Source organism: Balaenoptera borealis (assembly GCF_965194805.1).
Source record: "Balaenoptera borealis genome assembly, chromosome: 4".
Classification (NCBI taxonomy): domain Eukaryota; kingdom Metazoa; phylum Chordata; class Mammalia; order Artiodactyla; family Balaenopteridae; genus Balaenoptera; species Balaenoptera borealis.
In genome coordinates, this window is record NC_138861.1 from 93,190,381 (window position 1) to 93,334,559 (window position 144,179).

Consider the following 144,179-nt stretch of genomic DNA (forward strand, 5'->3'; position numbering starts at 1 on the left):
TTTTTCACTATTGAGAATGATGTTGGCTGTGGGTTTGTCATATATGGCCTTTATTATGTTGAGGTAAGTTCTCTCTATGCCTACATTCTGGAGGGTTTTTATCATAAATGGGTATTGAATTTTATTGAAAGCTTTTTCTGCATCTATTGAGATGATCATATGGTTTTTCTCCTTCAATTTATTAATACAGTGTATCACATTGATTGATTTGTGTATATTGAAGAATCCTTGCATTCCTCGGATAAACCCCACTTGATCATGGTGTATGATCCTTTTAATGTGCTGCTGGATTCTGTTTGCTAGTATTTTGTTGAAGATTTTTGCATCTATGTTCATCAGTGATATTGACCTGTAATTTTCTTTCTTTGTGACATTTGTCTGGTTTTGGTATCAGGGTGATGGTGGCCTCATAGAATGAGTTTGGGGGTGTTCCTCCCTCTGCTATATTTTGGAAGAGTTTGAGAAGGATAGGTGTTAACTCTTCTCTAAATGATTGATAGAATTCACCTTTGAAGCCTCTGGCCCTGGGCTTTTATTTGTTGGAAGATTTTAACTACAGTTTTAATTTCAGTGCTTGTGATTGATCTTTTTATATTTTCTATTTCTTCCTGGTTCAGTATCGGAAGGTTGTGCTTTTCTAAGAATTTGTCCATTTCTTCCAGGTTGTCCAATTTAGTGGCAAATAGTTGCTTGTAGTAATCTCTCACGATTCTTTGTATTTCTGCAGTGTCAGTTGTTACTTCTCCTTCTTCATTTCTAATATTATTGATTTGCACCCTCTCCCTTTTTTTCTTGCTGAGTCTGGCTAATGGTTTATAAATTTTGTTTATCTTCTCAATGAACCAGCTTTTACTTTTATTGACCTTTGCTATTGTTTCCTTCATTTCTTTTTCATTTATTTCTGATCTGATCTTTATGATTTCTTTCCTTCTGCTAACTTTGGGGTATTTTTGTTCTTCTTTCTCTAATTGCTGTAGGTGTAAGGTTAGGTTGTTTATTTGAGATGTTTCTTGTTTCTTAATGTAGTATTGTATTGCTATAAACTTCTTTTTTAGAACTGTTTTTGCTGCATCCCATAGGTTTTGGGTCGTCATGTTTTCATTGTCATTTGTTTCCAGGCATTTTTTATTTCCTTTTTGATTTCTTCACTGATCACTTGGTTATTAAGTAGTGTATTGTTTAGCCTCCATGTTTTTGTAGTTTTTAAAGATTTTTTCCTCTAACTGATATCTAGTCTCATAGCATTGTGGTCGGAAAAGATACTTGATATGATTTCAATTTTCTTAAGTTTACCAAGCCTTGATTTGTGCCCCAAGATATGATCTATCCTGGAGAATGTTCCATGAGCACTTGAGAAGAAAGTGTATTCTGTTGTTTTTGGATGGAATGTCCTATAAATATCAATTAAGTCCATCGTGTTTAATGTATCATTTAAAGCTTGTGTTTCCTTATTTATTTTCATTTTGGATGATCTGTCCATTGGTGAAAGTGGGGTGTTAAAGTTCCCTGCTATGATTGTGTTACTGTCGATTTCCCCTTTTATGGCTGTTAGCATTTGCCTTATGTATTGAGGTGCTCCTATGTTGGGTGCATAAATATTTACAATTGTTATATCTTCTTCTTGGATTGATCCCTTGATGATTATGTAGTGTCCTTCTTTGTCTCTTGTAATAGTCTTTGTTTTAAAGTCTATTTTTTCTGATATGAGAATTGCTACTCCAGCTTTCTTTTGATTTCCCTTTGCATAAAATATCTTTTTCTATCCCCTCACTTTCAGTCTCTATGTGTCCCTAGGTCTGAAGTGGGTCTCTTGTAGATAGCAAATATACAGGTCTTGTTTTTGTATCCATTCAGACAGTCTATGTCTTTTGGTTGCAGCATTAATCCATTTACATTTAAGGTAATTATTGATATGTATATTCCTATTACCATTTTCTTAATTGTTTTGTGTTTGTTATTGTATGTGTTTTCCTTCTCTTGTGTTTCCTGCCTAGAGAAGTTCCTTTAGCATTTGTTGTAAAGCTGGTTTGGTGGTGCTGAATTCTCTTAGCTTTTGCTTGTCTGTAAAGGTTTTAATTTCTCCATCGAATCTGAATGAGATCCCTGCTGGGTAGAGTAATCTTGGTTGTAGATTTTCCCCTTTCATCACTTTAAATATGTCCTCACATTCCTTTCTGGCTTGCAGAGTTTCTTCTGAAAGATCAGCTGTTAACCTTATGGGTATTCCCTTGTATGTTATTTGTTGGTTTTCCCTTGCTGCTTTTAATATTTTTTCTTTGTTTTTAATTTTTGATAGTTTGATTAATATGTGTCTTGGCGTGTTTCTCCTTGGATTTGTCCTGGATTGAACTCTCTGCCCTTCCTGGACTTGATTAACTATTTCCTTTCCCATATTAGGGAAGTTTTCAACTATAATCTCTTCAAATATTTTCTCAGTCCCTTTCTTTCTCTCTTCTTCTTCTGGGACCCCTATTACTCAAATGTTGGTGCATTTAATGTTGTCCCAGAGGGCTCTGAGACTTTCCTCAATTCTCTTCATTCTTTTTCTTTATTCTGCTCTGCAGTAGTTATTTCCACTATTTTATCTTCCAGGTCACTTATCCGTTCTTCTGCCTCAGTTATTCTGCTATTGATTCCTTCTAGAGAATTTTTAATTTCATTTATTGTGTTGTTCATCAATGTTTGCTTGCTCTTTAGTTTTTCTAGATCCTTGTTAAACGTTTCTTGTATTTTCTCAATCCTATTTCCAACACTTTGGATCATCTTTACTATCCTTATTCTGAATTATTTTTCAGGTAGACTGCCTATTTCCTCTTCATTCCTTTGGTCTGGTGGGTTTTTACCTTGCTCCTTCATCTGCTGTTTGTTTCTCTGTCTTCTCATTTTGCTTAACTTACTGTGTTTGGGGTCTCCTTTTCTTGGGCTGCAGGTTCATAGTTCCCATTGTTTTTGGTGTCTGCCCCCAGTGGCTAAGGTTGGTTCAGTGGGTTGTGTAGGCTTCCTGGTGGAGGGCACTAGTGCCTGTGTTCTGGTGGATGAGGCTGGATCTCGTGTTTCTGGTGGGCAGGTCCACATCCAGTGGTGTGTTTTGGGGTGTCTGTGACCTTATTATGATTTTAGGCAGCCTCTCTGCTAATGAGTGGGGTCATGTTCCTGTCTTGCTAGTTGTTGGGTGTAAGGTGTCCAGCATTGTAGCTTGCTGGTTGTTGAGTGGAGCTGTGTCTTGGAGTTGAGATGGAGATCTCTGTGAGATTTTTGCCGTTTAATATTACTTGGAGCTGGGAGGTGTCTGGTGGACCAATGTCCTGAACTCGGCTCTGCCACCTGAGAGGCAAAGGACAGATGCCCGCCCGGAGCACCAAGACCCTGTCATCCACATGGGTCAGCATAAAAGGGAGAAAAAAGGAAAGAAAAAAAGAAACAATAAAATAAAATAAAGTTCTTAAAAGAAAAAAAGAAAAATAATTATTAAAAATAAAAAAGTAATAAAAAAAGAAAGAAAGAGAGAAGAGAGCAACCAAACGATAAAACAAATCCACAAATTATAACAAGTGCTAAAAACTATACTAAAAATAAATCAAAAAAAAAAAAAAAACAGAAAAATGGACCGACGGAAACCTAGGACAAATGGTAAAAGCAAAGCTATACAGAAAACATCACACACAGAAGCCTACACATACACACTCACAACAAGAGAAAAAAGAAAAAATATATATATATCATTGCTCCCAAAGCCAACTGCCTTAATTTTGGATGATTCGTTGTCTATTCAGGTATTCCACAGATGCAGGGTACATCAAGGTAATTGTGGAGATTTAATCCGCTGCTCCTGAGGCTGCTGGGAGAAATTACCTTTTCTCTTCTTTGTTCGCACAACTCCCGGGGTTCAGCTTTGGATTTGGCCCCGCATCTGAGTGTAGGTCGCCTGAGGGCATCTGTTCTTTGCTCAGACAGGACGGGGTTAAAGGAGCAGCTGATTCGGGGGCTCTGGCTCCCTCAGGCCAGGAGGAGGGAGGGGTACGGATGCGGGGTGAGTCTGCGGCGGCAAAGGCCGGCATGACGTTGCACCAGCCCGAGGCGTGCCGTGCGTTCTCCTGGGGAAGTTATCCCTGGATCACAGGACCCTGGCAGTGGCGGGCTGCACCGGCTCCCGGGAGGGGAGGTGTGGAGAGTGACCTGTGCTCGCCCACAGGCTTCTTGGTGGCGGCAGCAGCACCCTTAGCATCTCATGCCTGTCTCTGGGGTCCGCGCTGATAGCCACGGCTCGCGCCCATTTCTGGAGCTCGTTTAGGCGGCGCTCTGAATCCCCTCTCCTTGCGCACCAGGAAACAAAGAGGCAAGAGAAAGTCTCTTGCCTCTTCGGCAGCTGCAGACTTTTTCCCGGACTCCCTCCCGGCTAGCTGTAGTGCACTAACCCCTTCAGGCTGTGTTCACGCCGCCAACCCCAGTCCTCTCCCTGCGATCCGACCGAAGCCCGAGCCTCAGCTCCCAGCCCCGCCCGCCCCGTCGGGTGAACAGACAAACCTCTCGGGCTGGTGAGTGCTGCTCGGCGCCGAGCCTCTGTGCGGGAATCTCTCCGCTTTGCCCTCTGCATCCCTGTGGCTGCGCTCTCCTCCGTGGCTCCGAAGCTTCCCCCCTCCGCCACCCGCAGTCTCCGCCCATGAAGGGGCTTCCTAGTGTGTGGAAACCTTTCCTCCTTCACAGCTCCCTCCCAGAGGTGCAAGTCCCATCCCTATTCTTTTGTCTCTGTTTTTTCTTTTTTCTTTTGCCCTACCCAGGTACGTGGGGGAGTTTCTTGCCTTTTGGGAGGTCTGAGGTCTTCTGTCAGCGTTCAGTAGGTCTTCTGTAGGAGTTGTTCCACATGTAGATGTATTTCTGTTGTATTTGTGGGGAGGAAGGTGATCTCCACGTCTTACTCTCCCGCCATCTTGAAGCTCCTCCCCAAAACATAATGTATTTTTATGACATTGTCGCACTAAATAAAGTGAGCTAAATGTAAGGAAGTTGCTGCCTGAATGAACTTTTAAAAAATCTTCTATATAAGTTAAATGTATTTTTTGACTCAGGATACTGTATTTAATAACACACATTACTGAGAGAACATTAACTTAGTTGATCCCCAAACAAAAACTGTTGTTAGTATAAATCTGTGGATCTATAAATGTTAAGAATTGTTACATTTTCACACATTGAAAAACTAAAGCCAAAAATGTTACACATATATTTTATTGATAATGTGGCATTAATTTCAATGTGAAGTAAGCACCTCTGTATTGTTTTAAATCACCAGTGGTGCTTGTTTTGTATTTTCCTACTTCTATGTTCCTATTACACACATATACATACTTACACACACACAAACACACACACACACACACATACACACAGTCACACATACATTTAGGTGCTCTTTTTTATTTGCCCCTGCCTTCTTATTCTTTGCTTTTCCCTCATTTTGTGCATTTGTTGATGTCTAAAGAAACAGAAAGACATCAGATCTTCATAGTTTGAACAGTCATTCTTGTTCTTACAAATGCGTTAAGAATCACTTTATCCTAGGTTGTAAATTATTGTTCTTTCTGCTACCATGTGGTTACATAAAAGCTTATTATACTTTTTATATGAGAGTTAGAAAAATTTGAAAATATAGAGGAACATAAAGAAGAAGGAAAAGAGGTAGAATGAAAAGGGAAAAGAGGAGAAGAGGTACATTTTAGACGAAGATAATGTAGTGTGCCTCTAAGTAAAATCCAACTGAAACCCTTTGTTTCACTCCACCGTTGATTACAAAGTAGAAAACAATTATTGAAAACGGAGTTATCATTACATCATCCTAGGCATGTTATACTGTGTCTTCTATACTCAGATCTTATTCAGTACCCTGTACTGGGGTACGGGGGGTGATAAAGAATAAGCTCTCCACTGCTCTCAAGAAGCTCACTACATATTAGGAGACACCCTGCATGAGTGGGAACCTATCATAGCAAGGCGAGGTGCGTGAGAAGTTCAGGAAGAATACAACAGACTAAGCAATTTATTCTGTCCAGAATGTTGCAAGAAGATTTCCAGTTGTGGGAAGAGGTATTTGAGTTGGAATTTAAAGGATAAAAGGATTTCTTCCAACAGAAATGAGGAGGAAGGGCAAAGTGAACAACTTAAGCAAAAGCAATCAAACTTAAGCAAATATAAGGCATATAACATTTAAGGCAAAATGAAAACAAACAAACAAAACCTAAATTTCTTGGAGGAGAGTGACAGGTGATAAATCCAGTGTAGATTATATAAGGATTTCACTAATATTGGATCAGTTTCCAGGTTTCTTATTTAATGGTGCCTGTTATATTGAAGGAGTTCGATAATACTGTTGAGTTCAGTTATTTGAAGTAAGTTGATCTATCTAATTTACAGATTATACTTCACATTTTCTTATACTTCTAAAGATCTGTTATGCAAAAATGTTGTTTTATATTTAGGAGTTTATTTATTGTGTTCTCAGGATTTTTTCTATATGTAATTTTAGCAAAGCTTTCTGCTTCTCTGATTTGCACAGGTCACTGCCACATTTCCAGAGCTCCCCAGCATGTCTTTGAAGGTGTGCACACAATTTTGAACCTGTTGTGGACATTACTTCCTTGCTTGCCACCATGGTTGAACATTTTATTTGCTGCTCTGATCTGTGTTTCAATGTACTGTGCCCAGCATGTCCACAGTATTTAATTTTTAGCTCTTTAATTAGCAGCTGAAATGATCTCGTAAATAAATGAACACTTATTGAGCACTTACTATGGCCTAGGTATTATGCTACCTGTTTTATATTTGTTAATTCAATAATCATCATAAATCTTTCAATGGCAAAACATAAATGGTCAGAGAAGTCCTTGGCACAAAATCACACGGCAGTAAGTGATTATATTGAGATCTAATCAAATTTTGTTAGAATCAAGGCATTCTCTCTACACTTTACTGATTCTCCACTAAGAGGGACCTAAAGTCGGAATTCAAAATACACAGGGAGTGTCAAGATAAAGGCTGTAGAAGATACATATGCTCCACTAAATCTTCCAGGATTGCTCATTACAGAGGTAGAAGAGTTTAATTGGGCTAATCACTAAAATCTAGTAATAATTCAGAGACAAACTGGAACAAATGACTCAAGAATTTATCAGTGACTGGACAATAAAAATGAAGCTACTTAGGAGCCCAGTGATTCTTAAACACATTTGAGTTGGCAAGATTATTCTCGTATTATGGAAGATGTTTCACTGTGGTTAGAACAGTGGGAGTCTGATATAGAAAAGGAAGAGAACCGATGAACTTGACATACCGTAATATATTAAAGTATAACAGCTGTCATTAATAGATCATTTTGTAACATCTTCAACCTAAATTTGATTCTATATTGAGGATATGGTTAAAGGAGACATAAAAGAATGAGGTTACCTAGTTCAAAAGAAAGGAAGAAGCCTGGAAATATAATAACGGTTTAGGAAATAGATATTCAAAAGTAAATGGCAGATGCACAAGGAAAATCTGAGTTGTACATAGCACTGCTCTGCATAAAATATAGAAAACAATAGTATTCTTGTAATTCCTTTGGGGTATTGATATTTACATCCATCAGTAATTCGCTTGATAAAAATAGTTGTGATGTATTACTGAAATATAGAACACTGAATCCTTTGAAATTCTATTTTACAAATAAAAATAATAAATTGTAATTATTACTTTGCTTTCACTGGTTATTTCAATTCTCAAGTTACTAAGAATTAAGGAAAAACTTCTTATTTTGAAACAGTTAATGGAAGAATTTGTGCATCTATATGTGAGTGTGTGTAAAAAAGAGAAAGAATAAATGAAATTATTTACTCTAAAATCATATCACATATTTTAATAAATGTACTTTCTACCCTAATTCTCAGAAATGTGTTACTGAACTTTGACTCTCAATTTGAAACACTATGCCTCACAAATTCATCTTTCATTTCATATTAACTATTTCCCCCCTCTGCCCCAGCAATGTTTTCTGATTCTCTTTAAGAAGTTAGTCCCCAGAATGATCTAGACAAACAGAATTCCTGACCCAGATTTGAGAAGCCATTCTTTGTTTTAGCTGAGAGGATTCTGTATTGCTGTAGTGAGATTTCAGCTCATTACTTACTGTACTTAGTCAACTCAAATTCGGAATATAAAAGCTTGTCATTCACCAAGGGCTTTATTTTTGCCATCTTTAAAAATAACAAATGACTTACATGGGCTTTTATCAAGCTCTATTTTTCCCCCTGAAGATTTGTATCTTGACTAACAGCATCGCTTCATCACTTATGCTGCCCTTTTGGTCAATAAAATAAAATTCAAACCCTATGAAGGTTACCAGTTAAGTTCTCTATTAAGAATAATGGGAAAAAATATCAGTGCCAATATCAAGGAAATAAATGGAGTCCACAGAGAAAGATCTTCTTATTCCCTCAGTCACATGCAACTTTTGACACTATTTTTGAAGTAAAGGATTTGTACCTTCCAGGAGCCAGAAGCCTCTCACTATTATTCTTCCATTCACTACACAGGGCTGGTATTTGCTCTTAAGCTGTCACAGTTCCATACAAAGGAGTGGCTTTCAGTTCTGGACCCAGATGAAATAAATCTGCATATCCACGCAATGTGCTCAGGACTCTGGATTCAAAAATTCCTTAAGTGATTCTCATGAGTGGCATAATGTGGGTACCATTAACATATATTTGTTCCTTCTATGCCTCCATGCCGAAACAGAACCACTCTGTCTTCATACTCTGAAAATATGACATAAAGTGTGCAGAGGATGGGTAGGGATTGTTCTGTGGTGAAGAGGATTTGGGTAGCTTTATATGTTGCTTCTTGAGTCATCCCCACTATGAAAGTGAGGCGAGACAGAACAAGGGGGCAGTACTTTCCAGTACTGTTTTTTGAGAATACCACCACACCCCATATTCTTTAAGACATAATTCTCATAAATTCTCAATTACCAGATGCCACTCTAACCAAGTGATAAAGGTTTACATCACAAGTAATAAAAATTAATGACATTATGAGCCCCTTGATATGAGCCACTGAGAAGAATGCTATATAATTTCTATGGTATCCTTGCCAAAAAATAAATAGCTTCATTCCAATCACATGAAAATATCAGAAAAACACAAATCAGGGACATTCAACAACATATCTGACTACTTTTCATGAATATCAAGACCATTGAAGACAAGCAAATACTGATTCATTGTTACACATCCAAGGACACCAAGATGGTCTATCAACAAAGTACAAGGTGGAATTCTGCATAAGATCATTAAATAGAAAAAAAAATCATTAGTGGAAACACTGATGACCTTTCATAAGGTCTGTAGTTAATTATATTGAACCAATGTTATTTTTATGATCTTGATCATTTTACTAAGTTTATGTAAGGTGCTGATCTCAGGGGAGCTTGGGAAGAAATGTACACAAGAAACTGCTGTACTATGTTTGCAACCTGTCTGTGTCTAAAATTAATTCAAACTAAAAATTTTTTAAAAACAAATAAATAGATAAATTCTCTATTTTTCACAAGTAAAGCAATTTTCAAGGGGAGAAAGCAGTCCAAATCAGTACACACAAACCTCAACAGTAAGTATAGTCTACTACTTATTTTCTGATAATGAAATCTACAAGTAGCACATTTTATCAGAAACAAAGTGGACACTGAAATGGGACAAGAGCATTTCCTGTACCAGGCATACTGATAAACACAAGGTCTTCATCTACTCTGCTTTGCTAGATGATAAAATTGGTTAATAGAAACAAAACACTTAGAACACTGCCTGGCATGTCATAAGCATTATATAAGTGGCAGCAATTATTTTAATTGCTAAAGAAAGAATAAAAGTGAAAACAAGCCACTTTACTGCAGTAGTAAAGGCTGTTTTCTTAGATATTCAAAATGAAAAGCAAACTGCTGGAAACCATTTTATACAGTAAGAAGAAGCACATTTCATTTTTGCTGTTAAAATTAATTTTAAATATATTTAATGAGCAATTAGTATGCATCAGACAATGTTCTGGGCACCAGGGATGTTAAAAACAAAACAAATCCATTCTGTACTTTCACTGGGAATAACTAAAAATAAGCAATAATTCTCAATATGTCCTATAAAGCGATTCAATACAAAACATACAAACAAGCCATACTTAAATGCATCATGGTAAAAAAAAAAAAAAAAAAAAATGCTACAGTTAGTATCCAGAGAACAGAAAGCAGGGAGAAAGTTATCTTCAAAAAAACCAAAATGAGGATAGATTTAGATTTCTCTTATTTAAATTATCTGAAGCATATGGAGAAACTTTTGAGAATTTTGAGGGATAACTGAAGAATTCTCTAGAAAGACATTAATAACAATGATGATAACAACAGTCATGCTACTTTTATGGATAAAGATGATAATAATACATCATAAAAATAATTATTGTAATCTACAGTTGATTACATGTCTTCTTTATGAAGGATATATAATTAAAGCTTCAAAACAATCCTATGAGTTGGATGGATATTAGTTCTATTGTTTGTAGATGAACACTGATTTCAGACAGGTCAATTGCCTGTTATTACACTAATAGTAGGATTCAATGCCAGTATTATTGTAATAATAAACAAGTATCAATTCAGATGGAAAATCCATAGAACAATATTATCAAATATAAAGGGGTTCATAAGATGCATTGCCCAGCCCATTTACCCTTCCTGGAATGATTATCTGAAAACATACTATTCTGCAAAGTGATGGTAATGTTGGAGAAATTCATATAGGGGGAAAGTTTTAGAAAAGAATGGAGGAGTTAGGGCTAAAGAACTAGCAATCTTACAGAGGAGTTAAGAGTTCATGGGTCATATTGACTTGACGTAAAAATCTGTTTCTGTTAAATAATGGCTATAGAAACTTGGATAAGTTCTTTAAACTCTGATTCAAGTAACATGGGGACAATAAGAGCCCCCACCCCATATCCTGAAAAACTAAAGGAAAAAAAACATTTAACACTCTTAGAACAGGGTCATGTATGTTGTAAGCCTAAATTAATATAAGCTTGTAGTATTATTACCAAATCTTAGAAATGGTTAGACAAAGAGGGAAGCCCAGATGAGTTATGTAAACATTACTACAAAATTTAGATTGTTAATGTAAACTGAAATTATTAAAAGAAATATAACAAAATCATCATTCTAGGGACAGGCTTGAAAAATTCCTTTTAAAGAATTTGTTTACAAAATATATTGTAATTTTTCTCAGATTATTTTCTTCATGTAGTTTTTTAGTGACTTGTTGAATCATAATTGAATCATTTTATACTGAGGGCTTAAATTTCATAACAAAAAGAATAAAAAATTTAAATAAATGAACTCAATTGCTTATGAGAGGGATTTTTTTAGAGATGATGCAATAACTACTGCTTGAAATGCTAGCAGAAAAAATTTAAATATTTAATTGTATGATTCTGAGAAAGATAACTAATATTATCTAAAAGTTATTGGCTACTCCTGCAATGCTAGGTGCAACATTCATCCCTAAATGAAAAGGAAGTAATTAAAGTCCATGAAGATAAACAAAAACAAAACAAGACTTTGCCAACTTGAGGGAGCCCTGAGAGACAGTCACAAGTTCTGTTTCCAGCAGCTGGGGAGCTGCTCAGGGCCTTTTGAGAGAAATCCTTAGAAAATGGTTAACAGTTTTAAAATTGTATGTTCAAGTAAAAGCTATGTGTAGCCGAGGGTCAGGTAAGTGTACTAAATCTTATAGAAAGATACAGACATACATATACACATGTTTGCATGCACACACATGTACACATATTCTATAACATTTTAGAAAACTATGTATATAACCCCAAATTAAGTGAAAGTGATGTACACATTTGGTATCTTGAATTTAAGAGAGAGGAGATAAATATGTATATTTCTTAAAACAGAAATATTGTATTTGAAAGTGTCAGACTGAAAATCAGAAATGTTGGATTGAACTAACATATATAAGATTTAAAGAACACATAAAAATATGAGTAGAATAGGAATACAAATGATAATTAACTATTTCAAAGAACATTCTAATTAGTTAATAATCAAAATATGAAAGCTAAAACAAGATACTAGCTTTATATATTTTTAAATATATATGTTTAAAGTAATACTTAGCTCTGGAGAAAGAATAATGAGAGATCATAAAATATAACCCAAACTCTTGTAAATTCAACTTAAAGTTCAACAACAAAGTATATATATATACATATATGTATATATGTGTATATATATATACACACATACATATATATACATATATCTATGTATGTGTGTATATATATATATATATATATATATACACACACATATATATATATGTAATAGCCAGAAAGGTGTTTATCTATCTACCTATACATAATTCTGTCTTTCAGAATTTTTTTAAATAGAATCTAAGGGTTAGGGAAACCTAAATTCTACCAACAGAAAGATGATAAATAACATATGACATATCCATATGATGGGCTACTGTGTAGCCATTCAAAACTATGTTTTTCAGTTTTGTGACTTAAGGAATACTTATGATCCCATGCTAAAAGAAAAAATTAATTCACACAATTTGAAATATAGTAATTCTCTCGAGACAGTGACATTTAGTGTAATGTTTACTCTTTCTCTGTATTATTTTCTATATCCTTCAAGTTTTCAAATATGATTATACATCACTTTTGTAATCAGAAAATAATAAACATTTTAATAATATAAAACTTTAGTTTTTTCCAGAAAAAATATATGGAAAGCTCATGTTAGGAACCTATTTTGTTCTGTTTGAGACCACCAGTTCCCTACAGGTATCAAAATATTTATTTTACAACTTTCATACTTGTTCACAATTCTTTTTTAATGGATAAAAAAATGAAAATTTGCTCCTTCTATGAAGATAGATAATTATTTTTGGGTGAACGAATAGATTGTGTCAACCAAGTACCAAAACATAACAAAACAAAGTAAAACATCTTTGAGAAATGCAAAGGAAAATGAAGTAAATTATTTCCTTTGCATGAATTAATCTAACTACCAATTTTTGTACTGTATTTTTCAGTATTATAACTGTTTACTTTTCCTCAACTTTTTATGACAATTTATAAAATATATTGCAAAGGTTATAACATTTTACAGTGAACATCTTCATATCAACCAAGTAGATTCTACCATTAATATTTTATTATACTGGATTTATTAAATCTACCCAAATGTCCACTCTTCATCCATTAAACAGTCTTGTTTTGGATACATAGCAAGATAAATTGCAGACATCAGTACAGTTTTCCTGTATATTTTAGCATGTAAATCGTTGACTAGAACTCAATATTTGTTTACAGTTTTTTGTTGTTGTTTGGCCTTTAAATTTAAATAAAATGTTTCAATTGTCGCTTTAATTTTTCCCTTTTATTTAACTTTTTATTTTGAAGTAATTTTATGCTTACAAAAATTTACAAAAATAGTACAGATAATTCACATAAACCTTTACCCAACTCTCCCAAGGATTAACATCTTACTTAACCACAGTAAAGTTATCAATACTAGCAAAAGAGCATTGATAAAATACCATAAATAATCTATATACTGTATTAAAATTGCACCAATTTCCAACTAATGTCCCTTTTTAATTTATGCTCCAATTCAGGATCACACATTGCATTTAGTCATGTGTCTGTTTTCTTACATAACCTTGACACTCCTGGAGTGCCCTGGTCAGTTATTTTGTAAAATATTCTTCAATTTGGTTTTGCCTGACGTTCCCTCATGATTAAATTCATATTTTCCTGCAAGAACAGCACAAACTTGCCTTTATAGGTGCAGCATATCTGGAGTGATATGATAGATTTCCATGGAGAAACTTGACACGCACCAACTTTACTAAGTGGTCTTATCTTTTTGAAGGAGAATTCAGAAGAGGATATGTGGAGCTTACGTCTTAACTATACTTCCTGAAATTATAATTGTTAAGGTGGTTTTATCTCCAGGGTTCCATTTGACTTTTTTTTTTTTAACATGTGACTGACAGTTTAATTTGCCATCACATACACCCAACATTACTCTAACTTTGTAGTTCTGCTTCTAGAAGCTTATTTCAGGAGTCGCATAGAAACCATATTTTGTACTTAATGACTCAACTTTCCAGTACATGTACCTATATTTTGTAAGCTCCTGAAGACATATAGTATATATGTTTTATACCTTTTTGAACTCTCCTTGAAAATAATTTGTACACAGTGTGTACTGAATGAATGAGTCTGAACGCTGAATGGCTACCTGACTAACAAGTTAAAAGTGGAAATACCAGCTTTAGAATCTGGTGAAAATATTTCGGTTTTCTAAAGAGCCCTCAAAAATATCTCTATAGGCTTCCAAAGCAAGGAACAAGGACTGTATAAGCTGTCATTCTGAATTCTTTTTATTATGTAATTTAGAAAACAAATGGACTTGTGTTCTAATTACACTTTTATATGGTTACTTACATTTTTTATACCACTGTTTTTTCCTAAAATGCATTATGCAAAAAAGTTCTTAAACAGTTATCATAGAAAGAGGGAATAGAAATAAAATCAACCTAGTCAAATCAGCAAGATACAGTATTTTTGTGTCTTTATATTATCACACTTATTTTAGTTCAACATCTGTTGAATGACATCTCAGGCTATATTTTGGGATGTGTGACAATTTTTTTCACGAATTCTTTACTCACAACTCAGGATGTTTCCATTAATTGTGATTTGTAAAGGAAGCATTTAACTCAGGGCAGATGCTGAGCAGCATGAGTATGGAACTATGGCAGGTACAAAATGGCACATGAAATTCGCAAGTGGGCATGGATGGCCAGATGGTATTGGCATCTGAGAGATTTATTACACCAACTTGGCAATAAAACATGTGTGATCACTAATTTAACATACAAAACTGGTCCAGAAAAATGTTTATGTTAAACAAATTTCCTCTCCAAATATCAGGTGCAACATATTTTATACATAGTTTCATTTCCCTGTTGAGAGAACCAAATACAGAAAATTGAATCCCTCCTTTCCAACAAGAGTTCCATTCATTTAGGGCAAGTCATGCCTATATAAGAAACCTGAAGTTAAATAGATGCATAATTCTCAAGATATTGCAGGCCAGTGAAACCAGAGAGTAGGTAAATCTAGATATGATTTTGCTTGATTTGTCTAAATTATTACCTTGGTCTCACACTTGATCTTGTTTACATACAACCTCTGTTTTCATATATCACACTAGCTAAAATGTTTGAAATTCCATATGAGGAAATGTAAACTTGGTTTTAGGTTACCAGAAGATTCTTTATGCTGCTCACTAAATCTTTTCTTAGGAAACCAATGTATATATATAACAATTCTCCAAACTGAATGAATAAGCAAGAATCTTCCTGGAATACCTTTTCTTGTTTTTGATTCCTAGCTAGCTACAACTCTTCCATTAAGTATCACCTCAAATGTTATAATGTACATGAAAACTTCCTAATTTCCTCCACCATGGTTAGATGCTCCTTTCTCAGAGTTCCCTGGCAAGCGAATGATATCTCTGTTATAGGTCTCCTCTCAATCTTCCAAAAGGGCACAGTAGAGCTAATATAGCATTTAGTGTCAGGTGTAACCGGTTTCTAAGGTGTGCAACTATGGAAAGCTATTTTGTTATTTTGTTTCCTTATTTCATTCCTTAATTGGTAAAATAAGGATAATAATACCAACTCAATAAGAAGTTTAATTTTTTAAATTATGTTAGATAATATACATAAAGATCTAGTAAAACGTATAGAACACCATACATAGTATTTGTTGTTGTTATTGCTGTGTTGATACACATCAACACTCTTTTCTAAGCATTTTTGATGGCAAAGACTGTAAATTCATCTTCATATCACTGAACATGCTACATCCTATTTGAAACACACACTATGCACACACACATACTTGTGAGTAGGTGTGTGTGTGTGTGAGAGAGAGAGAGACAGTGTGTGTGTTTAGATTGAGTAAAAAAAATAAAAAACAGAAAACAAGTAATTTCAGGTGACATATGAAAGACACTCTTATAGTTCATGTTCTGAAGCTTCTTTTCAAACCAGCATTTGTCAAACAGCAGAATTTAAGAGCAAGATCATGGCCACAGAACATGTTACCAAATATCATATATTCTACATTGATCTGGGGAGTTAGATATAAAGACTAAAGTTAGGTTTATCTTTATAATTTCCTAAGGCAAACATACAAAGATCTTGATCAGGAATCAGGCAGCCATTGACAGGAAAATGATTACATGTAATTATCTATATGAATTATAATTGGACCATTTTAAAAATAGACTTTGTATGAATTATAATTTGACCTTTTTAAAAATAGGCTTTTATTTCATTGAGTTTTTTGTGATGTCAAATAAGATTGTAGTTAATTATATTATACAACTGCAGTCCAACTATGAAACCATAAAAGCATGGTTTGTGTGGTCCAGATAGCCTGTCACAGACCAATGCATTTCAGTTTTCAGTAATAACGGAATGCTAAGGTGATTCTGCAGTGGTGAAAAAGATGGAATAAATCATTCATTGTCACCAATTCTAGTTACTATATGCCGTATTTTTTCGCCAAGTATCTAACTAAAAAATGTAAATTTTTAAGCTACAATGAAGGTCTTTTGTACGACATTTGGATGTTCTGAAATACCTGCACTGTTTTCAGTTTTTATCCCAAAGAGTCTCAACTTTCAAAAATAGATTTTATATTTCCTTATACAGATAAAATACTTGTGTGTGAAATTTGAATTTTGATGGCTGTAAATGGAGAGTATTTCAGGAAGAAGGGATATTTTATTTTATTTCTGATAAGAGATATATCTTTAAAAGTATTACCAACTCTGGAAAATTCTCATGGCACGTAAAAAACCCAAGATATATAAAACAAATAAATCGCAATATAAAATAATGAATTATACTATAACCACAAAATGAAAAAAATACGCCAAAATGCCAAAATCTATTAATTGCATACACAGTTCTAGACTCTGTTCTGAGCACCCTACATGCAAAATTTTGTTCAATCTTCAAAAAGAAACCTATGATATAAATATTATTATCACCATTTTTCAGAGGAGAAATACAAGTCATGGAGTGGCTAAATAACTTACCCAATGTCATGCAGCTGGATCCAAGATTAAAATCCAATTTTGACTGCAAAGTCCATTTGCTTTGCCATTGCAATACAGGGTCCTGAAAAAGAAAATCGGGAGAGTCTACCAAAATGTTAAAGAGTTACCTTTCAGCCGATGTTCATGTGTAAAATAATTTAGCAAAATTTCTACACTGGGCATGAATTACTATCATCATAAAAATAAACTTTATTGTAATAACACCCTTCATGCAATTTAAAAATTAAGTATACTGTCAGAATGACCAATAGAACCTGTCTTTATAAATTGCTTCTCACAGATGAGATGGGAAGCTATGGAGATTTAAAGACACATTAAATTAAAGTAGAATGCCTTATTGTCATAGCTATACTGATTTGTGCTCTGATTCTAAATGGTTAAAGGTAACTCATGACTGCAAAATTTATTCTGTTCTTTTGATTTTATGTCTAAAACAGGCTGATAATATCTGATCAACAAAATGAATAAAAGAGGTTAAACAATATCCAGTGAATTCTTTTGTGCTCATATGAATGTGCATCACACTATCAATACATATTATAATTGTATACTTGCTCTCTGTCAGCTTAAATTCACTGCATGCCTCCAGGAGACACCAATCAGTTCATACTAGTCAGTAACTACTATTATTATGTCTGATGAAATCACTGAGAAACTGCTTTAATACAGACAGGGCACAGGAAAACCGTGCCTGAAGTGGTGTTGAAATGTGCCCAAGCTAATCAGGACAGTTTCTCAGAGGAGGTAGCATCTGAACCTAAATTTGAGGGAGAGTTTACCAGATGAACACTCAAGTAAAGAACTTCCAGGCATAAATAAATATAAATGTGAAGCCTTGAGAAACAAGAAAGCATACGTTGTTCAAAAAAATACAATTACTATTCAAGGGTAAAGAGTGATGGAGCAAGTAGAGATGAGTCTGGATTAGTATTCACAAAGCAGATGAGGAATCCTGTTGTATGTCATGCAGAGAAATTTAAAACCTGTTCTGAAGACTATAGGGTGTAAATGAAGGATATTGATGAGGGAAGTGAAAAATAAGATACATAAGGAAGAGAGACCACTCTTGTGCACGCTGAGGACTCTAAGGGAGAAGGTTGGTCTAGATACGAGGAAATTATTACCCTTGTCCAAAGAAAGTAGTGGATTATTTGGACTTAGCCAATGTCAATAGTGATGAGCAAGAGAGAGCAGTTTTGTTTTGTTTTGTTTTTGTATCATTCTAAAGCTATAATTGCAGGATTTAGAGATTAATTCAAAGTGAATGGAAAGTGAGTTGGGAAAATCTGGTAGGATTTCATTGTTTAATGAATATTGATGAATAAATACAACATAACTAGATGAATCCAAAGATTTTTAGTAGGGAATAGGGAAGATATTTATATAAATAAGACATAAATGAAAATGAGTAGGTGTGGGGATAAAATAATAAGCTCAATGTTGGATCTTTTAAGCTAGAGGGATTCTTGGAATATCCAGGTAGAGACTGCTGGCAGATATTTGGATTTAGAGATCTGAAGGCAGGTTTGAGTTAGAGATGTAGATTGAGAGTCATTTCTACAAAAATGAGAGTACAAATGTTGGAGCCAAATGAAAACATGCCACGAAAAATATGTAAAGTGGGAGGAAATATGGGATGAAGACAAAAAGCCTTTTATGAAATGGACAAAGAGAATCTGGCAGAAAAAGACAGAAACAACTGAGAGACAAAAAGTTTACTAGCCTGTTTTATTTATTTATTTATTTTATTTATTTCATAACATTGCTGTATTTTTTGAAGTTCCAGGTCATTTGTTTTACAGAATGTCCCTCAATTAGGCTTGCTTGATTATTTCCTCATAATTAGATTCAGGTTCTTAATTTTGTTTTTACAGGAATATCTTATTGGTGATATTGTGTTATTTTCAGGGTATCACACCTTGAGGCACGTGATGTCAATTTGTTTCATTGTTGGTGATGTTAAATTTCATCACTTAATTAAAGTGGTGTCTGCTTGATTGTTATATCATAAAAATAAACAATTTCCCTTTGTAATGAATGATTAATCTGTGAGGTGAGAACTTGAAGGTATGTAAATAGTCTGTTCAGTAATCTCCAGTTCAATATTTAGCTTCAATCCATGATTCTTTCATCAACCAAGTTTTACTATAGATTTTGTTAAATGGTGATTTTACAAAATATATTATTCCTTCCATATTTATTAGTTCATATTTCCTGTGAGAGAAATTTGAGCAGGATTTAAGCTAACTGGCAAGCAAACTTAGTATTGTCAACACTGTGGAAAATATATAACCATTAAAAAAATTTGCCATAACACTCAGTCGTACTGTATATAAATTTCAAAATACAATCCATCCTTATTTTGGGAAGAGCATTGTTTCTAAGTTTAAACTTAAGACATACAATTTCTTCTCTAGCACTACTTTAGTCAACACTTGATTAAACTATACACATATAAAGGAAGATAAAACAAACATGATTTTTGAAACATAGGAAATACCTACTTTCCAGAGATGGTGTAAGAACTAATTCATTTACTTTAGTGAAGAGTGTTAAAAATGAGATATGACACAAGTGCTAAGAACTATTTCTATCATTTTTAGGCTGAAGACCAAAATTGGAAAGAATCTATCTTCTCCTACATACTTTCCTAGCCAATCAAAATATTTTTCCTATCTCCATGGTAACAATCTCAAGGACCAAGTGGAATCAAATAATCAAAATATGATAACTTCATTGGACTAAAAATATGTTGAAAAACACTCCTGTTGCCTATAACAACACATGATTTTGTTATAGCTCATCAGTTACAAAGACTGCATTAGACTGCCTAGAGGACTCCCAGAAAGAACTTTAAAGTAAATTCATAAGATTAGACTAAATTAAACAACTTGAAGAGTAACTGGAGTCCTATGAAGAAAAAATAAGCATAGTAACAGCAGATAGATTCTTTTGTTGCTTCTGTGCAGAGTTATATCTGGAGAACATTTTTCTTCTCCCCCATATGTTGGGATACAACTTTTTTTGAACAAGTTGACCTATGCAAATATTTTCAAGAATAATTATAGTCTGTAAAAGTTTAAATGGAAAGATAATTTCAAAGTTAGCTTATTCTCAGAGCCATGGTGCTAATTCTGTCTCTTACTTCTCTTCACCTAAATTATATTACAATCTTACTTCACATTCCAGTTTTTCTTTTTTTTCTCTATTTACACCACTTGCAGGCTAATATTTTTGGAGCTATAACTCTCTCTGATCATTCTTTGCAACTCAAAAAAAGCCTAATTGCTAAATGTTCTATAATCTGACCACATTTTATTTTTTACTTCAGTTAGTTTCAATTCATTTCAATGTACTATATTAAAATCATTATTGCAAATATATATTTTCCCAGTGTGTTAGATCTTGATCTAAGAGAACTCTCCAGTAAAAGTTGCGTATGTTTAAATAAGGATTACAATACATGATGAACATATACATGTAATTATGTCACATGGGTTACAAGGAGATGAAATACTTATTTCCTTTGTGGAGACAAGTAATAAGTCAGATAGGAGGCTACTTATGAGTTGTGTGTTAAAAAATTAAAATATTTTTACCAAGCAAATGCGAAAGGAGGCAGGGACTGAAAATGGCCCTTGGCTGAAAAGCTGAAGGTAAATGTGGTGGACTGGGGGGGGGGGGGGGCAAATTGTGATAGTGGGTTAAATAGAATAGAATTCTGTTGCAGGTTTGGTTGACTACTGTCTTAGCAAGTTCAAACTGCTATTACAAAGTATCATAGACTGGGTGGCTTATAAACATTTCTTTCTCCCACTTCTGGGACTATGTGCCAGCTTGACCGAGTTCTGGTGTGGACCCTCTTTGGGGTTGCAAAGTGCTTGTTACCCTCACTTCGTGAAAAGAGAGCAAGAGAACCATCTGGGGTCCCTTTTATAATGACACTAACCCCATTCACGAGGGCTCTACCCTAATGATCTAATTATCTTCCCAAAGTCCCACCTCCTAATACCATTCATATTGGGGATTAGAATTTCAACATATGAATTTGGAGGAGGGACACAAACATTCAGTCCATAACAACTACAATAGATATGTTCCACTGTAAGTCTTCATGAAGTTGAGGAAGAAACAATGTAGGATGTTAGAAAAATAGGCAGTTCCAGAGTCATGATAGATTTTTCTTTTAGAGAATACTTTTCGATAATTCTCAGAACACCTCCAAACCTGAGTGCTTTCAAATACTCAAGTATAGAAGCATGTGCATGTGTGTGCATTACCGTGTGAGTGTTGTTTGCAGGGGTCAGGTGGTGAGTTGTGTTTAGTATTTGTTAAATTTGAGAAGTGTGAGTTTATCTAAAGAAAGTTGTATCTGGACTCTGAGATTTCTACTTAAATTGTCCTATACAAACTCCAGTTTACTATTAGACAAAGATGATGCATTTTTGAAACTTGATCCTTGCCTATTTTTTTTTTAACACATGTGCTGCAAGATATTTAGAGGGAGGGGATAATGTTAGGCTCATCTGTAGCCTAGCAGAGTAACTGAGACATGGTAGGCTGTTAATTAATGTTTTCAAAAGAATGGCCAGGGAAAAAAGAAAGCACATATAAGTGCGAATATTTCTTGTAATGACATTTATTGCTTGTGATTTCCACCATCCTTTTGTCAGCACCCCACATTTATTCTGGGAGAGATATCTTCTCCATATTGGATGAAATCTGTTGTCACTGTCAGTCAGGGCACTGCACTCTTATAGACAATATAATCCCCTCCAAAGTTGTCCCTATTGACAATGCCAGAACCCCAAAATATGTCACCTCGCATGGCAATGGTAGATATGATTAAGGATCTGGTGATAGAAAAATTATCCTGAATTATTTGAATGGGCCAATGTAGTCACACAAGAACTTAGAAACAGGTAAGAGGGTCAGAATCAGAAAAGATGATATCATGATGGAAGTATAGGTTGCAAAGACATGCTTCAAAGGTAGAGGTGGGGTCCACAAGCCAATGAATGCAGGTAGCCTCTAGAAGCTAGAAAAGGCAAGGAAACAGTTCTCTCCTGGAGTCTACAGAAGGAATGCAGTTTTGTTGTCACCTTGATTATAACTCTGTAAGCTTCATTTCAAACTTCTGACCTCCAGAAGGTAATAAATTTGTCTTTTTTTAAGCCACTAGGTTTATGGTAATTTGTTACAGAAGCAATAAGCAACAAATAAAGCCCTCTGCCAGTCAATCAGTAGACCCACGGACCAAGCTAAAGCAAAAGGACACTTACTCCTTGAATAATTAACATGGTCGCTCAAGGATGATAAAAATTGGATCTGTGATAATACTCTGAAGAACGTATGTTACTTCTAGAGACATTACCAGCACTTTCCTATTTCCTGTTATCTTAATTTAGGTTTCTCCAAAAGCAGAGCTGAAATGAGAATTTGAATGAATGCATATAGCATGGATGAAGAAGCAAGATTAATCTCTGTCTCTGAATTAGGCATAGGAGTGGATGCTAGAGAAGTATGGAGAATACCTTAGACACTGGTGTGTCTGAAAGCTGGGACATTCATCCTCTGCAATTATTCCCTATTGGCTGAGGGCTGCCCCAGAGGCCATTCATTTCCCTGCCCACTTAGACTACATCTGCAGACAGAGCAGACTCCCAAGACTTCAGAGAAAACCCTGAGGCAGAAAAAGTGAAGACACTTGTGGAGTACTAGCTTCAGGCAGGACACTGTCATCACACAAAACTGTGACACAAATCACAGAGTAGGCCAGGGGATGTAATGTGGGCCACCCAAAACATTCAAGCTCCTGTCCTCTATAAACCTGGTTCTTGAGCTCTGTGTTCTTTCTGTGAACTGCCCCAATTCTCTTTTTGATTAGGCAAGTTGCAATCGGGGTTTTGGAGTTTGCAAACAAAAAGCCTAGGTGATATATGTTTCCTAAGTGATTCTTCCACGGTTCAGTCCATTCTTTTTCTAAATTATTTCAGTCTTAATCATGCTAAGGATTGTTTTTATCCAAGAATTGTAACCATTATTTCTTGCATATTTAGCATGAATTTTCAATGCATTCCCCTCTGTTTATTTGATTCATGTGTATGAAGCTTACATATGGGGAAGATGTCAAAAACAATTTAAAATATGTTTAAAATACAAAGTCATAAACGAGTATGACATTGCTTTGTAAAATTTCTGCCATGTATCATACTGAATATTAAAAAGAATCACACTGTATTCTCAATGCCAGATTGTGGTAATATATAAACTCTGAAGAGAATGTTCAGTTTTATAGTAATTTCTATTGCATAGATTCTTTTAATTTTGTTCTACTTAAACTCTTATTGACGCTAATGAAAAAGAACATTAAGCTTTCAACTATATGAACCATTTCGTGAAGTTACAAAAACCTGATTTGTGGAAATCCTGCCGTCAATTCTCAATGGTCTCCCTCTCCCAGCCTAGTGCAGTGTTGCTCTGCCACACCTCGGCATAGACAGTGACAATTAAGTTGTCCTGGGCTGGCTGTGCAGTCTGATGCCAGGAGTGGGAAACTGTCAGATCGAATGATACTTTCCCACAGAGTGCCTTTCCTGGCATCACACACATGCTGTGCACCACTTTTCTTCTGCTTCTCACTGCTCACGATTCAGATGATTCCACCTCAGAAAATCCTTTCTCTAAAGTACTGAATACTAATTAACCCTCTTTCTCCTCTCTTTGTCTCTTTCAATTCTTGCCTAATAAGCTATGGGAAACCTCCCTTCTGTTTCCTTCACATTCTCCTGGGTTTCATCATCTACCTTCACCATGTTTCTTTCTCTTCTTTCTCTTCTCCTCCTTCCTACTTCTTTACTTTCCTCTTTCCTTTCGTTATCTTTTTTATAGTCACTCTTTGTTTTCGCATTCTCTATTCATCCATCTTTTCCTTTCTCCTTTCTCTCTTTATTAATTTTCCAGCTGAATAACTATCTCTATTGAAACTCTTAATCATGAGAGAAATATTAGTGATAAATTTCTTCAAGAAAAACCAAGCCATAAATTTAGAGATTATTCCATAAACAGGTACTTCCGTTAAGCTCTAAAGACTATTAAATTGTTCAACTCTTACCCTCCCCTTACCAAGCCCACACCCAAATAAAAATATTTTCTGAGTTTTCTACTCATGAGCTGGAAGTGTTTTTGGAAGGTGTTCAATCCCTCATTTTCAAAAGCAGTAACATTTTATAATTTAAATGAACTTAATTAATGGAATTATATGAAGCTTGCATATATTATTCTCTTTGCAATATGGATCCCTCCATATTGCTATTGTCTACAGATTTTGGTCACTCTGCCTCATTCCTTGAATTTGTTTTCTTCTGATTCAGTGTCTCATTCTCTAATGTTACTCCTGTCATTATTCTTGGTAATTCTTGGTGATTGCATTACTCACTTAGATGATTCCTCAATTACCCTGGCCATTCACTAACTTGAAGTCTTCCTCCTATGATTTTGTGCTCTACTCTACACCCCCTAATTTCCACAGTTATATCTGAGTCTTTGACATCCATACTAACTGGAATCTCTTCATAATTTAATATTTAAGCATCGGAATCTTAATCTAACACCTCAAATATTTCCAGTTTGATATTTCCAGAATCCTAAATTCTATAATTATTTTACTCACCAGCACCTACAGTATATGGATCCTATCCCATTTTCTATGTCACTCAGCTTATGATGTCCTCAATTCCTTTTACATCCAGCTTAAAAGATTTCATGGCTTATTATTAAATTCAGTAATTTTTATGTACATTCCAACTCCTTTTGTACTTTTCTCCCTTCATTTACCTCACCTGGGGAAAAAGAATTGCTCAGGTTAAATTTAGGTCTTTGTCTACTCTGTGCCAGTAGAAGCAGAGTTGGAGTTTGCTGGGGAGAAATCACAAACATGCTAACTGACCCCATTTAACGTTTATGATGTCAAATTACAAGCTCACCCTAGTGTTGCCCAACAAGTCTACTGCATGCTCCTTGTCCATGTATTCACTCATTTCTCTCAACAAGAATTTTATACTTTTTTCTCTCTTCAACATTGTCTTGGGGGTCACACACTCAATAGTAACGCTGTTTTCTATTTTACCGAGAAAAGGGAATCATTCAGAAGAACATGTCCACGTGGTCCCATTAATTCTATCTACTAACCCACTTTCATCTGTATCCATAAGTCTTCCCTCTCTCCCACACCGTGAAAGACTATATTCATCTCCTCAAACCACACTCTTCATTTGAGCATCATGTGGCCTAAATAGTGAGGGTCCTTGGTCTCATTACGTGACAGTAGAATCAAGTCTACCCTCTGATGGATATCTTCCAATAATTTCCCATCTCAATCAAAATAAAGGCAAAATACCCCAATATTCCCAAGGGGCACTGACCAGATCTGGTCCCCAGCTAGCAGTTTATATTTGTCTACCTGTAGCCACATTTTTTTTTTTTTTTTTTTGCTATTCTTCTTCAGACTCACCAAACATGCTCCAAATTCCAGGCATATGTACTTGCTCTTCTCTCCAGTATAAGGTTTCCTCCCTTGTACATTTACCATCTTTTCTCAAATCTTTATAAAGATGCTCTTTTTCTGATTAACCATAAAACATTAAGTCCACCATCCAATTCACTCTTACTTTGCTTTACTTTTCTATAAAGTATAAACATTTAAGATTTTAATTTATTTATTGTTTTTCCCCTCCCCCTTACTGCCATTACACCTAACATACTAGAATGTAAGCCATGCAAGAGCTGGTGTCTGCCTAACGCATTAACTACCATATCTCCAATGCCTAGAACCATACTAAGATTTTAATAAAAGTGTTTTGAATGACTGAATAAATGAATGGATAAGTGAGTTGTTATAAAACCTAAGTGAAGTTCCTCAAAATGTTTTACTAGATTAGTTATTTCAAATTACTAAAGGTGCTTAATTTAAATGCATATTTCTGTGCATAATCTTAATTAAATCTTAATCACCAGAGTTGAGATTCAATGATTTGTTACTTTAAAAAAAATTTTTTATAGTTGTGGAAGATTTATAGTCAATTAAGCTTTAGGAAGCACTGGTCTACAGGATTAAATCCAATTCTCATAGCCTAATAACTGTTCCTCCTGATCTAACCCTTGCTAACTCTTTTGCCAGCCTTATCTCCAGTGATTTACCCGTATATGCTATGTTCTCCAAGCACTCTGATCTTCTAGGTTGAAAATCCAACTGACTTTATTATTTGTGATGGCTTTCATCCACCTTTTTTACCTGCACAAGCCCTAGTGTGTACTTGACTCTTCCCCCAATGACAGTGCAGAGAAAATAATGTAAATAGGGAAGCTTTTATGTATCATGTGTGATATCATTTGAGAATCAGTATGAAGGGGGCCATTCAGGGACGTTTGAGTGGGATTAAGCATTTGTATAAAGACTGTGTATGCTACAAATCAATCAAATTGCACATTAAGCTGTGAGCACTTGTGTCAGCAGTCACACTGTGAGATTTACATCAGTCAGATTTTTAGATATAAATATTTATCTTTGATCATTTTAAATAATAAAATAATTTTTTGAAAGGATTTATGGTAGTTTAGAGCATCAGTGGGAGTGGTGAAGAACCAGGCTTGGGAAATTAGGCAGATGTAGAACGTGGCTGGGAAGGTAACCTTCCAGCACAAATCAGCCCAGGGAGAACCATCTGGTGAGAACCACCATTGCCACTGCTGGATACCACATACCATAGCTTGTACTCTAGATGCTGCCAGTACTTGAGAGCACCATTTGCAAGGAACTCTTGATAACTTAATAGTAATACCACTTCCACAGCTACCACTACAATGAATTGTCCACCATCCTTATTCTTGTGTCACTAGCTATTGAATAAACATGCTAGGTCGCAGTGTCTTATTGGCTCAGTCATGTCATGTGCTTGCACCAAACATGAAGATTTGGCTGAAGGAACTACTATCATGAGAGATGAAGTCTGCTTCTCAAAAAGATTCATACAGTGGGGAAATTTCCAAATAAGTTATTTTGATGCTGAGTGGCCAATCATATGACAAATGTCCAATTCCAATACAATTAAGAAAATTGTTTCCAATCACAATTTTCTTCCAATGATTGAAGTGTGGCAGAGATGCCAGTATCTCGCTATGAGAAGGGTTAAGACCTCACTGGCTCCTCTCTGAGCTTTATTAAGAAGGTAGTTCCTGGGCTTCCCTGGTGGCGCAGTGGTTGAGAATCTGCCTGCTAATGCAGGGTACACGGGTTCGAGCCCTGGTCTGGGAAGATCCCACATGCCGCGGAGCAACGAGGCCTGACTACTGAGTCTGCGCGTCTGGAGCCTGTGCTCCGCAACTAGAGAGGCCGCGATAGTGAAGAGGCCCGCGCACCGCGATGAAGAGTGGCCCCTGCTTGCCGCAACTAGAGAAAGCCCTCGCACAGAAACAAAGACCCAACACAGCCAAAAATAAATATAAAAATAAATAAATAAATAAAAGATTACTATAAAAAAAAAAGAAGGTAGTTCCTTAGTTTTGGTGAACCTTTAGCATAAACATCATGAACAGTATTCTATAACATAGTTGTCTGCCAGCATGTACGTTTGCCCTTACTGTCCCCTCTATCTTCCACTGTTCTTGGAAAGTATCTGGCATTGACTTCTCATTCCTTCTTCTAATACCACTTTAGACTTTCTCTCCTTTCCGAAGTCATTTTTAATGCGTAGAAGCCAACTAGCTGCATCCTCTAGAGGTGTATCTCCCCCTAGAGTACCCACAGCTTGAAAACAGTGATGCCTATCTATCTCTTTTTTATTTGTACCCTCAGCACTTCACACTAAGTCTAAAACAGAAGGAGGGGTTCTATATATGCCTTTCGCATAACTGAGTAGAATTTGAAAGGAAATCATATTCCGTTGGGTTGTTGTTCTTGGTCTATATTTGGTACTGACTAAGAAAACACAATTATCAGGAGTGAGAGAGGGAGAACCTCTTACACAAAATAATTAAGTTAGTATTTTCATGGGAGGTAGGGCAAGTATATTCCAAATTCTCCATTGCCTGATTAAATTTTATTGCTCTGCTTTTTTCTGGGTGTTTGAACTAAAATACTAGAGGGAAAATATCTATGGAAATAACTCAAATATAATTATGTGTCAGTGACTCTTCGCTTAGAATTATTTTTCTATTGATTTACTGTATGTTACACTGAGAAGAGAAAGTTTGCCATGAGACAGTACATCATGCTGGTTATTGATCTTCTGTGATGTACTGTTTCACCCACTCATAGTGCTCATTTATGAAGAGTGCATTTCTACCATCAGCGACACTTTTGTGCTAAATTTCTAAAGCTTCATGAGTCTTCTAAAAATCTCTTCCTTCAATGAACATATATTATGACTACACAGATGCGACTCTTGATGGAATTTCCAGAAGCTGAACTTCAGAAACACAGCTAGTACTCAAGCAGTAAAAACATAAAAATTTAGAATGAAGTTGAAGAATAATGAATTTTGCAGGCTGTTTATTCTCTCTAATGTATTCAGACCATGCTTGATCATCCCTTTAAAACTAGTATGAATATCTCTTAAAATAAAATTAGTCTGCATTTTAACTATAACTGATGCATGTTTACAGCTTCTCCACAACTATCTTACATTTAGACACACATTTTCATTAAATAAAAGTAATTTAATACCAACATTGTGCCCTACAATTAGTAGGTGATTATAAATATTGTTTTCTCTTGATTTAAATTAAATACTAAGTCACAAATCAGACAGATTTTACAAGGGACATATTTTCCCCTCCAGTTTAAAATGAACAATATCAACAAATTTAGATTAGGGATATTTGGGAAAAAAACTGTTTCTAGAAAAGTATACACACCAGAAATTAGTATCTACTTGCCTATTAAATGTTTTGATATGGTACACTACACTTTATTAGTTTATTCTAGCACCTTTTCCTTAGTAAAACACTTTTTATCCTTCCATTTTAAGTTCTTAGTAATAAAAATATATAAATTACGATAGGGCAGTAAATATCATGTTCTTTTCCACACACTGCCCTATTACTCTATAAACAGATAACTTTTCCAAATGAATCACTTCTTTTTTGGTCTCAAAATTTTTTTCTTTCAAAGAGTATAGAAAACCATGTAATCAGTCATTCTCCTGACTGTGGCATTCATGATCACCACAACTCAAATATCCAGGGCATGCAGGACGGGCAAATCAGCTCTTTCTGCGTGATTTTTTCTTATATACTAAAATTAAATTAAATTTAAAAGTTTAAAGCACAAGTTCATTACTTCATTATTTTTCCAAAGCTTATGTAAGTTTTTCTTATTATAAAGTAGATAAAGAGACTTGGCCATAATCTATTTTCCAACTTTAGGGTTCCACATAGTATGTTACATTGTATACAATAGTGGGGAGAGGGGATTGCAATAGGACATATGAATCACACTATTAAACAGATAATACTATCAGCTAGATTTAAATCTAAGTTATTCGTCTGAAAATCAGCTGGTGACAACAAAAATATGGGAGGCCATATATGCTATAAAACATGGCTAATAAAATACACTGAAGTATTAACAGTAATAGAATCTGTTAGCATGAGTCATTTTATATAAAGAGGTATATATCTTTATTTGAACACAGGAAATTTTAATTGCTAATTAACATACAGATTCTTTAAATAATGGAAGATTTGACTTTAAATTCTAAATTAAATTAATTGGTGATTTGTGGAAAAATTAGAAAAAATAAACTTTGCTAAATATTTTAGAATTCATTGTTAACTTTTACAAGTCATAAACCAAAATAAGCTGTAAAATCATAAAAATTAACGTGTAAAGCTGATATCATAAAGTAATGATTTAATATCAATATTAAGAAAGTCTTTCTAAACATTTATGAAGAGGATAGATTCTTAAGAATGGAGTATAGGGGACTTCCCTGGTGGTGCAGTGGTTAAGAATCCACCTGCCAATACAGGGGACATGGGTGCGAGCCCTGGTCTGGGAAAATCCCACACTGCAGAGCAACTAAGCCTGTGTGCCACAACTACTGAGCCTGTGTGCCACGACTACTGAAGCCCGCATACATAGAGCCTGTGCTCTGCAAAAAGAGAAGCCACTGCAATGAGAAGCCCACACACCACAACAAAGAGTAGCCCCGACTCGCTGCAACTAGAGAAAGCCCGTGTGCTGCAACAAAGACCCAAAGCAGCCAAAAACAAAAAGTAAATAAATAAATTTATTTAAAAAAAAGAATGAAATGTAGCTCATATCTAAACTATTTCCAAAAGATTGTCCTAAAAATGAAACAAATATGACAATTTGGAGGAAAAAAATTTAGTAGAAATGGCAAATAAATGAACATAAACATCTCAGAAAAAATTAAAATTAAATACATATATATATATATATATATATATATATATATATATATATATATGCACATACACATGGAAATACAAGTCAGGACATTAAAATAACATAATCAGTCAAATTTAAACTTAAGCTGTACTCCTGAAAGTCAATGAGTACAACCAAAATATGGGATAAATTGTTTACTGAGTGAAATGGCTGGCTAATAAAATCTACTGAGATTAAAATGATTTATTGACACCGGAATAAATGAATGTGTATGTATACACATAAATGTCTCTATATATACATACACAAACATATTGTGTCTCTCTACATATATGCATAGATACACATATGTACATATATCAGTGTTTATTCATGTATATGTATGAATATATAAATATGACACTATGTGTTTGTGTATTTATACTCACATACAAACGTTCCATAAAAAGAAAATAGCTAATAAAAATGTTTAAAATTAGATTGTGGTGATGGTTGCATAACTCCATGCATATGCATGCAAACCAATGATTTGGTTTGATAAATAAATGAATTGTATGATACATGAATTAGATCTCAAACGGTTTTTAAAAAGAAAGAAAGAAAAAAGGAAAGTTCTGGACCATCACTTCTTGAAATTTCACAAAAAATGAAGTTTTAACTTGTTTTTCTATAAACCCTAAAGGCAAATAAAAATAATTTACAATAAATTATTGGGATCTGGAAAGCAGGTCGACAATACCAAATTATTCAGTGAAGCTAAGGATGTTGAATCTGAGTTAGCAAAGAGGAAAGCCAAAAAGTAAACTGATTTACCTATGGAACCTTCAGGAAGTAGAAGAATTGGGATACCCTGAAAAGTCAGGGAAGTTGTCTGAAATTTCAATAAATATTTTGGAGTTTAAGAATACCCAGATCTCCTCCCCAGTTCAACACTGTTGGGGAGTTGTTCCACCTATGTTCCTGGAGATAAATGGAAACTTATTCAAATAAAGGAAATCTGGACTAGTGGCCAAAAGGGGTAGCTCACTAGAATGTATTCAGACTTCTGACCAATCTTCTTCTCATTCTCACGTCCCAGAACAGAGATGATTTCACAGAAGCTGTCATTAAGATTCTGAGGAATCTTAAATAAATTACCTCTAAGAAAGAAGAATGATATATACATCTCTCAGAGTATTAAAATAAAGACTTCGTAGAATTAAGATTATAGCGCAACTGAAAAATAATTCAGCAGATAAGTGAGAAGATATAATTGAGGGAAGACTAACTGAAAATAGAGTACAAACAGAAAAAGAAGTACAAAATACAACATAAAATATTATTTAAAACAAATTTAGAGGATTAGCTCTGGAATTCCAACATCTGAATATTAGGAATATATCCAAAGCAAATTGTGTTATGAAATTTAAGAACATTGCAGACCAAAAGAACATCTTCAAAGCTCCAGAGAAATGTATGACAAAATAAAGCAAGACAAGAAACAAGTATCAGAATGGCATCTGCCTTCTAATTAATAACAACGGAAATGAGGAAAGACAACGCTTTCATTCTTTAACACGTGCAATCTGTCACCCCTGTGACTAATTAAAAATCAGATGATTGGTACCCTGTACATGCTAAATATCTTTTTCTGACATCATCCTTTTAGAGTAGATAACTTTTGACAATGTTGATCATCTCCTTCTTACAATTCTTATTTCTTATCTACCTCTTCCTGAATACCTATATCGGTTAGGACAGACTAAGTTGTGCTGCAGTAACAACTCCAATATCTTACTGTGTTACAACAACGCAGATTTATTTCTACTTTTGCTATATGTCCATCTGGTCCAGTTGTAGGTCTTTCTGATGTGAGCCTCATTTAGGAACTAGAGTTCGTAGAGCATCATTCACCTGGAACAGGGAAAGTGGAAGAGCATATGCTGGTTCTTGAAGATTCCACTCAAGGCCACTACATGTCACTTCTACACAAAATCCATAGGCCAAAGGAAGTCATGTCTGTGTTCAACAAAGCTAGGCTGTATAATCCTCTTTCTTTTTTCTTTTTTTTTTTTTAATGCTTTTTTTTTTAAATTTTTATTTATTTATTTATTTATTTATTTATTTTTAATTTATGGCTATGTTGGGTCTTCGTTTCTGTGCGAGGGCTTTCTCTAGTTGTGGCAAGTGGGGGCCACTCTTCATCGCTGTGCGCGGGCCTCTCACTATCGCGGCCTCTCTTGTTGCGGAGCACAGGCTCCAGACGCGCAGGCTCAGTAGTTGTGGCTCACGGACCCAGCTGCTCCGCGGCATGTGGGATCTTCCCAGACCAGGGCTCGAACCCGTGTCCCCTGCATTAGCAGGCAGATTCTCAACCACTGCGCCACCAGGGAAGCCCTAATCCTCTTTCTTGGAGGAGCTCTGAATTCTTATGAAAGGTGAAAGTGTCTACCAGATCCACATTTCTACTCTTGATAAAAAGCTCTATTTCTATTCACTTATGTTGTCTTAAACTTAGCACATAAAAAATTTAACATTTGAACTCCATCGTTAAAACAAGGCCCATTTCTATCGTCATTATTTGTTAATGGCACATTCTTTTAATCACCCACACAGACTTGCAGCCATTTTTTTTTTTTTTTTTCACTTTTCTCAATTTCGGACCAAAGTATTACTCCATTTTTTTCTAATCCTAAAATCACCATCACCTTCTTTATCATTATAACTATTAAAATAACAAGAACAAATTTTTTTTTTAAATGAAGGGGAGTTTCGTGTTTTATTTTCTATGTGCCAGTTATTCGATTTTTTAAACATTCTCTAAAACATCTTATATGATCATTGCAAAAACTAAAGCAGATACTATTATAATTCCCTTGTTACACAGGATGAACTGATTCATTTCTCCATTTATGGTGCAACCACAAAGTTGAGTTCATCTTCTGGCTTCTTTTCTGGACTCTTGAAAGCTGCCTAACAGCTTTCATACTTCTCAGGTGAACAAATGAATTCTAAAAATCACTGCCATATTAAATCTCCAAAATTATACTTTTTTCCTAATATTATATCCTACTTGAAATCCTTCATTGACTCTCCATCTCTACCTGTATTAGACATAATTTTACCTGTACCAGATTTAAGAGCCTCTCTAACTTCCTCTTCACTCAAATCTTACCACACCTCAATTTATGCAAACTAGCCTAAATGTTCTTTTCTAAACACATTTCCTGTATTTTGAACATTGCTTAAATTTTTCTTCACTTAGAACATCTTTTATTCATTGCTTCTGAAGCCTCATTCATTGGAAATGGTCGTAACTGAAAGTTATGGTGAATAAAACGAGAACAAAATAGTATATTATGATAGTATCTTATGTACCACCCAAGATTTATTTTAAAGTTTTATACACATTCATGGTATGAACCATTGTGCATTATTTTATTCTCTTATTTACAGTTTTTTCCCAGAATTTTACTACCATGATGACTTTCTTATATTTTAGGGGAAAAAAAATAAGACATAATCAAAATGCTATTTATTTTTTAAGTTCTCCTGTAATAACAAACTTTCAGACCACTCAATTCACTATGATAATCTTAGAAAATAAATGATATTATTTCCACTTTTCTATTATTTAAATATTTTTCTAATTTCCTAGAAGGGATCTCAAGATCCTTGATGAAACGGGATGTCTTGCCTTTCTATTTAAGCCTTCTCTGTCTTATAACATAAGGTCTTATGTAAAGAAGTCAGTCACAAAACTTTTTGGAATATAACCTTAAATAATTGAATAAAATACAGTCAATTAATGTGTAGGAAATGGTGAGATGATTAATTTTCTAAGGACAAAACAAAGAAAAATTTCTTTTTAAAGTGGAATTTTGATTAGGATGGAGGGTAATAGGGAATAAAGTTTAAAATGACACAGTGTTATATGTTGAAACAACAAGAGGAGTTAAAAGTGATAATTAGTCAAAAGTTAAAATTATTTATTTATTTTTAATTAATTTATTTTATTTATTTATTTTTGGCTGCATTGGGTCTTCGTTACTGTGCGCGGGCTTTCTTTAATTGCGGCGAGCTGGGGTTACTCTTTGTTGTAGTGCGAGGGCTTCTCATTGTGGCGGCTTCTCTTGTTGTGGAGCACGGGCTCTAGGCACGTGGGCTTCAGTAGTTGTGTCACACAGGCTCAGTAGTTGTGGCTCACGGGTTCTAGAGCACAGGCTCTGTAGTTGTGGCACATGGGCTTAGTTGCTCCGTGGCATGTGAGATCTTCCCGGACCAGGGCTCAAACCTGTGTCCCCTGCCTTGGCAGGCAGATTCTTAACCACTGCGCCACCAGGGAAGCCCAAAAGTTAAAATCATTTAAATAGAGACATAGAATTATTCAAATGAAAACTAAGGCATTCTTTTAAGACCACTTCAAATAAGCGAGATACCCCATGTGGCAGTACTTTTAATGTGAACTTTTCCTTATAATTGAGAAAGATTTGTTCATTTGAAGGAAATAAAAAAGAAAAATAAGCAGAGTTGAAAGATTTTATAGAGCATCATGAAATAAATGTCAGAAACAGTGATTCACATATACTCCCCATATGCTAATTTACATATGAGTAGTATGTGTTGCATATATCAAATTTTGTGGCATTTATTTCAGGAAGCATTGTAAAACTTTCAACTCTGCTTATAGCATTCACTTTGAATTTTATCTCAATGATGGTGTCATTGTTGAATGGAGAAATAGCACAGAAATTGCAGCATATATTTTCTGTTCCTATCGTAGTATGATTACATGAAGTTGTTTATTCCTGCATAGTGACATTATCCCTTGTCAGTTGCATATCAAATATGATGACATTGAAACAAATGAAACATAAATATGTATAATGTTTCCTGTTACTTCATCAAATCTCAAGGTACATTTGCAAAAAAATGAAATTAAAATACTGATGGGAGAAGTTTCCCTCTGTATTGTAGTATACTAAATGAGAAAAAAAAAAAAGACATCACACATTTAAGCCATTTTCTGAATAGCTTCTATCAAAGTTATTTAATAATGTAAATATTTTATATATCTCTATGTGTTAAAATATAAGCATTTCCTAGTGAACTTCATAAAATAAGACAATTAAAAAAAATTTTTTGCACTGTTTCATGAAAAGAATCCATGTTAAAGTCATAAGAAAAGGCAAACACCACAAAGCATTTAATCTTTAGTAACTTATTTTTATAAAATGGCCTAAAACTCAATTTTAGGAATTAATCCCCCTACCTGCCAAAAACAGCAGAGTAGAAATTAATCAAACATTTTTTATTAGTTAAGTTCTTTTATGACAATTTTCATCTCAGTTGAAAATAAAAGTAGTTTTCAGGCTATATGCCATAGGAAAATCAGTTTATAACAAAAATCCTACAGCTGGAATAACTTCTGTTTTGGTGACAAGACCAGAAATCTATAATTACCTAAATGCTTTATATTTATGCCTTCTAAGCTACTTGCTCATTTTTGCTTTCTTTGAGCATAATACAGTATCCTGATTCAAAAGAAAAGATATTTGGTGCTATTCAGGGATTAGTAGAGGTTTAAATGTTAATACTCTGAAACACTATTTCTTCTGAAGAATTCTCATTTAAATTCTTACAGGGGCCCTCAGAGCATATGCTGTGCTTAAAAAGGGCATTTGTGGAAAAAATTCTATCTTGGGAATGCAAAATGCAATACACTACAATAATCTTTGAACATTACAGCACTCTGCCTTTTAAAGTGTTCTGAACACAGCAAACTCAGTAAATACAGCTTAATGGATATAGTTTACTTAAGCAAATATTTACCAGAGGTAAAACTGTGATTTTATTTTTCCTTAATTATTTATATGTATAAAATAAAATATAATTTTATTATTGGTAAAAGGAGAGATCCACTTTCTTCACGTTAATATACAGGGTAAGAAATTTCAAATAAGATTCATTTTAAGCAGATTGAAGTGCTCTCTCTCTCTCTTGCTGTTTCTCTCTTTCTCTTTCTCTTTCTCCCTTTCTCCATTCCTGCCACCCTCCCTCCTTCCTTTCCTCCCTCTCTTTAGTCCCCTGCCTTCTTTCCTTCCCTCTCCTTCCTTTTTCTTCCATTCTGTTTTGTTTTCATGCTTGATTATTATAAACAGAGGCATAGAAATTTAATTCAACAGAAACTCTATAAGAGACATGTTTATTGTACATCATTTTTTTAAAAAAGGAAGATAACCACATGACTCTTTAATTTTCACTTAAATCTTGTTTATAATTCTCTGAAAATGTGTTATAATTTTCTATTGTTCTATGTTCCTTAGAAAATAAAAATTCAGAGAGAAAATAAGTTTTCTCAGCTCTCCCATAGTTCATTTCAGAATCTGGTTTTTGCTCTGTTCTGAGATTAATACATTTTCAAAACAGCACACCAGGCCATAGCTAGTTTGAGGCCAATCTTTGGGAGTCTACTGATTCCTGGATGAGTGACTGAAACCTTAGGATGCTTGCCTTTGCCTTTAATTATATGCCAAATGGTGTGCACCAACTCATTTCCAGATAACCCATGGGGCTGCAGGAGCTCCTGTGTTTCTCTAGACTCCAAATTATGTTATGTTGGTTGGTCAATTCCAGTTCGGCCTATAACAGACATGTCACGTAATTTTAGATTTTAAAATTATATTTTTTACAATTTCTTTAGTTTATAAATAAGGACAGTGAAATCCAGTGTGCTTAAAATACACATGCAAGGTCACAAATCTGGTTAAAGTTTAGCTTAATATAAAATTCCCTGACTCTTAATCCAGTGCATTTTCTTATCTGTACTCTTTTTTTTTTTTTTTAACATCTTTATTGGAGTATAATTGCTTTACAATGGTGTGTTAGTTTCTGCTTTAAAACAAAGTGAATCAGCTATACATATAGATATACCCCCATATCTCCTCCCTCTTGCATCTCCCTCCCACCCTCCCTATCCCACCCCTCTAGGTAGTCACAAAGCACCAAGCTGATCTCCCTGTGTTGCTTCCCACTAGCTATCTATTTTACATTTGGTAGTTCATATAAGTCCATGCCACTCTCTCACTTCGTCCCAGCTTACCCTTCCAACTCCCTGTGTCCTCAAGTCCCTTCTCTACATCTGCGTCTTTTTTCCTGTCCTGCTCCTATGTTCTTCATAACCATTTTATTTTTTGGTTTTTTTTAGATTCTATTTATATGTGTTAACATACGGTATCTGTTTTTGTCTTTCTGACTTACTTCACTCTGTATGACAGACTCTAGGTTCATCCACCTCACTACAAATAACTCAATTTTGTTTCTTTTTATGGCTGAGTTATATTCCATTGTATATATGTGCCTCTGAAAATCTTTTCTAGTTTTAACATTAAATGTAGAAACGAAGGATGGTCCATGTAAGCCAGTAACACTCAACTTTATACTGAAAACATTCTCTCCTGGAAAAGCATAAATTTTAATAACCCCAGGGACAGAGTCTTTGAGTGACTGCTCACCCACCATGGATAGCTGAGCAAGGCTCAGGAGATCCATGAACTGTCAAATAAAGTAACCACCTCTTTGGCCATCTATAATGGCAGTTATAAGTTATAAAATGATGTTTAGGAGAACCAGCATGTGGCAATTTATTAATAGAAACTGATGTGTGTCCCTTACCAATATAAAAAATAGCTTTTATTTTCTTCTACTTTTTTTCTCTGCACACCACTCTCAAAGATAAGCACATTATTATCTTTTATCAATACAAAATCTCCTTGTCCTAATATTGTTGAGGCTCATTTTTCCATTGGGTCTAACAAATATGCCTTTCAAGTTATCAGGGGAAGGAGAGATATACCTTTTAACTTACTCTGCCTGTATATGTGGCCCATGAGGAAATGACTTGATTGAATATTTTGAATTATAATGTGGCTACTGAGCAGCCTTGGCAGAAACATGCAACATAGAAGTAAAATTTATCTGTTAATAAAACTCAAATTTTCAAAATAAATAATTTGAGCTACCCTTGAATTCCCTTACCCAAACTGGAATAATGACAGTGTTACCAATAGCATCAAAATTACTAGCAACAGAGAAAAAAGAGCAGAGTAAACCAAGGTTAACGTATGAAAGAACTCTTTGCCCTTGCTCACCATTTAAGCTTTTTGACACGCTATGAAAAGGTAGTCAATACATTGAGACATTGGTACCAACCCCAAGAGGTGAGACAATCTCACTTTCAGAGTAATGCCTGGTGAACAAACAATGTTCCAAAGGTCAGTGTAACAATGAAATATGAATGTTGTCAGCAGAGAGCATGAAGACAACAGGTTGACATTGATGAAGAGCAAATGTTATTATGTCACTGAAACCTTGACCAGAGATTGTCTAACTAAAATACATGACCAGCTTGAGCTACTTTTTAAATTTTTTCTGTTGTAGTGTTTCTCACCCACATTTATAAATCAAACGTAATCAGAACATAAGAGTGTAATGATCTAAAATACAGTAACAATAGTGAATCTGATTGTCCCAAATCAAGGTAATTTGCTGTGAATTGCTGGGTTTTTTTAGGAGCTGTGGATAAAAAATTCTTGCATTTGCAACACCTGATGTTGGGCATTATAAAATTTCCGGCAGAGTGCCTTGCACATAACAGGGGCTCAAAACTATAAAAATTTAGGGAACAAATAAATACTGATATTGAACCTGTGCTCTGACTCTAAGTACTTATACCACCAAATTTATCTTCAATTCTATATTAACACTCCGCTTCCAGACAAGTTGTCTATTGATACTTTCCCAAACTTTTATTTTTCTTACCTTTGTAATTCGGTTCTCTTCAAAGCACCCAATTCTCTTCTGTGTTCTGCCTACCTCAATTATACTTTTTTTTTTTTCAAAATTCAGCTCACCAAAATTATCCATTAAAACTCCCCTGTCTCTTCAAACCTGGATGCCAGAATAGTGCTTCTCAATCAGCTTCTCCTGGAATGAACACATCTTATGAAACACTTACCCTTCAAATGTGAATCACAGTTTATATTATTTGGGTCCTTTAATGATTTCTTTTTTATTGGTAAGATGATATGTATGGTATGTACACAATGAGCTTTATTAGTAAATACTAACCATTCTTTAGACACCTAGGCTTTGGAGTTCTTTGTGCCAGAGGAACATGCAAAGGGAAGACAAGACCATTGCAGAGACTGCCTGTGGTCACCTGATAAGTAGAAGCTTTAATTTGCCTGCTTTAATTTTATCATTATCAAATGATAATGTCTCATTTGATATTCTGATCATGGGACCTTGATAAGTAGGTCTGCTATAAGAATCTTGGTGTCAGGAGTTCTTAATTCAATAAAAATAATACAAATTAGAGAGAAAGAGAAACATAGTACTGGTGCTTAAAATTATAGCATCTGTTACCATCTGTTGCAATTTATTTGATATTTGATCACATTCTGTTATTGATGTCTCCTTTGCTACATTTGTGGTTGTCTCACAGATTTCTAGAAGAAATTTTGGAAGAAAACTGAGAAATAATCTTGATTTATCCCTTTTCCCAGTATTTCCAACTTGTACAGTAGAACATCTGTGAGTCATGATCTAGTAACCTAAAAATACACTATATGGGCAACTAAGTTTAAGAAATAGTGCACACTCCATCCCACTGTTGGAGATTCATAACATCTATGTGGACATCAAGGATTCTGAGATGTATATTTATTTCACAAAGACATGTTTGATCTAGACACTTTCCCTTTAGCAGATTAATCCATTTAAACTTAGAACAAACCTATGAGAGCTACCATTATTATCCCATTGTATATAAGAGGGAAAGAGAAATTAAATCATTTTTCAAGATCACAAATCTAGGATGGGGTAGAACTGGGGTTTGTACCCAGGTTCTCTAGCTCCTGAATCCATTCCCTTACTCACTGTGCATGCTACAACTCTATACCAAACTGCAATTAATGTTAACTCTTTACACAGATTTTACAGCCGAATGGTCGTTATCTTCTGTAAATCAATCTTTCTAAAATTGGAAGCCAATTTTTTCTGCAAGTTAAAATTTTTTTTATAATAATACTTATTAAATTATTTCTTAACTGTAAAATAGAAAAGAAAAAAACATAGATATGACTACAAAAGTGACCTACAGATGAGATCTGGCCTTGATTGTGGCTGTCATTTAAAAACTCAGTTTCTAAACTTATGGTTACCAAAGGGTAAAGGTGGGGTGGGGAGAGGAATAAATTAGAAATTTGGGAGTAGCATATACACAGTACTCTATATATAATAGGTAAACAACAAGGACCTACTCAATAGGACAGGGAACTATACTCAATATTTTGTAATAACCTATATGGTAAAAGAATATGAAAGAGAATATATAAATAAATAAATAAATAAATAAATAAATATATATATATATATCTCTTTGAATCACTTTGCTGTACACCTGAAACTAACATAACATTGTAAATCAACTATTCCTCAATAAAAATTTAATTAATTAAAAAAATAAAATTAAAAACTAAAAACTCAGTGTTTGGTAACATTGGTTCTGTTCTATTATAGGGTAACAATCAGCCAGGAAGAGGATATAAGTTTGGAATTTTTTTCCATATTACTTTTATATTTTATATCTGGTCTGCTACACCCAATTTTTATGCATGTATCTGTATAAATATCTGTATGCACACACACACAAACACACACACTTAGTATGCAGTGTTTTAAAATTTTCAGTAAAAATGTACAAATCAGGAAATGTATATATCTTACAATCTTCATGCCAGATTTTGCCTGTGGGTCACTAGTGCAATGCTTCTATTTTATCTTTTCTATACATCATCAACTCTCTCTTCAAAGCCTTCCTTGACCAACTCAAAATAGAATGAACTCTATCAGGTCCACTGAATTAGTTTTATGTTTGTTTTTGGCTATTGCATGCATATATTTTTTCTGCTGACAGATTTTATGTTATAAGAAAGGCAAAAAGCATTACTTACCCTCTTGACATTACACCCTTAGCAGCAAGTGAACAGGGTGCTCAGCTAAGTTAATTAAGTAAATGATTTTATTCCTTTAAAATGCATCTATCATAAACTACTATGGGAAATGCTTAACTATATTGCAAAAAAGTACTCCCATTTTTCTTTAGGTTAATCAATGTATTCCACCACTTTAAAACCCTGAGTAGCTCCTTGTAATTACATATGAAAATGAATCTGTTGTTGTAAGCAAAGACACCTCTAGTGAGCATGGCTTTGCATGCACACCTCAGATAGAAGCATTAAAGCACAACGCATTTAAATTATCAGTTTTGGTGTCATTCATCCTTTATCCAAAGTAGCCTGCTTACAATAAATTATTTTAACATTGGTTTCAATCATGTTCTCTCACGTAACTTTCTGAAAAATATATAGATGTCATAACTAGATAAAACAGACTGGAAATTACCTTTCTTCTGAACTCAATTATATTTTTTACCTCGTAAAATAACGTGAGAGAGAGAAAAAGAGAGAGAAGAATGTGACTTAACATAGCCCAAGATAGCCTACTGCTGCCATGAATGACAGATTCCTGGTGCCATGAGACTCTGTGGGAATTATAACCATGTCAGGAATGTGGGTTGCAGAATATCAAATAAAATGGTCTTTCAAGGTGAATCACACAGTAAGTCAGTGGGTAAGGTCTGGCATTCCAAGACTTTGCTCAAGAAAATCCAGCATCATGTAATTGCCTGCCACCATCTGTGACTATTTTGGAGAAATAGAAAATTCTCAAATTTAAGGGGGGCATATGAAGATAAATAGCACTGTGCTACTCACAAAACAGAGACAAAACTGGTATCTCTTGTTTGTAATCAGCAAACATCCCTTCATTATCAGGCATTCAATAGATTTTGCTATTTTTAAAGTCAAATACAATCAGAGGCAGAAAAAGGAATTGCTTCTGAAAATAAATGCACCAGTATCCTGTGTTTTTAAACCAATTTATCTGCTCAGATTTTAAGTGTCTGTCTATAGCAACATGGAAAAAATTGACAGATTTATGTCATCAGCAAGGCTACGTTTACTGACTTACTGATTTATCAAGCATGTGTGTGATGGGAAAGAGCTCTGTGGCTTCACTGGCAGCTCTGGCAAGATAATTCAAAATGAGTTAGACAGCCAACACATTTCGTACTAAGTCGATTAGCTTATGATTAATTGAAAAATGGTAGATAGGGCAAGACTGCTGCCTTTTGTTTCACCTTTTGTTCAGGAGGCAGAGGTCTGTTTAGGGAAACACAGTACATATTTGGTCCTATTTGCTTCTTGCTATTACCAGTCACTGAAGTAATTGACCATTTATTGCATCTGTTAAAAAATTCAGGATACAGGGTGTAACAAAATGAGCACTTGTGTAATTACATGAGCTCTAAGACTCTTTTACTTAGAGACAGCTGCCATCCATCACATTGTCCTTTAATTCCTCAGTGTTTGTTTAGGGGATGCAGTATTCCAAAGCAAATGTAGGGGTATTTGAAGTGGAAATGTGATAATCGACATTTGTCACATTACAGAAACAAGATAAGTAGGGGGAAATTTTTTAAAATATCCTACCACTAAATGAAAGTGACACTAAAGTGTTACTAGCAGCAAATCAAGAAAATAACATCACTTTTTCTTACAACTCTGTTTAAGAGATGAGAGCCCCTGCAGTCTAATGAAAGAAAGTCAACACATGTAGTTATCATTATACCCTAATCTCCTCTACTGTGGTTAATTCCTAACTTAAACCATAAAGCAACAAAATGTGACTTACTAAGAGACTTGCCCTTGAATCTTTGGGATCAAAGAGAAGAAGAGAGAAATTTCATTATTACCACGTGCTAGGGATACTAGTGTTACTTTTGTCTTATTTAAATATTTTGAGTTTCAATTTCTTTCCAGATGTATTGTGTGGATTATATTATATCTCATGTTATATGGCACATATGTATGCCATATAACATGCTATAAATTGCAAAAGGTATGGGGAAATTATAATATATATAATATTTTCTTTATGATATTTTATGTTATGAATTACTTCCCCAACTCTCTCCCAAGAATAGATGGTAGTACATTAGTGACAGGGACTGGGTATTTTTAATGAATGGAATAATTTTTACTCCAGTTTAGAAAGTAAATAAAGTTGATCTTTTATTTCTTCTTCATGTGTAAAATTTTACTCTTAATGAAATTATTCAGAGAAAGACAAATACTATACGAATACACTTGTATGTGAAATCTTAAAAAAAAAAAAAAGAAAAAAAAAAAAACCTCATAGATACAGAGAACAGATTGGTGGTTGCCAGAGGTGGTGATGAGAGGTTGGGTGAAACAGGTGAAGGTGGTCAAAAGGTATAAACTTCCAGTTATAAAATAAATAAGCCCTGGGGATGTACATACAGCATGGTGACTATAGTTAATAATAATGTATTATATATTTGAAAGCCGCTAAAAGAGTAGATCTTAAAAATTCTCATCATAAGAGAAAAAAGATTGTAACTGTATATGATGATGGATGTTAATTTAGACTTATTGTGGTGATAATTTCACAGTATACACATGTATCAAATCATTATGTTATGCAACCAAAACTAATATAATGTTATATGTCTTAATGAAAGAGCTCAGTAAAACAACAACAAAACTTTACACTTACTTCTAGCTAATTCTCCTGGTCTATCCATCCATCCATCCATCCAGCCATCCAGCCATCCATCTATCCATTTATTCCACAAATAATTTTAAGTAACTCCCCGGTTTTAGGAATTCTGAGAGTGTGTCAGTTGGGTCTTCAGATGTCAAGATGGAATTAGAATTGCAAGAAATTTATTGAGGGAAAATGCCTGTGAAAGACAGGAGGGGGCAGGAGTAGACAGGAAAAGGCTTTACCATGGTGCAGTATGACATCTGTGCAAAGAGAGGAAGATGAAAGGAAAAACCTCATCCTGTGAAGCTGCTCTGAGAGATTCTCAGAATTCCAAGGGGAGCCTCAGCAAAATGATTTCCTATAGAGTCATGGAAGGCAGAAATGAGCAGATCTTGGTGTCCCCATTGTGCTCAGACTTTGCCTGAAGGCTGCCTGAGAAAGTGTAGATGGCCTCAGCTCAAGTACTTTGGTAGGTCTTGAAAGCCAGCAATTCTATGGTGTCAGCTAACTGAAATCCTTATAGCTGATTGGCAAGTTCTCTTGAAAGGATATAGAGCTGCACGTCTTAATGACTACCGTGGAGAGGCATTGGAGATAAAACAGATCTAGCTCTAATAAGGCATAAGACATGATCATTTCTCTACTGAGGAAGTGGCAGCTGTAAATAAACTGAGTTTGAGTGAGATGAGTATTAATAAAGAAGTGATACTGAACTGCACCCAAGTGTTTAATTGTGCCTAGGGAAATGAGCGACTCATACGTTCCAGTCAAAACCACTGAATAAATTTAATAAAAATGAGGGATGAGGAAGGAGTGTTACAAACTGGTCAAATAGAACAGGTAACACAAGGATCATCTCCTGATTCCTGAGGAAAAAAAGTTCAAAGGTCTATGTTCAAGTGATCCCTAGTTCCTTTATTCTTCCACTTTCGCTCTTCTCTTTATCATGGACAAAGTATAGAATTCAAGAATTTCTTCATTCATTATACCTATAAAATACATATCCCAACCACGCCGAAACTCTCGAATATTTCTAGTAAAGCAAATGATGACTATTATATTTTACTCTATGATTACCTTTGATTTTTACAAATGCTTGTCAAATTGCCCAATGGAGAAAAATAGGAAAAAATTCCTCTTAAGTAGTTTGAGTAAACCCTTATTTTTTCCAGTCTCAATCCATTTGTGGGGATGTATACGGTGCCTTTATATCCAACCAGGCATATTTATATGCCATTCCTTTATCAGGACTTGCTAGATTCTCTCTTGACCCTTTGAACATGATATTATATCAAATCTAATTTTGTACTCCTTTTATGAAATAGGCCATAATTCTCTCATTCAAAATTCCGTTCGAATAACTTTCTCCTAGAATAATCTTCCTAATGGTAGTCATTCTCTGAAGCTAAATGTAAATAGAAATCCCTCAGGGCACAGCTCAAATGCTCCTTCTCTATGGAGAATTTACTTTTCTTCTTTATGGGAAAGTGTTTGCCACCCTGACAATTTCTACATTGCATTTTTACTATGTCTCTTGTAAAATATGCCTTATTTTCTAATGTAATTATTCATGTCAAAAACAATAATAGCTCTTAAGTACACAGAATGCCTGAGTATATAAGAGCCTTTATGTATATATATTATTCTATATCTACAACAACCCCATGAGGAGGGGGATATTATACTAATTTTATTAGTTCTAGCTCAGAGGATTTGTAAATTTGCCTAGATCCCCAAATTACTAAGTAGCAAAACCAAGAATCAAACTCTGATCTTTTAGCACCAAATTAAATGAACTTTCTATAATTCTTTGATGTAAACTCTTTGAGGGTAAATTGATGTTTTTGTGTACTACCCAAATTTCCGTATAATCACTATTCAATAAAAGAGTTAAATGAGTGAAGAAATGAATAGGATCCAACCTACACAAATCATTTGAATATATCTCTCACAAATAGCAGATAACTGGATTTATTTCCTCCTTTGGACCATACTCTACTTGGCATTTGTCCATTGTTTGCTTCTGTCAGTAGTCCTAAGTAATTTATGCATGTATATTTTTTGCCTGCAAAGTCCTGGTATTTTCATCAAGGGCACGACAGAGTTTTTGGTTATTGTTTACTGGGTGTTTTTTGGCATCTATTCTGTTATTTCACAACACAAGAGTGAGAGTATATGTATATTGTTAGCCTCCCTTGGGAAAATGGAGGAATAGCCCCTGAAAGCTGAAAAATTATGTATATGTTCTAGAGGAAATTTATCTCCAGAACCATGACTTCTATAATAAATTTCTAAAATGTTTGTAAAATTTTCTAAAAATGGCAAATCTTTATAACATCATAGAATATTAATAGTGACATACTGAATTAACTTTTAATAAATTGCATCTTTATCTTAAACTGAGAAATGCATTGTAAATTTTCATGACTGATTATTTATTGTTTGCTGATAAGAATCCTAGTCCTTGCAAATACACTTAATAAATATATTCTTAGTAAAACTTTTTTTGAAATTAAGTGCATAGGATACCAGAAAAAAATTTATTTAAACTATTTATACATATAACAAAAGAATCATTGCTTAAAATTTATGTATATAAATTAATATATTTTATCTTACACTATTCCTGTTATTTTGGTTTAAGATGTTGACAATCAAAGCAAAATATGTTTATTGTATGAGGGGATTTTCAAAATAGAGCAAAACTTGATTGTTCTGCACATGCATTCTTCAAGTTCTTTATATAGGTCAAGAAAAGATGTGTAAAAGTGAAAAAGTGTGGCTTAACATTTTATTCCAGTAAAGATATATTCTGACCATTTTTGAACTGTGCATCTTACAGGAAATTTCCAGATCTTTAAGTGACACACACCTAGAGTTTTGTTCACTTCCTGAATAAAAGCCTTTTTTTTTTTTTTCCCCAAGTGGTTTAAAAGGTTTTAGATGGGGAGGTACCAGATGTCAGCAGTTCTAATTTTTTCAGTGCAACTATAATGGAGCACAGCTTAGTGATTACCGCAAAGTGGAATTTAACCTTCAGGTCACTGATTCAATCCCTTAGTGCTGCTGGCCTTTTGATAATAATAGATCTACTCTTGGGTACACACACACAACACACAGACACACATACCATTCCCACAAAAGAGACAAGCAGTCAAGGCAATGTATTAATAGAATGTAAAAAATCAGTTTCTTGAAATGAATTGCAAAGAATAAAAGTGAATGCCATTTACTCTTCCTCATATAAAAAAGTTAATGGGTGCAATAAAGTAAGGTTTAATAGATTAAAAATATTTTAAGTGACATTACTGCAGAATAATATTCTGGATTTTGAATTTCCTTAATACTATTTCATTAGGATTTAAGGGAGTTTGCTTCCACTGATTTACTGCCAATTCATCTTGGTTGTGGTCTTAATCCACAAAATAGTATGGAAGGTCAAAGTTAACCAAACCCTGGAGTGTTCCAGGAAAACAATGTGGAGAGTCAGCAGATAGTGTCCTTCCCTGAGTCAGGATAAACTATGATTATTTTAAAACAGTTTTTGATTGTGAATTGTTTGGGTTTTATCTCAGAAAGAAGCCAGGCTACATACTCACACATGGAGTATCAAGAGTACTGTGGTAGTTAAGGAGTTATCCTAGATTGCAGAGTAAATTGCAGGTGCCTTAGTAATGATATTTCAGCATGGAAGATGTAATCAGAAAGACCTCTGCTTATGTTTCAAAAAATAGCATGAGCTAGGGAAAAAAAAAGCAATACAAATAAAAACAGCAACCAGCAATAACCATCATGATACAATGTATTGACCACTTTATTTGTACTAACAGGGCCTCTGCTAAAAAAGTTAATATTATTTAAAACAGATTTCAAATCAAGGACACATATTAAAGTCCTCCTTTTTGGGTAGAAACAGAGGTTTCCAGTGGTCAAATAACTTGCTAAAAAAGGGCATAAGGCCAGTAAATGGAAGAGTCCAAGGTGAGGTTCAAGTTCAGGTACATCTTATGTTGATACTCAACCACACTGCTGTATTGAAGATGTTCATTAAAGATGAGGTGAAGAAATGTGACTGTCAGGCTGTTGGACATGTATCTAATGAGGACGCTCCAAAGTTTTAGAAATGTCATTTGTGTAAAGGAAAAGACAGACTACAGGTCCAGGTAGAGTACTCTTAACCTGAATGAACTGGTCAACCAGATCTAAGCAAAATTCAGCCTTTAGTTTATTTTATCATTCAATTGTTCATAGCATTGCTTGTAGTTCAGTGACTTATATTCATCACTATGCTGGGAGTAGACACCACTCTATCACTTCCTTGATTGTGTACAACTTTGGGATATTCTCTCACTAATTTATATAAATATACCTTGTGTCTCTGGCTCCATTGTACAAATTCTATGATCACTTCCTTTTCTCTTCTTTTTCTTGTATATGTTTGATATAAGTATTATGCAAAAAATATTCCTAAATGAACCATTATCTATCTATGTATCTATGTATCTATATGTATGTATGTATGTATGTATCTAATTTACATGTTGATTCTGATAGCACTGAAGTAAAACTCTTGCTAAAGCTAGCAAGTCAAAGTGCAATCTTTTAGGGTAGATTTCAATTCTTAGTAAAAAAGACTAAAAAGAAGTAAAAACTAAGATAAAGTAACCTTGTGTGTTTTGCCTAGAAAATTCCAAAAACTTCCTAACTGTATTTGGGAAAATCCAGTGAGACTCACTGGGTCTTTATTCAATAGTATTACTTTCAGTAAATGAATTTATATAGATAAAAAAGAGAGTAACTTTGTTAAATCTCGAGAACAGTTTTTTTGCATTTATTGCATGGTTCATTGCATAACTCTGCGTCTTTTGTCTCATCTGATGGGCAATGGAGCCATATTTCAAATGTGAAATAGGAATAACTAGAGAACCTCAGTCAATTATCACAAAAACAAACACAAAAATGAAATAGAGCTATTAAATCCTAGTGTTTTGGTCATCTACCAGTTTGGGTAATATGTTGCTCTTAAAGTTTTAGCCAGCTAGAATGTTGTTCTTGTTGTTATTGTTTTACAATATTCTATCAATTCATGTCGGATTGCTTGCTGCTCTGCTAAGCAAACTACAAATTTTACTCCACAAGAAGAGCAGTGTATACCACGATAAAAAATGGGATGCATGCTATGTGTTATGTTCAAAATTTTGTTTATTATGGTCCATTCTCCTGTTCCCCATATTTTAAAATCATTGATATGGTATTTACTATTAAATTTGCTATGCAAAGGATTTTGAAGTTACAATATTTTTACAACATTCTGATGACAACATAGAGGGAAAATTCTGGAAAATTTTGACACATGACCACTAATGATAATTGGCAGAACATCCATTAAGGTACTATGTGGAACCCATGAGATCCTGGACTCCTGCTATATCACAACATATTGCTGCATGAAATTCAGTATAACAGGAGCCCATCTTAGGCCCGAAAGATGAGAAAGAATTTATAATTTACATTATGATCCCATAATGTAAATATTTTCTTTTAATATTGTCCTTTAACATAGATCAATAATATCTAAAAATATCCTTTAACATAGATCAATAATATCTAAAAATATCTTATTAAGATTTTTTAAAAGCAAAAACTTGATTATTCTTTATGATTTATATACTTTTTTTGTAAAGAGTTTGTGACATTATCTAATTTAACAAGTGTTTGGCACCTATTATGTGCCAAGCTTTGTGATTATTTAGGAGATACAAAGATAAGTGAGGCATGATATTAACACACCAATATTTTACTCTAGTAAAAAGACAGATTATTAAACAAAGTTATAATATGAGTTACACTAAAGTTTTGGGTACATTAGTAAGCCATATAAAAATCCTAAATAATGGTTCATTATTCAGCAAAATAATACCATTGATAATAATCACACATACACAGATCATTGAATATATCAAATTAGTTACCACATGGCTCAATGATACATGCCACACTGGAAATAAATTGTTGACCACTAATGATTAAAAAGAGAGAGAATGGTCCACATGCTAAAGCATTGTGTGATGTCACCTCCAAGAGTCATACTAAGTCTAATATTGGTTAAAATTTAAATATTAAAACGTTTATTATATAAGTGTATGAAATATTACATTTCTGCAAAAAGTATCCCAGTCAAACTTCATAATACCTCTTTGTGGCAGGAATAATTGGTTTCATTTTATTAATAATGAAACTGGGGACTTCGCTGGTGGTGCAGTGGTTAAGAATCCACCTGCCAATGCAGGGGACACAGGTTCGAGCCCTGGTCTGGGAAGATTCCACATGCCTCAGAGCAAATAAGCCCATGCGCCATACCTACTGAGTCTGCGCTCTAGAGCCCGTGACCCACAACTACTGAGCTTGCGTGCCACAACTACTGAAGCCTACGTGCCTAGATCCTGTGCTGCACAACAAGAGAAGCCACCACAATGAGAAGCCCGCGCACCGCAACAAGGAGTAGCCCCGCTCACCGCAACTAGAGAAAGCCTGCATGCAGCAACGAAGACCCAACGCAGCCATAAATAAATAAATAAATAAATAAGTTTACATTAAAAAAAATAATGAAACTGGACCCCATAAATACTGCCCAGATGAAATAACTTAAAAGAGTCTGACTGGCATTTTCACCTATATATATACTTTTTACTTTAGTTTGACTTCACATCTCATCTCCCAGATCTGTTATTTGCCTAGAAATTTTAAGAAACAGAGAGTTCTTTCTATACTTTTCAAATGGACATAGAAAGAAATTCTATCAAAATTCCTTCACAGATTTAGAATTGTTCTTCCATACTAAGTTAAGATTTCTTAAGATTTCTGGTTATTTCTTTCATGCAATTTAAAAGAAAAGATCATCCAGTCTTATAAACAAATTACAAGAAAGAATAACTGGAAAATAGTTATACTGCAATAGCATTAGTTTTTAAAAATATTTATCTTTTTTCCCCTAATTAGTAGTCATTAGCATTCAAATAATGTTAATGTAGTATCACTGACAAATATAAAAAATTGAGATTTCTAAGTAGAAATGAGTCATCATTTCTAAGGCACAGCAGAAATTTTCACCTTATTGTTGCTTGGCTATATAGTTTACATAACTGACTTCTTAGAAGATCCATTCATGATGATAAAAGATGCTGGCCACAAATTTGGAAACTTCAAAAATATAAACTGTTAGCACTAAATAAATACACAAGAAAGACATTCTAAATTGGAATTAAAAAAAGAAAGGGATAACTTCTAGTATCATTTATTTACTAAATTTTTCCTTAATCTCTCTGTTGCTTAGTCAGTAAAACAAGGAGTTTGTGTTAGATATATTCATTTCATTTCTAGTATCCTTTCTTATATCCTATCTGGACTGAGTCAAATTTGCTTTAGATAATGGATTAAGTTTCAAGTGTCAATTAATACTACTAAAAATTCTGCTAAACACTAAAACAGTTCAGTGTTTTAGTACGTGACAAATTATGACTACAAATTTTCCCAGGTGATTGGGTGCCATTCTGAAAAAAGAATTTAAAAAAAAAAAAAAAAAAAGCTAGTCCCTAGGAGATGAAATTGTGGAAATATTCAATTTTCTATTAAAAGTCTTGAAATGACCGAAGTCAAGAAATTTTGGGCAGACTTGAGTTATGTAACTGTTCCAGACTTCGTCTCCAAATACCCTAAATCAAAGGCTAAATTAATAATCCCTCCATTATGCTCATATTGTATAATTATATTAATATAAATCTGTAACTACTGTTACATTGGTAACTAATAGCATATGTATGATATATGCATTATTTCATTTAGTTGAAGTTTTGTATATTTTGACTTTAAGCTCAGTTAATGTGATTTTGAAAAAAATCTATTGTAGAGTTTCAACAATCACACATCAACTCTACATAGATCAATGCCTCCCTCCATGTGATATCTGAAACATTTATGATCCATTAAGATGGTAATTGACATTCATAAGATGTATTTTTGAAAGTCTAACATTTCATCATTATAAAATATGGTGAAAACCTTTCAAATGCGAGAAAAGACCACATGGTCAGGGTCAGATGTCAGCTTTCATCTTGACCAAAGCATGTACCACAGAATCTAGTTGAAGACAATGAGATAGAAAGGGACATATTTAGAATGCATTCATAATGTAAGCACAATGATATATAACACTTATTTTTAAAAATACTACCTTTAGAATGTCACTGTAGACATAAGTGATTTCTACATAAACTTATTAAATATTTCATTTTTGATACATACCCAATAAAATATTTGAAACCAACCTATACTTTTATTATATAACAAATAAACTGAACACTATTTTACTCTGCAGCAGAGGAACTGAGGAAGGAGAGGAATGAAAGGGATGAAAATGAAATTGCAAGTTTCTTAGAATTTCACATAAACATATGTTGCCAATATATAAAGAACTCCAGACTTATCTGGATGGACCAATAGTAAAGAAGAAAAGGAAAAGAGGAAAATGAGGTAGCATTACACCCAACCTTGGTGTATTAACATTTTTCTTAATCCTTACAAAAGCTGAAGGGCCAGAAGTTAATACTTTTCCTTGATGGTCTACTTCCACAGTTTTTCTTTAACATTGCACAAATTTGTATACTCTGTAAAGCGGAACTCAAGGGCAAAGAATAAATAAGAGTGTCAATGAGAAATATATATGTATACATATATATACACACATATATATACATACATATACACATATATATTATTTTTTGTTAAACTGTGATTATTGAGCAGATCTATAACATATATGTTGTTAGTTATTTAGCCATATGTATTTTCGATTGTAGCATGTCAGGTAGTGTTTCATTGTATTGTTTTTCTTCCCAACAAGCAGACCATTTTACTTTGCAATGAGGATCCAGGAGCCCTTCAGCCTTGTTTTTCAAAAAAGGCTTCATGTGATGGAATTTATCAATCTTCTTTCTAAATGTGCATGACATTTTCTGAGTGAAAATGTTTTGTCATGTGTAGCTACAGAATGAAGACCCTAATATGATATTCATTACACTGACAGTATCTTACTGAGGAAACCATGCTTTAGAATTTCAAGACTTTGGTGTAATCTGACTCTAACATTCAACATTACATTCTCAAATGATTTAAATTTATCCAGTCAGACTTACACAGAGATACTTCTTCCTATCTCAACACTCATGTTGGATTAGTATGAATGTAATGGAATTAAAGGGAATAAATAATGTGAACATTATGTAAGAAATTTCCATTGGTGACATTGGTTAGAGAAACTCTGGAATACTTTAAATATATATATGTATATATGTATATTTAAACATATACATATATATTTACAACTAACTTTTAATTAAAGTACAAGTTTTAATATATTGGGAAAATCTACTTAAGCAAAATCTTTGTCCAAATATTAGTAAAAATCAAAAGAATTGATCTAGTGTCCTCTAACCTTTTGAAAATATTGTCATTTAATAACTATCTTGGAACTCAGAGGATGTTATTACCTTAATAAAGAGAAACCACTGTTTACAGCAGCAGTACATATCTTAAGCCAAGGAAAGCAAACCTAACATTGAGGCTAGCGTACGTTAAGAAAATTAATATTTATGTAAAGTGTAACTAACTGAGTCAATGAGCCTCACAAGAAAAATCAGACCAAGGGATTGAAAATATTTTTATCCAAAATGAAATGGCTAAAATAACCAACCAAACATGAGGAAAGCATGTCTCAAATTCTGTTTTGTGAAATAATAGTTTCAAGTTATAAATATTAGTGTTATTTAGGTAACAAAAAATTTTCCTTAACCAAATAAGTCAGGCAATGTTGTATTAGAAGAAGTTTAACAGTTTTCTTTATTGTATGCCTTATGAGAACATGCCAGTGTGTTGTGCAATCCAAGAACAGAACATATCTACAATTTTTTAAATATTTAGATCACCGTTTGTACCATGAGCTTTGTATGATCACCAATCCACAAAAGTCACTTTGAAACCATGTTTATAATCAATATCACATGCAAATATAGATGTAATTATCCTAAATAAAAGTATTAAAAAATGTAACTAAGTTAGTGCATGTAAGAGTCATTCATGATATGCAGGTAGGTTTTCTCTCACGCTTGCCCTCTTGATAGCTGTAAATAAAATATTTCCTTTTACAACTTTCAAGAATGCTGATATTGCTTTTTCTTTAATGTTTGACTGTTATACCAAAAAAGGTATTAATGTTGTCTAGGTATGTGACACACAGATGTCCTATATATAGAGTAAAACATTTAAAAATAGAAGTTAGCTATATACCTTTTATTTGATAACTTTACATTTAATCTTCAACCTCTGCTATGAATACAATTCCATAATTTATCTAATAACAATGTTCTGAAAAGTTAAATCAAACAATAAAAATGATACTAATAATGATACATTTTAAAACATGATATTACAAAAGGCAATTCTGATGCATGTAGATGAAAACAGCACTGACAGGATGGAAAATTAAGAGGTATTTTAAAACACTTGACTTTAGCAGTTGAGTTCTGTAATTCTAAATTCCTCTTAGAGACATGGTACTCTTGAAAGTCCAGGTGCAAAAGGTCGTTGGATATTTCTTATTTGCACCTAGAAATTAGAGCATTTCTCTGCAGTCATGAACTTTTTTCCTACAGAAGACACTGAATTAATAAAACTTTTTCATTGAGGAACTTGCTTTTTACTTCAGTATTGCTCTTCTACTTTGTTATTTCCTCTCTAGAACAACCCCCCCACACACACAAACACACACTCCGGTTGGCCCTATATTTTTTCTTAGCTACTTAGACTTCCACCTGTTGGCTTCGTTCTTAGGCTGTCTCACATTCCCCAAATGGCGATATGCTTCTTCATGCATGTTGATACGAAGAGGAAGTGTTTTCAGTCACAACTATTAAAAACTATTTTCATTGACTGAACCACCCTTCAGGGATATCTACCTTCAGGTAATGTCATATACAGGTAAAATTAAATTGAGGTTTCCTGAGCCAGTGGCCGTGGACAAGGTAATGTGATCACCCTCACTGCACCACCAAAACGCCAGCCTACTACCCGATGGAAGAAATGGGAAATAGCTGCTGCAGAGAAAAGCAAATGCCTCGCCCAGGATCAGAAAAGTATAGGCTAATGATTCTGATTGTGAGAAATTTCATTTTCTTTAAAAGAAGTAGCAATGAAATCTAACCTATGCTGATATTTAAATCTCTATTCCAGTGTTGACACTGGATTCCCTTAAGCTTCAAATTTGAACTCAATATGTTTGTTTTAGGCTAGAAAATTCTGTGTAGTCCAGGTTCTGGAAATTACAATACACTTTTTCTGCCCAAGTCGTAAGCATCTCCCCATGGGTCCTCTCCAAATTTTAGATGATGACATAAAAATACATATCTTCCATGGAGTGCCTACATTCATGTACTCCTTCACACACCGTAAAAGAACAATTATAGTGTGCTATTCAAAAGGCTTCCTTTTGAATATTAAGAGCGTTAAAAATTAATACTCAATTTTAACTCTAGTAAATATATAGATGAATGTAAAGCACTTTGTTTTTTCATTAAATGATAGTAATTGTAAATATACAAGTCTTAAGAGATTTAAGCACTGTCTGAAATAGAATTTTTTTAAAAAGGTCAACTTAAATTAAATAGCCCTGGTGAGGAAAAATGAATATTTAGACAGATAGATAGACATAGATATATGCGATTTATTTATCATTTATTTATTTATTTATAAATGGTAAGATTATTTTATTCTCTATTCACTAAATACAAAGAGATGCATCAAACACTGCCTCCACCCTCTGTTCTGAAAAAGTCCTATTCATGCATCAGAATTAACTCAGCCATCACTTCTCCCTGATTCTTTTCCTGAACAACTCAGCCAGAATCAATCGTGCACTGCCTTAATGCCTTCTCACTGTATGCCCATTTCTATTGTTAAATTTGTTTCACTTTATTGTAAATACTTGTTTTCATATCTGTGACCCACTAGATCAGGCCCAGGAAACTTTCTCTGTAAAAAGCCAGATAGTAAATATTTTTGGCTTTGAAGGCCATACTGTCTAAGTTGCAACTACTCAAATCTGCAACTGTAGCACAAAAGCATCCATAGACTATACTTAAGGAAGGATGTGGCTATGTTCCAGCAATGTTGTATTTGCACTAGCAGGTGGAAGACTGGATTTGGCCACAAACTGTAGTCCACAATTCCTTAAAGGTAGAAACTGTGATTTTCAGTGCTTTCGTCTTTGTTTTGCAGCTGTAAGCACAATGCTGAATATGCAAAGGAGAGTTGATAAATGTATTTTTAATTTTAGTTCAGTTGAATCAAGTTACAGCAACTCAAGTTCCAATGATTTCCGGCCGTAAGAAGTCTGGTGCTTAAAAGTTGAGCTGTGTACTCTCCAATATGTAACCACTAGCGATATGTGGTTGTTTAATCTTAAATTAATTAAAATCAAACAAATTAAAAATTCAGTGCCTCAGACACATTAACCACATTCCCAGGGCTCACTAGCCTTATGTAGCTAATAGCTACCATATTTAAATAGCACAGACATAGAACATAACTATCATTACAGAAAGTTCTATTGGGCAGTCCTGGCTCAGATGATGTGAATATTAAGACAAGGAGATATCCTCAAGAAGAATCCTGGTGGTGTATAAAATATGGTTCAGTATAGCTTAAATACACTATCTTGACGAAATTTCAAAAACTGAAATTATATTATGCACAACAAATAAAAAGGTGTGAATTTACTGAATAAACTAGGTAATTAGACACAAGTATTCTACTACTTGAAGCAGATTCAGTAGACCTTTGGGTGTATGTGAATTTGCACATGTGTGTAACTAAAATTCAAGATTCACAGTAGATTTTATGCAATTAAAAAATAATGGTTCCTGTTACAGAAGCCATAGAAGAGAAAGTGGATTATACAAAAGAGACGCATCAGTGTAGGCAGAAGAGGATAATATTAGGTGCTCACTAACTCAAGAAGTAGAACAACTTTGACAATGTCAGGAGAAAATGCAAAACAGGAACGACCAAAAGCATTTAAAATGCAAATGCAGGAAAGAAGACAGTTTTCATCTAATTGATTCTCAATTCTTGCTAAAGAAAGGGGCAAGTTTATATTTTTTCTGCTGAAGGAGGCATTTAAGATCATGAAGTTCCAAGATCAAATTCAAGCTTAAACTATTATTTGTTATAGAAGCTTGACATTACTTTTTATCATTCTCACCTTCAGTTTACTCTCAGTACAATGATAATAATAAAACCGCTTCAGCAGACTACTGAGAGGACAAAATGAGGTGATATTTGTCAAGGGCTTAGTAGATTGTTCAACACATTGAATACCTGGGAAATTGTAGCAATTTTATTACAGAGGTTGAGCATGGTTTGGTGGGATAAGGAAGCTGAAGACAGTGGGGAAGTTTTAAAATTGCTTTGTGAAGAATAAGAAAGGAAGTTGAGTGAGAGAATATGAAATAATTCCTCAAAAGCTTCTAAGGCTCAGATAAGATAGGAAACAATGAATTTCTTCGAATAACAATATTTGAGGTTATGTGATTATTTTGTGCTAGCTATGTCAGGATGTCAATTATAGGAGAAGAGAATGCAGAGAAATGAATCCTGAACAAAATATCTGTGGGCTATTTGTAATAGAGAAACATTAAGCAAAGGCCTTGAGGCGTAAGCAAGGGAGTGACCAAAGAGTTCAGGATTAATAAAGACCAAAGTAAAGCCAGGGAAAAATTATAAAAAGGATAAACTAGAGAAGCCAAGGTAAAGAAATTCCCACTAATGCCAAAGCTATGCTGGGCTAAGAATAACACATGAGACAGGGAGAAAAATGGAAAACTGTCATCACCAACTTTGATGCTCAAAGTTCAATTTTTAAAGGTAAGATAGATAAATGCAGGTCAAGAAAAAAACTTTAAAATTCCTAAATGTTGTCCAGGATGATGGTAAGAATTGAGGTAATAGGGAATACCATAAGCCAGGTACCAAAGAATTTTAAGCAAACATGGAAGTGACTTGCTGGTTGATAGAAGGCACTGGCCGGGAATGGTAAAGTGATGTAATCAAATATTCTTTTAACCTCAAAGGAAAATTATTATATTATTGCACTTTGGATCTTTGAAAGTATTTGAAATAAATTGGTTTTGAAATACGCATTATTTTATGTTTAAAAGTTGAAAACTTCAGGAAATGTTAATGTTTGCATTATTATTATTATTATGTTTATGTTCATTATGTTTTATGAAGTGTTCTTCAATAAGAATGACAATATTGCTGAAATGTAGCTAGCGTTACAAAGGAGTGTGGACACTGGTGAAATGTGAGTAAAATAGAGGTACTTTCTGAGTTTTTCATGTATACAGGGAATCAAAAAATGTTAGTTTTCCTAGACTATTTGGAGTCTACAGAGTACTAAGGTGCAAAAAATTCTTTCGATTTCCAACTGTAAATATACAAGTATTATTTCCTCCTATCGCTCAGTTAATAGAAAATAAACCAATACACTAAGTATTTTAAATCTGTGCTACAGATCCAAACATCTTTAGAGACTTGTTACACAAATGTCTTCATAAAGTATATTTTTTCCTCTTTCAAAAGCAAGAGGGAATGGGGGATGGGAGGGGAGATCTCTGCAATATACTTCCTTAGAATTATTTTCACAAATGCCAACGTCTGTCTTTTTTTTAACTTAAGATGGCACCTGCAACCTCTTTCAGTCCCGGTGGTAAAACTGCACGGTCTCACAGAAACATGCTTGCCAAAGAAGTCTGGAGGCTTGTGACACAGTTTACACCTGTTTAGATGTCTTGTCACCTCACAGAGTTGCTTTCAGTTGCCACCTCATGTAAATTTTGCATTCAAGCTGCTATCATTCTTTAGCAAGAGTGTACTTTTCTCTTATTTTGGAACTTGATTGACTTTTCGAACTCAGCTGCACCTTCCACAATTAAAAAAAAAATGTTTGTCAGTTTTTATAACTGGGTTCTTATGACAGTAGAGTTCCCACTACGTGACCATGTAATCAGTCAGCTCTCTTCCCCACTGTGTCTTAGTTATAATTGAGACTAGCTTTTGATATTCAAGCTTAATCAATTTTATAGGTTCAAGGATTCCCTTAATAATCTTTGGTATGACTCATGCAGTAGAAGCTATTTATTCTGCATGCCAGTGTGCTGGAATGATCAGGGCCTTGCTCTCAATTTCTGAAGCTATTGCTTCTCTCAGGCTTCATAAAAACAAATAATAAAAGTAAAATAAAATTGTGTGGATTTTTGCTTTTCTTTTTTTCCACTGTACCAATTGGAGCATAGTAACAAAATCAATAAAGATTCTAAATTGGGCCCATTATGATAATAATATTTTACATTTATTGGGGAATAGCCTGGCTTCTGATGTTTATGTAATGTGAGGTATAGACTGAGGATTTTTTTTTTGCATATTACTATCCAATTGTTTTTGTATCATTTTTTGAAGACTGTCCTTTAGCCATTCAATTGCTTTTGAACTTTTGCCAAAAATCAATTGACCATATACATGTAAATCTATTTTTGGACCCTGTTCCATTTATTTGTCTGTCACTGTGCTTCAATACTATAGTTTGATACTAAGTGCTAAAATTGGATAATGTAAGTCCTTCCAACCTTGATCCCTTTTTTCAAAGTTGTTGGGCTATTCCAGTTCATTTGCATTTCTATACAAATTTCAGAATCGGCCTGTCAATTTATACAAAAAAAAGGCTTGTAGGATTTTATTTGTTATCACATTTAATGTATAAATCAATTCAGGAATCGTTTCAATAGAGAAAAAAAGGCTTTAAACTTTCATTTAAACTCATGTTCATAAATAGCAAATCAAATATTTAACATCTTATGTTAGACTTAATTGGAACAGGTTTTACTGATGAATAATGATCACTGATTCTTATCTAACATGCAGTGTGCACCAGACATCGTAATGTTGCATGTGACATAATTAGGCATTTACTTGCTAAGAAAGTAGATCTTAAATGTCCCCAACACAAAAAGGAAATGGTAACTATGTTACAGGATGGAGGTGGTAACTGATACTATGGTAGTAATAATCTTGCAATTGATAAATGTATCAAATCAACACATTATTGTATACCTTAAACTTACACAATGTTATATGTTAATTATATCTCAATAAAGCTGAAAAAAATTAACTAATTAAAAAAACATTTACTGAGGGGAGAGAGAAGATGGCGGAAGAGTAAGACGCGGAGATCACCTTCCTTCCCACAGATACAGTAGAAATACATCTACACGTGGAACTGCTCCTACAGAACACCCACTGAACGCTGGCAGAAAACGTCCGACCTCCAAAAAGGCAAGAAACTCCCCCCATACTTGGGCAGGGCAAAAGAAAAAAGAAATAAGAGACAAAAGAACAGGGATGGCACCTGCACCAGTGGGAGGGAGCTGTGAAGGAGGAAAGATTTCCACGCACTAGGAAGCCCCTTCGCGGGCAGAGACTGCGGGTGGCAGAGGGGGGAAGCTTCGGAGCCACGGAGGAGAGCGCAGCAACAGGGGTGCAGAGGGCAAAGCGGAGAGGTTCCCGCACGGAGGATCGGTGCCCAGCAGCGCTCACCAGCCCGAGAGGCTTGTCTGCTCAGCCGCCGGGGCGGGCGGGGCTGGGAGCTGAGGCTCGGGCTTCGGTCGGATCGCAGGGAGAGGACTGGGGTTCTCGGCGTAAACACAGCCTGAAGGGGTTAGTGCACCACAGCTAGCCGGGAGGGAGTCCAGGAAAAAGTCTGCAGCTGCCGAAGAGGCAAGAGACTTTTTCTTCCCTCTTTGTTTCCTGGTGCGCGAGGAGACGGGATTCAGAGTGCCGCCTAAACGAGCTCCAGAGACGGGCACGAGCCGCGGCGATCAGCGCGGACCCCAGAGACGGGCGTGAGACGCTAAGGCTGCTGCTGCCGCCACCAAGAAGCCTGTGTGCGAGCACAGGACACTCTCCACACCGCCCCTCCCGGGAGCCTGTGCAGCCCGCCACTGCCAGGGTCCCGTAATCCAGGGACAACTTCCCCGGGAGAACGCACTGCGCGCCTCAGGCTGGTGCAACGTCACGCCGGCCTCTGACGCTGCAGGCTCACCCCGCCTCCTCTGTACCCCTCCCTCCCCGCGGCCTGGGTGAGCCAGAGCCCCCGAAGCAGCTGCTCCTTTAACCCCGTCCTGTCTGGGCGGGGAATAGGCGCCCTCAGGTGACCTACACGCAGAGGCGGGTCCAAATCCAAAGCTGAACCCCAGGAGCTGTGCGAACAGAGAAGAGAAGGGGAAATCTCTCCCAGCAGCCTCAGAAGCAGTGGATTAAAACTCCACAAACAACTTGATGTGCCTGCATCTGTTGAATACCTGAATAGACAACGAATCATCCCAAATTCAGGAGGTGGACTTTCGGAGCAGGATATATTAATTTTTCCCCTTTTCCTTTTTTTTGTGAGTGTATATGTATATGCTTCTGGGTGAGATTTTGTCTGTATAGCTCTGCTTTATAATAGCTTTATTTTACTTCACTATATTATAGCCTCTTTCTTTCTATTTTTTCTCCCTTTTACTCTGAGCCGTGTGGACAAAAGGCTCTTGGTGCTCCAGCCAGGCATCAGGGCCATACCTCTGAGGTGGGAGAGCCAACTTCAGGACACTGGTCCACAAGAGACCTCCCAGCTCCATGTAATACCAAATGGCGAAAATCTCTCAGAGATCTACATCTCAACATCAAGACCCAGCTTCACTCAACGACCAGCAAGCTACAGTGCTGGACATCCTATGCCAAACAACTAGCAAGACAGGAACACAGCCCCATCCATTAGCAGAGAGGCTGCCTAAAATCATAATAAGGCCACAGACACCCCAAAATACACCACCAGACGTGGACGTGCCCACCAGAAAGACAAGATCCAGCCTCATCCACCAGAACTCAGGCACTAGTTCCCTCCACCAGGAAGCCTACACAACCCACTGAACCAACCTTAGCCACTGGGGACAGATACCAAAAACAACGGGAACTACGAACCTGCAGCCTGTGAAAAGGAAACCCCAAACACAGTAAGATAAGCAAAATGAGATGATAGAAAAACACACAGCATATGAAGGAGCAGGGTCAAAACACACCAGACTTAACAAATGAAGAGGAAATAGGTAGTCTACCTGAAAAAGAATTCAGAATAATGATAGTAAGGATGATCCAAAATCTTGGAAATAGAATAGACAAAATGCAAGAAACATTTAACAAGGACATAGAAGAACTAAAGAGGAACCAAGCAATGATGAAAAACACAATCAATGAAATTAAAAATACTCTAGATGGGATCAATAGCAGAATAACTGAGGCAGAAGAAAGGATAAGTGACCTGGAAGATAAAATGGTGGAAATAACTACTGCAGAGCAGGATAAAGAAAAAAGAATGAAAAGAACTGAGGACAGTCTCAGAGACCTCTGGGACAACATTAAACGCACCAACATTCGAATTATAGGGGTCCCAGAAGAAGAAGAGAAAAAGAAAGGGACTGAGAAAATATTTGAAGAGATTATAGTTGAAAACTGACCTAATATGGGAAAGGAAATAGTTAATCAAGTCCTGGAAGCACAGAGAGTCCCATACAGGATAAACCCAAGGAGAAACACGCCAAGACACATATTAATCAAACTGTCAAAAATTAAATATAAGGAAAACATATTAAAGGCAGCAAGGGAAAAACAACAAATAACACACAAGGGAATCCCCATAAGGTTAACATCTGATCTTTCAGCAGAAACTCTGCAAGCCAGAAGGGAGTGGCAGGATATACTTAAAGTGATGAAGGAGAAAAACCTACAACCAAGATTATTCTACCCAGCAAGGATCTCATTCAGATGTGATGGAGAAATTAAAATCTTTACAGACAAGCAAAAGCTGAGAGAGTTCAGCACCACCAAACCAGCCTTACACAAATGCTAAAGGAACTTCTCTAGGCAAGAAACACAAGAGAAGGAAAACACCTACAATAACAAACCCAAAACATTTAAGAAAATGGGAATAGGAACATACATATCGATAATTACCTTGAATGTAAATGGACTAAATGCTCCCACCAAAAGACACAGGCTGGCTGAATGGATACAAAAACAAGACCCATATATATGCTGTCTACACGAGACCCACTTCAGACCTAGAGACACATACAGACTGAAAGTGAGGGGATGGAAAAAGATATTCCATGCAAATGGAAATCAAAAGAAAGCTGGAGTAGCAATTCTCATATCAGACAAAATAGACTTTAAAATAAAGACTATTACAAGAGACAAAGAAGGACACTATATAATGATCAAGGGATCGATCCAAGAGGAAGGTATAACAATTGTAAATATTTATGCACCCAACATAGGAGCACCTCAATACATAAGGCAAATACTAACAGCCATAAAAGGGGAAATCGACAGCAACACAATCATAGTAGGGGACTTTAACACCCCACTTTCACCAATGGACAGATCATCCAAAATGAAAATAAATAAGGAAACACAAGCTTTAAATGATACATTAAACAAGATGGACTTAATTGATATTTATAGGACATTCCACCCAAAAACAACAGAATACACATTTTTCTCAAGTGCTCATGGAACATTCTCCAGGATAGATCATATCTTGGGTCACAAATCAAGCCTTGGTAAATTTAAGAAAATTGAAATTGTATCAAGTATCTTTTCCGACCACAACGCTATGAGACTAGATATCAATGACAGGAAAAGATGTGTAAAAAATACAAACACATGGAGGCTACACAATACACTACTTAATAACGAAGTGATCACTGAAGAAATCAAAGGGGAAATCAAAAAATACCTAGAAACAAATGACAATGGAGACGCGACGACCCAAAACCTTTGGGACGGAGCAAAAGCAGTGCTAAGAGGGAAGTTTATAGCAATACAAGCCTACCTCAAGGAACAGGAAACATCTCGAATAAACAACCTAACCTTGCACCTAAAGCAATTAGAGAAAGAAGAACAAAAAAACCCCAAAACCAGCAGAAGGAAAGAAATTATAAAGATCAGGTCAGAAATAAATGAAAAAGAAATGAAGGAAACAATAGCAAAAGTCAATGAAACTAAAAGCTGCTTCTTTGAGAAGATAAACAAAATTGATAAACCATTAGCCAGACTCATCAAGAGAAAAAGGGAGAAGACTCAAATCAATAGAATTAGAAATGAAAAAGGAGAAGTAACCACTGACACTGCAGAAATACAAAAGATCATGAGAGATTACTACAAGCAACTCTATGCCAATAAAATGGACAACCTGGAAGAAATGGACAGATTCTTAGAAATGCACAAACTGCCAAGACTGAACCAGGAAGAAATAGAAAATATGAACAGACCAATCACAAGCACTGAAATTGAAACTGTGATTAAAAACCTTCCAACAAACAAAAGCCCAGGATCATGTGGCTTCACAGGTGAATTCTATCAAACATTTAGACAAGAGCTAACACCTATCCTTCTCAAACTCTTCCAAAATATTGCAGAGGGAGGAACACTCCCAAACTCATTCTACGAGGCCACCATCACCCTGATACCAAAACCAGACAAAGATGTCACAAAGAAAGAAAACTACAGACCAATATCACTGATGAACATAGATGCAAAAATCCTCAACAAAATATTAGCAAACAGAATCCAACAGCACATTAAAAGGATCACACACCATGATCAAGTGGGGTTTATCCCAGGAATGCAAGGAATCTTCAATATATGCAAATCAATCAACGTGATACACCATATTAACAAATTGAAGGAGAAAAACCGTATGATCATCTCAATAGATGCAGAGAAAGCTTTCGACAAAATTCAACACCCATTTATGATAAAAGCCCTGCAGAAAGTAGGCATAGAGGGAACTTTCCTCAACATAATAAAGGCCATATATGACAAACCCACAGCCAACATTGTCCTCAATGGTGAAAAACTGAAACCATTTCCACTAAGATCAGGAACAAGACAAGGTTGCCCACTCTCACCACTATTATTCAACATAGTTTTGGAAGTGTTAGCCACAGCAATCAGAGAAGACAAAGAAATAAAAGGAATCCAAATCGGAAAAGAAGAAGTAAAGCTGTCACTATTTGCAGATGACATGATACTATACATAGAGAATCCTAAAGATGCTACCAGAAAACTCCTAGAGCTAATCAATGAATTTGGTAAAGTAGCAGGATACAAAATTAATGCACAGAAATCTCTTGCATTTCTATACACTAATGACATAAAATCTGAAAGTGAAATTAAGAGAACACTCCCGTTTACCATTGCAAAAAAAAGAATAAAATATCTAGGAATAAACCTACCTAAGGAGACAAAAGACCTGTATGCAGAAAATTATAAGACACTGATGAAAGAAATTAAAGATGATACAAATAGATGGAGAGATATACCATGTTCCTGGATTGGAAGAATCAACATTGTGAAAATGACTCTACTACCCAAAGCAATCTACAGATTCAATGCAATCCCTATCAAACTACCACTGGCATTTTTCACAGAACTAGAACAAAAAATTTCACAATTTGTATGGAAACACAAAAGACCCCGAATAGCCAAAGCAATCTTGAGAACGAAAAATGGAGCTGGAGGAATCAGGCTCCCTGACTTCAGACTATATTACAAAGCTACAGTAATCAAGACAGTTTGGTACTGGCACAAAAACAGAAATATAGATCAATGGAACAGGATAGAAAGCCCAGAGATAAACCCACACACATATGGTCACCTTATTTTTGATAAAGGAGGCAAGCATATACAGTGGAGAAAAGACAGCCTCTTCAGTAAGTGGTGCTGGGAAAATTGGACAGATACATGTAAAAGTATGAAATTAGAACACTCCCTGACACCATGCACAAAAATAAACTCAAAATGGATTAAAGACCTAAGTGTAAGGCCAGACACTATCAAACTCTTAGAGGAAAACATAGGCAGAACACTCTATGACATACATCACAGCAGGATTCTTTTTGACCCAGCTCCCAGAGAAATGGAAATAAGAACACAAATAAACAAATGGGACCTAATGAAACTTAAAAGCTTTTGCACAGCAAAGGAAACCATAAACAAGACGAAAAGACAACCATCAGAATGGGAGAAAATATTTGCAAATGAAGCAACTGACAAAGGATTAATCTCCAAGATTTACAAGCAGCTCATGCAGCTCAATAACAAAAAAACGAACAACCCAATCCAAAAATGGGCAGACGACCTAAATAGACATTTCTCCAAAGAAGATATACAGATGGCCTACAGACACATGAAAGAATGCTCAACATCATTAATCATTAGAGAAATGCAAATCAAAACTACAATGAGATATCATCTCACACTGGTCAGAATGGCCATCATCAAAAAATCTAGAAACAATAAATGCTGGAGAGGGTGTGGAGGAGAGGGAACACTCTTGCACTGTTGGTGGGAATGTAAATTGATACAGCCACTATGGAGAACAGTATGGAGGTTCCTTAAAAAACTACAAATAGAACTACCATACGACCCAGCAATCCCACTACTGGGCATATACCCTGAGAAAACCATAGGTCAAAAAGAGTCATGTACCAAAATGTTCATTGCAGCTCTATTTACAATAGCCAGGACATGGAAGCAACCTAAATGTCCATCGACAGACGAATGGATAAAGAAGATGTGGCACATATATACAATGGAATATTACTCAGCCATAAAAAGAAATGAAATGGAGGTATTTGTAATGAGGTGGATGGAGTTAGAGTCTGTCATACAGAGTGAAGTAAGTCAGAAAGAGAAAAACAAATACAGTATGCTAACACATATATACGGAATCTAAGGAAAAAAAAAAAAAAAGCCATGAAGAACCTAGTGGCAAGACGGGAATAAAGACACATACCTACTAGAGAATGGACTTGAGGATATGTGGAGGGGGTGGGGTGAGATGTGACAGGGTAAGAGAGTGTCATGGACATATATACACTACCAAATGTAAAATAGATAGCTAGTGGGAAGCAGCCACATAGCACAGGGAGATCAGCTCGGTGCTTTGTGACCACCTAGAGGGGCGGGATGGGGAGGGTGGGAGGGAGGGAGGGAGGGAGATGCAAGAGGGAAGAGATATGGGAACATATTGTATGTGTATAACTGATTCACTTTGTTATAAAGCAGAAGCTAACACACCATTGTAAGGCAATTATACTTCAATAAAGATGTTTAAAAACAAACAAACAAACAAACAAAAAAAAAACATTTACTAGTTGATGGACATCTAAACTGTTCCCATTGTTTTGCTCTAATACACAATATAAACACCTTTGTATAAATATTTCTAGACATAAATACTAAGGTTTTGGTAGGATCATTTTTAGAAATAAAATTGCTGATTCAAAGTATATGTATTTAAATCATAAATAGATACTCCAAATTATCCTAAAATTAATATTTCCTAAACAGATAAACCTCCCCATCTCTCTTTATCTTTGTCAATATGTGTTATTTTTATTTTGTTTTATTTTTGCCATTTTGAGGGACAAAGGAAATATTTTATTTTTGTTTTATATTGCAAATATTTACAAATACAAAATGAGAATATTTATTTTCTCTGTTAATAATTCTGTGCATTTGTTGTTAATATTTTTGGCCATTTTTCCTTTTCTGTCATCTTTCTCTTTGATTACAGGAGTTCTTTGCATTTTACATCAATTAATTGCTATATATGTTACAAAAATTGTATTGCCTATGTCATCACTTTGACTCAGTATTTTATTTCATTGATACTTTATAACTATATAAAGGCAAATATTTTTTGTCTTTGTTTTATTTTTATTTTTATTTTTGGCTTAGAAGGGCATTCATTATTCTGCAAGTAAAGCACACACAAACACACATTTTTCAATACTTTCTATAATGTAATACTATAATGTATTTACTATCACAATAATAAATCTCTATTACAAACAACTATAAAATCTCTTTAACAACACATATTTATTTTCTTTAAAATAAATATGAACTTTAAACAACACATATCTATTTTTCATGCACATGGGGCTGTGAGTCAGCAGGAATCCTGCTAGGCTAATCTGTGATTCATTGGTTTTGTTTTAGGTCATAGATTGGGTTGAAACATACTCTAAATATTTCTTCATTCTGGAGCCAGAGTTCCCCTGGACATGTTCTTGCCATGGTAGTTGGAGAAGCAAGAAAGCAAGTCAAACTGCACAACCACATGTAAAACACCTATTCATATTTTGCCTACTAATTTTCCATTGGCCAAATTAAGTCACATGGTCAAGTTCAAATAAAATAGAGCAGGTAAGTACATGCTGCCAACACCAAAGCCAGGGCAAGGACAGGGTAGAGAAGAATTTTCAATATGTAGTCCAGTGTGACTACAACTATTTCAAATGTTCATTTAAAGTCCACTTTCATTTTGAAGTTTATGGCTTTAATTTTATATATGATACTATGAAAAGACCTATTTTATCAATAGTATTTCTTCACATATAATTTAATGCATTATATTAATATAAAATATTAATATAATACTTATTAAATACTATAAGTATATTAATATGACATATTAATATAATATATTAAATTATTGCAACAACATTCATTACATAGTCTATCTCTTATCCACTGTTTTGAAATGATCCTTCAATCATGTATTAAAACATCATATATTTTAAATTCCTTTTTTAATTTAATTTTTATTTTATATTGGAGTATAATTGATTTACAATGTGTTAGTTTCAGGTGTACAGCAAAGTGATTCAGTTATACATATACATATATCCATTCTTTTTCAGATTCTTTTCCCATATAGGTTACTACATAATATTGAGTAGAGTTCCCTGTGCTATACTGTAGGTCCTTGTTAATTGTATATTTAATATATAGTAGTGTGTGTATGTTAATCCCAAACTCCTAATTTATCCCTCCCTACCACATTTTGTCTTTGGTAACCATAAGTTTGTTTTCGAAGTCTGTGAGTCTGTTTCTGTTTTGTAAAAATGTCATGTGCATTATTTTTTAGATTTCACATATAAGTGATATCATATGATATTTGTCTTTCTCTGTCTGACTTACTTCACTTAGTATGATAATCTCTAGGTCCATGCTTGTTGCTGCAAATGGCATTATTTCATTCTTTTTTTATGGCTAATATTCCATTGAATGTGAGTAGATATAGCAGGTTATTCAAAATTTCTTCATGGTTCTACATTACCATAAACATTTCTAAAAAATACTCTCAACACTTGCTTCTATCCAGTTTCCTAATTTTTTCTACTCTGGTAGTCTAATAGGTCTTTTATATCCTAACATAAATTTTGTTTCTCTGGTATCCAAGCATTGTTAGCATTTCTTCAAACTCATATTAACATTTTGTTTCTTTTCTCACACATTGGTTTACTTACATAAATTATAATGCTCTTATTTCTTGCACATTTTTCTATTGAGACTGGTGATTCTCCTTGTTGATATAGCATAGGTAGAAGCATCTTGAAGATTTTGAAACTGTAAATGTCTTCTCTCGTTTTGTTATCGTCTCTTACTTTTCTAGTTATTTCTTTGAAAAACAGAAATCTTTAATTTTGATATAATTGAATTCATCATTTTGTGCCATATAATCTGGCTTTGGAAATTAGTTTGAGAAGTCTTTTTCCCCTAAGCTGTTATATTTTTAAAATAAAGAATGTGAAAATACAATAAGATAATGTTATATATACTAAGTAAGTTGATTGTAAATTTTGAGTATTTGGTAAGATAATTTTTTTGTACAACTCTATCTCTTTAATATATCATTTAGTTTGTATCTCTGGCTTTCCAGTCTGTCTATCTTTATAAGTTATACACTACTCATTATAGAAACAATTGAAAAAATGATACATTTATAGAAAAGTAACTTAGAAATATGACAAAAATGAATCATAATCTTATTCTAAGAACAAATAAGATTCTATAACTCTCACTCTGACTCCTGTTATTTCATTGACTCATCTCCTGCTCGTTTCCTTCTTACACACTAGTTTCCAGTAACACTGGCCTCCTGATTTTTCAAACACACCATGAGTTCCTTCCTCAGGGCTTTCACCCTTGCTTGGCTATGGCTAGAAGTTTCTTTCAGACTGAAGCACAATCTACTCTCTCACCCCCTTCAGGCCATTTGTCACTGGCATCCTTTCATAAAATTGTCCCCAATCCAACTTATTTTCTTCCTTGCTTTATTTTTCATCTCATCATATATTACTCTATAAGCAGTAATTATATTAACTATATATGTCATCTATTGTCTGTCTCCCAAACTAGAAAATAAGCTCTATGAAGCCAAAGTTTTGTGTTTCTTTTCTTTTCTTCTGTTTTCTTATCATATTAAACAAGAGCTGAATGGTAATCTCTTAAATATTTATTGGTTGACTGAACCAATCAATCAATAAATCCAAGTTCATAAAAACTCAATTATCCCTTTTTAAGCTAGTAATTATCAGGTATGACTGAAAGCTACTGGTACACTGGTAGTACTCCAGGGAAAACAAAACAAAACAAAACAAAATGGAAAACAAACATCAAAACTTTTTCGGTCATTTTGACCAGCACTTCCATAATTTAGCTATTTTTTTAGTATTTTTAAATATGGTAACTTGACATTAAAAAAGAAGTGATCAGAGATCACTAATAATAGAAATAAATATTTAATTTTCCCCTTTGGCCTCTAAAAGCATAGGAGATCAGAGACAGAGATCAAAATGTATATTCAAATTTAGTAGAACTTCCAAATTTGTATTTGAAATCTTTCCATTTAAAAAGTTAAATACATACATGTGTATGCATGTTATGCATATCTGTGCGTAACATGTACAATGTGTGTGAAATGAGGCAAATCTATTCTCATGAACCTTATTTTCTAGTAGGGGTTATACACAATAAGCAATAGGAATGACTAAAACAATATCATATATAAGAGATATATTTTTTTCTGGACTAAAAGTTATACAAAACATACTAAATCATAGATTTGTACTTTTCTCCAAAAACTGGGACAAATCTAGCAAACAATTTTTCCACTAAGATTTATTAATTTCATAAAATAAGGCAATGAGTTTATTAGCATACTGTGAAACATTACCATAGATGATTATAATTAAACTACACTTATCAAAATAATGAATAAAGCACATTTTGTGGTACAGCAGTGTTGATGTTTTTCATATTTATCTGTTCACTAACTAATCTGCCAAATTCGGTAATCTCTAGTGAGCCTCTCAGTTCTCAGTGTAAATTACTGAGGGTCTACTCTGATGATAAATAACAATAGCAATTCTGGGAAACAAAGCATTAGCAGTTTAATGTCTAAACATTTTTTTTCTGGATAGTATAAATTAAGAATACAATAAAGCATTTTTCATTCAATTAGAATATGTTTCCAGAGGGTTATAATGCAATTTAAAAGGCTGCTTATAATGAGTATATCAAAGCACCTGAATTTTAATGCTATCAAAAAGTGTTCAGGATGTTCTAAAGAAGAGGATTAGTTTCATAATGCATCAACCAAAAGAGAGACTATAATATGAAAATATCTCTAAATCTAAGATGTGTGAAGTGACTTTTATTAGTTCATCCATTTTCTCAGACTCTGAAACTGAAACCTACTATGCTTAAGTTCCAGTATGCACACTACTATATGTAAAATAGATAACTAATAAGAGCCTACTGTATAGCACAGGGAGCTCTCCTCAATACTCTGTAATGACCTATATGGGAATAGAATCTTAAAAAGAGTGGATACATGTATATGTATAACTGATTCACTTTGCTGGACAGCAGAAACTAACACAACACTGTAAATCAACTATATTCCAAAAAAAATTAATAATAAATAAATAAATAAATTCCAGTATGTAGGTGCCCAAAACATTGACAAAATCTGGACAGTGTATTAATTAATTGATTGACTGATTTATATAACAGATACCAATTGAGTAACTACTAAGTATCTGGTACTCTTTTAGACACTGGAGGTACACTACCTAAAACAGAATAAATTCTCTGCCTTTGTGGAGTTCTCAATCAAATTCGGAGTGAAAGAAAAATAAAATAAAGTAAATAAGTCAAAGGATATATCACACAATTCACACAGTCAAGGATATATCAAAGGGTATATCACACTATAACCCACAGCTAGCTGGGCTCCTAAATCCACTGGCCTTCTTCCTGAGCATACGTGGACCCTGTATTTTCAAGCTTCCCTTGCAGTTAGGTGCAGCTATATGACCCATTTGTATTATGGTAAGCAGAGATTAGTCTGTCTCTCAGGTCAGAAAAACCTGGAAATGGATGTGTTGTGACTGCATTGGTTAAATTGGCACATATTAATGTGTTCTAGTATTTTACCCATGGTACACCTAGGGTAACCCAATAACTGCAGGGTTTGCCCTGGATTTGGACTGCCATCATGAATTATTTTGGGGGTGAGAAATAAATTTCTATGTTGTTTAGGAAACCTAATTACTCTTGGGTCACTTTGTGGCACCATCACAGGCTTACCCTGCCTGATTTAGGATGTTAGACTTTGTTTAAAATTAAGGAGATAAAGCATGTAAGACGATGGAGAGGATATGGTGGAAATCTGCTTCTCTGCCATGTTTGGCTGCTGCCTCATGACCCATTATGGCTGCTCTGTCTCTAGCCTTCATGACTGCATTCTAGCCAACAAGAAGGGTAAAGGTATTAAGAGGGGTCAGTCTAAATTCAAAGATTTGTGGGGAGGATTAAGCTGAAAGAAGCTTTGAAGAACTCACATAGGACATGTCTGCTTGCATATTTTTAATTCAAATGCCATCACATGACCTCCCCTGACTTGAAAGGAGCTCAGGAAATGTACATTTTATCCCAAGAGGCATTTGCACACAGAAAAATCAGGGCTTTTATTAGTGAGGATCAAGGGGAAATATTATGGGACCACTAGAGATCTTGACACAGAGAGTCAGGTATGAGAGAATGCCTAGTGGTAGACATTCATTTAAAGTTGATTCTTGAAAATAATTTGAAATTAGCCAGGTAAGCAAGAGTTGAAAGCGAGGTTGGTTGATGCAAAGGAAAAGGCAAGAAGACAAGAGTGAGCTTCGTGCATTTAGGAAACTCTCAGACCTACTCTGTGTTACAGATATTCAACAAAGCTAAAAGAATAATAATAATAATAATAAAATTAGGGCTCAGAAAATGTATAAGAGTCTGAGAAATAGATTTCTGAATTATCACAATGTAGGTAATTTTAAATCAGGAATGCCAATGAAATCACAAGCTCAAATGCATAGAGAAAGATGGGGATACAGTTAAGTATGGCCTGAAGAAGAGAAATGAGTAGAAAGAGAAAGAGGAATCTGAGAAAAAAAAAGCAAACACTTATTATAGGGATACATAGTATCAGCATACTTAATGTTAGAAGAATTATCGGTAACACAAAATGCCATGAAAGAAAAACTTGATCAAGGATACAGAAAGTTGAGCTAGGATGTACAATGGGAAAATATCACTGAATTTGTCTTTGATGCATTTACTGGTAAAGGGCAGAAGATTATGCCACCCCAAAATATGACTGTAGAGGTTCAGGACATGCCACCCTAAAATATGCTGCTTTGGCATATTGATTTTTTGAGATGTAGACACTTGAAAAACAGCAAATACAGAGAGAAGCTTTCTTGGAATGCCACTATCTATTTAAAAATAGATCCAAAAAAAGCAATTCAATTGTCATAACCCTTCCCTAGAAGTTTCATTAACCAGGCAAGATTAGTTTTTTCATAAGAGAGGAGATTAGAAGTTGACATCACACCCAAACGGTCTACAGTTCCTCACCCCTTCCCTCTTATGGTGGTTTATAATTCTGAATTCTAAGCCATCTCAGGGAGTTAATCACTTTTCCCTAGGAAACTTTCATATATACATGGGGCATATGCGTTAATAAACTTGTTTGTTTCTCTCTTGTTAATATGACTTTTATTACAGGATCTCAGATTAGAGTTCAAAAAAGTAGAAGGAAAATTATCTTTCCTTTTCTCTACACTGGAATTTTTGAAACTTTGCTTTCTGTAGGGTGTTTATTTAAAAAAAAATGAGAAGTCATTAACCCTAGGTGTGTGGTGAAACTGAATTTGGACATCAGCCTCCAGAATCAGATTTTGGTTAGAATTCCAGCACCAGCACCAACTGAAAGTGAAACTTTAAAATACTTACTTACCTTCTCTGTGCCTCAGTTTCCAACATGTAGATTAGCTGTAATAGCATCAGTTTTAAAGCTTATAATGAGGATTGAATCAAACGACACATGTAAAAGTTCTTAGCCTAATCCCAGATTCATAAGTACTCAGTAAATATTAGCTATTAGTTTATTGAAGCACATTATTAACAACGCTGACAATGAAAGAAGAAAAAGAAATAGAAAAGTAGTTCAAGAGGGCAAGAGTTTGATGGAAGATTTCGGTTTTGTAGAGTGGGGCAAGTGAGACTACGTTACCATTGGTGTTGGTCAATGAATGAGAAAAATGATAACCGACATGGATATGAGTCTTTAATGAAGAAGAGATCTAGGGATTTTGAACAATATTTGGAAAAATAGATGCTATGAATAGGAAGTGATATATCATCTATCACCTTCTTAATAAATCATCACTTAATAAAGTATATAAAAGATTGACAGAAACCAGCTGAAGGGAGAGACTGAATTTATAACGGACACAGGCAGAGTGGTTTGATAACTGTCTTCAGGCATTGGTGTCATTGAAAGCTAAATTTTTCTCCTCTCTTTTTACAGACATAAACGTTCAAATCAAGTTCTTGAAAAAGAGAGAGAAAGAGAGATACAGGGAGAGGTAGAGAAAGAAAATGAAAGTTTAAAGAGTAAGAAACTTTACGACAGGTTTCATAAGTTATTCCACTGCTCTCTGTCTTTCTTACTTTCCGTTCCTCATACTATGTTTTGGAGGGCGTTTTTGTCTTTTGTTTTTAATCTGGAGAATGGTATGAGAAAGGCCTTTGGGTATGTTAAGAATGTACTATTCTACTTTATTATAATGATAACTTTTAACAGCACAGGGACCTTGCCTGTATAACGTCCCCTGTCTTGCTTGGGGTGAGTCCCGTTCAGACCAAGTCAGTTTATTTCACATTATTGTCAGTTATGGGTGGGAAACTCTTGCGGTTGTGGAAGGGCTGGGGGCGGGGCGGGGACGGAATTGTCCGTTAATTACAGACACTGCATTGTTTTTAAATGTTTTCAGTCAATTTGTAGATAGAGCTCTAATAGATTTTTAACTTTCTTAGACTTGGTTTTTTACACACTAAAACAAAATGCGGTTCTAAAGACCACTATCATTTTCTGTTGCCTTTAAAAAATATTCATTTATCATTTTCCAGTCTGGATTTCCCCTCTTGATACTACATGTCAATAAGGTGAATATGACTCAAAACGTGAATGCACATGACCCATCTTTCAGCACTGAATGATAAAAATATGACCCTTCAGTGGCGGAGGCCGTGGCTGCCACGGACCCACCCAGCCTAGTGCCTCACCTGCGCCCCGTGCCTCACCTGCGCCCCCTTGCGGCGAGTCGACCGACCACCTTGCTGCAGTGCATCTTTCACAGTAAACAAATTCCATGTGGTCAGTTGAAAACATTCAATCCCTCAAACATGAACTGGCTCGTGTGTAGAAGAGATTTGGGAGGAATAAATTATGGGATTGAGCTTCATTCAGATGTGGTGGAATATGCGAAGAAAAACCTGGAGAGTTTGATCAAAAAAAGTGATAGCTTTGATAATCAGCTTCTAGACCTGTACTAGCCATCTGAATGGGAAAGTGCATGGCATGGCTAGGTCACCCTGATTTCTCAGCAGCTTATCAGAATAATTATATGAGCAAGTTGGCACAGCTCCTGCTGTTCACAAAATCACCTGTCTCAAGATGAAGATATTCCAACATGAACCTATGAAGAAAAGCACTACTAAGATTTGAGTTCGGTGAGCCCACATTTGTGGTTGGTAATTGCTCCCGGAAAGCATCTGATGGTCATCAGTATTATCGAGATTATTGTGGAGCTGGAGTCCAGAAATACTGTGAGAAGTACATGAAAATATTACTAAAAGTGGGAGGCATTCTAGTTATGCCTGTAGAAGATCATTTAACACAAATTATGAGAAGCAAACAAAACACTTGGGAAAGTAAAAATATTCTTGCTGTTTCATTTGCTCCACTTGTGCAACCAAGTAAGAAGGATAATGGCAAACCAGAGCCTGTGGGACATCCCCACACACAAACCCACGCTGTCTGGAATCTACAGAACTTGCTTGTATTTACATTCAATGCACACGGAGACATTTCATAAGTAATGAGATGCAGGCCAAGGGGGTCCCTTAAAGGGCTCCACCCAAAAGAAAGAGTTAAACAGAGAGCTACACTTATGTATTTGTAGGTAATAGCTTATTCCTCAGCCTCTAGACAGTGAGGAGGATGAAAAAAATAGAAGAGAGAGAAAAGGAAGAGGAAGACCACAATGAAGTTCAAAGAGCCACCTCAGAATTTCCTGAGAGAAAAAATTATGAAACTCCCCCCCTCCCCTGTGAATCTTTAAAAGCTTACTTGAGGGGGCTTCCCTGGTGGCGCAGAGGTTGAGAATCTGCCTGCCAATGAAGGGGACACGGGTTCGACCCCTGGTCTGGGAGGATCCCACATGCCGCGGAGCGACTGGGCCCGTGAGCCACAACTACTGAGCCTGCGCGTCTGGAGCCTGTGCTCCGCAACAAGAGAGGCCGTGATAATGAGAGGCCCGCGCACCGCGATGAACAGTGGCCCCCGCTCGCCACAACTAGAGAAAGCCCTCGCACAGAAACGAAGACCCAACACAGCCATAAATAAATAAAAAAATTAAAAAAAAAAAAAGCTTACTTGACATATTTTAGAGAAAAATAACTTAGATCAAGAAGAAAGAATGCCTGATAATTCCTCTAGTCTTTAAAATGTGGCATTTGTTAGGAGTTAAAAAGAGAGAGAATGTTTTCTTTCATCAGAGTGAACTTACAGTAGAAAAAAGTATCTTCTTTCTGTCAGTAATAAAAATGATGCATTCAGTGATTAAAAATAATCACTTTCATAAAATATATTTTTCTTTAAGTCTTGGAAAAATTGCTGTTTTAACTCAGGATGACTTCAAGAGTGGAATGCAACAGTAGTGCAGACTTGGTGTGATGTAAATCCTGTTCTGATTCCTTATAGATTTGTAGTGGTGAGAGTTAGATTTAATTTTATGTAAGGTTACATAACTGTTAAGCATACATAATCTGATTTGAATTGCAGTTGTTTGCATTTCCTCCAAAAAAACTTTCTTATCTAATAAGGAAATACAGTCTTTTGTAGTCCCACTTCCCTTACTTTTGTTGCAGTCACTATTGCTGTGTTGCTATAGATGTATTCCGGGTAATATATGCGTGCAATAATCATACAGATAGTGAATAATTTAACTTTTAAAAAAGTTTCATGGAATTCAACAGCACTGCTACTCTTGCTTTTGAATGTATTGCCTGAAGACGTGGGGAAGATATCTGCTTCTCTCATAGAGACTTTAAGGACACATCAAGTGAATAGTAAAGTAAAAAGTATATACTTAATAGAACTCTTAGTTTGTGTGGACCCTTTACATTTTCAGTATTTAAAAATAATGAGGTTATCTTACTCTCTGGAGTTTTAGAAGAGAGTATATTTAGGATTGTTTTTTCTACAGTCCACTCTATAAAGTATTTAGTTAAAAAAAAAAAACAAAAAACCCACTGTTCTGTCTGACTGCTGATGGTACAGACAGTGAGTGAATAAGCACGAGTGATAGCCACTCTTGGGATAAGCTCAGTAGCTGGGCCAGAGCTGATTTGCTCAGGTGGTGCACTTTAGCAAAGGGAACTTCTAGTTCATCTGCATATTTATCTTTGAAAAGGTAGGGTTGAGCTAGCCTACATTTACTTTGAAATTCATCTTTGTAGTATAAGAAATATTCACAGAAATTATATGTAGAAGCCTTTTGCTTTGAAAATCCAAAATCATAGTGTAATCTTTGGGACCTACATTGTGCTCATTTAAAAATTCTTCCCATTTTTTTTTTTTTTTTGTCTGTTTCTTTTGGTAGAATTATAATGATTTTCAGTTTTTGCTTAATATCACATAAACTGTCATTTAAATGTTAGTTGTAGCTTATCAGTGATAAAACAGGTAATAAATACCATTATTAGTTTGTTTCTTTTCTTCCAAATTGAGCCAGAAACAGTTATCCTTTGTTAAGAAAGTGTACAATGTAATGCAATGTAACATATTTACTACTTAGTGTTACATGGATTATATATTTTTTTAAAAGGAAAAATTTGAGAGTACCCCTTATTACCACCAGCATCACTGTTACAGTGGTTGATCAAGTATGCTTAAGGACATCCAATTAATGTATAGTAAAAAGATTATTATCTCTCAGCAAAGATTCAACTGTTAGTAATACATAGACAGTTTCAAAAATCTCAGCTCCAGTAATTTCACACATCTAAAAACAAGTGTGTGAGCTATTCTAAGCATGAATTATTCCAAGTAAGTGAGGGTATTTTAGTAATGTGAAAGATAATTTCATGGAAGGTATTTGTTTTATACCAGTGACTAGGGCTTAGATTTGGAGGTTGGAGGGTGGGGTATCGCCACAATTATTCTTAGACGATTACTAAGTTGTTATTGTTAAGAAATGCCCCATCTCATTTCTATCAAGGAAAAAAATAGTTTTATACAATTGTTATCTGCTAGAAATATTCACTTTATTTTGAATTAAATGCTAGTTTTAGAAGCATAATCTTGAGGTCCTGGTGCCCACATATTTAAATCTAGCACCCCTACCCCCCATTTTGTTCTTAGTGTCCAGATTTATAAACATACATATTCTTAAATGATGATTTTTCCATTCATGAGAGAGTTTTTGTTAAGGATGTATTTGAGGATTGACCTTTTCATATTGTCTTTCATTTTGTTGACCTCGGCAAAATGTACAGTAGATTTTCATGATCATTGCCTATTTTTTTGTCATTGAAATGTAAGTTTTGTATTTTTAAAAGCATTTATTTTACAGTTGTGACTTTATCACTGACTTTAAATGAACTAGAAATAAAAGATGAAAAAAATTAGCTTTAAAAGTTTAGAAGACCAGATAATGTTTTCTGCTAGGCAAGAATTAAGATTATATACATTACAAATATATGATATATTATGTAATATTATATAATATTGTAAAGCATTTGCATATGCTTTTAGAAAGTAATTTTTTTTACATGTCTAAAAAAATAAATAAAAATACCAAACAACAACAACAAAAAACCACACACAGTATTCATAGTGTAAGAATCAATTAATGAAAGTAAATAAAGACAGACAAAGCACTAGAAATAGTGTTATGGAAGGTCTTACATGATATACTAAAAACAGGTGAATTAGTACATAATTGAACATGTTTTTCTTCACATTATTTCTCATAGTCAAATTCCTTTCTTTCAGTCACAATGTCAATTCTGTAAGTTAGGTCCCTGTTACCTCATGCCTGAATTGTTTAAACAACCTTCTTATCTAGTCTTCAGTACTTCAATCTCTTCCCATCAACTGGATCTTAAACATCATCACCAGTTTTATATTCCCAATACAATTTTTATATTATGTTACTATCCCAGATAGTGTTTTTCAACAATTTGTTCATTAGTTTAATCATCCATCCAGCCTGCTCCTTATGGGGCAGAACTATGTCCTGGTGGTTGATATCAAGAGTAAAAAGGTGTATGATTTCCTTCAAGAAATTTACAAATTGGTAGCTCTTTGCTCCTCTAGGATCAAGTCCAAATTGTTTCACTTATATTTAACTAAACCCTCTTTACTGAGTTTTAGCGCCAACATATTAACTTGCATTGCTATCTGCACTCCAGAAATTCAGTTCCATAGTCTACCTTCTGACTCATCCTGACATTTCCTTTGCCTTAAATTTCCCATCTCCCCATTTACTGAAATATTGACCTTTAAGAACAAGCTCAAGTGACACTTTTGCTTTTGAACTTTCCCTGTTAATAACATTCTGAATCATTTAAAAATAATAGCAAGTTCAATAAATAGTTCATTTTTATAAGGGATTACTGTGTACACAACTGTACTGACAGCTTATATGGATTATCTATTTAATCCTTGAAAACACTCATTTATTCATTCAACAAATATTTATTGAGCACTTGTGTGCTATAAATTGACCTGAAGCTAGGATTTGGTGTAAGCATTATAGTGAATCAGACAAATAAGGACACTGGACTTATGAAACTCTTCCAGATCAGGAACACAAACAAACAAGCAATATAATTCCAGATAGTGATAAAACTTCAAGGAAAATTAAAAAAGAAAAAGAAAACAAGTTATAGGAATAATTAATATAAATGTTACACTGGTCTTCTTTTAAACAAATAATGGTATATTTGTGTATGTACAAATGTTTTATATGAGCATAATTTATTTGTTTTTAATCATACTTATTGATTCCTCTTCTTCTAGATTTAAATTCCTTGAGATGAGGATTAGCACGCTCCATGTTAATGATCTTTGTTTCCTTCATGTGGCCTAGACTAGTATCTTCACCTAAATACATCTAAACAGAAAATTAGTAGATAATTTTATTTTTTTATTTTACGTCAGTACTACAAGGCAGAATACTGGAAGGCACATGGAAAGTACAAACAGAGAAGAGCATTCAATTAACAATACTTGAAAGTTATCATTGTTTCCATTTTAGTTTATAACATGGTTCTTTGCTTAAAAATGTACTGTAAATATTTTCCCATATCCATATGATGAAGATGACTGAAAAATATCCCATGATATAGAAAAGAAGAGATGCATTTATTCAGTTTCTGTTTGTCTTAAGTCCTGTTAATTTGTTGCAAAAATGAAAACAGCTGTAACTCTTCCAATGCACACTACATTTAGCCAATATATGTGCTGAAATTTTATAAGGTAAGTGGAGATTTTAAATATTACATCATCTATTGATCAAGAGAAAAAATGTTAGAGTTAAATATCTGTAAACTATGATGTATGTTGTCACTTTTTTACATGCAGCTAAATGTTTACTTTTGTTAATTTTTCTTTCCTCTCCATCTTCAGTTATACAGAATTATACTATAGCTTATTATAAAAACTAAATATGCTTAATCCTTTATTGCTTCATAATTATTAAGGCTGGCTTTGAAATAGCAGATTATAAACAAACTTTTATTTATTAAACTAAATAAAAGTTAAATAATTTTCAAAATAATCCAAGTTTTTTCTTCTCTCTCTTACTATCCTTCTCTCTCCTTTAGTTTAGCACATTGTCATTTTCCTAAATACGAATTATCTCAAAGCTGGCATGATTATCCACATAGTTTCTTTATATCTTGTAACTATTTAGCAAGGGTATATTTAAAATGCCAGAATTGTGTTCTTAAATTTAAATGCCAATTATATAATTAAAGTCCCTGGACTCTTCTTTTTTAATGTTTAAAGGAATATAACTGCTGGGCAGTGAGTTTAGTGTTTTAATATTATTTTAATAGTGGTTGAGAATCTGCCTGCCAATGCAGGGGACACGTGTTTGAGCCCTGGTCTGGGAAGATCCCACATGCCGTGGAGCGGCTGGGCCCGTGAGCCACAACTACTGAGCCTGTGCGTCTGGAGCTTGTGCTCTGCAACAAGAGAGGCCGCAACAGTAAGAGGCCCGCGCACCGCGATGAAGAGTGGCCCCCGCTCGCCGCAACTAGAGAAAGCCCTCTCACAGAAACGAAGACTCAACACAGCCAAAAAAATAAATAAATAAATAGCGTTCCCTTTAAAAAAATTAAAAAATAAATAAATAAAAAATAATAATCATACAAACGGGAAATTTCTTGCAACATTGAAAAAAGTCACGATTGTGTTCTTTTAAATTGCTGTGTGTATTATCATTTCTTATACTATTTAGCCTTTGTGACTTATTTAAAATTTTCAAACTCTTCTACATGATTTTATGAATACATACACATAGGGATTTCATAAAACATGCCATCTTGTTTTTTCTTCCCTAATAGATAATATGGTATCTCTTGATCTCATAATCATTTAATATTAAACTTGCCAGAGTAAGTAAACTTCCTTGTATGCAGGATCTGGCAAGAGTTTTGAGTTTTCTGTGGTGACCATATGAAGACTCCAAAGTGCATTGTTGGTTTTGCTGTGGTGCTTCCTGTTTCTTTTGGACTTAGTATCTTCTCCAGTCACTTAACTGGATATTCTCCTTTGCTGGAACATTTTCTCTCAACTTAATCTATTGTTTCTTTAGGTTTTGCAGATCTTGGCCTTGCTTACCATTGGTCAGAGTGCCCCCCTCACTCGGGTACTACCTCTATATCCTTGAACCCTGACCTGCTGCTCCAGAATCAGTCCTCCTTTATAGCTAATTGTTTGACTTCTAAAATGAAATGGTTCCTGCTTTGATTACCAATACTTCCATACAATCCACCTCTTTCTCCCAGTCAATGTGGCTATTCTGCATCATGTTCCCTTTCAAGTATAAACAAAGCGTAGGACAATCTCGTATTCCTGAACTTTCATTTATAAGTGCACACTATTTGAAAATGTTTGTTTTTGTGTTCTGTTACTAAGCATTTATGGTCAGTAAGATGTCCACCATTTAGTTGATAACTTTTTCCTCAAAATTCTATAAATAGGAAGAATGGTATCTTTTTTTAATATTCTCTCCAGTACAAAATCTATTTCTTTTTTTTCCTTCGCTCTCCAGGGAAACCCCTGTTTGGATAAAAGAAAATTCATTACATTCATTTGATACATTTAAAAGACATATTCCACCACTTCAGGTTGTTGAGAGTTTAAAGGGTTAGGTAGACACATTACATAAATACAATAGCAGGGTTATTAGACATATATCCTAAATGCTATGCGAAAACCTTAGGTAAAGGAGCTTAAAGCTCAGGATGCCATGGAGGTGAGACTGAAACAATTTCCAAGAAAAACAGGGTGATTAAGAGCATGTATTCTGTCACATAAAAGCTCTTTAACTTTGGAAATGTATTTAATCTTTCTAAGTTTCCTCAGCTATAAAGTAGAGTTAACAATAGCTCCTACCTTATAATATTGTTTTTAGGACAAATGCATTAATCAATGTAAAGAGCTTGGAACAGTGTGACTCATTTTAAGCCCTTTATAAATGTTGGCTGTAATGATGAAGACTATTATATGAGAAAGAGAAAGATTTCCTATGTAGAAGAAATCTCACAGGGAAAACACAGATATAGAAAAGTTTATAGTACACTCAGGGAAACAGTAATTACTTGGTTGGCAGTGGTTTGAGGAACAGGAAAGAATGGAAAGAATGAATCAGAAAGATAAGCAGGGACCAAAGGTGAAGGACTGCTTACTGGGCCTATTAATATTATGGTGTAAGTTATGGGGTGAAGTTATTGAAGAATTTCATGCAATGGGATGATATGGCCAAATGTACATTTTAGAAACACAAATATAGTAAGAAGTGTATAAAATGGATTTGAGAGAAAGATTTGAAGGAAGAGTTGAGGGCAGAAACTAACAGTGACAGAGATTATTAACAGGTAATTTAGAAGCTAGGTATTTTTAGGATGTGAAAAAATAAAACTTGATATGTGTAACTCCTGGCACCATGTGAGTATTAAGCCCAGTGCTTAGTTTAGAGCTAACATTCAATTTATATTAGCTATAATTATAACCAATATGATATCTTTAAACAAGAATTATTGAATATTATGACTTAAATGAAGCCATTATTAAACGATAAATGGCTAAAATGGAAGAGTGAATTTGGATCAAGAAACAATGATGTAATTTTCAACGCATTGAGTATGAGATTTCCACGAGATATACAGGCATATGTGTGCAGAAATCAGATGGAAATAAAGATTAAGAGTTCAACTGAGAGGTTTGGTTATGTGCACTGGGAAGTGGTTGTATCCATGGTAACCAACAATATATGGAGTACAGAAGAAGAATTAGGAATAAACAAGTTCACTTAGGAAAAGAGATACACATAAGAACAGAATAAAGAAGAGTAAAAACATAACCTCAGGGTTCACTACCTCTTTCTTATCGTATGGATGAAGATTATCCAGAGAATGAATGGTCAAGGAGATATGAGAAGAACCAACAATTCGTGGTTTAGTAGGAAATCGTCAATGCGCAACACTTTGAGTGATTACTAATATTGCAGGTGGTGTAAGTACTGTATAAGCATTAACTCCTTTAATAATTAAAAAAGACTTTCATGTAGGTCCTATTATTTCATTTTTTTACAGAGAAGAAAACTCGATGCACAGATAGGATAAGTAAAGTGCCTGAGATGGGAGAGATTAAAGCAGAACAGTCATTACTGCATGCAAATGCTGTTAGAACAGTACAGAAAATGGTCCGTTGCTTTGGTAATTAGAAGTTGTAGCCATCCTATGGCAGAATAGTTGTAGCAGTGGGGTAGAGGTGGAAATCAAATTGCAATATAGTAGGAAGTAGTAGGTCAAAATAGATAAAAGGGAGAGTACAAATACTTTGTCTAAAATTCATCGGTTCTCTTTCTTTAAGCAAAGGTGAACACACTTAGTCATAATCAGAATAAACTTCATTTGTTTCTCTGATCATTTAAGTATGTGGATTTTATGTATGAGATTACTTTCCACAAGGATAATTTTATTTTTCAGTCTCTTCTAATTTCTTGTTTTCCAGACCTGCTGACTATAGTGTCTAGGGAATAGCCTTCAACACACTTTACACATCCTAAAGTGTTTCAGTAATTGAGTTTGATGAACCCCTAAATAAGTGTCATTTATTGAGTTTAACATGGGCCAAGTACTGTGCCAAAATCTTCATAGGGAATATTTTATTAATCTTCACAATAGCTATAATTGAAAGTTATGCATTTTTCAGATGAAGAACTTGAGAACTAAAAATTCCCAAGGTCACAAGAGTAGAAAATAATGGAGCTGCTAATTAATCCAAGAGCAAGTCGTTCCAGGGCCTGTGTGCTCCTTCCCTCCAACCAAAATCTCAAAAGACATGGAGCTTATTTTTCCTCATTTAATGATTCCAACTGGTAACACATTCCTACAAGCAGTGAGTTTTAATAGTTTTACATTTATATTTCTGAACTCATTTTAATGAGTCAATGATAAATTTTGCATCTCTTTGTAATTTTATTTTGTCTTAAGTTCTTGTATTTAAAAAGTTTTAGGAGGATGATTATATTTCATACACATTTAGGTCTGTTTAAGGCATTTCTAATTAAAAAAGACAAAAATAATCAATAATTCAAGATTACCATTTATCCTTGGAAGAAAATATTTGACTTTTAAATTCATTAAATCCATTTTAATAACTAATACAAATATGATATAAAGATTAATTTTCACACATATGTCTCTCTTTTTTAAGTTTATCTATAGAGACATATTTGGAAAAGGAAATTTTTTCTCCCCGTGGTGTTCCAATTCTCTTTCTGAATTGGATTACAATAGGCAGGGATTTGGGAAATATTCCTTGGGGGCATATCATGTGACCAATTACCTAAGGATTTTGCACCAGTCACCTACCCTCCATTTGCCTGCATTTAACACAATTAGGGGAAGTTTGGTTCAAGGTCTGTTCCAATTTAATACTGCAAGTTTCTATGACATTGATGTACTCACCTAGATAAAATGCCATGTATATTTTTTATCAGTTGGTTTTGAACTTGGAACAAGCAGTTGAAAACACCTATGATTGATATTTGCCTCCTCTGATAGAAATGTCAATTAGACTGATTAACAGTCATACAAAAATCGTAACAAATTGATATTGCAGATGATGTATCCATTGAAACCAATGATCATTGTGAAGTTGCTATGTAAAATGACTTGCTGTCATTTTAATGTGCTTGACTATTTTATACTGAAATCTTTTTCATAGAGCGTCTTATTTTAAAAATAGCATACAACTTTTTTTTTAATCCCTGAAACAGAGGTAGTATTCCTGTTCTTCTTGTTTAAAACTTTGAAAAGATTTTTCTTTAATTGTTCCTCAAATTTCCGCGGAAATCAAGGGTTACGTCCTCAACAACAACTTTGACCCTTCAACTTGAAATCACCTAATTCAAACTATGTTAAATCTTTCTTAAGGTATTTTTCTCATTTGACCTTGAATAACAGTTGAGTGTGTGTGTGTGTGTGTGTGTGTGTGTGTGTGTGTGAGAGAGAGAGAGAGAGAGAGAATGAAAAATTCCATATTAGATTATGGATACCAAATGAAAAAGATTAACTTTATCCTCATTGTACATAGTAGACTTACAAATATCTGGCAAACAAACATTTTAATTAACTCAAATACATTTGCTAAATATTATTACCTTTCCACATTTATAGTGAAGATTTTTAATAAAATTCCCTATTGAACTAAAGAAAAAGCTTGGATAGTTGTCTGAATTTTTAAAATAACACTGCTACTGCAAATTCTGTATTTTTCTATTACTAGAGTCTAAACTTTTAAAACATGGCCCACTGCTAAGAGACTGACTAAATCCTAACCAACAGAAAGTAATGAACCACATCCCAACAAGTGCCAAAATTATGTGGGGATTGTGTGTTTTCTATGTGATGTATTAGCAGTAGTTTTAAGAACTGAATTTTGGCTTAGTAGGAACACAAAAATTGAAACTTTCAGAACATTTCCTATTAGTCTTCAGTAAGGTGTGTTATAATGTATCACAAGGGACCAGGGATCATAAGTTGATTTTCACCACACGTAGTCCTTTTTCCCTTTGTCCTTCACTGAGTCTTATGCTTCTTTTTTTCTACCTCTGAAGCACTCCTGAGGGGCTAGTTAAACCAAGATAGAACATTCACCTCCTGACTGCTTCAGTCCTTGAGAAGAAGCTAACAGATTTAAGGAAACGAAAAAGATAGAGAAAAAGGAAAGGCTTAGAAAAATCCAAATTTGATAAAGAAATGGTTAATTATCAGTAGTTCAAAGTTATCAATAAACTTTGTCATAGATAATTTCAAACCCACGTGTGAAAACTAAACACCCATTAGAAGATCATGTCAGACTTATCCTGTAAATTTTTAGTGATTTAACTTTAATCCTTCATAGTGCAAATATTATAAATTTACTTTTACATTCCTTTACTTTTAGCAAAAACTCTCTGAGTTGATGTTGTCAAAAGCCCCATGCTGGAGATGTTTTTTGTAGTTTAAAGAGATGGAAAAAGTTTCTTGTGGTTTTACATAAAAGTAAATCACATATTGTATACCAATTGATAATCAAAAGGATAGTAGTTACATTTAAAATTTGTCCTATGTCAATGTAATACCTACACAAAGAAAAATATGTGACACATTAAGACAAAATTGTTCAAGAGCATTCTCCAAAATTATTCCACTGCTTCCCTGCTTTTGTCTGCTGTAGTGTCATGTGGGGTCCAACCCATTCAGGTATAAACAGATAGAGAACTATATAATTGTAATACTAAATTAGTAGGCTTTTTTTTTTTTTTTTTTTTTTCCTGTGTTTCTCTATGAAGAGCTTTTCAAGGACTGCCCAAGGAATGACTGGACTGACATTTATAAGAGGAATAATGTCAAGTGTAGTTCACATACTTTTATACACAAAACATAAAGGATGTACACAAGATTCTCATTGCAGATACTAGTTTTCCTCTCACTAAGCATCTAGCGATAACTGGCATAGCTAAGAACATGGTTCTGATCTTGTTGACAATATTTTACTTATTTTCCAAATACTGTGGCTTACATTTTCCTTGGGCTTATTGCTTCAGCACTCAAATTACCCAGGTTTAGTTTTGTTTATACACTTGCACAAATAATAGCTTTTAATAAAAGAGCTTTTATTGATTCCTAAGAAATACTTAACTCCCTCCAATATGCTATAGTCATGCCTGAGTTACCTGTACTTTTTCTCTAATTGGAGACCTCAGTGTTTAAATCTGTGTTTCCTTTGGTGGTTATATTTTTGAAACATCAGCAATTTTCTGTGCAGTAGACACACAATTTCAAATCTCTATTTAAATAATCCTCTATTTAGGTAATCCACGTTATTGTTTAAGTTTTGATGTAGTTATATAAGAAGACTTATATGAGCACATGTTAGAATTGTTTTCTCCAGAAAATAAAATGAGAAAATGTGAAAGTGTAGACTGAGTCGGACAGGTGCACAAATTCCACTTTTCTCAGATTTTTGATCTCTATATCCATGATAAAAATAGGATAGATCATTGACTTTAAAGTCCACTAACCATCATAAGCTTCCAGCCTGTAGTTCTGGGTTTTATAAGACAATACAGAAAATAACCTAAAAGTTTTGATGTTAAGGGATGAGTTTCTGCATTCTAAATTCCAGTTCTGTCACTTTTCACCATTTGTGAATTTGGAGAGATTATCCAATATCTCTAAGTTTGGTAGAAATCTACCTAAACCTAAAGAAAACACATGCCAAGAAATATGAAAGAAAAATTATATATTTGAGGATAGGTAAAGAATGAAACAAACTAAGAAGTGAAAAAGGGCTAAAATAATTCTCTGATTTTTTGGAAAACCTGAGGTTTCACATGTAAAGAACCTGCTATGTGCCAAAGAGGATAGATTATAATTGACAGAATAACCTTATAAATTATGAAATGATAAAAGCTTCCAAAAAAGATAAAGCTTATATATGAAAAGCAAAAATCCCAACAGAATTTTCAACTGCAATGTTGGCTGATCAAAAATTACAGATCAATAACCTTAAATTTAGAATTAAAAAACACAAAATTGAAAGCTTTTTAATTTTATACCCAACCTCTATTTTAAGTATCCATTATTAAATAATGAATTTTACAGTTAAAATTGTAATTCCAGTACAAATATAAATTTAACACATTTCAGATAATTATTTGAGTAAATGATTAATGAAGAAGCCAGTAAAATGGAAAAATTGGTTCACCGTGATTCCAAAAAGCCAATACATGTATAGGAAATCAGGAATCTGAAAAAAAAATTGTTTTATAAATGCAAAACTAAATTCTGTGTGTGTGTAGGGAGGGTAAAAATTACACTTCCAACACACAAATTCATTTGTATATCTATAGAAAAAGATAATTTGCATTGCTATTCATTGTCTACATCTTACAAAGTAGTAAAAAACTAAATAACCCAGACAATGAAAGGCACAAACTCCATATATTATTTTCAATGAAAAGACACTTTTTGGTCTATTTCAAAGTCTTGCACAAGAATTTTAATTAAATGACATTGTGGAACGTGGAAAAGATTCTGAATATTTGCTATCCATGCACATTTTAATACAGCAATCATGATTGTGCTCCATGCAGAATCAAAGTGGAATTTTGTAGTTAAATCTGATATATGGCTAATTTAAGAGATTGTTTTTTTTTTTAATTAATTAATTTATTTATTTATGTTTGGCTGTGTTGGGTCTTCGTTTCTGTGCATGGGCTTTCTCTAGTTGTGGCAAGTGGGGGCCACTCCTCATCGCGGTGCACGGGCCTCTCACTGTCGCGGCCTCTCCCATTGCGGAGCACAAGCTCCAGACGCGCAGGCTCAGTAGTTGTGGCTCACGGGCCCAGTTGCTCCACGGCATGTGGGATCCCCCCAGACCAGGGCTCGAACCCGTGTCCCTTTCATTGGCAGGCAGATTCTCAACCACTGCGCCACCAGGGAAGCCCTAAGAGATTGTTTTGATGAGATTAAAGAAAACACTACATGTGTTTCCTCCTGCTCAACTTTCTTCCACTCTCACTTCTAGTAATAGCACCTCTACTTACCCTTAGGGAAAATATACTTCAACTTTAGGCCATGCTTTGATCATGGTATTAATGTGTGTAAGCTTTAATTTACTGTGTTAATTAGTGAAATGCAGTAAATAAATATAGTAAATAAATAAACTAAGTAAACTTGGAAAAATATAGCGTACAGCCAGCAGAGGGAAAAAAAGAAGAAACCTTTGTTGACTGAATATAAGAGACAGAGAAAAGAATACAAGCAAAGAATAGCATGCAAAGCATAAGTAAGTCTAAATATAATAGAGACTAAAACAAATGTTATTAGATTGTACTCTTCCCTTAAAAGAGTATAACTGTATACTTTAACAAGGAACACTTAAAATATAATGGCACAGAAACTTTTGAAAATAATGAGGGAAGGTTACATAAATTATGATTCCGTGATTTAATAGATTATTATATGATTATACAATATAATTTGTGGCGAATCTACCCTTCCAATTGCAGAGGCACAAAAAACTTAAGAGACATCACTGATACACATAGCCAATCCAACAGAAAATGCCATTAGCACTATTTCAAAAAGCATACAGAATACAGACATAGAGAATGGACTTGAGGACATGGGGAGGGGGAAGGGTAAGCTGGGATGAACTGAGAGAGTAGCATTGACATATATATACTACCAAATGTAAAATAGATTGCTAGTGGGAAGCAGCTGCATCGCACAGGGAGATCAGCTCGGTGCTTTGTGACCACCCAGAGGGGTGGGATAGGGAAGGTAGGAGGGAGACGCAAGAGAAGGGGATATGGGTATATATGTATACATATACCTGATTCACTTTTTTATACAGCAGAAACTAACATAACATTATAAAGCAATTATACTCCAATAAAGTTGTTAAAAAAAAACAACAACAACAAAAAAAAACCAGAATAGAATCATTTCTCAACATTCTCCCTGTTTGTCCTGAACCAAGCTACCAACATTTCTCATCTGAATTACAACAGCTTTGTAAATGGTTTCCATAACTGATGATGATCTTTTCCAAATAAAGTCAGGCTATTGTCTTTCTCTACACCAAACTGCAATAGGTCCTCATTTCAAACAGTTATAGCTTTGTAGGCCATTGAAAGAATTTGGCATTTCCTGTTGAATTGAACACATGTAGATGACTTCAAGTTTTTCTCTGCATGAACAACTGAAAGGGTGGATTCCCCACCAATTTTACTCCATATGACACATTGAAGTTGCTCAGTAGATGGTAACTGAATGAGTGAAAAAACAACTGAGCAAATAAATCTTCTGGCATGCTTTTCATAGAAATAGAGAGACCGGGAGTATTAAAAGATAAGAGATATGGTAAAGGTAAATTATCCTAGCATTAAAATTGATGTAATAGGCATCTAGAGTAACAGTACCCCTCCAAATTAGAAAGTACTTACTTTTCAAACATATATGGAAACTTGGCCAAAAAAAAAGCATAATAATTCTTAAAGGGAGTAGCAAATATATTCCCAATACCCAACATCAAATGTCACATTCTAGGCAATAATACAATAAATTTAATGTTAAAATGTCTTACTCTTCTAATACCTAGATATAAATAAATTAATATAGTTATAATTCATAGATGAAAAAGAAAAGAAATTATGATGCAATTAAGAAAGAAATTACCAAGTATTTTAAAATGAGAAACAAAGAAAATACTAGATATTAAAAATTATAAGATATATCCAAATTATTTCCTAACGATTATTATGTATATATATGTGTGTGTGTGTGTGTGTGTGTGTTTACATTATTTAAAAACAAGCTACCAAATATATAAAACTAGAACCACAGACTAGGAAACAAAGTAAAAGAAAGTAACATACGGGTAAGAATAAACATTGATAAAAGTAATATTCTAAATGAAGATCTCATTCTTAGAAAAGACTGATGAAATGGACAGATGTCTGATGAAACTTATCATAAACAAAATTGAGATAACACACAAATACACACACATTACAAGAAAAGAAAAAGTGTACAGACTAAAACATAAAATAGACTTTCAATACCATCAAGAACACTGAAGAAATTTATGGCAAAAAATTAAGCTTAAAAGAAACACATAATTTTTTAAAACAAATATAAACTAGCAAAAATGGCTCAAGAAATATTAAGTCTGAATAATAATCAATACTCAAGACACCTTCAAGATGGAGGAGGAGTAAGAGGTGGAGATCACCTTCCTCCCCACTAATACATAAGAAATACATCTACATGTGGAAAAACTCCTACAGAACAGAAAGCCTCAGACATCCCAAAAGGCAAGAAACTCCCCTCATACCTGGGTAGGGCAAAAGAAAAAAGAAAAAACAGAGACAAAAAATAGGGACAGGACCTGCACCTCTGGGAGGGAGCTGTGAAAGAGAAAAAGTTTCCACACACTAGGAAGCCCCTTCACTGGCAGAGACTGGGGGCAGGGGGCAGGAGAGAATCTTCAGAGCCATGGAGGAGAACATAGCAACAGGGATGCAGAGGGCAAAATGGAGAGATTCCTGCACAGAGGATCAGTGTGGAGTAGTACTCACCAGCCTGAGAGGCTTGTCTGCTCACCTGCTGGGGCGGGTGGGGGATGGGAGCTGAGGCTCCAGCTTCGGAGATCAGATCCCAGGGAGAGGACTGTGGTTGGCTGCATGAACACAGCCTGAAGGGGGCTAGAACACCACAGTTAACTGGGACGGAGTCTGGGAAAAAGTCTCGACTTTTTCCCAGACTAAGAGGCAAGAGACCATTGTTTCCTGGTGCGCGAGGAGAGGGGATTCAGAACACTGACTAAACCAGCTCCAGAGACGGGCACAAGCCACGACTATCAGCACGGACACCAGAGATGGGCATGAAACACTAACCCTGCTGCTGCAGCCACCAAGAAGCCTGTGTGCAAGCAACTCCCCTCCTGGAAGCCTGTGCAGCCTGCCAGTGCCAGGGTCCTGTGATTCAGGAACAACTTCCCCCGGGGGGGAACACACGGCACGCCTCAGGCTATTACAACGTGCCGCCGACCTCTGTCACTGCAGGCTCGCCCCGCATACCATACCCCTCCCCCTCCCTCCTCCTGGCCTGAGTGAGCCAGAGCCCCCTAATCAGCTGCTACTTTAACCCTGTCTTCTCTGAGTGAAGAACATACACCCTCAGGCAACCGACATGCAGAGACGGGGCCAAATCCAAAGCTGAGCCCCAGGAGCTGTGCAAACAAAGAAGAGAAAGGGAAATTTCTCCCAGCAGCCTCAGGAGCAGTGGATTAAATCTCCACAATCAACTTGATGTACTCTGCATCTGTGGAATACCTGAATAGACAATGAATCATCCCAAATTGAGGAGGTGGACTTTGGGAGCAACTGAAGGCTTGGTGTTTGCTTTCTACATCTAATTTGTTTCTGGTTTTCTGTTTATCTTAGTTTAGTATTTAGAGCTTATTATCATTGGTAGATTTGTTTATTGATTTGGTTGCTCTGTTCCTTTTTTTATATATAGATATATATATATATTTTTTTCCTTTTTCTCTTTTTGTGAATGTGTATGTGTATGCTTCTTTGTGTGATTTTGTCTATATAGCCTTGCATTTACCATTTGTCCTAGGGTTCTGTCTGTCAGTTTTGTGTTTGTTTGTTTGTTTTTAGTATAGTTTTTAGTGTTTGTTATCATTGGTGGATTTGGTTTTTTTTGGCTTGGTTGCTCTATTCTTTTTTTTTTTATTATTATTTTTTAATTTCTTTTTATTTTTAATGATTTTTTTATTTTTTATTTTAATAACTTTATTATCTTTCTTTCTTCTTTCTTTCTTTTTCTTTATTTCTTTCTTTCTCTCTCTCTCTCTCTCTCGCTCTCTCTTTCTTTCTTTCTTCCTCTCTTTTCTTCAGTGCTGTGTGGCTGACAGGGTCTTGGTGCTCCGGCCAGGTAACAGGCCTGTTCCTCTGAGGTGGGAGAGCTGAGTTCAGGCCATTGGTCCACCAGAGAACTCCTGGCTCCATGTAATAACAAATTGCAAAAGCTTTTCCAGAGATCTCCATCTCAACACTAAGACCCAGTTCCACTCAATGACCAGCAAGCTACAGTGCTGGACACCCTATGCCAAACAACCAGCAAAACAGGAACACAACACTACCCATTAGAAGAGAGGCTGCTTAAAATCCTAATAAGGTCACAGACACCCCAAAACACACCACCAGAAACGATCCTGTCTACCAGAAAGACAGATTCAGCCTTATCCACCAAAACACAGGCACCAGTCCCCTCCACCAGGAAGCCTACACAAACCACTGAACCAACCTTAGCCACTGCGGGCAGACACCAAATACAACAGTAACTACAAACCTGCAGCCTGCGAAAAGGAGACCCCAAATACAGTAAAATAAGCAAAATGAGAAGACAGAGAAACACACAGCAGATGAAGGAGCAAGGTAAAAACCCACCAGACCAAATGAATGAAGAGGAAATAGGCAGTCTACCTGAAAAAGAATTCAGAGTGATGAAAGTAAAGATGATCCGAAATCCTGGAAATAGGATTGAGAAAATATAAGAAACATTTAACAAGGACCTAGAAAAATTAAAGAGCAAACAAATAATGATAAAAAACATAATAAATGAAATTTAAAATTCTCTAGAAAGAATCAATAGTAGAATAACTGAGGCAGAAGAATGGATAAGTGATCTGGAAGATAAAATAGTGGAAGTAGCTACCACAGAGCAGAATAAAGAAAAGAGAATGAAGAGAATTGAGGACAGTCTCAGAGACCTCTGCAACAATATTAAACTCACCAACATTCGAATTATAGGGGTCCCAGAAGAAGAAGAGAAAAAGAAAGGGACTGAGACAATGTTTGAAGAGATTATAGTTGAAAACTTCCCTAATATGGGACAGGAAGTAGTCACTCAAGTCTAGGAAGCACAGAGTGGCCCATGCAGGATAAATCCAAGGAGAAACACACCAACATATATTAATCAAACTATCAAAAATTAAATACAAAGAAAAAATATTAAAAACAGCAAGGAAAAAACAACAAATAATATACAAAGGAATCCCCACAAGGTTAACAGCTGCTCTTTCAGCAGAAACTCTGCAAGCCAGAAGGGATTGGCAGGACATATATAAAGTGATGAAAGGGAAAAACCTACAATCAAGATTATTCTACCCAGCAAGGATCTCATTCAGATTTGATGGAGAAATTAAAACCTTTACAGACAAGCAAAAGCTAAGAGAATTCAGCACCACCAAACCAACTTTACAACAAATGCTAAAGGGACTTCACTAGGCAAGAAACACAAGACAAGGAAAAGACCGACAATAACAAACTCAAACCAATTAAGAAAATGGTAATAGGAACATACATATTGATAATTACCTTAAATGTAAATGGACTAAATGCTGCAACCAAAAGACATAGACTGGCTGAGTGGATACAAAAACAAAACCCGTATATACGCTGTCTATAAGAAACCCACTTCAGACCTAGGGACACATACAGACTTAAGGTGAGAGGATGGAAAAAGGTATTCCATGCAAATGGAAATCAAAAGAAAGCTAGAGTAGCAATTCTCATATCAGACAAAATAGACTTTAAAATAAAATCTATTACAAGAGACAAAAAACGACACTACATAATGATCAAGGGATCAATCCAAGAAGAAGATATAACAACTGTAAATATTTATGCACCCAACATAGGAGCACCTCAATACATAAGGCAAATGCTAACAGCCATAAAAGGGGAAATCGACAGTAACACGATAAAAGTAGGAGACTTTAACACCTCACTTTCACCAATGGACAGATCATCCAAAATGAAAATAAATAAGGAGACACAAGCTTTAAATGATACATTAATCAAGATAGACTTAATTGATATTTATAGGACATTCCATCCAAAAATAACAGAAGACACTTTCTTCTCAAGTACTCATGGAGCATTCTCCAGGATAGATCATATCTGTGATATGATAGATCATATCAAGTACCTTTTCTGACCACAACGCTAGGAGACTAGATATCAATTACAGGAAAAAAAAAAAAAAAACTGGAAAAAATACAAATATATGGAGGCTAAACAATACACTACTAAATAACCGAGAGATCACTAAAGAAATCAAAGAGGATTTCAAAAATTACCTACAAACAAATGACAATGAAAACACGACAGCCAGAAACCAATGGAATGCAGCTAAAGCGGTTCTAAGAGGGAAGTTTAGCAACACAATCCTACCTAAAGTAACAGGAAACATCTCAAATAAACAAGCTAAACTTACACCTAAAGAATTAGAGAAAGAAGAACAAAAAAACCCCAAAGTTAGCAGAAGGAAAGAAATCATAAATATCAGATCAGAAATAAATGAAAAAGAAATGAAGGAAACAATAGCAACGATCAATAAAACTAAAATCTGGTTCTTTGAGAAGATAAACAAAATTGATCAACCATTAGCCAGACTCATCAAGAAAAAAAGGGAAAAGACTCAACTCAACAGAATTAGAAATGAAAAAGGAGACGTAACAACTGACATTGCAGAAATGCAAAGGAACATGACAGATTACTACAAGCAACTATATCCCAATAAAATGGACAACCTGCAGGAAATGGGCAAATTCTTAGGAAAGCACAGCCTTCCAAGACTGTACCAGGAAGAAATAAAAAATATAAACAGACCAATCACAAGCGCTGAAATTGAGACTGTGAATAAAAATCTTCCAACGAACAAAAGCCCAGCACCAGATGGCTTCACAGCCGAATTCTATCAAACATTTAGGGAAGCGCTTACACCTATCCTTCTCAAACTCTTCCAAAATATAGCAGAGAGAGGAACATTCCCAGACTCATTCTATGAGTCCAACATCACCCTGATACCAAAACCAGACAAAGATGCCACAAAGAAAGAAAACTACAGGCCAATATCACCGATGAACATAGATGTAAAAATCCTCAACAAAATACTAGCAAACAGAATCCAACAACACATTAAAAGGATCATATACCATGATCAAGTGGCATTTATCTCAGGAATACAAGGATTCTTCAATATACACATATCAATCAGTGTGATAAAACATAGTAACAAACTGAAGGAGAAAAAGCATATGATCATCTCAATAGATGCAGAAAAAGCTTGTGACAAAATTCAACACCCATTTATGATAAAAACCCTCTAGAGAGTTGACATAGAGGGAACTTACCTCAACATAATAAAGGCCATATATGACAAACCCACAGCGAAAATCGTTCTCAGTGTTGAAAAACTGAAACCATTTCCTCTAAGATCAGGAGCAAGACATGGTTGTCCACTCTCACCACTATTATTCAACATACTTTTGGAAGTTTTAGCCACAGCAATCAGAAGAGAAAAAGAAATAAAAGGAATCCAAACTGGAAAAGAAGTAAAACTGTCACTGTTTGCAGATGACATGATACTATACATACAATCCTAAAGAGGCTACCAGAAAACTACTAGAGCTAATCAATGAATTTGGTAAAGTAGTAAAATACAAAATTAATGCATAGAAATCTTTTGCATTCATATACAATAATGATTAAAAATCTGAAAGAGAAATTAAGGAAACCCTCCCATTTACCACTGCAATGAAAATAATAAAATACCTAGGAATAAACCTACCTAAGGAGACAAAATACCTGTATGCAGAAAATTATGACACTGATGAAAGTAATTAAAGATGATACAAGCAGATGAAGAGGTATACCATGTTCTTGGATCAGAAGAATCAACATTGTGAAAATGACTATACTACCAAAAGCAATCTACAGATTCAATGCCATCTCGATCAAACTACCAATGGCATTTTTCACAGAACTAGAAGAAAAAATTTCACAGTTTGTATGGAAACACACATGACCCCGAATAGCCAAAGCAATCTTGAGAAAGAAAAATGGAGCTGGTGGAATCAGGCTCCAGGACTTCCGACTATACTACAAAGCTACAGTAATCAAGAGAGTATGGTACTTGCACAAAAACAGAAACATAGATCAATGGAACAGGATAGAAAGCCCAGAGATAAACCCATACACATATGGTCACCTTATTTTTGACAAAGGAGGCAAGAATATACAATGGAGAAAAGACAGCCTCTTCAGTAAGTGGTGCTGGGAAAATTGGACAGTTACATGTAAAAGAATGAAATTAGAACACTCCCTAACACCATATAAAAAAATAAACTCAAAAAGGATTAAAGACCTAAATGTAAGGCCAGACACTATAAAACTCCTACAGGAAAACACAGGCAGAACACTCTATGACATAAATCACAGCAAGATCCTTTTTGACCTACTTCCTAGGGAAATGGAAATAAAAACAAAAATAAACAAATGGGACCTAATGAAACTCAAAAGCTTTTGTACAACAAAGGAAAACATAAACAAGACAAAAAGACAACCTTCAGAATGGGAGAAAATATTTGCTAATGAAGCAACTGACAAAGGATTAATCTCCAAAATTTACAAACAGCTCATGCAGCTCAATATCAAAAAAACAAACAACCCAATCCAAAAATGGTCAGAAGCCCTTAATAGACATTTCTCCAAAGAAGACATACAGATTGCCAGCAAACACATGAAAGGATGCTCAACATCACTATTCATTAGAGAAATGCAAATCAAAACTTCAATGTGGTATCACCTCACACCATTCAGAATGGCCATCATCAAAAAATCTGTAAATAATAAATGCTGGAGAGAGTGTGGATAAAAGGGAATGCTTTTGCACTGTTTGTGGGAATGTAAATTGATACAGCCACTATAGAGAACAGTATGGAGGTTCCTTACACACTAAAAATAGAACTACCATATGACCCAGCAATTCCTCTACTGGGCATATACCCTGAGAAAACCATAATTTAAAAAGAGTCATGTACCACAATGTTAATTGCAGCTCTATTTACAGTAGCCAGGACATGGAAGCAACCTAAGTGTCCATTGACAGATGAATGGATAAAGAAGATGTGGCACATAAATACAATGGAATATTACTCAGCCATAAAAATAAACTAAATTGAGTTATTTTTAGTGAGATGGATGGACCTAGAGTCTGTCATACAGAGTGAAGTAAGTCAGAAAGAGAAAAACAAATACTGTATGCTAACATATATACATGGAATATTAAAAAAAAAAAAAAAAAAGGTCTTGATGAACTTAGGGGCAGAACAGGAATAAAGACACAGATGTAGAGAGTGGACTTGAGCACACCAGGAGGGGGAAGGGTCAGCTTGAACAAAGTGAGAGAGTGACATGGACATATATACACTACCAAATGTAAAATAGATAGCTAGTGAGAAGCAGCTGCATCGCACAGGGAGATCAGCTCGGTGCTTTGTGCTCACCTAGAGGGGTAGGATAGGGAGGATGGGAGGGATACGCAAGAGGGAGGAGATATGGGGATACATGTATATGTATATGTATAGCTGATTCACTTTGTTATAAAGCAGAAACTAACACACCATTGTAAAGCAGTTATAGTCAAATAAAGATGTTAAAAAAAAAAATCAATACTCATTTGAATAGCTAAAACAGAAGTTAAATAACTATTCACGTCTATCTTTCCCAGATTGTGCTAACTGGAAACTTTTATCGAACCTTAAAGAAAGAAGTGAACCTTGTCTTATGAAAAGAAGAAACCATTTTATTAGAGTATTATGACTTTCAAAACCAAAATGGGACAAGAAAGTTTGTTGAGAACACAAAATTATAGGCCAATTTCACTTCTGAACATAGATTCAAAATTAATAAATTATTAGCAAACTTCACCCGGCAATGTATATTAAAAATAAGAACAATATATCAGGACCCAAAAAAGTAAGTAAAAATACACATTTTATTTAAGCTTATAAAAGAAGACCTGAATTAATACTGATGATTAATCATGTTCCTTTATGGGAAGAATTAAATTCCTTTCTAGTTAGTTAAGTAATAAATGTAAAATTCATAACAATTTTAATCAAAATGTAGACAGAGATTTGTACTAAAAATTGAAACGAAAAATATGTAAAGATGTCGAAAGAGCCCAAAATAGTAAAGAAAATTTTGAAGAAGAAGAAACAAAGAGGCAGAACCCAACCTACTTAATATTAAGATAAGTCTATCAAAATTGAAATAGTGTGGTTCATTGAACCATTATTTAGAAAGCAATAAGAAAACTTATATGTCAATAAATAGGGACTGCACTAATAAATGATTGCAAGCAATATTTCATTATATTTCTTTTAACCATTACTAGGTTATTTAGAGGTTAGATTCCAGAACAGGTGGAACCTGCAAAATATAGCTTTCAGTGTAATTACTATAATATATATGCATATATATAATATATACACACACCATGAGTATATGTATTTTATCTATAATATTTATATTATAGATATATTTATTTCATTTACATATATTTTATACTAATAAGATACATTTCTTATTTTATAAAATATGTATACTATCATGTGTACATATTTTAAGCATGGGGGTGGAGCTGGAGTTTTGAAATTCATCTTCTAACATCACTCTCAATTTCTAAATGAACATGATATTTCAAACGATGTATTTAGTTGTTGCAAATTCATGCAGCAACTTTAGATTGGCATGTGCATAGGTCAAAATGTTAAGAGAAGGAGAGGAGTGGGGTTATGAAAGAACAGGGAAATCCCTGAAATGGGAATGGGGAAAATAATCAGCTTTTTCTGAGTAGCAAGAGAAGGTCTCCTGGAGAAATTAATTCTCTGTGATAAATGTTTAAGGGCAGAGTGAACAAGCAGTGCAATTATAGAGTGCATTGTGTGACTTTTACAAACAAGGGGCTAGAGGCCCCTGAGCTGGGTTGCCTTGGATGGAAGGACACCGGTCAGATGGATTCTCCACTTGGCTTTCTAAATACTTTATGACAGTTGACTCTGTGTGTTTTGTAATTGGGCCTGATGGCTTTGTAATTAGTTTTTCTCAACAAACATTGAAATTGTGAATAGGTTTTATTTTTTCATTTGTGTTTTTCTTGCCGATTCCTCCTTTGGGATCCTGCGGCTGCAGCAATTTAATGAGAATGTGTTTGTGGGGGAAGAATGTGTCCAGTGATTGTTTATCTTTCTTATTTCTGTTTTACTCAGCTTTGCTGCATAGGCATTGTAGCTCACCCTCCAATTCCCCAGGAAGACAGTAATGTCTTTACTGAGTTTACCTTTGTTACCTAGCTATTGGAGATTAAAGTTGGAGAGAAGTCTCATGTCAACTCCACCTGGGAAGAGGGCTTCAACCCAAAGCAGAGAAAGCCTTTCGAGACAAGATAAGGGCTTGGCTTTCAGTTGTTTGAAGTTTGTTAGATCAGCGTGATTTATGTAACTGCTCATGCTACAGTTTGCTCTGTGTATATATTTTTGTTCCTCTGTGCAAACTAACCTATAATGGTGCAATACATTCCTATCCTATCTTTTCTGAATCTTTCAATAAGATACTACCCTCACATCACAGTTCTGCCTATAGCTGGAGAGACTTAATGCTCACAGGCAGGGTCAGCTCTACCTTGGGCTTCAGGACATACATTTATGTATGATTTTGAAATTAAGAAAAAGAAATCGCAGGATGATACTCACTGCTGAAGCAGTCATTTTCCAGTGGATATGATTATTTGAACTTTGATCATCCCAGAAAGTTCTATGTCATGACCCAAGCCATATCCAAATGTTTTCATTTCCTTTTCAAAGAATCTGTATAAAAACCTCCTATTTTGTATGATTGACATCATAATTAAACAGAGATAACTGTTCTGAATAAAGTAGAATTTCCTGAAAATTTAGAGTATCTTTAATGACTGTAATTTGCACCTTATATTTTTTCTATAATATGTAGTAACAAATCAATTGACTTGTAGTCAGGCAGAAGTACAGGATTATATTTTTTCCAACACTTTATTATAGAACTGTTGACTTTTTTCCAATATAGTCCTAAGCAGTATGTAGATTAATCAACTAGTGATCTAAAAACACTCTAGGTGTTCATTACCACTGGCGGCCTGTGAACAATATTTTGAGAAATATAGCCAAGAATTCCTGTGCCTACACAGAGACCCTCTTGATTTTAATATAAATCACACCAATGGGTAATGATTTCTTTAGTCATAACTCTATGGTAAAACCAACAGTATTGAAAATACTATCTATGCAATGTTCTAGTCCACTTTAACAGAATTCAATGATAGGTTTTCACAAATTATTTTGAAAATTTTATTTAACAGCTCCCCCAATAAACAAACAAAATATTTTAGTGTTTCACCAATGAATGAGAATAATGCAGAGTATAGTTTTATCTGCTCTTGTGTCACTATTGTTTCTCTTTAATTTAATTGTGTGCAGTTAGGCTACATTTATTAACGCTTCTCTAGACAAAAATATGCACAACATCTATAAGAACAATGGACTAAAGAGCCTAGCAGGGCTGAATGGTGATGGCAAATCATCCCTTGGGATAGGACAAGGTGTTTGGCTGAAACAGACTGGAGAAATGTAATCTAGTGTTGAGAAATTGGCACCCTAAAAAATATGAACTGACCATAGATAGAAAGAGGGTACCCTAACAGGGAAACAGAGTTTAGCACCTGGAGATGCAAGAGCAGTTATTCTTTATCCAAGTTTTTATTATTAAATCAACAGATGCTGGGAATCAACATCAGGGTTAACTATCAACAGGCCACAAATTCCCAGCTCCCCAGCTAATCAAGTCAAGGCTCTGGTGCTGGAATAGAGAAAGGGGGGTTTAGACACAACAGCATTCCAACCCGTAGGTTTCTAGTTGCAAATCTCATGTTCCTTAAATTCCCTCAGGCTATAACCACAGTGGGGAACAGGCATCACAGAGAATAAAGCAGAACTTCAGTAGAGAGGAGAAATTGCTTTCCTTGAAGAAAACTGATAATTAGATACTAAAAAAGTACACACGTTTTGATCAGACCAGCAGCCAGTCTTATAAAGTTGGGAAGGGTCAATTCTGAAAGGAAGAGTGGAAAGACAGGTGATAACTGCAGTAGTTGATGCTATAGAAATGCATTTTTATGTGGTCAAAATGATCGGGCTGTTGAATTGTTCAAGTTTGGCTTGTGTAGATGGATCCATTTATAAGTGAAGATACATCTTATTCAGGCACAATTATATAAATTTAATGCATAAAGTAAATTTCAGATAAACTTACTGTTACCCTTAGAATGTTCTCTCTAGTTTTTTAACATTTAGGGATGGAGGTGCTGCTCTTCAATAAATCCAATAGCCAGTTTTTCCTCCACTACAATAAAAGAGCACTGTTTCTTCAGATATATTAGGTGAAGTGCTTGCCTTGGTGAACTTTAGACGCTAAATTGTACCAAAAATGCGTATTTTTAATTGTAAAATTTTAAGACTACAAGATACTGCCATCATGGAGGGTAGAGTCACGGGAACTGAAATACACTGAGAGAAGAACAAACATATTTACCTCATCTCAAGCTTATTTAAAGGCATAGGTTGATTCCGAAACATTCGTTCACACCACCCCTTCTCCAACATGTCTAGATATTCTTGCAAATTAATGAAAATAGCTAACGTGTACTGAAGAGTTAATACGATAATAACTCATCGCTGCAACAGTATTTTACCAATTTTACAAACAATGAGGCTAAGGAAAGGATACATCAAATGACTTTCTCCACATCACATTATTATAAATCAGCAGAGCTGAGATGTAAAGACCAGTGCTCCACTCCAAAGTCCTGTGCTTCTTCTCTGTGGTAAATAGAATCTAGAATGGCACCCTGCACAATCCCTGGGACTGTGAATTTGATGGATTTTGCTCCTGTGATTACGTTATGTTATAAAGCTCAGTTGACCTTCAACTAGGAAGTTTATCTGGATGGGCCTGACTTATTCACAAGCGTATTTAAACCCTTAAAAGCAGAGTTTCCTCCAACTGATCACAGAGAAGAAGTGAGAAAGATACACTTGGCCTACTATGGAAGAAAGCAGACATCCTGGTTCTAAGTTGCTAATGGAAAGAGGCAGCTTCTATCAGCTAAGAGCAATCCTCATCCCAAGGCTGTCAGGGAAATGGGGACCTCAGTCCTACAGCTACAAGAAACTGATTTCTGCCAATCATGAATTAACTTGGAAGTGAAATTTTCCCCACAGCCTCCCAGACAAGAGCTCAGCCTGGACAACATCTTGAGTTCAGGCTTGTGATACCCTGAGCAGAAAACTTAACCATGTCATGCCAAACTTATGTCTTACAGAATTGTGAGCTAATAAATGGCTATTGTTAAGTTTGTCGTCATTTGTTATGAAACAATAGAAAACTAATGCATCTTCTATTTGCCACCTATATGCAGGAACACTACCCACTTTGTATTTCTACATGCTGGTCTTAATGCCGGGCTCTAAAGGTATAAAAAGCAGTCTGGGTTGTTTTACTGTCTGTGAATCAATTCACAGTTGGTGTCAAAAATAGTCAAAGGTAGTATAACATAATTATTTTAATAGATACATTCTTTGAAAAAAAATTTTAAGGCAAGTATCAAATGCTTTTCAACATTTCCCGACTATGCCTTTATCTCTCTCTGTGTAATCCTATGGTAAGAATATACCTATCTCAGTGTTGGCACTGATACTATAAAAAAAAAATCTCAGTCTGCCACTTATCCCAGAAAATCTGTGCTACCCTGAGGGAATGATCTAAATTTACCTTTGTCTACAAATTTGAGGTTTTCCAATCTTCCTTCCATATCATCTGCTTATATTTGTTCTTTATTAAATGACAAGATAATTATGAGATATATCAAATTCTTCATCATCAGAGGGGTATCCTTATTCTAGCATAGTCTGGTCAAATTTTGCTTTCAAGTGAATTGGTAGGAATCACTGTGAATAACTGAAACAGCAGTCATTTCAATATTTTTTAAAGTTAGAGACCTACTTTCTATAATCCTGAAGGCTAACTGTGCTGATCTTCAGGAATCTTCTCATTCCTTAGAACTGGAGCACAAGTCAATTCCTCTTTGAAATTCAGAAGAAGTACTCCATACTTTGCTGTGTTACAATGGATCTGTGTTAACCACTTAATAAATTCACTTAAGATAACAAGTTTTTCTACCCAGCCCTATTGTGTGTTCCTTATGAAAAGGACCTTGAGTTTTCACTAACATAGTAAATTACAGTATAATCATTGTTAAATTATTTTTGGGGTTGTGATATTACTTCTGAACAAGAAAAGTAGTTTAAAATGGCAAATTGATGATTTTTTTTTGTTATTTTTTACTTCTGATTTCTTTTCTTTCTCTCCCTTTCCTGTCTTTCACTTTCTCTACTCCTTACCACTTATACAAATGACTGTCCAAACTCTACACTGTAGTCATGGGTCTGTCCTTTCATTAATTCAGTAATGAATTTTCAAGGCCCTAAAATGTGGAAATTACTGTGACAAACCCAATGTGGTAAAGAAGATGAAGAAGGCATGGTCTCTTCCCTCAAGGAGCTTACAGTCTAATATGGAGGTCAGCCAACTACAGCCTGTGGGACAAATCTACTTCACCACCTATTTTTGTAAATTAATTTTTTATTGGAATACAGTCATGGTACTTATGTTATGTGTTTTCTGTGGATGCCTGTGCAGTCCACAACGACAAGGTTGAATAGTTGGAACAGAAATCGAATGGCCTGCAAAACCTAATATGCTCACTGTCCAATCCTTCACAGAAAGTTTGCCAATCCCTTGCTTAGTAGATATTACAGCACCGAAATACAAGAACAAACAAAATGTTAAAACTGGGCTTGAAAATGTTATGCAAGGTAGAGTTTAATTAAAACTGTAGGAATGGAAGAAGATTCTATGAGCAAAATTTATGTGGACTCTGAAAAACAAGTAGGCTTTCAACTGAAAGAAATGAAGAGAGAGCACTGGTTGCTGATAATTTTGAAGTGCTATCAAAGACAAATCACATATCTCTAGCAAATGCATACCTAATTATGGCCCAGTAGGGGATGAAGGTTTTTTCCAGGCAATAATAAAAGGAGTTTTCTTGTATCTTTTAAGATATATTACAGGCACCAGTTACTTCTAGATGTTGTGAATAGTATACCAATTTCTTAGCACCTTATCAAATGTGTGTTAGAACTTATTTATTATTAGAGACTATTTCAACCATTAAAATCAACATTAATATTTTTCCTTACAGAAATAAGTGCTTATGTTAACTCTTTATAATGTATATGCCTTTGGACTTTCTAAATATAAATTTAATTAGTTTAACTGAAATGTTTATTTTAATAAATTCATAGAAAATATCAAAACAATTATTGGGGAGAAAAGAAAAAAACATAATATGTGAGAGGTTTTGGATGTGTAGACATTTTAAGAGTGATAATGATAGGTAAATATTCATAATGGTTCAAGGGTCCAAATATATTTACTGGAATCATGTACTAGAATTAGTATTTTCACTTTTGCTTAATTATCTATTGTCATTATTCTTCTACTTAACATATCTCTTCCAATTTATAATGATATCTTTCAGAATAAAATTAAATATTTTAACTTAGATTGTCTACTAAATTGTCTCCTGATTTTCACTATTTTGTGTTCATTCGTTTCCCAGTAATTAAGGCAGAAATTCCATAAATTATGTTTTATTTATGGATTTCACACTAATTAACAATTTACATAACATTTATTTGAATCAGTAGTTTAAGAACATGAATAGCATACAATAATAGGTCACTTGTAGTACTGAGAACATACTGTCTTGATAAATATAATTGAAAACTATAACAGAGTAGAAAAATCTTGCCACAAAATATTATAATACATTTTGAAAATGAGAGAGATATGATATTAGAGAAAGTATAATTTCCAAGTAAAATAATTCTAAATTGTTAAAATGTTTATGTGATCTTGAGAGAAGGTTAAACATGTCAGTCTCATATATAAATCATAGTTCTCACGCATTTGGCGTAATCTTGGAATATTTGATTTTTTGCTCAATCTAAGCCAATAATGTGAAAACAAACCTTTGATAAGAATGAAGCTATTATCCCAGCATTGAGCTCAGTTAGCTTCATTGGGGACAACAAATAATGCTATCTAATTAATTAGAATGACAGGAAACTGCATGACACATTTCTTATGGCTGGCTGGTTTAACATTCTAAAACCCTCCTGTTGATTAGAACTTGTATGTTTTAAATAGAAAAGGATGTTAGACATCCCATCTGTTGTGTAGCAGAGCTTCAGGAAAAAAAATAAAAGGTACACTAAAGTCTTGATAAGTTCAAGTCAGCAGAACAAGACAAATGTAACATGTTATCTGATATCCAACATAACCGGCTAACGAATTGTTTCCAAAATTCTTTTGTTTTCCTTCAAGCTATAATTAAGGGAAATGACTATTTCAAAGCTTGGCAGTTTGACCCTATTTGTCATACTGCAGAACACCCAGCTCAAACTCAAAATTTTTCCTCCGTGTGTGTATGTGTCCACAACAGGCACAGTTGAAGAAGTACAACTTGTTTTACACCCAACACATTATGCTATGATATAGACTGTTACATAAAGCTTCATTCCCTATTATGCACATATTCTGAAGAAATTTGTTAGAAAACATGAATTTAAAAATATACAATTCTGTTTTGTGGCTGAAAACACTAATGGAAAAATCATGTACTTTTTGTACTTATTTCACATATATTTGACAAGTATATGGATGGAAAATAAATGGATATATTTAAGTCCATCTGAATTAGGCTGAAACTAGACTTATTGTACATTTGTGTGACATCATATGCAGTCTCCTATAAAATATGAGTGTGTAATTTTGCTATTTGTTACATGTTTGTCCAAAATCATAACTGAACCTAAATCCACAATTATTTACCAAAGCAGTATTAGCTGGTACTGAGGGAGGACCATATATAATGTCAATAAAACTCTCATTCTCATAGAACCAGTCATGAGAAGTAACTAGGAGCAAACTCTAAAAGTGAAATTTAAAAAAAAAACACTTTTATACTTTTCCATTTTAATTCAATGGAAGTACCTTATTTTAGTTTGAAAATGAAAAGCATCAACTATTCAATATTAGATTTTTCAATCTATGGCTAATGTCTAACTCATATGTAAAGCAGGAACTAGGACCACTAGGTAGATCAAGGGCAGAAGCTAAGAGGGAATTTATCTGGAATATAATGAAAGAGGAATAATGGTGATTCATTGCCACTAACAAAAGTTTAGCTCATCAAGACAAACCTGCCAAATGCTATACTTATCTAGATATGAGATGAAAACAAGATATCATCAACCAGATAATGAAAGTAGATTAGAAGGCCAACATGTAAGTCATAGGTATTCAAAACGTAGATCTTATAGAAAGCATAAACATAGGAGGTAGCAAAAAAAAAAAAAAAAAGATGATTTAGAAAATAAAGTGCTAGTGGAGAAAACAAGGCTGTTTCTCTCTTTCTCTCTGTGTATATATATATATATATATATATATATATATATATATATATATATACACACACACACACACACATATATGTATATGTTCATTCGTAAACAAAAAATACTTTATGCACACTACACCAGCAATGGGTGGATTCTTTATAAAGGGATGACCAAATGAAACTGACACTTTGGTGAGGTTAATGGTGTCCAACTTGAATTTGTATTTTTCTAGCTCTTTCCTCTCTCTCTACCCACCATTTCCTCTATCTGGTAAGTTTTTTCCTGATAAATATATCTCAGCAGTTTCTATGTTTTCTTTTCCAATTTCACCAAGCAAACACCACTCACTCCCACTATACTGAACTCTTCAGATACATTTATATTTTCCCGTAATCTGTTCTTTATTCTCCACATAAAATGAGATCTTTTAAACTGAATTGAAATGAATCATATCAGATGAATTAGTCCTCTCTTTAAAATCTTGTGAATGGCCTCTTGTTTCCTTAAAATAAAGATCAAAATTATTAATATAAGCTATATGACCCAGCCTGTACTACTCTGATACTATACACATACATCAGAGAATAAAACGCTAAGAAAGATGGTTCAAGTTCCAGTCTGTCACTTTGTGACTACATAATCCTGAGCAGGTTTCTGAATTCTCTGAGCCTCAGTTCTATAATCTCTAAAATGGGAAATTATAGAGGTAGGGGATCAAGAAGGTGGAGTAGGAGGACACAGAGCTTTCTTGCCACCATGACACATCAAAAAAAAAAAAAAATCTACATGTGAAGCAATTCTCACTGAAAACAAACTGCAGACTAGCAGAAAGACTGTTATACAAACAATGTTGTAAAGAAGCATCCGCATGGAGCTGGATAGGAAGGGAAGAGAAGCAATCAGGTCAAGACCAGTGCCCCAAGAAGGGGACAAACAATAGGAGGGAGATTACATGTGCTACTAGATCCTCCCTGAGGGGTAAGTGGTTTGAACCACATATTGGGCTCCACAGCCCTGGGGTCTAACACTAGGAAGATGAGTCTGCTTAGCTGGTTTGAAAATCAGTGGGATTAATAGGAGGGCTGTAAGAAACCTAGACTCTGCTTATGAAGACTGTGCACATGCTTGCTTACTCCTGAAACAAGGCAGAGGAAGCAGATTGAAACTTCTATGGTGGTTTCCTATGACTGCACAGCATGTGCCCTGACTCACATGGAGTATCTGATCTGGATCCTCTAGCTCCCACCAGCTCCTCACTAGGGAAAAGGCTGCTGTTACCAAGGAGAATGTGCAGTTGAGAGGGAAAGAGCCAGCATGGACCCAGTACTGCACCTGAAAAGAGCAAGGGTGGCCATCACTGGTGCTCATGAAGACAGCAGACGGGGAGTGGTTTGGAACTCTGACTGGTGTGCCAGGATCACCCTAACACACACCCCAACCTGCACCAGTTTCCAGCTCTGGCCCCTCTTGCTCCAGTGGTGCTCCCCTCTGGAGTGAATGTGCTGATGCTGAGAGTGGGGAGAGTGGATACTTACAGGGAATGGAACCAGCTCAGATCCAAACCTCAGGGCTTCTGCCAGCACCTTGGGACTCAATCCCATTCCCAATAGGACAGTGTTGGCCAATGAACATAGGAGAAGCCCTGACTCACACCTGGTTCCAACTCTAGCTCCTAGATATTCAGCCCCACCTAACTGCCAGTACTCCCTGGGGTAAATGTGTCTCATGCTCACTTCGGATCCAGCTCTCCCACCAAAACCACTGGGCACAGGTAGACTGCATAGGGACGTTCTCACACAAATCTCCCTTTTGAGACTGGGATAGGTAACTATTCCACCTAATTTCATAGGGAACAAAGGAAAACAACTGAAAAAACAGCTAATGAAACAGATACATATTTAACAGATGAAGAGCTCAAAGAAACTGTAATAAGAATAGTACTGAACTAAGGAAAAGAATAGATGAACACAATGAGAATTTTAACAAACAACTAGAAAATATAAAGAACCAGTCAGAGCTGAAGAATACAATAACTGATATGAAAAACACACTAGAAAGAATTAATAGCCGACTAGGTAATACAGAAGAATGCATAAGTATTCTGGAAGACAGAATAATGGAAATAACCCAATCAGAACAGCAAAAAGAAAGACAAATTGTAAAATAAGAACAGTTTAAAGGACTCCTAAGACAACATCAAGCATACTAACTTTCACTTTGTAGGGGTTCCAGAAGGAGAAGAAAGAAAAGGGTCAAAATATATTTGATAAAATTATGGCTGAAAATTTCCTGAACCTAAAGAAGGAAATAGATACCCATGTACAGGAAGCACAGAGGGTCCCCAACAAGATAAACCCAAAGAGACCCATACCAAGACATATCATAATTAAAATGGCAAACGTTATAAAAAGAGAATTCTAAAGGCAGCAAGAGAAAAACAAAGAGTCACATATAAAGGAATCCCCCCATAAGGTTATCAGCTGATTTTTCTGCAGAAATTTTGTAGACCAGAAGGGAGTGGCATGATATATTTAAAGTGCTGAAAGGAGAAAACCTACAACCTAGGATACTCTACCCAGAAAAATTATAATTCAGAATTGAAGTAAAGGTAAGAAAGAACTTCTCAGACAAGCAAAAACTAAAGGAATTCATCAATACTAAACCAATCTTAAAAGAAATGTTAAATGGTCTTCTCTAAGTGGAAAAATAAAAGGCTACAACAAGAATTAAGAGTTTATAGAAAAGGAAAAATTCCACTGGTAAAGGCAAATATATAGTAAAGTCTGTGTATAAACAACTTAAATAAGCTAGTACAAAAATTAAAGGACAAAAAATGTAAAATAAACTATAACTACAATAAACAGTGAAGGAATAAACATGAAGATGTAAAATATGACATCAAAAGCACAAAACATGGGGGTGGGGAGTAAAAAATGTAGATATTTTAGAAAGCGTTTTAACTTAAATGACTACAAGTTTATAACAAGTAGTTATAGTTAAAGGTCAACATATATGAACCCTATGATAACCACAAATCAAAAAAAACCTACAATAGACACACAGAAACTAGAGAGAAAGAACACAAGCATACCATTAAAGAAAATCATCAAACCACAATGGAAAAAACTAAAAGAAGAAGAACAGAGAACTACAAAAACAACCAGAAACAACTAACCAAATGGCAATAATATATGACTATCAATAATTACTCTAAATGTTAATGGACTAAATGCTCTAGTCAAAAGACATTAAGGAGTTGACTACCCATCGATATACTGCTTACGAGAGACTCACTTCAGAGTTAAAGACACACACAGATTGAAAGTAAGGGGATGGAAAAAGATATTTCATAGAAATGGAAATGACAAGAAAGCTGAGGTAGCAATACTCATATCTGACAAAATAGACTTTAAAACAAAGTCTATAACAAAAGACAGAGAAACGAATTATATAATAATAAAGGGATCAATACAAGAAGAGGATATAATATTTGTTAATATATGTACCTAGTATAGAAAACTTAAATATATAAAGCAAATATTAACAGACATAAAGGGAGAAGTTGACAATAATACAATAACAGCAGGGGACTTTAACATCCCATGTACATCAATAAATAGATTATCCAGATATAAAGTCAATAAGGAAACAGTTGGTCAAATGACACATTAGACTGGTTAGACTTAATAGACATCTACAGGACATTCCATCCAAAATCAAAAGAATACACATTCTTTTCAAGTACACATGGAATGTTCTCTAGGATAGATCACATGCTAGGCCATGAAATATGTTTCAACACATTTAAGAGGATAGAAACTATATCCAACATTTTTTCCTGCCTCAACAGTATGAAACTAGAAATAAATTATAGGAAGAAAAATGGGAAAAACACAAACACTTGAAGACTAAAAGACATGTTACTAAAAAGCTATGGGTCAATGCAGAAATCAAAAGAGAAATTGAAAATACCTGGAGACAAATGAAAAGGGAAACACAACTTTCCAAATACATGGGATACAGCAAAAGCAGTTCTAAGAGAAAAGTTTATAGTGATACAGCCCTAACTCAAGAAACAAGAAAATCTCAAATAAACAACCTAAACTACCATCTAAAGGAATTAGAAAAAGAAGGACAAACAAAGCCCAAAATCAGCAGAAGGAAGGAAACAAAGATCAGAGAGGAAATAAACAAAATAGAGACAAAAAAAAAGAAGGAAAGAAAGAAAATATTAATGAAAACAAGAGCTGGTTTTTTGAAAAGATAAGCAAAATTGTTAAGTCTTTAGTCAGGCTCCTCAAGAAACAAAGAGGGAAAACTCGAACAAAATAAAAAATGAATAAGAAGAAATTACAACCAACCACACAAAAAATTATAATAGAATACTATTAACAGTTATATTCTAATAAATTGGAAAACCTAGAAGAAATGGATATATTTCTAGGAACATACAATCTTCTAAGACTGAATCAGGAAGAAATAGACAATCTGAACAGACCAAACACCAGCAGTGAAAATGAATTAGTAATCAAATCTCCCAGCAAACAAAAGTCCAGGAAGCACAAAAGTCACATGATCTTTTCAATAGATGCAGAAGAAGCATTTGACACAATTCAACATCATTCATGATAAAAATACTCATCAAGGTTAGTATAGAGGGAATATATTTCAATATAATAAAGGATGTTTATTATTAATATCATACTCAATGGTGAAAAGCTGAAAGTTCTTCCTCTAAAATCAGGAACAAGACAAGGATACCCACTCTCACCACGTCTATTTAACATAGTATTTGAAGTCTTAGCTACAACAATCAGACAAGAAAAAGGAAAAAAATAATGCGTCCAAATTGGAAGGAAAGAAGTAAAACTGTCATTATTAACAGAGGACATGATATTATACATAGAAAACCCTAAAGTCTTCACTCAAAAACTATTAGAATTAATAAGTGAATTCAGTAAACTTGTAGAATATTAATATACAGAAAATACATTAGTAATAAACTATCAGAAAGAGAAAGCAAGAAAACAATCTCAAAATTGCATCAAAAAGAATAAAATACCTACTAGGAATAAATGTAATGAAGGAAGTGAAATAACTATATTTTGAAAACTGTAAAACATTGAGGAAGGAAATTGAAGATGATAAAAAGAAATGTAAAGAGATCCGTGTTCATGGATTGAAAGAATTAATATTGTTAAAATGTCCATAGTACTTAAGGTAATCCACAGAATTAGTGAAATCCTTACCAAAATACCCATAACATTTCTCACAAAACTAAAACAAATAATCCTAAAATTTATGTGAAGACACAAAAATCCCAAATAGCTAAACTAATCTTGAGGAAAAAAGAACAGAGCTAGAGGTATCAGGCTCCCTGACTTTGGTCTCTACTACAAAGCTACAGATAATCAAAACGGTATGGTACTGGCACAAAAACAGAGACAAAAATCAATGGAACAGAGTAGACAGCCCAGAAATAAATCCACACACTCATGGTCAATTAATATATGACAAAGGATGCAAGAATATACAGTGGGGAAAATAATCTCTTTAATAAATGGTGCTGGGAAAACTGGACAGCTGCATGTAAAAGAATGAAATTAGAACATTTTGTCACACCATATACAAAAATCTCAAAATGGATTAAAGACCTAAATATAGGATGGAACAATAAAACTCATAGAAGAAAGCAGGTAGAACACTATTTGACATAAATCATAACAATATTTCTTGGATCTGTCTCCTAAGGCAAAGAAAATAAAAGCAAAAATAAATAAATGGGACCAAAATAAACTTAAAAGCTTTTTAACAGCAAAGGAAACCAGTGGCAAAACAAAAAAGACAACCTATGGAATTGGAGAAAATATTTGCAAATGACGGGACTGATCGGGGGTAATATCCAAAATATATAAACAGCTTATACAACTCAATATAACAAAATAAGCAATTTGATCAAAAACTGGGCAGAACTGAATAGACGTTGTTCCAAAGAAGACATACAGATGACCAATAGCCAAATGAAAAGAGGCTCAACATCACTAATCATCAGAGAACTGCAAATCAAAACCACATTGAGATATTACCTTACAATCGTCATAATTGCTATCATAGAAAAAAGAGCACAAATATCAAATGTCAGTGAGGATATGGAGAAAAGAGAACCCTCCTACACTGTTGGTGGGAATGTAAATTGGTACAGCCACTATGAAAAACAGTATGGAAGTTCCTCAAAAGGTTAAAAATAGCACTACCATGTGATCCAGTAACTGAGCATATATCCAAAGAAAACAAAAACTAATTGGAAAAGATACATGCAACCCAATGTTCATAGCAGCATTGTCGTTATTTACAGTAGCCAAGATATGGAAACAACCTAAGTGTCCATCTACAGATGAATGGATAAAGCAGTGGTATATATATATATATATACATATATATGTATATATATATATACCAGAATATTATTCAGCCATAGAAAAGAATGAATTTTCCCAGTTTCAACAACATGAATTGACCTAGAGAGTATTATGCTAAGTGAAATAAGTTAGACAGAAAAAGACAAAGACTGTATGCTATTACTTATATTTGGAATCTAAAAAATAAAGCAAATGAATGAATATAACAAAACAGAAAGAGACACACAGATATAGAGAACAAACTAGTGGTTACCAGGGGGGAGGGGGAAGGGGGAGGGGATTAAGGGGTACAAACTACTATGTATAAATTAAATAAGCTTCAAGGATATACTGTACAGCACAGAGAATATAGCTAATATTTTATAATAACTTTAAGTGGAGTATAATCTATAAAAATATTGAATCACTATGTTGTACACAGGACACTAACATAATATTGGAAATCAACTGTACTTTAATAAGAAAGGTAACTATCAATTGACATTTCTTTCAGCATTTATCTTTTAAAGTTTTATTTTTAATTATAGTTAGAGGGGCTTTTAGTAACAAACGATAGTGGACTATTTCAACAGGAATATTTTAAAAGGCAACTCCATGTATATTAATTAATTTGGTAGTCCATAACAATATATTTAATTTCTTTTTAGAGAACTAGTATTATTTAGTAAGCTGTCCTGTGCCTTGAAGTGACCTAAAAAAGGAGTTTGGATAGAATCTTCTGGATAACTGTGAAGCAGAGAAGAATAGCAAATTTATTGTTATGTAATTAACCATTACTTAGAAGCTCAGTGTATTTTTTTCACTGATGAAACCTGCAAATATTTTCTTTCCTACTAAAAATTTTGAGTCTAGTGTAGGTCTCTATCATTTGAATTTGTTACATGCATGATCAACTGAATTAATGTATTTCCAAAAAAGAACTATATTTCTGACATCAAAAAATAAATACATTTAAAAAATGAAAATAAAATGGGAAACTGTAATTAACTGCCTTGAAGGATAACTGTGAAGATTAGAGATTATAAGTATAAAATGCTGACTTTGTAATGAAAATAGCCAATCTATTCAGCACTTTCCAAAAGAAGCTAAGTTTTTGGAGTTTTAAAAACTTGACCAAATTCACATAACTAACATGATAGAATGGGAATATCACACACATGCATATACTTTTTTCCCCTCAGAATGCACTGAGACTACCAACCATACAGCTTTCTAAAGATGGGAGGTTACATAGTAATTTTGTAAATGATAGCTGCTAGTATAAGATTAATACTTTCTACTTGTTCCTTCTTTGTATACTTCTTTGTACACTCACTATCTAATTCTGCAGGACAAGTTTTCAACATGGGCCTTCTGATTATGAAGGTGCCTTTGCTGAGTCTTACAATGGAGAGTGAGTGGAAGTCTGCGACCTTTCAAAGGAGCGAAAGAAACATGTATCTCCCCTAGAAGTTAGTACCCTAGTGACTTCTGATCACGGAGAGCTCAGGAAACCGCATTTTGTTGCTCATGTTAGAAATGGGTATGATTTAAGAGAAGGTTTGCATTGGTAAGAACATAGGTTAACTAAGCCAATATCCACTAACTGTTCACATAACCAATTTCTAACACTGACACGCACCCTACACTTCATCCACAAACTTCATTTCTAGTGTGCAAGCTAGAGATAGTTGAATCAAATATTAACTTCTAGATCTTTAGCACTACAGAAGGAGGGGTGTGTGTGCATGTACGTGTGCACATGTGTGTGTAAGTAATCTATAGATAAAACCTAAAAGGTGACCTTAAATCAGTAAGAAAGTGATGGATGTGGCACACCCAGTAAAGCTATTTCCAAGTGCTTTAGATTGGAGGAGTTGTAGAGATTCTATTTTGGTTTTTTGAGTTTCACATAGATTCTATTTTGGATCCAAATGTTTCACAGGGTGATATTTTTGTGTTTTAAAAATAAAGAGGTTTACTTAGCTATTTAAAAAGACACTAATTGAGCAAAGTAGGTGGATGTAAATTCAACCATGATATCATGCATAGCACAGATCAAGACACTGCATATGCAAAATACAGTATCTACACTTAGAACATGAACACATGTATTTATAATACGTCTAGGATTAAAGGGAATTGTAAAACACTTGCCTAAAAAGTCCTTTCTTTCTTTTATTATTTCTGCTATTTACATTATGTAATACAAAACTCTTAAATAATATTCTCACATTAAAAAAATACTTGTTTAGTTAATTAACTCAATCAAGAAACTATAATGCACAATCAAGTCAACTCTTCCCAATTTTAAAGAACTAAATCTTCAATTCTATGAAATTCTATGAAATTGCATACGAAAGGCATAATTACTGTGTATCTAGCTTGGTTGCATTAAAATTATACCCTTACTGTAGCCTGTACAAAGGGAATAGCCTAGAAATTACCCAGTAGTTGAAAACAAAAGTTTTCAATCCTGTCTAAACTACTATTATTCAATACTTTGCTCTGGGTTATTCTCAGTGTCCACCTACAGGATACATCTCTATCCTCTGCCCTTTTATTTTCTGTTCTGTGCTTGAGACGAAGATGGAGTATTGTTGACGCCTGTGGACTACATCGTCCAAGTTACCTAGCCAGTTGGTTTCTGGTTGGTAGAGGCAAAAGCAGCAGACCATTGGATAGGAGAAGAGATAGGTTTATTACCCCATCTTGTCAGCACTACCTTCATATTTCTGGCAACAGTTGCATTCCTTTAGAACATCACCAGGTAACCTCTCCTCCTCTCCCAATATCACTCATCTCTGGTAACACTATTTCCTTTCCTGGGTACTTCAATCCCAGTGGAAGCAGTGCTTCCTCAATGTTGATATGTAGTCTCAGAGATCCTCGCCATCCCTTGTTTGTTCTTTTAACTTTGTCCATGCCTCTGTAGTTCCTAACATTTTAGACATCTGGGGTGAATCCTGTTTCCTTTTGCGATGCTGACTGATAAAGTCTGTATATCCAATTGATGAGATTCATTTCTGATTTGCTTTTTGCTATAATTATACCATAAACTGATGAAAACTTAATCATACATGAATGAATGTTTCACACTGGATTTCACACCATTTTCCTAGATAATAAATTATTCAACATAGTCTAAGGATAGGCATTATCCTTGCAGACAATCACTCTTCATCTCAGGTTGTATGAACACAGATCACACTTTTATTCTAAAGTGATACCATTGTCTTCAAAATGTCATGTGTGACTCATGCTTTCTCTAGTTACCCTTCCCCAAATAGTAATGTGAGATTGTGACCACCCTGACATATCTTATTCTATAATTTCCAGATGTTACTAATATGTGTCATATATGTTCTCACAAACAACCTTTCTCTTTGTCCAATAGTATTCTCTGACTTACCCTAGTCACCTTCATTGCTGAGGTGTTAACAATCTAAACAACATCATGTGCAGAACAGATCTGTTCTGCCTGCTTTTTCACTGTCACTGTGCTAAAGCTTCCAACAGAAGTAATACATGCACTGGAGTCTTCTGTTGACCAAAACCATGCCTCACTGAAAAGACTGACTGTCTCTAATTTTGCATCCACTTTCTTACCTAAACTTAAGAGCAATATTGCCCAGACCCCCAATTTCTCACTAGAGTCTTAGTAAATATAACTTTTTCCAGCTTACCCATCTCATTAGCCAGGAGTTTCATTAAGAATCAAGGAACTCAGACCAAGGACCAAATATACCAAACATGAACTACAGGTTGTAAGAAACCTTTTTGGGGGAACTTCCTTATGTGTGAGCATTTTGTTATACCCTTTATGGCAAACCCTCATGCAAATTTTGATTCTCCTACTCCAGTTGGCAAGACATGCTTAGAACTCTCTGAAACCAAGTGATGCAGCTGAGATCACTTGACTTACACAAATAGATGTTTAGGGTGTCAGATTCATGAAACTGTCTTTGTAGGTATTTTCTTCCTGTTTTTGGATGCATAAAATCCTATTGAGGAACACCCTTAGGATCAATAATGTCTTACTCACACTCAAATTCTGATATCAAGTGGGCAATGCCTAAATTAACAATGGTGGATGGCTATTTCTTCTACCTTCACTACACACAGGAACTGAGCTTATTCAGCCACTCTTCATAATTTGTCCTGTTACTTGATTATCTTTATGGCCGAAAATTCTTCTTTTAGGTTATACTTAACCCAAACCCTCCTTTTCCCAAACTATCTTTGCAATTCTGTTATATCAGTTTATGTCTTCCATAAAATCATTGCCTATAATGAATGTAGTGATTCAATTTTATTTTCCACTTTTCAGGATAACAAAAAAAATTATTTCCTTAAATATTTCCCAAATGCCAGGTAACAGTTGATAATCAGGATCTTGAACAGTGAAATGGAAGACAAGATGATACATGAAAGAAATTCGAGTCTATTTAATTTAACTTTTTGATTCAAAAATCTGAAAGAACTTTTTAAATTAAAAGACAATTTCATATTTAAAGCTCCTTTTGCAGTTATGCTGCTTGGAGAAAATTCTATGCATAGTCACCAAAGCTGTCTATTTTGAAGAGCAGTCCACCAGTTTCCCCCTCATAATCATGTATGTTGCTGGTTTAAAAAAATATTTTTCTGGACAATATCTCACACTAGCTAAGTTTAAAACTATGTGGGGTGGGAGGTGAAGTGTTTTAAGAAGCAGCCTACCTGACTTCAATGCCTTCTAAAGTTTAAGTAGTTTCTTTAAGGAAGAAACTATTTTGCATGTGTCTTTGTATTGCCAACACCTACTGCAGTGACTAGAACAAAAAAGCAGATCAATAAAGATTTATTAAATAACGGAATTGGTTGATTTCTTTGGCTGCCATTTTCTCCTCAATGTGGCTTTTATCCTACATGACATACTTCCTTTATTTTGTAACGTTTTACAGGTAACATCAATTCTCTTCTCCCTTCGCTCCCACGACCTGCGACACTTCGTTCTTATCCTACCTCTTACGCCACTTCTTTTTATTTTTACTTTCCTCTTTCTTTTTATAAGGTTACTATTATTCCCACTTTACAGAGAAGATACAGGAATCAAAAAGTTTGAGTAAAATTTTCAAATATTAAATATTATGTTGCAAAGCAAGGATAGTGACTCACTTTTTCTACTATTTATTTTTGCATTTTTGAACTCATCCTTAGCACTTACCTAGCATCGAACCATTTTAATCACTTAGAAAAACTTTATAATATTAATGAGTGAATGAATGAATGCCTGAATGCTATAGGGTCTCTGATTCGAAAGAACATTAAAGGTTGTCTAATTTAATTTCTCAATAGTTAAAATCGTAAGTTTAGTATGTATGTGTGAGGGCTTTTAGATTGAATATTAAAAGTGTCGGTGTCTGTGACTGTTATTGTACAAGTGCAGAGAATTTTAATAGTTTGTCTATTAGTAGTCTATCTATATGAGGCTTAATGAACTCCTAAGATGTTTTAAACTTATTTTCCCCAAAGAGGAGGTATGTTCCCCTGACTTGACCTAAGGAAATTCTTAGTCATTCAAAGTGTTTTTCCCTAGGATTAGTCTCCCTGGCTAGCCTTCTTGGGCTCAGTTGTGGGCATAGATATGGATAAGACACCTTCATCCAGCTTTGCAAACATCAGAGATCCCAGCAGCATGCATAGCCAAAGAGGGACATGACTGTTGATGAAGAATAATAGGAAAGTCACATGGTAGCTGAAAGACTTGCTCATATAACAAAGCGAATCCTCTGAAGACTTCTATAATAATTGGGGAAAAACAATTTGTGCAACAAAGATTTGAAGGTCTCTTAATAGTAACTGAAGACAATATTCAGGAAAATGTGGGTAATTATCTTGGTAATTATTCCATTCTTTTCAGTTTCGAAAGAATAATGGGAATAAAACAATTACACATTTTCAAGCCACACATTTAAACACCACCACAATATTCCTAGGTTTCCTTTGAGAAATGCAAGCATCTCAAATTCCAGATTTGAGTCTTTTGTTTGTACATTTATTCATTCATCATTTAATAAGCATTTTCTGAATACAAACCATGGGTCAAGCACTGTGCAAGATTTTTCAATACAGAATTGAATAAAACAATACTTATTATCATGTAACTCATAGTCTAGAGGATGATACAGAAATATAAACATATAATTCCATGGAGATAAGTTTTAAAAGAATATTATAAAAATTGTGACAACACAGAGGAGGCAGCAATAAATATGCTGTTTTATGAACAAATTACAAATATTTTCACTATTATTTCTCACAGCCTACTTTTTCTCTCTATGTTCCAGTTACAGATCTTTTCTCAAAATGAATCATATCAATAAAGGAGCATTCATTTCAACATCTGGGACTGCATTAATTAAAATTCACCTTAACAATCATAAACTGAATGTCTATTATGAGGAATTACTAGTTATTTTTTATACAACAATCCACCTATAGAGGTCAGTAGGAGTTCAAACTGTATCTGGAGAGATAGATAGCTATCAATGAACTTAAATAGGAGAATGATTTTCCAGTAAAAGTTATTCTAATAATTTGCAAAAAGAAAAGAGGAGCAGATAGGTTTAACTCAAACTGAGGAACCTGGAAAAAAAAAAAAAAGGTATGTAATGGTAAATACTGAAAATACCAGTAAAGACAGGTTGAACTTTGACAAATACCTTAGGAGAGTGTTTTCTAGGTAAAGGGATTTGTGCAAAAGACAGAGTAAAAAAGTGCAGAGCATACTAACTGATCAGTTCTGGATAATTAAAGAAGAAGCTGCACAAGTGCAAGAAGATTTAACACCAGGTAAGTGTGTATAAAGAAGATGTGGCATATATATATATATATATGTGTGTGTGTGTGTATATACACACACACACACACACAGTAGAGTATTATTCAGGTATGACAAAGAAGCAAATCCTGCCATTTGCAACAACATGGCTGGACCTCCGGGACAAGTCAGACAAAGAAAGCCAAATACTGCATGACATCACTTATATGTGGAACCTAAAAAGTCAAATTCATAGAAGCAGAGAGTACAATTCTGGTTTCCAGAAGCTAGGGGCTGGGGAAATTGGGAAGAAGTTGGTCAATGGGTACAAACGTCCAGTTATGAATAAATTCTGGAATTCTAATGCACAGCATTTTGATGATAGTCAATGACAGTGTATTATATACTTGAAAGTTGCTAAGAGACTAGGTCTTAAATGTTCTTACCACAGAATGAAATGATATTCTTGTGACATGATGGAGATGTTAACTGATGTTATGGTGGTAATAATATTGTGATATACATAATAATATTGTGATATACAAATCAACATGTTGTACACCTTACACTAATACAGTGTTATATGTCAATTATATCTTAATTTTTAAAAAAAGAAAAAAAAAGAAAAGTTTGGAAAATCTGGTTGGGCTTGGATTATGGAGAACTTGGGAGGAATTTGCCTTTTGTTCAATGTGTAAATGGGAATCACTAAAGGTTTTAATAATATATGTGAATTAATAGCTTAGAGAAGGAGAAAAGGTAGAGCGTAAGTGCAAAGGATTAAAAAAATGGGAAACATGTAATTCAAAGAACTGGAGTAGGGAAATAACCCACAAATGAAATAGAGCATTCAGAGAGTTAGGAAAACAGAAACAAAGAATTTATGGCAAGGTTCATATATCCAAGATTAAGCCTAAACTCATCTATTAAAGTTATCATTGCCAGCAATGCTAACTAATAGCCTTAGACCAACTAAACAGCTTGTGCTCTGCATCGTATACATTTCTAGATGTAACTGAATTAATTCTACTGAGATCAAATGTTTCAAACTGTCAGGCAATAAAATGGATTGGCATGTGTCATTTCATTTTCAGTGTTTCTTTAAAAATTAGACAACATAAAGAAAATTTGGTGGGTTCACATAAAAAGAAATCTGGAGGTCTGTCTTCTCAAAAAATATTAAAATAATGCAAGATGATCTGACAGGCTTTGGCTTATGTTTTTCTGTGTGTCAACAACTGATTGTTGTCATTAGACACTACAGTGCACTAAAATCCTTACCACCCACTATGGAATTCCTGACATCACTGCAGGATCCATTATCCATTATCATCAGGTTTCTATCATTATATTCATAGAAAGGAAACACTTCTCTGTAATCATGCTTCTATCAAATGTGTAGACACTAAACATAGACCAAGGGGGAATATGTTTCTCAAGATAATTGGTACAAAATCAATTTCAATACCTAGAACAGTTCCTGGAATAAAGTAGGCTTTAAACAAATATGTATTCATTGAGTGAATAAATTTCTACTGTCTATCTACTTTTAATTACCTGCCTAGGCCACAGTAGGCATTTGAATGTTTGAATCAATGTCAGGGATGTACTGTACAGGTTCTGCGTAACTCAGTTTATCCATGACCAATACAAAGGAAACAACTAAGGATCTCATGGGTCACTGCAAGAACAGTGGAATTCAAGAATTCCAAAAATATAATGTTTTTTCTGCCTTTCACATTCATGCTAATGGCTTTTTTTTTTTTTTTGGCTCGAGCCCCAAACAATTTATACCAATAGAGTGAGCATTGACCCAACTTGCCAGTCACAATAGTAAACATTTACTTTAAAATAATTGCAATGTAAAAAATAAAAAGCTGTATTGAATATATATAGAATCGTTTATAGACTTGTAAGAAAGATACTGGCATAAACAATCATCAAATACTACATGTGAAACAATTTAATGGATGCAAGAGAAATGTGCCTGTGGTGCCTCTTCTATCAGTTTGATCAATTTCTCTTCCCCTTTCCTCCCTGTTTCTAACAAAAGCATGTTGATTTTTAAACAGTGTTTTTGTTTATTGTTTCATTTTCTTTTTCTCTGCTTGGGTCTGCTATTAGAGGAGAAAGAAACTTTCTGCCAAGATATAATCCTCCTGATTATTTTATTATTCATATGCAGAAACTAAAGTCCTTCATGAAACCAGAGAATGCTTATGGAAATGCTATCAGCACTTTGATATGGAAATGGGATAGAACAGTGCTAGAAACTGGAAACAAAGGAGAGGGAATTACAATCAGTGTACCAGTGTAAAATATAGTGTATTGTTGATGAGAAACTGAATATACAAATGGACTATAGCCAGACCATACATAAAAACGGATCTTGGACCCAGAACTTGCAGCAATCTGCCCAGGAAACCAACCCTTTATCTATAATAAACAACCCAGGAGGCAAGCCTGCTATAAATCAGATTTGCCAGAAGACAGATTGCTATCCCTAGTGATAATCCAGGAAGTTAAATAATAATTCTGAAAGAAGTGGCCCAAAATGGCCAGTACTTGATTAATAACTGACAACTCCCTTAATTTTTGACCCACTTCCAACTTAGGACCAACCAGAGAAAGCCAATTATGCTCCCCTAACCAATCACATAAGATGCCCTACTTCTAGTTAGCTTACCTACAGCTTCCCCTACCAAGTCTCCGTTCAGGACACACCTGAAGGCTGCCCTCCTTTTCATATAAAGTTTCCTCACTCCTCTGCCTGCCTTTGAGTCTCTGCCAAGATAGGGGGGATGGTGGCTGACCTCTTAGTATAGCAAACTCAGAATAAATCTCCTTGGCTTTTCTTATTTGGTTGGTCTTCACTTTTTCTGCATTGAAGATGTTTAAGAAGGTGCCTAATTCAAAAGTCAATAGACAGGAAAAGTCAAGAAATGCATCATAATTTATGTAATATATAGGTGAGAATACTCTTTATTTTTGATCTCTCACAATCAATTTTAGACATATTATTTATGAGGCTGATGTCAGTAGGGTTTATTTGTTTATTTATTTTTTTGGTTTATTGAGTTTTCAGTTCTCCAGCTGCAGATGAAAAACACAGATAAACCACTCATACCTCTTCCTCTCTCTCTCACTTACTATCAAAAGTCCTTTTCTCCAAGATCCTTCACTTTGCCTCTCTTTTCCACTTCTCACCCTGTATCATCTTCTATCCATCACCATTTTCATTTTTTCTCCAAGAAAATAATATTCAAAAGTCCATACAAGTACCAGCACATCAGTGACGATTCAACCATATCAGGATTTAACAACAACAACAATGTCCCAAAATATATCACGGGGAGAAAATAATAGGGAATTTCTAGTGGTTTATTATTCTGTTCACAAACTCTCAACCAATGATCTATAATAATAATGTGGTTAATAATTATATAGCACTCATGATAAGCCAGGATCCCTTTAAAAAGTGTAGTAATTATCTATTGCCGAATAACAAATTACTCACAAAACTTAGTGGCTTAGGACAATCAGCTTTCATTCATCCAAAATTTCCATGAGTCAGGGATATGGGAGAGGCTTAGTTGTCAAATTTTGACTTAGAGTCTCTGATGAGGTGACAGACAAAACAAAGACCAGGGTTTCAGTCATGTGAACATTTGACTGGAGCAGGAGGAGCTGCTTCCAAGAGGGCTCGTTCTTAGGGCTGCTGTTAGGGGCCCTCAGTTTCTCACTGTGTGTTGGCAAGATGCCTCAGTTCCTCATCACATGGGCCTCTCGAGAGGACTGCTTGAATCTTCTCCAAAGAGATCTGGCTTCCTCCACAATCAATGATCCAAGAGAAAGAAACAGTAGGAAGCCACAATGCTTTTGGTGAACTCATCTCCGAAGTCACACCTGTCACTTCCACCTTATTCTAATTGTTAGGAGTGAGTTACTAAGTCTAGCCCACACTCAAGTAAAAGGGACTTATGATCCACTTTTTGCAGAGCATGTCAAAGATTTTGTGGATGTATTATAAACCACACCAAAGTGTTTTATACAACTATTAACTCAATCTCTCCTAAAATTCCATGAAATAGATATTACTATCCCTGTTTCACAGATGAAGAACTGAGGCTCAAAGAAACTAAATGATTTGTCCTCACAGCCAGCACATTGCAGAGCCAGGATTTGGATTTAGACAATCTGGTTTGTGAGTCTCTACCTTTAACTTCTGTGCTAAAATTGTCTTTCTGGCTACAATCTGCACACCTCATTTGACAACAGATTATTTTTCAGTTCTGAGAATATCTTCTGCTAGATCCATATCACTTGTGATTCCTGGTTCCCACACTTCCTCTCTTCTAGTTTTTTCTCCCATCTGCTGGAGCAGCACCCTTCTTTTGAAAGTTAACAGGTAGGATTCACCAGTGCTTTTCAGAGCTCTGATCTCCTTGCTTACGGAGGAAGTTACCTCGCTCAACAGCATGATTTTCTTTTCTCCTCTGATTGTGTCTCTTGCAGTCAGAGAAAAAGTGAGCTCACTCCACTGAGAGGCATGGCTGATTACATTTAGAGGCCCAAGACATTGAAGAGATTATTGGCTAAAAAACATGATGGGAGAGGCACTGGTAAATCAAAATCAAAATAATAGTTAATTGCAAGATACGGTAATGCAAGGAAATGCCTAGTGCTTTATTTTTCCATTTTGACTCCGTCCATGCTTCTGCGGAAATAGCCAACAACAAATACTTCCATTTTGTTTTCATGGCTCTGTTTTGTGAGTTCCCTAAGCCCCCATTTGATTTGACTCTTAAATATTACTAGTACTGAAAAGAGGTTTATGCCTCAAAGGGACACAGGCACAGAACATTGTCATACTAATTCTTAGGACTCATACTAGCAATGTGTATTATATCAATGGTACTGTGGGTTAACTGGACAATTACTGATAATATTTCCTCAATGGGGAAAATTTATAATCTAAAGAGATGACATAAAACAATTGAGAACGAAATGGCTATTAATAGTATTCCAATGTAGAAATCCTCCTATAATTAGGAAAAGTATTTCAATATGTTCAGTGATCCAGTATTTTAACATTGTTAGATTCAGCAAGAACAATTCTTTCTAAAATATTTCTGAAGTACTTTGTCTGATATAATTCATTTAAGAATTTCAAGAAAACAAAGAAGTTAGTCTAACATAATAGCAAATCAGTGTTAGGAATCAATCCTAGAGATTTATGCACATTTTAGAATTTAAAAGAAAATTACTGGAGAAAAGCTATAAATGGTACTGATTTTAATATATTTTCTGCCACCATGTATGAAAGCATACACACATCTTTCAAAACATAACTTCACTAAGACAAATGCATAATTTAAATGTTTGTTTATCTTCTTAATTGCTGGTCATTTTTAACAGTTTACCTGGTACTTCCTTGGTGGTGCAGTGGTCGGGAGTCCGCCTGCCAGTGCAGGGGACACAGGTTTGAGCCCTGGTCCATGAGGATCCCACATGCCGCAGAGCAACTGAGCCCTGGCACCACAACTACTGAGCCTGCGCTCTAGAACTCCCAAACCACAACTACTGAGCCCGTGTGCCACAACTACTGAAGCCCGTGCGCCTAGAGCCCGTGCTCCACAACAAGAGAAACCACCTCAATGAGAAGCCCCACGCACTGCAACAAAGAGTAGCCCCCACTAGCCACAAATGGAGAAAACCTGCATGCAGCAATGAAGACCCAACGCAGCCAAAAATAAATAAATAAATTTATAAAGAAAAAAATAACAGTTTACCAGTGTCTGTGTGATGTATGTCTAATAAGATTTCTCTTCCATTTAGTGATTTTGATGAAATCTTCAGGTAGGCTTGGTCAGACTTAGTCTTTATGAACCTCAAACTGATGGATCATTCACCATCACACTCTCATAATTGTGATCAGTTTGTCCTATTTTAATCGTGTTTGTGCCTCCTAGTGCATAAAATGTGTTGAACAGTGTGGATGATCTCTTAGGAAATGTTAGGCCAAGCCCTCCAGAGGCAGCTCATGTTAATGTTAATACAAATTATACACCCATGGCCAAAAAAACCGGTCCATACAAGGGGTTAGGTGAAACTAGATAGGATTTCTTTTTTCTTCAAATATACATTCGTGTGTAACATGGGAAGAAACACACTTTTTTAACCTAATATTAAATGAGGTATTCATAGTCTCTGTCTTCTAGAAACCCTAAAAATCATAAACCTCACCTCTTTAAAGTGTGCTGTCCATCCCACTTAGAGAAGGTACATCCTGGGCTTAAATGTGGTGGGATTATTTACATGAACACCTGAACTCTATAACCTCCCATTGTCCTAGGAGCTTATTACTAAAGATAACCTGACTTTGATTGAATTAAAGAAAGGCTGGCAGGAGATTGGGATCAAGATTACAGGCTTAGCATGTATATCATCTCTCAAAATGGCAGAGAATATTTTTCTTTCAAAATATATATCAAGAGCAGTGCCAGAAAATAAGAACTATTACCATCCATGGGCCAACATTGTTTTGAAAAATTCCTAGAGAATAGAAAGCAGATGGAATCAGATAAATGGAGTAGAAAATCCATGAAGTATTTGCAGGAGACAAGCAGGGTAGGCCTGCTGGGAAGAAGGGAGTGGTCAGAGGGAGGCCTGGGGCAATTGACAGGGTGATGTATGGACTGACTGCCCTGGGCTCTGTTGGGTCTCTAGCCACAGGCTCTCCACTCTCCCCGGAATTTGATGATTAAATGACTGCGCCACATCTGCCTCCCTGACAATCAAATGGATGTGGGTGCTGGGCTTCAAGAGGCACAGGGAGGTCACAGATGGCCAGCATTCTCAGGGAAGATAGAAGCATCATAGAGGAAAATAAGCTATATAGCATCCCTAAGTGTAGAACTTTTCACTCATAACACTAGGGGTGGTCCTTCTAATCAGGTTTTACTCTGTCTACTTTTCCAGTGTTTAGATAGTTTGTAAGACTATTTAGTCTTATTTATTTATGTTTAGCAAAGAAAGTCTCAACCTAAGAAGACGGAGAGAAAAGCAGAAACGTAATGCATTCTGACCCTAGAACAACAGACCGTGCTCTTAATTATTTGCGGCAGCCTAATGGAAGATCAGACTTCAGCTGACTCTGCTTTCCTGTCATGCCAGGTGCAGCTTGGTCAGGTGGAGTCTGGATTCCTGATACAATGCTTCAGTCAGCCTATGACACATTTTTTTGTGTCAAGGAAGTACTTTCCGTTTGGTTTTAAGCTCAGAAATAGCATGTTCCTTGAATGATGAAGGCATGTAGATTTACAATTTTTTTTTATTTTATTGAATTTTAAGGTAGACTTGAAATGATGCTTTACATTATTTACTTTAACCTCTTTGGTATTTCAATAACTTTGAAGTTTTTGCAGATGGATAATTGGAAAAATCAAGTCAACTTATTTCTTGCTAATTTTAGGTCATGAAAATTTTTCATCTTCCAGTAGAAATAGATGGGATCAAAGGAACTAGGCAAAGACATGGTTAGAATCTTTCTATTTCTGAATCTGTACATGTGTTTCTTCCATCTGACTGTGTCGTATGCTCGGCTCTGTGATGACATTGTTACAGTTATCATTCTGCTCCCTCACTAACTTACAAAATCCAGAATCATGAATTCAGCTTCCACTAGATGCAGAGTGTCATGCTATTGTTAGGTCAAGCTTCACCTAATACATATAAAATCCCAAGTATGTGAGAGGCTCCTGTGGTGTTGCTTCAGGTTTAATGGAGCACATGTGGTTGAGCGAAATGGGAGGAGGGGCTCCGGGAATTCAGATGGGGACTGTAAATTCGAAGTGTTTGCTTTTTGAAAACTAATGAGTGCTCTTCTCACTAAAAATATTTTGTATAATAAGCTTTACATTCGCAAGAAAAGCAAGGCAGTGACAAGGTAGACAAAACCACCTCAACAAAACATGATTAATAAGGAGTTATCAGTTTACATTGTTACATTTTTAGGTGAGATTAAGGCCCATACTATGAATTTATATTAAAGACACCACTGAGAATATTTCAGTCAGGATGCTTTAGGCTTCAGATCAGGTTTGAAGGAGTATCACATATGAGGTGACATAAGCAACAATAACTAACTCCACATAGGCCCAGTTTGAAAGCTCAATAGAACCATTAAAAAACACACAGTTGGTGTGGTGGTTTTATAAAATCATGAAGAAAAATATCCATCTTCCTGACTCCTTGCTTTTCTCACTCTCCAGCTTTCCTCATCTCCTGTTATAAAGATTAAGCACATACTTCCCAGTTCCTCATTTTTCCCTTCTTGTTGTTTTCTGACCATTCAAAGACCCCTGTCATCAGTCTGACCTATTTCAAAATACCTGGCTACAAAATTAAATCTATTCCATTTCCATCCCTTCATTAACTCCTATTTCCTCCATACAGCTGGATCTCAAGTAGTCCTTTGAGAAAAGAAATATTAACAAATGAACTGGCTTTATTGTTCTGTATACAGAGAAAGCAGCTTTTACAATTACATTCCTTCCAAAGGACAGTTTTTGTTCTCTGTGTCTCAAGATGTATAGAATAAAGTCCCTGCCATTGAGTGGTTAGTATCTTAATTTCAGATATTTATCTGTAAGTGGTGGAATTGCTGAAAATATTAGCAGACTAAACTGACTGAGTTTCAGAGAAGGACACCTTTCCAACATTAGTAAAATCACACCTCAAAACAAGTAATAGTAGCCCTGGGATGAGTAGCAAGGAAGGACACATTCTCCTGGGGGAGAGAAAATCACTTTCATTTATTTATTCATACCTAGAAATATGGTCTCTTGTAAGGATTTTTGAGCTTTATTATATACATGTATTTTGACATATTTATACAGTACTTTATATTAAAAATATAAATTTATATTTTAAAAATTGTTATATTAAAAATCTCAATGTTGGTCACTAAGAAGGAAACAGAGATAACTATGACTTAAATACAAAATAAAAAAAAACTGAGTGAGAAGGATTTACAGTTCCAGAAACAATCTCTCCTGGCTTCCCAACACTATCTGATGGAGCATCTGACAACTAGAGGCAATGGTTTCAAAGACCTGGTTGTCTCTATCCTCCTGGCTAGCAGATCCGGCTGATATAGAGAGCTCACTCCCCAGTGCAAGTTGGTCTCAGGCCCTGAGGATGCCAGGCGTGCTTTCAGCCACAGAGCTGCTTTCTTCATGGCAGCAAGGCCCAGCTCTCATTCTCTCCCAGGGCCTTTCTGACTCACTGGCACATGGTGGCTCCAAGTTGTTCTAGATGTTCTCTCATCAAACATTTTTGGCCATAAAATTAAGACAAGTGGTTTGTAGAAGGTGAGTTAGGAAAGAAGTATTAGATATTGGCCTCTGGATCCTAAAGTAAGAACTAAATTGAATTCTGCTCAACAAACTGTGCTCAACTTCTCTAGTTTGTAGTGAAATGTTTCACAGAACAATGCCAACTGCTCAAAACTTGACATGAGAGAGGGAATGAGAGGGAAAGAGAGGGAGGGAGAGAAAGAGTGAGCACGAGAAAGAGAGAATTATTGACAGTCGTAAAAATATAGTTTTTGCCCACATGTTTAATAGCACCAAACAATTTAAACTTATTCCAGAAGAAATGTTAATTTTTGATTAATGAAATGACCTATTTGAATAGACTGACCTGCTACCCTCTGAGGTCTCCATGATTGTGTTTACTCCTAGGGTAACTAATTGAGAGAAGTTGCATGCATTCTTTCAACCTAGTTATATGTGAAAGAAGGAAGGAAGGACATGGCAAATTAAGGGAGGCTACTGCATAGTAAATGTTGGTACACGTTCATACAAACTGTTTTGGGAAATAATTTGCAAGACTCGAATTGCAAAGGCTCAAATATATATGGTCACAGTTATGTAAAAGCCATCTGTACTTTAGTTAATCTACCTAATTATATTTTGTTAGACTTACTGTTGACCTAGATGCTGGTATACTGTCATGAGTAACTTACAGTTTTTATCAATATATTCCTGTATCCAAAGAAATTACTACCTTTACTAAAACTTATGAGAGAGGTACAAGGACAGAGAGAGAAAAATCCAAATCTTTGCAGATCCAAAGATGGTGGGCCTCAGGTTGTGTGAATCATCATGATTTTAAGACATTGCCTGCAATCTCCTGATATTTCTTCTGCCTAATTTTAATACCAATTACTTACCTATTTCAAAAATGAAGTGATGAGTAGGAATTCTAATCCTGAACTCTCTATTTTTCCTCTGTAATAGATTCAGCATTTTTGAGAAAACAATAACTTTATTTCGGTGAGTGAAAAGGCCTTTCGAGACATTTCATTAAATCACACACACACACACACACACACACACACACACACACACACACAAACCTGTGACAAAACTACAGGGTACTGTTATTATCTTCAATTTCCAGATGGAAAAGTGAGGATAGAAAGAGTGTAGTTACCTTCTTAGCAGTACCTAGTGGATGCCTGAGAAGCTGGCCTTGCAGGGTCCATCCTGTACTCTCCGTCCATACTCCAGGCCTACTTGAGTCTGCCTTTCTAATATACTACACACCTTCATGTTGGAATCATACTTATTGCTTATATATTGCTTCCGACTACTTAGTCATCAAGTGCCTTGTGCGTTACAATTTTTTTTAATAGATCTTTATTGGAGTATAATTGCTTCACAATACTGTGTTAGTTTCTGTTGTACACCAAAGTGAATCATTGCAGCACTATTTACAATAGCCAGGACATGGAACCAACCTAAATGTCCATCGACAGATGAATGGATAAAGAGGATGTGGCACATATATACAATGGAATATTACTCAGCCATAAAAAGAAACAAAATTGAGTTATTTGTGCATTACAATTTAATGTGAACGCTTGGCTCATGATGTTTCCTCCAGTGACTATTTCTCATCCACTCTGCTAGTGATGGGTAACTGAATAAAAACTCCTGGAGTAAATTAAGCCAGTCAGATTCTCTATCCATTAGTAATTTGAAGCATGAACAAAAAGACACATACATTAAAATTGTGTTGATACAAAATGAGAGTGCCCCAAAGCAAAAAGAAGATAGACATGCTTGTACAGCAGAGCACTTGGGGACAATCTGGTCTCTAGCCTTTCTGCAGTTTCATTGTTCAACATTTCTATTGATCTACAATTTACAATAATTTCCACCCATCATTTTTCCTTAAGAGGCACATAACCAAGAGAAAGTTATAATTCAATATAGTTTGTGGCTCTCTTATAAACGCTATTCTATTTATTGGCATCTTAAGTGAAGGTTTAAAAAAATCCTCTGATCACATCATTACTAATATTGCCAAATGATGTTTCCTCTATTATCACCAAACTTTGTTGATTGCTTGCTTCTTAGTGTTCTCACATAATTTAACCTCCTTTCACTAAGAAGTATGCTATCTTTCATCTAAGGAAATATTCACTCAAAAGCACCTGTTCTACAAAGTTCATTTTAGCTTGAACCTATTCTTCTATTTATTGATTTGTCAGCAAAATTAAAGAAAAAACAGCTAGATAAGCATCCTATATCTACCAAATTTAAGAACAATACATTTTTTTTAACATCTTTATTGGAGTATAATTGCTTTACAATGGTGGGTTAGTTTCTGCTTTATAACAAAGTAAATCAGTTATACATATACATATGTTCCCATATCTCTACCCTCTTGCATCTCCCTCCCTCCCGCCCTCCCTATCCCACACCTCTAGGTGGTCATAAAGCACAGAGCTGATCTCCCTGTGCTATGCAGTTGCTTCCCACTAGCTATCTATTTTACGTTTGGTAGTGTATATATGTCCATGCCACTCTCTCTCTTTGTCACATCTTACCCTTCCCCCTCCTCATAACTTCAAGTCCATTCTCTAGTAGGTCTGTGTCTTTATTCCCGTCTTGCCACTAGGTTCTTCATGACCTTTTTTTTTTTTTTCTTAGATTCCATATATATGTGTTAGCATAATGTATTTGTTTTTCTCTTTCTGACTTACTTCACTCTGTATGACAGACTCTAACTCCATCCACCTCACTACAAATATCTCAATTTCATTTCTTTTTATGGCTGAGTAATATTCCCTTGCATATATGTGCCACATCTTCTTTATCCATTCATCTGATGATGGACACTTAGGTTGCTTCCATGTCCTGGCTATTGTAAATAGAGCTGCAGTGAACATTTTGGTACATGACTCTTTTTGAATTATGGTTTTCTCAGGGTATATGTCCAGTAGTGGGATTGCTGGGTCGTATGGTAGTTTTATTTTTAGTTTTTTAAGGAACCTCCATACGGTTCTCCATAGTGGCTGTATCAATTTACATTCCCACTAACAGTGCAAGAGTGTTCCCTTTTCTCCACACCCTCTCCAGCATTTATTGTTTCTAGATTTTTTGATGATGGCCATTCTGACTGGTGTGAGATGATATCTCATTGTAGTTTTGATTTGCACTTCTCTAATGATTAATGATGTTGAGCATCCTTTCATGTGTTTGTTGGCAATTTGTATATCTTCTTTGGAGAAATGTCTATTTAGGTCTTCTGCCCATTTTTGGATTGGGTTGTTTGTTTTTTTGTTATTGAGCTGCATGAGCTGCTTGTAAATCTTGGAGATTAATCCTTTGTCAGTTGCTTCATTTGCAAATATTTTCTCCCATTCTGAGGGCTGTCTTTTTGTCTTGTTTATGGTTTACTTTGCCGTGCAAAAGCTTTTAAGTTTCATTAGGTCCCATTTGTTTATTTGTGTTTTTATTTCCATTTCTCTAGGAGCTGGGTCAGAAAGGATCTTGCTGTGATTTATGTCATAGAGTGAAGAACAATACATTTTTGATGAAAATATTTTAACCCTAAAAATATACCATTGTTAACAATTTATGCATTCATTTTCAAAATATAAGAAAAAAAATTGGGTAAAGTAAGTATATTTTTCTCAAAATGCTTAGAAATAGCATAGCATAATGCAAAATTATAAAAAATGAGTTAATTAGTCTTGATTCAATATCTGAGTCTGTCACTAAGTCCCTTTACTGTCACTTCTTTGGAGTACAAATTCCTGTAAAACAATGAGGATGAGAGATTAAAAAGACTGGGGGCAGGGGGATTATGAGATCTAGATTAAATCCTTCTGGCTGTAGCATGCTTAAGAATGTTTTGAAAGACTACAAGGGCATATATGAATCTAACTTTTGTATTTAGCATAGTGACAAGACATAATATTGATAAATATTTTTATATGTAGCTATTATAATTACTATAGTTGATTTTTACTGTTTTCAAAAGCAATTATGAAGAAGTTTTGACAAAAACCATAAAAGCAATTTGAGGAAAAGCATATATACAATTACCAACCATTAAAAGTGATTAATCAGAAAAGATGTAATTGATATTATATACATATGTAAAAAACAGCCCATACAGATATGCATATACATAAGTAAATAACACGTGAGATACATGAGGCATTATGGCTATGAATATTTTAAAAGATGATTTCACATTGTCATTATTTTTCTATTCTATTCAGAATGGAGGGGTGTAAAATTAGTGGATGTGCTAAAATTAATTTTGTTGCAAGGCAGAGATGCAGAGGGTTTTGACATAGGTTTTGAAATCAGTCAGACTGAGCACAAATGCAGGCTCTGCTTCTTACTACTGTCTTCATTCTCAACTTCCTCATTTGTAAAAGGAAGATAATAAACATGTCATAGGGTTGTTGCAAGGAGGAAATAAAAGAAGTACGTAATGGGCACAGCACAGTTTAAGCCTTATTCATTATCATTACTGATTACATGGAATATTGCTCTACAGCACCCAGTTTGGGGGCGAGTGGGTTAGATCTTTAGCATACGAGAGGAGGGACTAGTATTCCAGGCAGAGCTAACTAACTATTCATAATATTCAATGTGCCCTTGGGTTTATCATATGGTTTTAGGGAGACTAACTCAAAATCATGCGCACTGTGTTGATCCAAGAGTCAGTGAGAAGAATCTTCCTAGAAACTTTGACTAAAATGTAATGAAGTTACATATATTTTCAAAGTTACTACATTGAAGTATGAACTGTCACAAATGACTTAAGTTGCCTAAGAATATCTATGATTATCCTATTTATTAAACAGCAACATTATTGCTTTTCACAATAAAATATTCATATGACAAAGAATTAATCGTCATAATTAGTAGAAAAACATAAAATATTCATTTTATTTTCATTGTCCTTTTGAAAGGAAAAAGAAACATTATAAGGGGAAGAATACTTGATTAATATTTAAATGATAAATATATTATTTTTATTAAAGTCAATTTACATTAAAGAATTGTGATAAATACAATTTTTCACTTTTAGTAATTTTTCAAATATTTCAATAAGATGTTATAGCTGTTTTTTGGTCATTTAGTCTTTATTTATCTTCTTCCTACTTGAGTGTACATTTGTCATGCAGGGTGTTACTGCTGCAGCCAAGAAAAAAAAAAAATAGAAGGAGAAGATTTCTACTTCTCAATGCTTGTGAATATGAGAACGACTTTCTGTAACTTCCAGTTTCCAATATACAGTTACATGGGTCAAGCTATGCACTGACATGTGAACTCACTGTCCTCATGGGATACATAAGAAGTGATGAAACATCAATTTGGGTATATATAAACTAACATTTCTTTTAAATACTATTGCTAGAATGCCATTCCAGTAACAAAAAAAAGAAACATGTCTTTGAAAATAATAAACTGCATCTCAAAACTTCCCTCCTAATACAACAAAAGGAAAAACTTTACAATCACTACTACACTGGCTTATATAGATTCTAAATTATAATAAAATTGTGTACTTCTAACCATTAATTAACAGGCCATTGTTGAATGCATATTGTGCATATGTAGCAAAATACCATGAGTGACATGAGGGGAACAAGCAAAGTAGAAACTTGCTCCACAGTTTGAAGAACTTCATCTACAGTCCGAATCGTAAAGCATGAATGTTGGTATACCACTGAATTTTAAATTATGTGCATATATTTTTATTCTAATATGCTCCATTTATTTGTTGTGTAACTTTAAATAAGTTAATTTATCTAAATATAAATTTTCATCTAAAAATGTCTAAGAGATTTTCTTTCATTCTGAGAGAAGTCTTTTCATCTTGTTTATGGTTTCCTTTGCTGTGCAAAAGATTTTAAGTTTAATTAGGTCCAATTTGTTTATTTTTGTTTTTATTTTCATTACTCTAGGAGGTGGGTTAAAAAAGATCTTACTGTGGTTTATGTCAAAGAGTGTTTTTCCTATGTTTTCCTCTAAGAGTTTTATAGTGTCTGGTTTTACTTTTAGGGCTTTAATCCATTTTCAGTTTACTTTTTGTATGGTGTTAGGTAGTGTTCTAATTTCATTCTTTTACATGTAGCTGTCCAGTTTTCCCAGCATCACTTATTGAAGAAGCTGTCTTTTCTCCATTGTATATTCTTGCCTCCTTTGTCATAAATTAGGTGACTATATGTGTGTGGGCTTATCTCTGGACTTTCTATCCTATACCATTGATCTATATTTCTGCTTTTGTGCCCATACCATACTGTCTTGATTACTGTAGCTGTGTAGTATAGTTGAAAGTAGGGGAGCCTGATTCCTCTAGCTCTGTTTTCCTTTCTCAAGATTGCTTTGTCTATCCAGGGTCTTTTGTGTTTCCATACGAATTGTAATATTTTTCGTCCTAATTCTGTGAAGAATGCCATTGGTAGTTTAATAGGGATTACACTGAATCTGTAGATTGCTTTGGGTAGTATAGTCATTTTCACAACGTTGATTCTTCCAATCCAAGAACATGGTACATTTCTCCATCTGCTTGTCATCTTTGATTTCTTTCATCAGTGTTTTATAGTTTTCTAAGTACAAGTCTTTCTCCTCCTTAGGTAGGTTATTCCTAGGTATTTTATTCTTTTTGTTGTGATGGTAAATGGGATTGTTTCCTTAATTTCTCTTTCTGATTTTTCATAGTTAGTGTATAGGAATGCCAGAGATGTCTGTGCATTAATTTTGTATCCTGCAGCCTTACCAGATTCATTGATTAGTTCTAGTAATTTTCTGGTGGCATCTTTAGGATTTTCTAAGTATAGTATCATGTCATCTGCAAACAGTGACAGTTTTACTTCTTTTCCAATTTGTATTCCTTTTATTTCTTTTTCTTCTCTGATTGCCATTTCTAGGACTTCCAAAACTATGTTGAATAAAAGTGGTGAGAGTGGACATCCTTGTCTTGTTCCTGATCTTAGTGGAAATGCTTTCAGTTTTTTACCATTGAGTATGAGGTTGGCTGTGGTTTTGTCATATATGGCCTTTATTATGCTGAAGTAGGTTCCTTCTATGCCCATTTTCTGGAGAGTTTTTATCATAAATTGCTGTTGAATTTTTTCAAAAGCTTTTTCTGCATCTATTGAGATGATCATATGCTTTTTATTCCTTAATTTGTTTGTATGGTGTATCACATTGATCGATTTGCATACATTGAAGAATCCTTGAATCCCTGGGATAAATCCCACTTGGTCATGGTGTATGAACCTTTTACTGTGTTGTTGGATTCTGTTTGCTAGTATTCTGTTGAGGATTTTTGTATCTATGTTCATCAGTGATATTGGTCTATAATTTTCTTTTTTTGTGCTCTCTTTTTCTGGTTTTGGTATCAGAGTGATTGTGGCTTTGTAGAAATTTGGGAGTGTTCCTCCCTCTACATTTTTTTGGAAGAGTTTGAGAAAGATAGGTGTTAGCTCTTCTCTAAATGTTTGATAGAATTCCCCTGTGAAGCCATCTGGTCCTTAACTTTTGTTTGTTGGAAGATTTTTAATTACAGTTTCAATTTCATTACTTGTGATAGGTCTGTTTATATTTTCTAATTCTTCCTGGTTCAGTCTTGGAAAATTATACCTTTCTAAGAATTTGTCCATTTCTTCATGGTTGTCCATTTTATCGGCATATTGTTGTTTGTAGTAGTCTCTTGTAATCCTTTGTATTTCTGCAGTGTCAGTTGTGATTTCTCCTTTTTCATTTCTAATTTTACTGATTTGCATCCTCTCCCTTTTTTTCTTGATGATTCTGGCTAAGGGTTTATCTATTTTCTTTATGTTCTCAAAGAACCAACTTTTAGTTTTATTGACCTTGCTATTATTTTCTTCATTTCTATTTCATTAATTTCTGCTCTGATCTTTATGATTTCTTTCCTTCTACTGACTTTGGATTTTCTTTGTTCTTCTTTCTCTAGTTGTTTTAGGTGTAAGGTTAGATTGTTTATTTGAGATTTTTCTTGTTTCTTGAGGTGAGATTGAATTGCTATAAACTTCCTTCTTAGAATTGTTTTTGCTGCATCCCATAGGTCTTGGGTCATCATGTTTTCATTGTCATTTGTTTCTATGAATTTTTTTATTTCTTCTTTGATTTCTTCAGTGATCTCTTGGTTATTTAGTAGCACACTCTTTAGCCTCCATGTGTTTGTGTTTTTTACAGTCTTTTTCCTGTAATTGATTTTCAATCTCATAGCTTTGCGGTCAGAAAAGATGCTTGATAAGATTTAAATTTTCTTAAATTTTCTGAGGCTTGATTTTTGACCCAAGATGTTATCTATCCTGGAGTATGTTCCATGTGCATTTAAGAAGAAAGTGTATTCTGCCACTTTGGGTGGAATGTTCTATAAATATCAATTAAATCTATCTGGTCTGTTATGTCATTTAAAGCTTGTGTTTCTTTATTTATTTTCTGTTTGGATGATCTGTCCATTGGTGTAAGTGGGGTGTTAAAGTCCCCTACTAACCAGCAGCATAGCACAGGGAGATCAGCTCGGTGCTTTGCAATGACCTAGAGGAGTGGGTAGGGAGGGTGGGAGCGAGGCTCCAGAGGGAGGGTATATGGGGATATATGTATGCATATGGCTGATTCACTTTGTTGTACAACAGAAAGTAACATAGTATTGTGAAGCAATTATACTCCAATAAAGAGGTATAAAAAATTTTAAACAATTAAAAAAATAAAAATGGCTAAGATGATGATGATAGAGATACATATCTCATGGTTTTGTAATGAGAGGTTAGTGAAATAATTTATGTATAGGGTTTAGAATACTGCCTAGTGCATAGTAAGAATTAAATAAAAGGTGATTTTTTTATTATGAAACCAACAGTTATTTTGTAGTATATATTTTAATAAGTAGATGCTATTTAAATGACAATTTTTCCCAATATACTGAACTCAAAATATGCACAAAGAAATATGAAGAAAATGGAAGGGCATCACCACATATTTAATCACATATGTTTCTTCATTTTAAGAGAAATGTTCTTTCTTTAATTTTATGAATACTGTTATAAATATTCTATAGAAAGTTAAACCTTTCAAAGGCATTTGACAAAATACACTCATTCATGATAAAAAATTCTCAGAAAACTGGGCATGTGGAGGACTTCCTCAACTTGATAAAGGATATCTACAAAAAACCTACAGCTAATATCATATTTAATAGTGAGATACTTGAAGCTTTCTCACAAAGATCAAGCACAAGACAAGAATGTTCTAGCTCACCAGACCTTTTCAATATTGTGCTGGAAGTTCTAGCTAAAGCAATATGGCAAGAAAGGGAAATAAGAAGGCAAAAATATTGGGAAGGAATAAATAGAACTGTCTACTCTCAGGTGACATGATCATCTATATAGAAAATACAAAAGAATTGATGAAAAAAAAAAACCCAAAATAAAAAACAAAACCAACCTCCTGGAACTAATAAGTGATTATAGCAAGGTTGCAGTATACAAGATTAACATTCAGAAGTCATTCATTTTCCTATACACTAACATGAACAATGGAATTTGATTCAAAACAAAATTTACATTAGCACCTTCAAAAAATATAAAATTTAAGTATAAATTTAACAAAATATGACAAGATCTTTATGAGGAAAACTATAAAACTCTGATGAATGAAACTAAAGAACTAAATAAATGGACAGCTATTCCATGTTCACAGATATGAAGACTCAATATTGTCAAGATGTAGGTTCTTCCAACTTGATCTATAGATTCAAGGAAATCACAATCAAATTCCAACAAGTAATTTTGTGGATAACAACAAATTGATTTTAAAGTTTATATGGTGAGACAAAAGACCCAGAATAGACCGCACACTATATAAGAAGAAATTTGAAGGACTGACACTACCCAACTTCAAGCTTACTATAAAGATACAGAAATCAAGATTTATACAGTATATATTGTACTGGTGAAAGAACAGACAAAGAGAACAGTGGTATAAAATAGAAAGCCCCAAAGTAAACCCTCATAAATATAGTCAACTGATCTTTGACAAAGGAGACCAGGTAATACAATGGAGCAAATATAGACTTTTCAAGAAATAAGGCTGAAACAACTGGATATCCACATGCAAAAAAAAAAGGAATTTAGACACAGACCTTATACCCGTCACAAAAATTAACTCAAAACGGATTAGAGACCTAAATGAAAAACATAAAACTATAAAACTCCTAGAAGATAGCAAAGGAGAAATCTAGATGACCTTGAGTATGGCAATGACTTTTTGAGACAACATCAAAGGCATGATCTATGAAAGAAATAATTGATAAGCTGCACTTTATTAAAATTTAAAACTTTGATTCTGGGACTTCCCTGGTGGTCCAGTGGCTAAGACTCTGTGCTGCCAATGCAGGGGGCCCAGGTTCGATCCCTGGTCAGGGAATTAGATCCCACATGCCACAACTAAGAGTTTGCATGCCACAACTAAAGATCCTGCATGCCGCAACTAAGACCTGGCACAGCCAAAAAAAAACAAACAAAAAAAACAAATTCTGTTCTGAAAGACAATATCAAGATGATGAGAAGACAAGCCACAGACTGGGAGAAAATATTTGCTCAAAAGACACATTTGTAAAGGAGATTTATCCACAGTATAATTCAACATTAAGAAAACAAGTTGATAAAAAAAAAGGGGGGACAAATACTTTAACAGACACCTTAGCTAAAAAGATGTATAGATGACAAATAAGCATATGAAAAGATGCTCCAAGTCATGTCAGTAGAAAAACGTAAATTAACACAACAGTGAGAAACCAGTACACACTTATTAGAATTGCCAAAATTCAGAACACTGCCAACATAAAATGCTGACAAGGATGTGGAACTACAGCAACTCTCAATAATTGCTGGTTAGAATAGAAAATGGTCCAGTCACTTTCGAAGACAGTTTGGCAGTTTCTTATAAAACTTACTTTGGTGTTTATTCAAGGGAGTAGAAAACTTATATCTACACAAAAACCTGCAAATGAAAGCTTATAGCAGCTTTATTCATAATTGCCAAAACTTGGAAGTAACCAAGAAGTCCTTTAGTAGAAGAAAGTATAAACTATGGCACAACCAGATAATGAAATATTACTCAGTTCTGAAAATAAATGAGCTTTTAAGCCATGAAAAGACATGGAAGAAACCTAAATACATATTACTAAGTGAAAGAAATAAATCCAAAAAGGGTATATACTATGTGATTCAAACTATATGACCTTCTGGAAAAGGCAAAACTATGGAGACAGTAAAAAGATCAGTGGTTGCCAGGAACTGAGCCTGGGAAGGGATAAGTAGGTGGAGCACAGAGGATTTTTAATACAGTGAAAATATTCTGTATGATACCAAAATGATGAATACATGTCATTATACGTGTATCCAAGCCCATAGAATGTACAACGCCAAGATGGAACTGTAAGGTAAACTATGGACTTTGGGTGATTATGATGTGTTAATGTAGGTTCATCAATTTTAACAAATGTATCACTCTGGTAGGGGATGTTGATAATAGGGTTGGCTATACATGTATGGGAGGTAGGAAGCATATGGGAAATCTTTGTACCGTCCTCTCATTTTGCTCTGAACCTAAAACTGCTCTAAAAAATATTGTCTTAAAAAAATGTTTAAAAAAACTTCATAATTCAAATGAATGGCAGATAAATGGCAGATACTTTTGTTCTATAAAAATTGCTCAATAGCAGGGCAAACATATTAGGTGGAAAGCTGTCTACTCTGTTTTGTTTGTTTGTTTTTGTTTTTGTTTTTTTGTAGGATTTCCTTGTATCAGAACAGAAACCTATAGTTATTTTGCCATCACCGCTTCCACAAGCCTGACAGAAACGAAGCCATCATATTCAATCTTGCCAGTGGCTAAAGAAGTAATTGTAGAGTGATGCTGTCTCTGTCAGTGGTACATTCCACATATTTTGTATCTTCTTGACAAAATTCTAGCCCAATGGGGATGTACTTACAGCTTTTAGAATAAAGCTAGGACTTTTCCCCTTACTTTGGCTAAGTCTAAAGAGAAAATCAAATGGGCTTTGATTTAGTTTATAACTTAAAAAATGTAAATTTAACTCTAAATCAGGTATATAGACACTTTCTCCACACCACCCACCCCCAACTCAAGTACACACAGACATACACGCATTTTTCATGGAGGTTGCAACTTAGTTATTTTTACCCCTTGTGTAATGCAACAAGGGTTTGTTTGTTTGTTAGCTTGTCTTCTTTGTTAATATGTGATTAATGCATTCCAAAATACACCATCCAGAAAAGGTTAAACTGGGATTTGAGATTATTTTAATGTAGTTCCTCATTTAGTGATTCCCATAAGAAAACTGAATTGACACAAAGTTCAAAAGTACCATAATGAACATATTTAAATATTTCTCTGATGAACTATGAGCATTCACCAATTAATCCTCTAAAATGTTTCCAATCCGTTAATTTTCAAGCAGTTGAAAAGAAGAGAACTACATAGAGGCACATTCCCAATTTGATGTGCGTGTTTTATCCATGTACTGTGAGAATAAATTACTTTGTTTTGAACTATTTATCCTTTTTGTTCATAAGTTTTTCAGTGTAATCATATTCTTTTCATTAGAGATTAGAAAGTTAAAACTTGGTATATTGTAATGTGAGAAAGGCTTGGTGTTTCATGTTTTTCAATTTCAAGTAATACGGAGACATGACTTTTGTTCAAAATCTTCAAAAGGCACAACATGATAAAAACTATAATCAATCAACTTTAGTGCATATCCTTTTTCATTTAACTTTTTTTCATTTTTGGAAATGCACTGATATCAGTACATTTCACTATTTGGTCAAAAGAGTAGATATGCTAGTC

General features: G+C 34.7%; 2 long non-coding RNA genes and 1 pseudogene across 3 annotated transcripts; 2 read left to right on the forward strand and 1 right to left on the reverse strand.

Annotated features, from left to right (window-relative positions):
* Positions 1–32,331: 32,331 nt before the first annotated feature.
* On the forward strand, positions 32,332–43,645 carry LOC309627402. The gene is made up of 2 exons (XR_014243725.1): positions 32,332–32,658; positions 33,013–43,645. It is a non-coding gene; the product is annotated as an uncharacterized lncRNA (long non-coding RNA).
* A 1,923-nt stretch (positions 43,646–45,568) lies between these two features.
* Positions 45,569–71,232, reverse strand: LOC309627408. Its single transcript, XR_014243731.1, has 2 exons — positions 67,670–71,232; positions 45,569–60,604 (listed from the first exon to the last, which is right to left on the reverse strand). It is a non-coding gene; the product is annotated as an uncharacterized lncRNA (long non-coding RNA).
* Positions 71,233–71,261: 29 nt separating this feature from the next.
* On the forward strand, positions 71,262–85,564 carry LOC309627387 (protein-L-isoaspartate O-methyltransferase domain-containing protein 1 pseudogene; annotated as a pseudogene). The gene has a single exon. The product of its transcript is annotated as a protein-L-isoaspartate O-methyltransferase domain-containing protein 1 pseudogene (transcript).
* The last annotated feature ends 58,615 nt before the right edge of the window (positions 85,565–144,179 follow it).